This window comes from Delphinus delphis, chromosome 20, assembly GCF_949987515.2.
Source record: "Delphinus delphis chromosome 20, mDelDel1.2, whole genome shotgun sequence".
Lineage (NCBI taxonomy): Eukaryota > Metazoa > Chordata > Mammalia > Artiodactyla > Delphinidae > Delphinus > Delphinus delphis.
In genome coordinates, this window is record NC_082702.1 from 11,576,128 (window position 1) to 11,716,009 (window position 139,882).

The 139,882-nt window shown below is 55.5% G+C and overlaps 3 protein-coding genes across 9 annotated transcripts; 1 reads left to right on the forward strand and 2 right to left on the reverse strand.

The window, feature by feature from the left end:
* Nucleotides 1-1,527: 1,527 nt before the first annotated feature.
* GRIK5 (glutamate ionotropic receptor kainate type subunit 5) lies at nt 1,528-52,988 on the reverse strand. 2 transcript variants are annotated; one of them, XM_060001009.1, is made up of 20 exons: nt 52,521-52,988; nt 48,887-49,014; nt 48,416-48,580; nt 45,985-46,082; nt 45,722-45,887; nt 42,837-43,015; nt 40,734-40,787; nt 40,473-40,634; nt 38,722-38,874; nt 38,254-38,358; nt 38,020-38,127; nt 27,130-27,333; nt 14,552-14,668; nt 14,273-14,382; nt 13,688-13,861; nt 9,217-9,382; nt 8,444-8,669; nt 6,509-6,637; nt 6,293-6,414; nt 1,528-2,520 (listed from the first exon to the last, which is right to left on the reverse strand). In XM_060001009.1, the coding sequence occupies exons 2-20, from the start codon at nt 48,963-48,965 to the stop codon at nt 2,095-2,097; spliced, it is 2,943 nt and encodes a 980-aa protein (XP_059856992.1). In that variant the 5' UTR covers nt 48,966-49,014; nt 52,521-52,988; the 3' UTR covers nt 1,528-2,094. The 2 variants fall into 2 exon arrangements, with proteins under 2 accessions (XP_059856992.1, XP_059856993.1); XM_060001010.1 differs by having other exon boundaries at nt 14,552-14,665; nt 52,521-52,986.
* Nucleotides 52,989-59,027: 6,039 nt separating this feature from the next.
* Nucleotides 59,028-64,574, forward strand: ZNF574 (zinc finger protein 574). Of its 3 annotated transcripts, none has more exons than XM_059999164.1 (2): nt 59,028-59,042; nt 61,622-64,574. In XM_059999164.1, the coding sequence occupies exon 2, from the start codon at nt 61,642-61,644 to the stop codon at nt 64,327-64,329; it is 2,688 nt and encodes an 895-aa protein (XP_059855147.1). In that variant the 5' UTR covers nt 59,028-59,042; nt 61,622-61,641; the 3' UTR covers nt 64,330-64,574. The 3 variants fall into 3 exon arrangements, with proteins under 3 accessions (XP_059855147.1, XP_059855144.1, XP_059855145.1); XM_059999161.1 differs by lacking the exon at nt 59,028-59,042 and adding an exon at nt 59,077-59,202; XM_059999162.1 differs by lacking the exon at nt 59,028-59,042 and adding an exon at nt 60,680-60,722.
* An 8,699-nt stretch (nt 64,575-73,273) lies between these two features.
* Nucleotides 73,274-102,937, reverse strand: POU2F2 (POU class 2 homeobox 2). Of its 4 annotated transcripts, XM_060000287.1 has the most exons (16): nt 102,871-102,937; nt 94,623-94,688; nt 94,476-94,510; nt 94,277-94,333; nt 90,861-90,977; nt 90,385-90,621; nt 80,394-80,499; nt 80,212-80,303; nt 77,706-77,867; nt 77,261-77,402; nt 77,022-77,170; nt 76,767-76,943; nt 75,451-75,517; nt 74,101-74,302; nt 73,894-73,967; nt 73,274-73,640 (listed from the first exon to the last, which is right to left on the reverse strand). In XM_060000287.1, the coding sequence occupies exons 1-16, from the start codon at nt 102,935-102,937 to the stop codon at nt 73,309-73,311; spliced, it is 2,082 nt and encodes a 693-aa protein (XP_059856270.1). In that variant the 3' UTR covers nt 73,274-73,308. The 4 variants fall into 4 exon arrangements, with proteins under 4 accessions (XP_059856270.1, XP_059856272.1, XP_059856271.1 ...); XM_060000289.1 differs by lacking the exon at nt 73,894-73,967 and having other exon boundaries at nt 73,483-73,640; nt 77,706-77,819; nt 102,871-102,923; XM_060000288.1 differs by lacking the exon at nt 73,894-73,967 and having other exon boundaries at nt 73,483-73,640; nt 102,871-102,923.
* Nucleotides 102,938-139,882: the final 36,945 nt, after the last annotated feature.

Below are 139,882 nucleotides of genomic sequence, written 5' to 3' on the forward strand. Positions count from 1 at the left end.
GGAAAGACCCCAGAGGAGATCTGCTTGGTACTGGAACAGAGAGGGAGACAGACCAGAAATGTCTGCAATCATATTCTAGTCACCTTGACAGACTGACAGTCCCGCCCAAGGGCAGAGACATTGATTAGTCTGTGAGAGATGTGGAAACGAGAGACCTTGAGACACAAGCTCATCCCCACACCTGTCTGGGCACACACACGGCAAGGGTCTGAGACACAGAAGAGGCCAGATGGAGACTGGGGGTGCTGTGTGCCAGGCGGGGTCCCCCGAAGTGTGGCCTGCCCAAACACTGAGAAGGCAGGCAGGTCCTGCAAGGGAGACAGGGCAATGCTGCGCTCCAGGACCGCCAAGCCCAGCAGGCCGGTGCTGAACGGACAGCTCCCGAGCTCTGGGCCCCCTGCCCGAGGGGCGGGGCCCAGCCTCGCTCCTTTCCCTCGCTTGCTCCCTCTCTCGGTCTAGTGTTCCTCACTGCTCGGGCCCCCTACTGTCCTCATCTAGTTTTCTACAGCTTCTTGTCTCACCTGTCTCTGTTCCACCTCAGTCTCTGCTTCTCTCAGCCCCAACTCCCCGGGTCTCTTATTAATATCCCTGTTTTCTCTGTCTCCACCTCGTCCCCTTCTCCATTCTGTCTCACCCTTCTCCCACCTCATCATGGTATGTCTCCCTGTGTCTCCCCCTTTGCCCTATTTCTCCATCTCTCTCTGTGCCCCCCCATAGTCTCTCCCCATCTCTACCCCATCTCTGTCTCTTCCCTTTCTGTCTCTCCGCCGTCCTCTCCCCATCTCTTTCTTTCTCTCCACCTCTCCATCTCTCCCCCTTCCACTTGGCCTCGTTTTGGTTCTGGCTGTGTGACCTTCACTTGTCCTTTCTCAGCTGCAGTTTCCACAGAAACCTCCAGTGGGGCGGGGGAGGGCGTGGACAGAAAGCAGACCCACCCTTCTCCCCGCTCAACCAGCCGTCAGCCTACCCCGCCCCACCTCCTCCCTCCCCCCGACTGGGATTTCTCACTTCCTCTCTTGGGGGCTGGGGAGGTACGTTCTCAGCAGAAACACAGGGTCACAGTCACACAGCTGAAGGTGGGTTCACGGATGTACACACATACACACATGCACATGACTACAAAGTCATGACAAATTACCCTGGCCCAGGCACACACTTGCCACCATACGGGCCACCCAGGCACCACCACACTGAACTGTTCACTCACCCTCCCCTCCCCCAGCCCCATCTGGTTGCTGTCTATGTCTCCTTTTCCTGGTGTCTCCGCCTCTCCAGATCCCTGTATCTCTCTCCATCTGTCTCAGGGTCTCTGTCGCAGCCTCCTGTCCTGAGAGAAGGTCAGTGGAGAAGGGCCAGCTGCCCGGACCTGGGCTGACCTGCTGTCTGTGGGCAGGGCGGAGAATCGAGAGAGTGCAGGAGTGACTATCCAGTCTGTGGTTCTCAGCAGACTCCCTGGAGGGGGGAGCCCAAGCCTTCAGTGCCCTCGCACCCCTAGGAAATGAGACCCGGGTATCCCCAGTTTTGGGGTTTTGTTCTTTTTTTATTCCAACGGGGACTGGGGTGTGGCAGGGGGAGGGATGGGGGCCCAACTGACCCCCTCCCTGTGGGGGTCTCATAGAAATTCCGAGGTTTCTCCCCAAAAAAAAGAGAGAAAGAGAAGAGTCGAGGGGCACCAGGGGACACCCATCTGCCCAGAGGCTTCCCACTTCTCCAGGAGTGGGGAGGGCTGCGTTAAGTCTTGGGGAGCCCGAGCAGTCCCAGGATGGGGTTCTCCCCGCGAACTGCTTTCCGCTTCCGGGAACAGCCCCTGCAGTCCTCGGCCCCTGGAGTCCTCGGTTCCTGCGCGCCTCTTGTTCGCAGTGGGGGACGGAGTGCGGGCGTCCGCGGCACCCTCTGGCGAGTCCACTAGGGGGCGCAGGCAGGTTCCGGAGCCGAGCCTCAGACTTCACCGGGAACCAAAGGCAAAATCGCGGCGTCCGGCGCGCGGGGGCACAAGTCCCGTCCCTCGCCCACCAGGGAAGCGAGGGCGGCCGGGGCCTGGGGCGAGCCCAGTCCCTGCGGTCAGTCCGGGTGCCCGCCCGGCCCCGCCCATGATCACTCGTGCTCGGCCAGCTCGCGGGGGCCGGCGGGGCCGGTCCGGGACCGGGGCGGGCTGGTGGCTTCAGCGGGGGCGCCCAGGCCACGCGGGGGCGCGCCGGCTCCGGAGGCCCGCAGCGCCTGGATGCGCCTGCACTCCTGACAGACACGCACGTGGGTGCAAGGGGTGGGGGCGGGGGGCCGGGCCCCGCCGGGCGGTCCCGGGTCGTCCAGGAGGCGCTGGGGGCCCCCGTGCGCGCTGCCAGCATCGCCCGCGCCGGCGGAGTAGAGCTTGCCGTTGCTGAGGCGCATCTCGCGGACGGCGCGTAGCGACAGCAGGGCCCGGCTTGGGCCTCCCGGGCGCCGGCGCCGGCGAGAACGCGACGTCTTGCGGCAGGACACCGCGTGCCGCAGCTCCTGCAGCATCTCCTGGCACACCGACACCTGGGGGCGGCGCGGGGCGCGGTGGTCACTGCCTGCGACCTCCTTGCCACCGCCCCTCGCCGCTCCTTTCCCCTCTGGTCCTCTCGGAAACCTCCACACCCTCTTGCTCTCCCCGCCCCACCTCTGTGTTCACCTCTCTTTCTCTTTCCTGCAAGCCCTTTCACCTCCTCTCTTCCACCCTTTCCTCATTTCCCATTCTCTTCCCTCACAGTTCCCTTATTTCCCCGTGCTCTTCCTGTCTCGTCTCTCCACCTCTCAACTCCTGTCTCTCCTCCACTTCTCGCTCCCATCTCCATTCTTCTTTGGATTTGTTCTTAAATCTGCCCTTCACCTCCAGTCCACGCTCCTCTCTTCCTACTCCTTCCTCTTGCCTTTTCACTCGAAAGTTTATAACTGCTTCTAGTCCTTCCCTCGTACTCGTTCTCCATCCTCGGCCACTGATTCATGCACGCACTATTGCCAGACGTATTTGCTGACCGCCTACTGTGTTCCAGGCACTGTTTCAGGCACTGGAGATACAGCAGAGAACAAAACAGACAGAAGTCCCTGCCCTCATGGAGGTTATATTGTGCAGAGACAAAACATAAATATGTAAATATAAGTTGTATGTTAGATGGTGATGAGTGCTTTGGAGAAAAATTAAATTGGGAAAATAGGTGGGGTGGGGAGTGATGCTGAATTTTGAGATGGGTCCTTAGGGGAGACTCATTGAGAAGAGGAACTGCAAGTAGACAAACGCAGTGCAGGATGAGCTGCGTGGGGCCTGGCAGGAGGGAAGGCAGACCGTTCAGCTGGTTACAGGTGTGAGGTGCTGGAGGAATGTGGAGCAGGTCAGGGTGGCCAAGGTGCGGTGGGCAAAGGGGAGAGGGAGGAGGTGAGGTCAGGGGAGCAACGGGGGCCGGCTTGTGTAAGGCCCAGAGGCCACGGTAAGGGTTTGGCTTTTACTCTGAGCCAGACGGGAGCCACTGGAGAGTTTTAAGCATAGGACTGCTGTGCTTTCACAGGATCACTCTGCAGCTGTGCAGAGAACAGACTGTAGGGAGGCCAAGGGCAAGAGCAGGGGGCCCACTAGGAAGCTGCTACGGTCACCAGAGATCAGATAGAGGGCGTGAGAAAGAGGGAGGAGTGAAGGGTGACTCCACATATTTTGGCCTGAGCAACTGGAATGATGGCATTGCCTGATGGGTGGGCAGGAGCTCTGTGTTGGCCACATGACGTCACGCACTACCTGGTGGACATCCACGTGGAGATGTCAAGTGTGGAGCTGAATTTACAAACCGTGGGTTCAGGGAGAGGTCCCTGTAAGGGATACACATTTGAGGGTTATGGTAGGCAGCCTCCAAGATCCTGCCCCTGGGGTGTTCACACCCTTGTGTAGTCCCCTTTGCCTTTGTATGAGGTTCACTCTGTGACCAACAGAATAAGGCTAGGTCAGCTGACATTTTGGCTTCTTCCTGACTCTCTCTTGCATCACTCGCTCTGGGGAAACTCAGCTGCCACGGCGTGAGGACACTCAAGCGGCCCTATGGAGAAGTCCCTGTGTGAGGAACCGAGGCCTCCTGCCAACTGCTATGTGAATGAGTGTATTTTTATTCTCTCTATCTTAGGATGTTTTGACATCTGAAACATCTTGCTAGCCAGGGAGAGACTGCCCTCCCAGAGCTAGCCAATTGTTAGGGATAGCAAAGGGCTGGGAACCTGCCTTTCACATGAAAACCAACCAATCCTGAGTCTATACACCCCCTTTATCTGACTCTCACACATCAAGCCAATAGTTCCCCTGCCCTAAATCAACCCAGGGCCGGGTACCAGACAATTAGAGACCACCCCTCTAGTCCAGAGCCTGCTGACAGTACGCACACTGCCCAGTCCTAAGCCGTTTCCTTAGGTTCCTTGCCCTTCTCATGGAAACCCCAATAAAGGCTCTGCCCTAGGTTTCTCTCTCCCTTCTGCCTCCTGACCAAATCTGGTGCTTTCCTTGTGGCCCTATGTGGCGTGGTAGGCCCCCTCCTGTCAGGTAATGTAAGTAATAATTTCTTCTTTCACTGGCATTGGCCTCTTCTGCTCAGTCACTTCCATAAATTAAAACCCCACAGGTACATTTTGAGACAGTGAGCCATCCTGGAAGTATTCCAGGATGCCATCCTGGAATCCTCCAGCCCCAGTCGAGCCTCCAGACAACAGCAGCCCCAGCCAACATCATGACCATGACCTTACCAGAGACACTGGGCAGCCAGAACCACCCAGCTAAGCTGCTCCCAGATTCCTGACCTATGGACACTGTGAACTGATAGAAGTTTGCTGTTTTAAGTTGCTAAATTGGGGGATAATTTGCTACATGGCAAAAGACAAATAATATAGGAGTCATCAGCATACAGATGGTCTTACAAACCATTTGGCTGGATGGGATCACCAAGAGAAGGGAGAAAGAGAAGAGAAGAAGTCCAAGGATCGAGCCCTAGGGCGCCCCAACAGAACAGTGCCCGAGAGGTAGGAGGAAAATGAGGCAGGAGCAGGGAAGCGAGCGTTGTGAGGAGAGAGTGATCGGCTGTGCTGAAGCCCATGGCTGCCTCACGATGATGAGGCCAGAGGCTCAGGCGCTGGATTTCAGATGCGGAGGTCACTGGTGGCAAGATTGGCTTCAGAAGAGAGGTGGGGACAGGAGCTGGATGGGAGTGTGTCCAAGAAGGAATGGGAGGACAGAAACTGGAAACAGCAGAGGGACACACCCTGTCAAGGCTACAACAGAAGGGGAGAAATGGGGTGGTGACTAGGAGGGGAAACGGGGTCCAGAGAGGGTTCCTTGAAGATGGGAGAAATGACAGCACATCTGTATGCTGCCAGGCTTGATCCAGTAGAAGGAGAAAAGCTGATGATGCCGGAGGGAAGGAGAGAACAGCTGAGGAATGTCCTTGGGAAGGCGAGAGAGGAGGAGACAGGGCGCATGCGGAGAAGCCTTAGCGAGGAGCGTGGATGTTCATCTAGAGTCACTAACGGGGCGAGTGGAGAAAGCATGAGGGTAGGTGGATGTAGAGGTGGGGCTTGGCACGCTTTCCAACTCCTCTGCTGTCCTCAGGCCAGGAGAAGCAAGGTCATGGGCTCAAAGCAAGGAGGATAGGGGGTTGGCTGGAGGCTGGCAGAGAGAGGGAAAGGTTGGAATCGCGGAGGAGCACGGGGGCCCGCGGGGTTAGCACTGGAGTATGGCTGGGGACCACCATGCCCGCGTGTGGGCTGAGACCGGCCAGCAAGTCTGTCTTCCTGCTGTCGCATTCAGCTGCATCCTCCTTGCCCCTGTCTCTCCTCCTATTTCTTCTTGCTTTACCACCTCATTCTTTCCCCATATCCTTCTCTCTGCCCCTCCACACTCCTTCCCCTGCATCCTCATCTCTGCCTGCGCCCTCTTCCCCCTCTGTCCTTCCTCATGTCCGTGGACCCTCTCTACCGCCTTCCGTCTGCTCTCACCTCTTTTTTTTTTTTTTCTGGCCACACCGCGGCTTGTGGGATCTTAGTTTTTTCCCCCATCAGCGATCGAACCTGGGCCCTCTGCAGTGACAGCGCAGAGTCCTAACCGCTGGACCGTCAGGGAGTTCCCTGCTCTCACCTCTTCATGGACCTCCTGGACCCTTGGAGTCGCTCCGATCCTCTCACGTCCCCAGCTCCCAGCCCCCCAACCCTCGCATTCTTCCAGTAACGGCTCCCAATGCCATAGTGTTCACACCCCCTGCCCCTGGGGTCCCACTTCTTCCCACACACCCTTCGCCAGCCCCCTCACCTCTTCTGACTCTGCCGACCTCCGCGTGGACCATATGAATTCCATGACTGCCACGAAGACAGCAATGATGAGGCCACAGATGAGCACGACAAAAATGCCGCCGATGTTCTCCATGCCCAAGCCTGGGGGTGGAGGGGGAGAGCCAGGGGTCGGGCTGCATGGGCCAGGGGTGGCAAGGGGCCTTTGGGAAGGGCACGGCGTGCAGGGGTGGCTGACCTTTAGCTCGATGGTCCTCTTCCTTGGGGCACCGGCTCCCCTCCCACCACTTGCGCTTCAGGATCTCCAGCCGGTTGTTCTCCTGAAGCTGCAGAATGGCCAGTGTGATCTCATCCCGGAACGGGGAGCCTGGACCGGGCACACGGAGGGTGGACGGTCATCGGGACCCTGGAGCCCTGCCGGCCCAAGCCCCAGATGTTCCCTCCCCTCTGCAGCTGCTCTCCTCCCACCTCTGCAGCATCCCCAGCATCTTCCCTGTCCACCTTCAAATCTGACTACTGCTCGCCACCTCCCCGGCAACCACCCCTGGGCCAAGCCCCACCTTGTCACATTTGTCACCGGTCCCCTCTCCCTGTGCCCCCCCCCACTCTCTCCCCGCCAGGCTCTTCTCAACACAGCAGCCAGAGGGACAGTTTCAGAAACACAGCCAGAGATCACGCCTCTCTGGTGCTTAAAACTCTCCAACGGCTCTGTCTGCAGCTAGAAAAAAAAATCTTCAAATGTTCAACAACATTCTGCATTCACTGGTCCCACCACCTGGGGCTCCCTTAGGACCTTTGCCTCTGCCTGGAATGTTCCTTCCCTCACTTCCTCAGGACTCTGCTCACAGGGTGCCTCAGGGGTTCTTCTCTAACTCTATTTAAAATGACAGCACGCACCCCACTCCCTGTCCATCTCTTCCCCTTATTTACTTCAGAGCAGTTGACACTGCTTGACATCACATTATAAAGCTGTGTGTTTACTGTCTGTCTGCACCCCTAGTAGATGGCTGGAGGTGAGGGCTGAGCAGCTAGCTCCCCGCTGTGGCATCCCAGCAGCCAGGGCAGTCCCGGCACACAGTAGGACATCAGATCTGCCAAGTGAACGAATCCTCTGCGTGGCCCCAACCCTGGACCACCTCCCTCCTCTCTACCCTCAGATCCTCCCCTTAAACCATCCTTGGGCCCCACACACCCCACCCATATCCTACCCTCTACTCATTTCTTCATTTACTACTATAATTCTTGAGCATCTACCAGGCGCCAGGAACTAGGGATGCAGGCAAGTGGGGTGATTGGTATTTATCAGGCACCTACTATGTGCCAGACCTTGGTCCACAGAAGTGTACTTAAGTCTCACAATAATCCTGTGAGGCACGTGTTACCACCCTCATTATCTGCATGAAGCAGGTGACACTCTTGCCTGAGTCAGGGAGGAAGCTGGGATTTGAATCCAGGTTGTTGGGACTCCAGAGCCTGTCCCTCAAAGCACCAGGCTATACTGCTTCCCTGATACAGCACCGACCCTACCACCAAGCTGCTAAGATTTGGGGTAATTTGTTATGTAGTCATAGCTAAGAAATGCAGTGGTCATCAGAATATAGGTGGGTTTAAAAGCCGAAATGCCAAAATTTGGTGGCAAAATTGGTGGTGAGTTTCCAGCACCAAGCCCTGGAAAAGCATGTCCAAGTCTCCCTAGCAGATCCATCCATCATTCTTCCTCCCTCCCTCCTTCCCTCTCTCCCTCCCTTCCACCCATCCAGCAACATCCATTATGTTGCTGGACCACCTGCTCTGAGCCAGGCTGTGGGTTTGGTGCAGAGAATATGAAGTAAATAAACCCAGGTCCTCACCCTCGAGGGGCCCTCGGACCAATGGGGCAGGGCAGCAAGCCTCATGGCTCACGCGCACTGACTTGTGCACAGTATCACCGGGTTCTCCCAACAGCCCTCCAGGGCTGGAGCTGATCGTTCCTAGGCCTGTTCATATGCAGGTGGAGGGTGCAGAGGCTCAGGAAGGTGGCATCACCTTCCCAAGGCCACACAGCTAGGAGGCCACACACAGCACACCCAGCCTGCTCGGGAAGGGCCTGGCCTACTCCCTGGCCTGCTCACACAGCTTGGTTTCAGCTGCCTGGGGACCCACGGCCTCCCACCCCACCCCACTGCCGCCATACCCAGCGGCATGCCGATGCCGTAGCCCTTGGTGTCGAGGAGACCCCCGATCTGGGTGAGGTTGCAGTTGAGGCGCCGGTGGTACTCATTCATGGTGGACTCGAGCAGGAAGGCATAGCGGGAGTTGAGGACGCGGGCGATGCCCTCCTCTGTGCTCTTGACAAACACACTGGGCTGCTTCGACTGCATGTAGTTCCACATACGCTGGTACGTCTGGTACCGTGAATTCTGGGCAGAGGGCACATGAGGGGAAGACGGGTGAGGGTCTTTCCACTCCTGCCTTTCCCCTGAGCCCTGTCCCCTGCCCTCTAGAAAGTCTCCCTCAACCCGAGAGAGCGGGGAGACCAGAGGAAGACAGGAAGAGCCGACGACAGAGGAGACGCACAAGACAGACAGACTGCTCAGGGCCAGACCCAAGCCAACCCCACACCCACCAGCCCAGCGAGGATCCTGAGGACCGAAGGCTTGGGAAGACGCAGCCACAGCCTGTTCTTCAACCTTTTTCTCTCTTCCACCCCTGGGCCTCGGCTCGGCTTGACACCCAGCCCTGTCTTCCCAGTGTTCCCAGGCCTCATTCAGAGAAGCTGGGAGCAGGTGCTCAACCATACACACCCAGGGCCCAGCCTGCTTCAGGGAGACCTGCGTCCAAGCCAAACAGGACAGCTTACTTCCTACGGCCCCGCGGGAACCTTCTGAGGAATGCACTGCCCTACCCTGCGCTGCTGTGCACAGCGGGGATCCCGAAACCAAGCCTGGGTGGCTCCAGGGGCCCCACCTGAAAGAAGGTCATGGTGGAGCCAGCGTGGATGGTACCATACTCAATGTTGGTCTGGTCCGCCAGGTCGTCAGCCGACTCCACAGGCACCTCCATGCGCTGCACGGTGAGGAAGGCAGCCAGGTTGGCCGTGTAGGAGGAGATGATGATCAAGGTGAAGGCCCACCTGGGGGGGGGGAGGGGTGAGCTACAGGCTGGAGCCGCCACTGCCCCCCTGCCCCTGTGGCCATGCGCCCCACTGGTGGTGCCCCCTCAGTGACCCCAGCATCTAGAAGGATGACTGCTGACTAGTGGAGGGGCTGGGAGCATGGAATCTGGAGCCAGATTCCTTGGGTTTAAAATTGCTTTCAGAGGGCTTCCCTGGTGGCTCAGTGGTTAAGAATCCGCCTGCCAATGCAGGGGACACGGGTTTGAGCCCTGGCCCGGGAAGATTCCACATGCCACGGAGCAACTAATTCCCATGCGCCACAACTACTGAGTCTGTGCTCTAGACCCTGCGAGCCACAACTCCTGAGCCCGCGTGCCACAACTACTGAAGCCCGCGCGCCTAGAGCCCGTGCTCCGCAACAAGAGAAGCCACCGCGATGAGAAGCCCGTGCACCGCAACGAAGAGTAGCCCCCGCTCACCGCAACTAGGGAAAGCCCGCGCGCAGCAACGAAGACCCAACACAGCCAAAAATAAATAAATTAATTAATTAAAAGAAAAGAAACGTTGATTTCCAAGGCAGAGCTGTCCTGAACCATGGCGAGCCCTTGGGTGTGGCAGCAGGAGGCTATGGCCCGTGTGCACATGAGATGAGGGGCCCAGGAGGGGAGTTCTGGCCGAGCTGCTGCTATTCAGGGGGCGGCCAAGTCCCTAGAGCACTGGCACCCACCCCCACCGCCCTACCACCGGCCCTGGCTTGCTGAATCACCAGGCCGAGGTCACATCTGGAGATTAAGAAACATCTGTTGAATGACTGAATGTGGGGGAAGACTCGGGGTGGAAACAAGAGTGAGCCTGAGGTCAAAGGGGTCAAAGGTGAGAGAGGGGACATGACTGTGGGCTTCCTGGGTGACAGCGATGGGAAGGGGCAGAGAACGCTCAGCTGGGGAAGAGGGTCCCTGACTGAGGAGCAGAAGGGATGGGCTGTAGAGAGCTGGTCACTGGTCCCCCACCTGACTGGGGGACTCGGCCAGATTTGTCACAGCGGGTCCCTTCACACCCTCTCAGCCACCTCCTCACACATGCCTCCCTCTCGTGCCCGGCTGGAATGCGCCTCCCTCTCTTTGGCAGGCATGCCTCTGTTTGCACCTTCAGATGAAACAGCCTAGATGGTACCTCCTCAGAGGGGCCCTTCCCGAGCACCCTCATTCTCTACTGTTCTCTTTCACTGCACCCTGTTTGGTTCTTCAATAGCGCAGTTTACATACATCTGATACATCATTATATTAAAAATGTTAATAAAGTTTAGTCGGGGTGTGTGGTAGGTAGAAGAAAGGCTTGCCCCCCAAAGATGTCTACATGCTCATCCCTGGAACTTGTGAATATGTTCCCTCACAGGGTAAAAGGGTCTTTGCAGATATGATTAAGTTAAGAGTCTTGAGATGGGGAGATTAGCCTGGATTATCCTGTTGGGCCCATGGAATCACAAGGGTCCTTATGCGGAAGAAGGAGGTCAGAGTCAGAGAGAGAGATTTGAAGATGGAGGAAGGGGTCACAAGCCCAGGAACGCAGGCAGCTTCTAAAAGCTGGAAAAGGCAAGGAAATGGATTCTCCCCCAAAGCCTCCAGAAGAACTGGCCCTGCCAACAGCCTGATTTTAGCACAGTCATATCTATTTTGCACTTCTGACCTCCAGAACTATAAGAGAATAAATTTATGTTGTTTTTAAGCCACGAAGTTTGTGGTAATTTGTTGCAGCAGCAACAGGAAATGAATACAGGGTATAATTCCTGACATGATGCCAATTTCAAAATGTTAAAAAGAAAAAAATCATCAAGATTTAAAAGTTTAGGGATCTCCCTGGCGGTCCAGTGGTTAGGACTCCGAGCTTCTACTGCAGGGGGCACGGTTTCGATCCCTGGTCGGGGAACTAAGATCCTACATGCCATGCGGCACATCCAGAAAATTTTAAAAATTAAAGAAAAAAAAACGTAGGGGCTTCCCTGGTGGCACAGTGGTTGAGAGTCCGCCTGCCGATGCAGGGGACGCGGGTTCGTGCCCCGGTCCAGGAGGATCCCACGTGCCGCAGAGCAGCTGGTTCCATGAGCCATGGCCGCTGAGGCTGCGCGTCTGGAGTCTGTGCTCCGCAACGGGAGAGGCCACGACAGTAAGAGGCCCACATACCACCAAAAAAAAAAAAAAAGAAAAGAAAAAGAACGTTTCAAAGCCCCGCTGCAACTAAGGAGCCCACGTGCTGCAACTTAGGAGCCCACATGCTGCAACTAAGGAGCTCTGGAGCCGCAACTAAGGAGTCCGCCAGGTACATCTAAGACCTGGTGCAACCAAAACAAACAAACAAAAAGTTTCAAAGCCAATGGACCAAGCAAATTGCAAACAACTGCCAGATGGTAGTTAGCCTCGCTTAGCTGGGAAAGAGAAAAACCTGCCACCGTTATGGTTAGTCCTGAACAAACAAGTTTTGAATCAAACAATATCTTCGGGACATATTCTTGGCATAAAATATGATGTCCTTGTGTTTATTTATCTGTTTATTCTCAGTTCCTTTGCCTCTTGAGGACTGATTTTCCACCTGCCTGAGTGCCTGGCACATGGAAGGGCCTGAGAAGCACCTCTTGCTGAATGACTACTGAGCATAGATCCTGACTGATGGGGAGGAGGCCCCATGCCTCAGTTTGCCCTGGAGAGGCACCCAGGGCCTACGGGGTGGGTGGCACTGGGGCGGGAGGCTGGCTCAGCCCAGCCCTGCCTCTAGCCAAATGCATGCTCTTTAGCAAACCACTTCCTCTCTCTGGGTCTCTATCTTCTAATCCATAAAACCAGAGAATATTCCTTATCCTAAGCATGCTCCTCGGCTTTCTGTGGTTCTAATGAGGAAAAGGAGCTGAGAAGAGTTATATGAACTGCAACCAAGCCCAGATGCTATTTCAAAGATAGGGTGGCAAATGTGAGTGCTTATGGAAGCCAGGCCAGAAAGTGACTGAAGGAGGACTTCCCTGGTGGCGCAGTGGTTAAGAATCTGCCTGCCAATGCAGGGGACACGGGTTCGAGCCCCGGTCGGGGAAGATCCCACAGGCCGCGGAGCAACTAAGCCCATGTGTCACAACTACTGAGCCTGCACTCTAGAGCCCTCGAGCCACAACTACTGAGTCCGTGCACCACAACTACTGAAGCCTGCGCGCCTAGAGCCTGTGCTCCGCAACAAGAGAAGCCACCGCGATGAGAAGCCCGCGCACCGCAGTGAAGAGTAGCCCCCGCTCGCTGCAACTAGAGAAAGCCCACATGCAGCAACAAAGACCCAATGCAGTCAAAAAAAAAAAAAAAAAAAAAAAAAAGTGACTGAAGGAGGGAGAGAGGACTGAGGCCAGTGGAACAGGCATCGACGCCAGGTGGGAACGCCAGCCGAGCACTACCAGATCTCCCAAATCTTTGAGAAAAGTGAGAAATCTGAATTTGGGGAGTTTCCTGGTGGCCTAGTGGTTAGGATTCCGGGCTTTCACTGCTGTGCCCCGGAACAAAGATCCCACAAGCCGCGCAGCGTGGCCAAAACAAAACAAAAAGAGAAATCTGAATTTGTAAGTGAATTTACCCAATTTTTAAATGCCAACTAATTCAAAATCTTTTAAACTATGGGCCAGACACCACCAGTTGTCAGTGTCTGCTCTCTGACACATAGGTTCTTGGAGCTTGTCTTGGGGGCAAAATAAGTTCCGTTCAAAATAAGTTACTGGGTCTGGGTAATTCCCTGGCAGTCCAGTGGTTGGGACTTGGTGCGTTCACTGCTGAGGGTCCGAGTTCAATCCCTGGTCAAGGAACTAACATCCCACAAGCCATGCGAGGTGTGGCCAAAAACAAAAGTTACGGGATCCACGTGGGACTTTGAGGGAGCAGGTATCCCTGTCCGGGGCCTCAGCCTCAACGTCTGGACAGTGAAGGCTGTCCTGGCTCAAGGATTCCAGTGTCTCTGTGATTGCCCGGGCAATGTCCGAGACAGCAGTAACAATGCCAATACTGTCCTGATTATAACCCCTCAGGTCAGCAGAAGCACTTTCCCATCCCTTAGCCACACCGAATCCTTACAACCTGAGACATGGGCATTTTTATCCCCATTTATCAGATGAGGAGACTGAGGCATGGAGACCCAAGGTCACACAGCCAGTGAGTGGCAGAGCTGGGGCTCAGCTGCCCCCACCCCATTCCCTGTCACACAGCTTGTGTGGGACACAGGAATGGGCCCAGGCCTCAGAACCCCCCCGCCCTCCTCCCCACCTCCGTCAGCCCCGGCTGGGGCAGACAGGCAGCCTCTCACCAGACTCCGCTGACGCAGCGTGTGGACAGCGCCCGGGGCATGATCTCCGAGCCCTGCTGCATGAAGCCCCCCACGGGGAACCAGAGGCTGTTGCCCAGCGTGTACTGATTCTCCAGGATGTGGGGACGTGCCCGCAGGCACGGGTGCGGGTTATACCACTCGTAGGGGCTCAGCCTGTGGAGAGATGCGGCGAATGGGGAGAAAAAGGAGAGGAACAGAGGAAAGAGAGAGCCACCGTGATCAGAAGAGATGGGGGGACAAAAACGGAGGGGAAGATAGACAGAGATGGACAGAGAGAGACACACACACACACAGAGAAACAGAGACAGTGCAGGCAAAAGGGGAGGGGGACAGAAAGAATGGGAAGGGGAGAGACCCAGAGAGAACCACGGAGCAAAAGTCAGAACCACAAGAAGGAAATACAGAGACAGGGCCAGAAAGGGAGAAGGGAGGGTGCAGGGAATCCAAGGCCCCAAGTGGAGGCCGAGGATGGTCCAGACAGACAACAGAAAGGTCAGGCATGGAGACCCCAGCTCGTGCTTCCTCCCCGCCCTCTCCTTCCCAGGCAGCAGGTAGTGGACTCACCTGGCGGCCAGGAACAGGACGCAGCTGACAGCCAGGTAGGCCAGAAGCATGAAGAGCCACACAGCAGGGGAGAAGGGGTCCAGGAAGGAAAAGTAGCCAGGCTTGCGGCCCTGGTGGGAGACGGAATGAGAGCCGGAGCCACACAGACCTGAGCCCCTCCCCCAGCCCCGGGGCCCATGAGCCCCACCGGCCCATCCGAGGTCCAGCCCACAGCCTCTGCCTCCCTTGGGTGTCCGGCCCCAGCACCAGCCCCCACCCCCACCTCCAGGGGAACCGTACCATGTGCACACGGTAGAGGATGCTGATTCCCAGGGTCATGAAGGGTTTGGAAAAGTCGATGACCTTCTCCCGCTCAGCTGTGATGGTGAACGCAGCCACAGCCAGGTCTGCCTTCTGCTGGAGGGGAAGCGGGGCGGGGGTAGATGGGCGGGCCAGGGAGACAGATGGGCAGTTAGAGAGAACGCACTGAGGGAGCGACTTAGAATATCAGAAGGTGAGAGAGAGGCAAAGAGAGAGGACAGCAGAAGGAGCCAGGGGACTGGCTCCAAGAGTGCACCTCGGGCCTCCAGCTGGACCCTTGTCATCTCACATCTGCTGTAAGCGGCTCCTGTGGCCTCCTTCCTGCCCGGCTGCCCTGCCTCATCCAATCTCTCCCACTCCCCAGTCAAGTTCATCATTAAGACCCTGCTTTATAAAACCTACCACTGACCCCCACCACTCCCACCATGCCGGGGTCCTGAAGAGAGAGCCTGAGATTGGAGCTGAGATGCCTGGACGCTGACCCACTCAGGACCCTCTTGGAGCTTTGGTTTTCTCTTCTGTATGAACAATTAACAGGGAATATTTATCAAGCGCTTACTGTGTGCCAGGCTCCATGCTAGATGTCACTTTATATAGATTATCTTGTATAATCCTCTTAACAGCTCCCTGAGGGCCACTACTAGGCCCATTTTATAGAAGGGGAAACTGAGGCTCAGAGAGGCAAAGGCACTAGGGAGGAAAGGCAGGGGCTGGGGACCATAAAGCAGAGACATGACCTCCACTCTCCTGCCCCTGGCAGACACCAGGGACCTAGATGTGTGCATGAAGCCACCCCTGACACACAGGACCACACCCGGCTCAGTTGAGGTAACGACCTCAGGAGAAGCTGCACGTGGTCTTGAGTCGGGGAGGGGTGGCTGGGGTCCAGGTCTGAAGTGGTGAAGGGTGGGCAGTGGGTGGGGTATGGCGGAGAAAAGGGTGTGTGTTGGGGTCTCGCTGACACACTGGAATGCCTGATCCAAAGAGGCCATCTCGCTCTTGGCCAAGTGCACATCAGCCAGTCGTTAGCTGTGGGCAGGACACAGGCTGGGAAAAAACCTGGCACTTCTCACACACACACACACACACACACTGCACACGTGAGCACTGTACCCGGTCAGGTCTACACCACCATGTGCACACCGTGCCATATCCACACGTGCGTGCCCAGACACAGGCTGACCCAGTGACATACTGTCCACGTGGACTCAGGCAGACAAACCCGTGCCCTGCACGCGAGTGTAGGGAGGAGTGATGACATCGTGGGGGGCATTCCCTAGAGGCACAGTGCACACACCCAAACACGTGGGCTCACGTGTGCACATACATGACAGAGGGGGCAGGATGCTGGGAAGGGCCGCGGGTGGGAGTAGAGAGCCCTGGCTCTGCCCCAAGCTCACTGGGTGACCAGGGGCAGGCGCTTGCTTCCATGTCTCTGGGCCTCAGTTTGGTCCTCTGTAAAACTGGGCGGGAGGGGAGTGAGTTGTCTCCTGGATTTGGAACCCGGCTCCCAGGACGCTCCTTCCAGGCATACTGATTCCATCGCCCAGGGCTCAACCGGGCCCCAGCACTGACTCCAAATGCAAGTAGAGTCCTCCCCCTGGGGCTGAAATAAGAGTCAAGGTCCCGGATCACTGGCCTGGGAGGAGGGACACACTCACCCCCCAAGGGGCTGAGACTGAGACCACATGAGGTAATACAGACTAGGACAGAACTGGGGTGGGGAGAGAGGGCACAGGCCCCAAAGATACTGCAAAGAGACGTGGCACAGGCTGAAAAGAAAACCAAGGTCAGGGAGAGATCACGTGGACCCAAAATGAAATCCAGGGTCTAGGAGAGAAGAGATCTGAAAGGCAATTCGATGTCAGGGAAAGAGGACAGACCCAGAAGATTAACCAAGAGTAGAGAGAGACAGCATAGATGAAGCAACTACGGCAGGGTGAGAGAGAGATGGCACGTCCCCAAGGCAGAATCCAGAGGTGGCCATGTGTGGCAGGGGCCCAGAACGCACTGGATTCAGAGCACACCCCTGGGAATTCCTGGGTGTTGAGAGTAAGGAGTGGTTCCCCCCCCCCTTTTTTTTTGGCCACACCCCACGGCTTGTGGGATCTTAGTTCCCCAACCAGGGATCGAACCCGCGCCCTCGGCAGTGAAAGAGCAGAGTCCCAACCACTGGACCACCAGGGAATTCCCGGTTTTCTCCTTTCTTGTGCACTTGCCACTCTCGTGACTAATATGTGAATCGTTGTGAACAATGTTAGCTAATACAGGAATCTTTATTTTTATGCACCCACAGGAGGTCTGTCCTGGCAAAGGCCCCCCACGATAACCCATCAGCCTCCTCACTGGACCCCTGCCTCTGCTCATAACACGCCCCCCATCCAAAATGATAGTCACCTGTTTAAAAACCCTTGGGTGGCTTTTCCACTGCACCTAAGACAGTGTCCAGGGTGGCTGGAGCAGAAAGGGGGGTGGGGTGGGAAATGCAGCAGAGTGGGGACCAGAGCCCTGCAGGGTCTTGCAGGCCAGGGGAAGGGGGCCGGATTCTACCCCAAGGGCAACAGAGGACATCACATCAGAGGGTGTGTGCAGCGGAGGGTAACATGATCTGGCCACCCTGAGAACAGACCACAGGGGCAAGAGTGGAAGCTGACTAAAGATGCCCACAGAGGTGCTGGGGGTGGGGCTAAGTAGAGGTGGAGAGGAGGTGGTCCGATTTGAGATGAATTCCGAATGGAGGACAGATCCTTAAATGCTGCAAGTTCTTCTAGACCCCTCTCAGAGTCTTGGGAACCCCTGACCCCTTTCCACCTCCTCCTCTTCCTCCTTCATTTCCCAAAAGGGACACCTGTTCCTTAGAGAAGACTTCCCTCCCCAAGGGAACCCTGACAGTTTAATCTCTGGGATGAAATCAGGAAGAATCCAAATGATAAGCCACCTGTAGAAATGACAGGGGGATTGTCTAAATGCCTAAAAACCAACCAAAGCACTTGTGACTGTCTCTCTGCCCCAGCCCGCCCTGTACACCAGCTCTTACACAGATGCAAACCATCTGTGCTGTGCCATCAGCTCCCTGACAGGCTCTGCCAATAGGGGGCACTAGAGGAAGGCTGCAAGGCTGGAGGAAGGACAGTTACCTGCTCCTTCTGGTCTACTCTCGGGTCCCCAGCCTTTCTGCGCCAAAGGCAGCAGCATTTCTTCCACAGGGCGGCAGACAAGTTCAGCCTGCAGCTTCCCAGCACTTGCAGAACCAGCCTAGCCCAGCCTTTCTTGGGGCACCAGCACCAGCTGGCGAGTGCCCCCTCCTCGGGGTCTGAGTTTCCGCCCCCACAGAGCCCTTCCTCTAAGTTTCTGAGTTTCAGCTCTTCTCTGTTCCTTCAGAACTTGAGACAGAGCCACTTCCTGCCTTGCTACCTCCTCGATGCCTGAGAGAGAGCAAGGGTGTGTAAACTATGGCCCTCAGGCCAAGTCCCAACTGCCCAATATTGAAAAATAAAGTTTTATTGGAACACAGCCAGGCGCACTTGTTTAGGTATTGTCTACAACTGCTTTCCATACAATGGAAGAATTGAGTAGTGACAGGATGACCTGGAAGCCAGAAATATTTACATGTGGCCCCTTGCAGAAAAAATGCTGATTCCTGCCTTGGACTTCAACTTTTACCCTCTCAGTTAACTAGTTAGCAACTTTATTCCTAGTAAATAATTCTCTTCATTCAAATATCTGGGGACTTCCCTGGTGGCCCAGTGGTTAAGAATCTGCCTTCCAATGCAGGGGATGCGGGTTTGATCCCTGGTCAGGGAACTCAGATCCCACGTGCCACGGGGCAACTAAGCCCATGTGCCACAACTACTGAGGCTGTGTGCCACACCTAGAGAGAAGCCCACGGGCCGCAACGAGGAGCCTGCACGCTGCAGCGGAGATCCTGCGCGCCGCAACAAAGATCCCGCATGCTGCAACTAAGACCCGATGCAGCCAAAAATTAAATAAATTAATAAATATTTCTAAAAACCCCACAAATATCTGGAGTGATTAGTTTCCCCGTAGACCCCTGACTGATGCCAAAATGACAATACCCAGGTGACATGAGCCCTCAGGTCACAGGGTCACTCACTGTCCATGGGCAGGTGTTCAGTGTCTAGCAGGTAATGAGCAGTTTCTCAAAAGGAGAATAGTATCTGCAGAAAACAGCATAATTTGCTTCAAAACCCTAGAGGTCTGCATGCGAGTCACCTCTTGGTGCCTGCTTCCCTATTTGCCACCAGCACTCTACACTTCCCGGGATCTGCCAGGTCATCAGGCCCAGGTGGCAGATCAGCTTGCATGAAGCCAGGACCTGCTGCAGAGCTTTTGCACGCTCTGGGCCTCCCTCAATATGGAAAGCCTTGCAGGTTGTTTGGTAAAGGGATTAAAGCAGCACACACAAGTTATACCCAGGTATAAGTTGTTGCTCAAATCCAAAAACCCCACCAGATATCCGCAATACCAGACAAACAGCAAAGGTCTGAGTTTCAGCTCTATGGGGACCCTCGTCTGAGTTTCTAAGGTTTACTCTTTCCAACTTCTTCCCCTTTCCCCTTAGCCCTCGGGGTGATGGCTGCTTCCTCCAGCTGCTACCTTCAGGATCCATTAGATTTCTTTTTACTCTTTCAGTTAGTGGGTTAACAACTTTACATCTAGTTAACAATTTTTTTTTTTTTTTTTTGGCTGCACTGTGTGGCTTGCAGAATCTTAGTTCCCTGATCAGGGGCTGAACCTGGGACCTCAGCAGTGAAAGCATGGAGTCCTAACCACTGGACCGCCAGGGAACCCCTAGTTAACAATTCTTTGTATTAAATTCTCTCTGTTCAAATAGCTGATAAGAGGGGAATTCCCTGGCGGTCCAGTGGTTAAGACTCCGAACTTCCACTGCAGGGGGCAAGGGTCCGATCTCTGGTCAGGGAACTAAGATCCCACATGCCCCGAGGTGCAGCCAAAAAAAAAAACAACAACAAAACAAAACAAAGAAACAAACAAATATAGCTGATATGATTCTGTTCAAGTAACTGGCGCTGTTTTGTCTCCAGACTGGACACTGACTGACTGGTATCAGCCGTGGGTTTATTGCCAACCTCCTCACTAAATGTTATTTCAGACTCATAAGATCTGATCAGCAAAATGTTGCCAATGTGATGGACCAGCGTCAAGAGACCAAGTTCTTGGTGTTCTATATCGGGGTCCCCAACCCCTGGACCGTGGACCGGCACCGGTCCGCAGCCTGTTAGGAACCAGGCCGCACAGCAGGAGGTGAGCGGCGGGAGAGTGAAGCTTCATCTGTCGCTGCCCATGGCTCCCCATCGCTCGCATTATCGCCTGAACCATCCCCCCGCCAGTCTGTGGAAAAATTGTCTTCCACGAAACCAGTCCCTGGTGCCAAAAAGGTTGGGAACTGCTGGTCTATATGATGGCAGAAAGCAAGAGAGTTGATGTCAGCCTGAGGCAAGACTGAAGGTTTATACTCCTGGCTTCTGGTGGTCCTTGGAAAGTGGTATGGAGGAAAAAGCATTTGCTAGGTCAGTAGCTCACACCAGCTGCCAACGGCTGTGTTGACTTGCTCCAGTAAAGATACTTCATTTGGGCCAGCATCTGCGATTGGAGTCACCACCTGATTGCATTTACAAGAATCCACAGTCATTCTCCAAGATCCAGCTGCCTTCTGCACAGGCCAAACAGGCTAGTTGAACAGGGATGAGATCACTACCCCTGCTTCTTTCAAGCTGTTAATGGCGGCACTAACCTCTGCAATTCCTCCAAAGGATGTAGAATGGCTTTTGGATTACTATCCTGGGAAACAGGGGGAGTTCTAGGGGCTTCCACTGGCTCTTTCTACCGTAATGACCCTGACTCCACAGGTCAGAAAGCGTATTCCAGTTATACAACCAGGACCTGGAAAAACACAGAGTGAGTCCAAGGGCCTATCAGGCCCACTCTGAGTGGAACTTGGGCTCAGACTCCATTTATCACTTGGCCACATAAACCCTACTGTGGTCCACCAGACAAAGCAGGAAAAATCAAAATGACTTGCCATCTATGAAAATGACAGGAGGTTGTCTGAATATCTAAAAATCCATCAAAAGCCTCAGTGCCAAGAAGGAGCCTGTATAGAAACTGGTGTTAAAAAAGAAAAAAAAAAAAAAAAGAAACTGATGTAGTCTTTCTGGAAAGCAGTTCAACAGTATATAACAAAAGCCATACGAAGGGTTTTCCTCTTTCACCTGGTAATTCTATTGAGATTCAATCCTAATCAGCTACAATGCAAGCCAAGCTTTCGTGCATAAAGATGTTTGCTTATGGTTGTTTTTAACAGCACAAACAAACATCTAAAAATACCTGGAAACAACTAAATATAAAAGATGCTTCAATAAATTACAGTACATCCACATGGGAGTTAATATGCAGCCATGTGACATTCTGTTTAGCTTAAAACAATGAGATATTTTTAGCCTCTCAGATTGGCAAAGGTTTTTTTAAAAGATTGATAATACCCATTGTTGGCAAGAGTGTGGAAAACTTGACATTCTCGTGAACTTTTGGTGGGAATATAAATTGGTGGAACCTTTTTGAAGGACCATTTGGCAGTATATACTTAAAAAACATTCATACCCTTTGAACCAGTGCCTCCACCACTTGGAACTTATCCCTCAGGAATACCCCCACCAATCCAATTGATGGTAGCATTGTCTATGCCTGCAAAAACTGGAGACCACCCAAATATCCATCAATAGTGGACAAGTTAAATAATTCATGCTCAGTCACACAAGGAAATTCTTTTGTCTCCCCCTTGAATTTCAAATAGGCATCTCAAACAACCCACGCCCAGAGATTAATTCTTATCCCCCCGACCCCCGACCCCACCAAGCTTCTCCTCCTATGTCCTCCCCACGGTGGAAACTGGCCTTGCCATTGGCCCAGCTGCTTAGCCAAACCCTGAGTCACTCTTGATTCCTCTCACCCTCTGGCACACATCCCACCTGGTGGTACACCTGACACAGCTACCACTCGAGCACAAGCCAGCATCTTCTCTCTTCCACACCTTCCAATGGACCCCCTTGTCTCTACTCTTGGTCCACTACGGTTATTTCTCAGCAGCCAGAGTAATCATTTTTAAATGATTTTGAAATTAAATCAAGGTCCTCTATCCATACAATGGAATATTAGTCAGCCCTAAAAGGCAGTACTCATCATTTTACAGCGTGGATGGACCTCAAGCACATCATGCCGTGTGAGAAGCCAGACACAAAAGGCCACATATTGGCTGATTCCATTTATATGAAACGTCTAGAATAAGTAAATCCATGGAGACAGAGAGCAGAGTGGTGGTTGCCGGGAGCTGGGGAAGGGGGGAATTGGGAGTGACTGCTTAATGGGTTCGGGTTTTCTTTGGGGGTCATGAAAATGTCTTGGAACTAGATAGAGGTGATGGTTGCACAATACTGTGAATATACTAAATGCCACTGAATTTGGTTAATTTTATGTTATATGAATTTCACCTCAATAAAAAAAAAAGAATAGGGCTTCCCTGGTGGCGCAGTGGTTGAGAGTCCGCCTGCCGATGCAGGGGACGCGGGTTCGTGCCCCAGTCCGGGAAGATCCCACATGCCGCGGAGCGGCTGGGCCCGTGAGCCATGGCCACTGAGCCTGCGCGTCCGGAGCCTGTGCTCCACAACGGGAGAGGCCACAACAATGAGAGGCCCGTGTACCGCAAAAAAAAAAAAAAAAAAAGAATAAATAAATTAGATCATGGCACCTTCCAGTGACTTCATAACACAATAAAAACAACATCCAAAAAGGAGAAATGGGACTTCCCTGGTGGCACAGTGGTTAAGAATCTGCCTGCCCATGCAGGGGACACAGGTTCAAGCCCTGGTCCGGGAAGATCCCACATGCTGCGGAGCAACTAAGCCCGTGTGCCACAACTACTGAGCCTGCGCTCTAGAGCCCGTGAGCCACAACTCCTGAAGCACGCGCGCCTAGAGCCCGTGCTCCGCAACAAGAGAAGCCATCACAGTAAGAAGCCCAGGCACCGCAGCGAAGAGTAGCCCCCGCTCTCTGCAACTAGAGAAAGCCTGCGCGCAACAATGAAGACCCAACGCAGCCAAAAATAAATAAATTAATTAATTTAAAAAGGAGGAAAAAAGGGGGGGTTGATTCCCTGGCCATCCAGTGGTTGGGATGCGGTGCTTTCAATTCTGGGGCCCGGCTTCAATTCCAGGTCGGGGAACTAGGATCCTGCAAGCCACTTGGCTCGGCCAAAAAGAAAACAACAAGAACACGCAAACTCCTTACCTGCAAGGCCCCGGTAACTCAGGCTCTGTTGTGGGACCTCCAGCTTACCCCTCACCCACTCCCCACAAAACTCTGTGAGGGAGGGAACATCATTCCCACTTCAAGAGGGGAAGCTAGTTCAGAGAGATGAAATGGCTCACCAGGGACCACACGGGAAAGCGGGCAACCTGAAGCTGGCTCTGTCTGGCATCTAACCAGCCCACAGCTGTAGTGGACACCGTGGTGGCCGCCCAGACCCTCCTTCCGGATCAGGCACTCATGGTACCACGTGTTGGTGGCTGATTGCTCTGTAGGTGGAAGAACCCCTTTGCCCCAGGTCCTGACCCTCCCCGAGGACAGCCCTCATCCAATGACGTGTCGGTGGGGGGCATAAAAGCCTTCCCCCTTACCTCAGGGGGATGTCTTTTTTTTTTTTGCGGTACGCGGGCCTCTCACTGCTGTGGCCTCTCCCGTTGCGGAGCACAGGCTCCGGACGCGCAGGCTCAGCGGCCATGGCTCACGGGCCCAGCCGCTCCGCGGCATGTGGGATCTTCCCGGACCAGGGCACGAACCCACGTCCCCTGCATCAGCAGGCGGACTCTCAACCACTGCGTCACCAGGGAAGCCCAGGGGGATGTCTTTGATGGCCATCCCAGCGCCAGAGCTGCCCGTGGGACGGCTGAGGTCCAGTCATGACTGCAACACAGCTCAACTCCTCCCTCTGCCCAGGCCTCCTCCTCCACTCGCTGCTTTCCAAGGGCACCGCACACACCTGCCTGCTAATCTGCACCTCGGAATCTGCTCCCTGGAAACCCGACCTAAGATATCTGCCTAGTCCTTTAGGGCCAGACCGGAGGGCCCCGGGGGGTGACAGCTAAAGCCTGTGAGTGATAGGTCAGACTTGCCTCGTACAGAGATCCTACTGGAGGACAAACTGGAGTGGAGAGAGACAGGAGGCCAGGAGGCCCAGGAGGAGGCTGGTGAGAGGGGCAGGGCCTGAATTCACAGCACAGCGGTGATGGCAGGGAGAAAGGTAATTCCAGCAGTGGCCACTGGGTGGAATAAATGGACCATAATTCGAGACTGGCCCACAAGCCCTGAGCCTGGCCGGGGGTGGGGGGTGGGTTGGGGGGCGGTGGGCCTGGGGGGATGCTGGTGCCCTGGGCTGTCTTCCATCTGGAAGTCACTTGTCAGCTCTGGGCCAGCCTGCTGGGGTGCCAGCCCTGGCTCTGCCTGTCACTAGCCATGTGGCCTGGACAGTATCTTGGTGCCTTACTCTGTCCATTAGAGAAAACTGGGCAAACACCAGGCCTTCCTCAGGGGGTGCCTGTGAGGAGTCAAGGAGTTAACACAAGTTCATACGGTTCGGACAAGGGCCTGGCACGGTGTGAGCACCACCTTGACCACTCTAGGCTTCCCAAGTACCTGCTGGGTGTCTGGAAAGGACACAGGCCTTGGGTCAGTCACACCTGGCTGCAGCCCTGCGTGTTGGGGGCAAGTCCGTTCACTACTGAGCCCCTGATCTCACATCGGTAGGAGGGCAGTGATCCTCTGGGCCAGGAAGGATTATTAGAAGAATTAAGTAACACTTGCAAAGTTCCTGGCGCGTGGCGTGAAGTCCATAAACGTCAGCTGCTGCTGCTGTGAGGACAGTGCTGAGTATCTGTGCGAAGCTCAGTGTACTTGGCCATCCCACAGCAGGCAGCTGAGCCTTGCAGAGGCCAAACTCCGCCCATCCTTTGCACTCTCAGCCTGCTCCTCCTCCAGTGTTCTCTCCCTAAATGTCATCGCCATCGCCCAGCTGCCCAAGCCAGAAACAGAAGGAACGCTCACGTCCTCTCTCCTCCGCCCCCGCCACAGGCGGTCACCAAGTCCTGGCCCTCTCCAGCCTCCCCTGACCTCCCCGCAGGCCATCGAGCAGCCCCGATGATTCTGTTTCCTCATTTGAGCCAGCTCAGCCCTTTGTGTGCAGGGGGTGCATCCCATGGACCTCTGGCTGCGGGCCAAAGTCTTTAACCGTAAGAGCAAGGCCAGGCCAGGCCACTGAATCCCCAGGGTGTATCACAGGGCCTGGTATACAGTAGGCACTCAATAAATACTAGCTGGCTGGAGGACGGACGAACGCATGAATGTATGTATGTGCTGGCAGGAATAACACTAACGACAGCACAGGCACACAGCACCCACTACCTGCCGGCCTTGCTCCAAGCCCGTACATGGATTAACGCATTTCATGCTCACAACAGCCCTATGTGCTAGCATTTGTTATCTCCCCAGTTTTACAGGGAGGTTATGTAACTCACCCAAGGTCACACAACAAATGCTCAGCAGAGACTCAAACAGGACGCAGCACCACAAGAGCAGTAACCAATAAGAAAAGCTCCCAGCCCTGCTATGCTTACCCCAGGCACCTTCACACTAAGTCCTAAGGGAAGGCTCGAGGCACAGGGAGTTAAGACTCTTGCCCAAGGTCATACAGCTGTAAATAGGACTTCTTTGTTGATGAATAAACAGATGTCCAGTTGACGGTGACTTTGGCTGGGGAGGGCTGCTCTCCTGGAGTCTTATTTCTGGGGGCCCTGATGAACAAAAGTTCTGAGCTTACGAGACTGGGGACCAGGCTATGGCAACGAGGTCACAGGGAAGCCTGCCAGTGAGGTGGGCGTCCGGCCACCAGCTCCTGCCTCCTGTCTCCTCAGGCCCTGGCTTCAGACTCTTGAACCCACCCAGGGCAGAAGCTTTCAACCAGCTGGCTGCCTGTAGGGCAGTGCCTCGGGCCTGCCAGCTGGGTGGGGTGAGAGAGACCGAGCCACCAGAACCCGGGGGACACCCCCGACCTCTGTCACCCCCAGAGCAGCTCTGCTTTGTCCAGGGCCCTGAGGGCGCTTTCAAACGGAAGAAAGGCTCTGCAGTCAAAACAACTTTCGAAAATCAGTGCCTTACGGGGATAAACATCCTTGTCAAGCAAAGTGGCCTTTTTGAGTCTCCCCTGGTGACATTCAGGGGCTCAGGAGGGTGAGAGTCTCTGACGCTGTCAGCCAAGTCCAATGTCAAGGCAACCCTGACCGTTTGTGGCCACAGGTTCCGGCTCCACACACCTGCCCTGGACGTGCCCCTAAGCTGGGGGCCTGTTTGTCTTTTTTGGGCATTCGCCCACATGGCTTCTCATGACTGGAATAAAAAGAACCACCTATGACAAGAACGTGTGCAGCGTGTCTGTAACCTTACTACAGACCTGTCAGGTATCATTATCCCCATCCTAGGGAGAGGAAACTGAGGTTCCGAGGGAAGAAATGACTCACCCCAGCACTCAAAGCCAGGTTGGTCTGACTCCAAAATATTTTTTCCACTGCACCCCTGCCTACCACCCCCCACCCCACTGCCTCTTGCCCTCCTCACCTACATTCAAATCCTGCCCACACTCAGGGCCCGGCTGCTCTTCTAATACGCCCCACACCCAACTCGTTCTTACTCATGTTCCCAACCCACCCCCCGCTGTTTGTAAATGCCATCAAACACATTGCCCGTCTCCCATACCCCCCCTTCACCCTGCTGACTCCTTCACACTCTTTGGGAATCTGCTTGGGCATCACCTCTTCTGGGAAGCCCTCCCTGGATGCCTGGCTGGGTCAGGAGCCTCTGGGTCCCTCCTCTGAGTTTTCCCCATCAGCCAATGGCTCTGTCTTGCGGTCATTTGCTTTTCTGCATCTCAATGGAGCCCTAAGTTGCTGGGAGCAGGGTCCAGGTTCCCTGTGCTCACCACTATATCCCGCGCCAGCGTGGTGCAAGGCACACACTAGGTGCTCAATAAACACCTACTGAATGCGTGGCCTTGTGAGCGCAACAGGCAGCCTCCACGTCCACCTCCTGGCAGGTGCTGGGCACAGCGCACGTCCCGGCCGCCTAGCCCTCTCCCTGCCTCTCACAGGAAGCCTTCTCCATCTCCTCCACATCTGTCCAATTCCCACTCCACATCTCTTTCATTCACTCAACACATCTTTGAGCACCGACTAAGCCAAGGTGACGTGAGGGAAGCATTTGAAAGAGGAACACGGGAAGGGATGCATCGCCCTTCTTCCCCACTGTGCCCACCCCGTGGTGCTCACCAGCCACAGGGACACAGCGCACCGTCGGCTCCCACCCCTTGTATGCACCAGGCTGGTTCTGAGGCACCATTGGCTGCCCGCCTGCCCGCCTACCCACCTTTGCTCACCCGACCCACGGCCCCTTCCTCAGCCCCGGCCCCGCCGTACCCGGTTGATGAGCTCGCCGACCATGCCCGTCCAGGAGCCGTTGGGCTCGGGCGCCCCGTATAGCCCGTCCTCCACCAACCGCAGGCGGTAGCGGAAGCGCAGCAGCTCGGCCAGCTCCCGCAGCATGTCCACGCAGAAGCCCTCAAAGCGTTCGTTCCCCGACAGGGCCTGGAAGTTGGGCCGGCGCATGACGTACGGGTTCTCCTGGGGAAGCAGGAGAGAAGGGGTGGGGGGGGGTCAGAGACTGGGGCATCTGGGGGCTGGGTCGTGGGTCCCAGGGCCCAGGCTGCAGCCAGATCAGGAACCTGCCCGCAGAGTGGAGATGACGGAGTCCTTGCCCTCATCCCCTGCTTACAAATGCTCAGAGTCGGTGGCGGGGGCATGTAAATTAGGAGGCTGGGATTAACATATACACACTGCTGTATATAAAATAGATAACCAACAAGGGCCTACTCTATGGCGCAGGGAACTCTACTCACATTTTGTAATAAGCTATAAGAGAAAAGAATCTCAAAAAGAATATATGTATATATACATACATACATATGTATAACCTGAAACTAACAACACTGTAAATCAACTATACTTCAATTTAAAAACTAAAACTAAAAATAGCTATCAAAACAAAAACAAATACTCAGAACCAGGGAAAAAGCACAGGGACCCTGCCAGGCCCTAGCAGGTCGCAGGAAACTGGTTTGATCTCCACCAGACAACCTCATCTCAAGCTCAAATGGCTACAAGGGAGGCAGGTAACTTGAATGAATCAGACTGGATGGAGATCTTGCCAAACTTTCAAACTTTTGGCTAAAACCCGCAGTAAGATATATATATTTTACTTGTAATCCAAGTCATACACATATGTCTGTGTGCTCACAGTTGCACACATGTAACTGGACTTAGTTCCACAAAGCAGTCCTTTCCCTTAAGGCTATGGCAGAATACCCTGCTATTTTCCATCCTGCTCTACTTCATTTTTCTACACAACCAATAACAACCCATTAAACTGACTTCATGAGCCACCAAGGGATCAAAGAGGATCTGCCCCGCCAGGATTTAGCTCCAGCCCAATGCTGCCACAAGGGAAGCAGGCCTGAGATGCCAGATGGTCCAATGTCAAGAGAATTTGGAAACCCAGGATGTTTTGTAAAATCTCCTGATTTTAAAGGTTAGCAACAGTTCAAATTCTAATACCAATTTTTTTTTTTTTAATGCTTTGCAGGCTAAACAAACACCTGACAGTTTGCAATCTCTGGCCTACAGCTGTTTTGCTATGTCGATGCTTATTTCTGAGGGGTTTGAGCAAACTTTACCGACACTTTTTGTGCCAAATAAGGACAAAAGCAGAGAGAATATTCCAAGTGCTAGTAAGACGAGGCATATGAAGATGATGGTAACAAAAGGGATACTTATCTTACATAGCTATTGTCTAAATGGTTGTTTGTACAGTGTCACTTTGGACTTAGGAATAAAACGAGTTAGGACTTAGGAATCAGCAAGAAGACCTTTGGCAATAATACCCATATGGTTACCATGTGGACTGAACACCTGCGAAGTTCCAGCCCCTGTGTGTGTGCGTTCTCTGGATTTTATCATTTTAATTCCTCACAGTGGGAATTCCCTGGCGGTCCAGGGGTTAGGACTCCACGCTTTCACTGCCGAGAGCGCAGGTTCAATCCCTGGTGGGGGAACTAAGATCCTGCAAGCTGTGTGGCGTGGCCATTAAAAAAAAAAAAAAAAGGGCTTCCCTGGTGGCGCAGCGGTTGACAGTCCGCCTGCCGATGCAGGGCACATGGGTTCGTGCCCCGGTCTGGGAAGATCCCACATGCCGCGGAGCGGCTGGGCCCGTGAGCCATGGCCGCTGAGCCTGCGCATCCGGAGACTGTGCTCCGCAACGGGAGAGGCTACAACAGTGAGAGGCTCGTGTACCGCAATAAAAATAGAAAAAAAAATTCCTCACAGTGACCTTCCACGGGAGGTATCCTTAGACTCACTTTACACATGTGGAAACTGAGGCTCACAGAGGTCAAGTGACCTCTGCCACCTCTCATTCATTCAGCACAAAATTACTGAGCTCCAAGGTAGGAGCCCAGTATTTTGCAGCTCCTCCCGTCAAGAGATAGAGCGGGGCTTCCCTGGTGGCGCAGTGGTTGAGAGTCTGCCTGCCGATGCAGGGGACACGGGTTCGTGCCCCGGTCCGGGAGGATCCCACGTGCCACGGAGCGGCTGGGCCCGTAAGCCATGGCCGCTGAGCCTGCGCATCTGGAGCCTGTGCTCCGCAACAGGAGAGGCCACAACAGTGAGAGGCCCGCTTACCACAAAAAAAAAAAAAAAAGAGAGCGGATTTCTCCACTCCTTGGGTCTGAGCGGCCCTCAAGACTTGCTTTGGACAACAGAATGCATTGGAAGTAGTGCTGTCTGACTTTCAGAGCCTGGGCCCTCAGAGAGATCTCTTGGGACCCCAGTGTAAGGAAGCCCGGGCCAAGGACTTCCCTGGTAGGACAGTGGTTAAGAATCCACCTTCCAATGCAGGGGATATGGGTTTGATCCCTGGGCAGGGAACTAAGATCCCACATGCCGCAGGGCAACTAAGGCCACGCACTGCAACTACTGAGCCTGCGCACTCTGGAGCCCATGCGCTACAACAAAAGATCCCGCGTGCTACAACTAAGACCCGACGCAGCCAAATAAATAAATATTTTTTTTTAAAAAAAGGAAGCCCAGGCCAGCCTGCTGAAGGATGAGGGAGAATGAGTGAACCGAGATGTGCCGGCCAACAGCCCAGCCTAGACACCAGCTGAATGCAACCACGGTGAGCTCAGCAGAACTGCTTAGTTGGCCCACAGAACTGTGAGAAATAATAATCATTATTGTTGGAAGCCTCCAGGTTTTGGGGCGGTTTGTTATACAGTGATGGGTACTATAAGGTACCTATAGACTAGATTCCAGGACCCCAACAAAGTCTCAGAGCTGAGGGGAGATGGGATGGAGGGAAGTCAGTGCTTTTCTCTCTCTCCCAAACCACATTTTCAAATCCAAAACTGTGGAACCAGGAATAGGAATGAGATAATACTAATAATAGCAGCAGCAGCTAGCATTTCTTGTGGGCTTGCTGTGTGACAGCTATTCTGTCAGCGTAGGAGGTCAGTATTATTACCTCTATTTGAGAGATGAGGACACAGGTCCCGAGAAGTGAAGTAGTGAGTGGCTGAGATGGACAAGTCAGGCTGAGTCCAAAGCTCTGCTCTTAAGCCCTATGCCAGACTAAACAAGATCAGAGCTGGGAGAAGCTAGACACAGAGACGGGGGGGCCTGGCCGGGTATCAAAGCTAGAGAATCAGAAATCAAGAATTCTCTAGACAAACACCCAGTGTTAGAGCTGGAAGGTGCTCATACAGCCCTCTTGATGTACATAGGAGGAAACCGAAGTTCAGAGAGGTCAGGTGTTTTGCCCAAGGTCACACAGCTGAAGCAGGGCAGTAGGAAGGGGAGATTGGGCAGAGCTGGGATTCAAAATCCAGTTGCTGTGCTCTCCAAAGCCCTTGTTCCTTCCACCAGGCCAAGCTGATCTTCAAATTCAAGACTGAGGCACCTGGGTTCTGGATTTGGGTTTGAGGCCTCAGGATCAGGTGGGAGCTGATAGAGCCAGAAACAGGGACTGAGGCCTGTGGACAGAACGCTAGGTCAGAAAACAATGATCTATCACTCAACCCGCAGCCCCAGACCATCAGATCCAAGGGTTTTAAGAAGCCTCTAATCCACGGTTTTCAGATTTCTTCAAAAAGAATCTTCTGCAGAAGCCCAGCATTGCAGACGGACAGTGGGATGTTGCTAAGTCTGATTCTAAGAACTCATCCTACGAATGGCTATGCACCTGTACACAAAAATGTAGGTCCAGGAGGATCATGGCAGCATTTCTTGTATCAGGAACAAAGACTGAAACAGCCTAATTTGGAACAGGTTAAAAAGATTATTGATGTCATCAAAGAATCCCAGGCAACTACTAAAATAAGTTCTATAAGATATATTCAGAGGAAAAAAACAAGCTACAGAACAACGTGTACAATATGCTATCCTTTGTGAAGGAAAAAGTGGGTATGGGCTCGTACATGCTCAGACATATCTGGGAGGATGGGGAAAAAAATGGGGGACTGGGGAGGGAAGGGGACGGATTTTTTCACTCCCCCCCTCCCCACACGCTTTGAATTCTATTTAGTGTAGAATTAAACTGAATGCTACTTAATTCTATTTAATTAACTTCTGTCCTGCCCCCAGTTTAAAATATTAATATTAAAATATTTTTAAAATTTTAGAGATGATATTTAAATGCATATGGAAATGTAAAAGATCAAAAGAACCAAAGCAATCCTAAAGAAGAACACAAAAACTGGAGGATTCACCCTACTGGGTATGAAGACAATTTAAAACTGTGGTGTTATGAAAGAATGCTCAACATCATTAATTATTAGAGAAATGCAAATCAAAACTACAATGAGGTATCATCTCACACCGGTCAGAATGGCCATCAACAAAAAATCTAGAAACAATAAATGCTGGAGAGGGTGTGGAGAAAAGGGAACCCTCTTGCACTGTTGGTGGGAATGCAAATTGATACAGCCACTATGGAGAACAGTATGGAGGTTCCTTAAAAAACTAAAAATGGAATTACCATACGACCCAGCAATCCCACTACTGGACATATACCCTGAGAAAACCATAATTCAAAAAGAGTCATGTACCAAAATGTTCATTGCAGCTCTATTTACAATAGCCAGGTCATGGAGGCAACCTAAGTGTCCATCAACAGATGAATGGATAAAGAAGATGTGGCACATATATACAATGGAATATTACTCAGCCATAAAAAGAAACGAAACTGAGTTATTTGTAGTGAGGTGGATGGACCTAGAGTCTGTCATACAGAGTGAAGTTAAGTCAGAAAGAGAAAAATACCGTATACTAACACATATATATGGAATCTAAGAAAAAAAAAAAAAGGTCATGAAGAACCTAGGGATAAGATGGGAATAAAGACACAGACCTACTAGAGAATGGACTTGAGGATATGGGGAGGGGGAAGGGTAAGCTGTGACAAAGTGAGAGAGCGGCATGGACATATATACACTACCAAACGTAAAATAGCTAGCTAGTGGGAAGCAGCCGCATAGCACAGGGAGATAGCTCGGTGCTTTGTGACCACCTAGAGGGGTGGGATATGGAGGGTGGGAGGGAGGGAGACACAAGAGGGAAGAGGTATGGGAACATATGTATAACTGATTCACTTTGTTATAAAGCAGAAACTAACACACAATTGTAAAGCAATTATACTCCAGTAAAGATGTTAAAAATAAATAAATAAATAAAATAAAACTATGGTATTTAAGACAATGTGGTATTAGAGCAAAGACAGACAAACAGACAATAGAATGGAGAGTTTGGAAACCCACACATAAATGGATACTTGATTTATGACAAGGGTAAGACTGTGCTGAAGGGGGAAAGAATGAACATTTTAATAAATGGTGCCATTCAATAGAACATCCATATGGAAAAAATGTACTCTGACCCCCCTACCTCATATAACACACAAAAACCAATTCTAGGTGGATTGTAGATCTAAATGTAAAAGGCAAAATTATTACATTTTCAAGAAACATATAGGAGACTAGCTTTATGAACCTGGGGTAGGCAGAGAACTCTTTTTTTTTTGGCCGTGCTGTGTGGCATGTTGGATCTTAGTTCCCCGACCACAGATCAAACCCATGCCCTCTGCCGTGGAAACGCGGGGTCTTAACCACAGGACCGCCAGGGAAATCCCAAGAATTCTTAAATTCTAAAAGCATTAACTGGACTTCCCTGGTGGTGCAGTGGTTAAGAATCCACCTGCCAATGCAGGGGACACGGGTTCCAGCCCTGGTCTGGGAAGATCCCATATGTTGTGGAGCAACTAAGCCCGTGCACCACAACTACTGAGCCTACTCACCACAACTACTGAAGCCCACACGCTCTAGGGCTCGTGCTCTGCAACAAGAGAAGCCACCACAATGAGATGCCCGCGCACCGCAATGAAGAGTAGCCCCCGCTCGCCACAACTAGAGGAAGCCCGCGCACAGCAACGAAGACCCAATGCAGCCAAAAATAAATAAATAAGTACGTACGTAAATAAATAAATAAATAAAAGCATTAACCGTAAAGCAGGGAGAAAAGGATAAAATGGACTTTAGGAAAATTAAAGATCCTTTCATCAAAAGATACCACTGGGGGGACTTCCCTGGTGGTCCAGTGACTAAGACTCTGCGCTCCCAATGCAGGGGGCCCGGATTCAATCCCTGGTCAGGGAACTAGATCCCGCATGCTGCAAACAAGAGTTCATAAGCTGCAACTAAAGATCCCGCACGCCACAACAAAGATCCTGCATTTAGCAACGAAGATCCCGCATGCCACAACTAAGACCTGGCACGGCCAAATAAATAAATAAATATTGGGAAAAAAAAAAAGATATCATTGAGGGGAATTCTCTGGCTGTCCACTGGTTAAGACTCCTCACTTTCACTGCCGAGGGCCCAGGTTCAATCCCTGGTCGGGGAACTAAGATCCCACAAGCTGCACGGCACAGCCAAAAAAAATACCACCAAGAGTGAAAAGGCAAGCCTCAGAGTGGGAGAAGGTCTCTGCAATGCATATTCCAACAAAGAACTTATATCCAGAACATATAAATAGATTACAAATCAATAAAAAGGTCAGATATTCCAATTTTCTAAAAATAGAGAAAGATCTGAGTAGGGACTTCCCAAAAGAAGGTTCCAAACAGGCAATAAATGACAAAGTGGTCACCTTCCACGGTCGTTAAGGAAATGTAAGTTAAAACTACAATAGGGTTGGCACCTTCCTATACTCAGCACCGGCTAAACTGAGGAGCGACTGGAATTCTCCTTCACACACTGCCAGTGGGAATGGGGAATGGTACCGCCACTTTGGAAAATGCTTTGGCAGTATCTACCGAGGCTGGAAAACTCCAGCAATTCCACTCCTGCAAATACACTCGACAGAAATGCCTATGCATGTTCACTGAAAGGCGTGTGGTAGGGTGTTCACAGCAGGACTATTCACAATAGCAAAAGAACTAGAAACAACTTCAATGCGCATCAATTTGGTGGGTAAGTAAATCGCGGTTCGTTCATATAACAGGACATATAACGAGACTAAACTATTTGCAGCAACGTGGGTGAATCTCACAAACACGTGTTGTGCACAAGAAGGCAGACCAGAGAGAGAACATAGAATACGATGCCATTTATGTGAAGTTCAAAGCAGGCAAAGCTAACCTGGGGGGCGGTTAGAGACCAGAAGGGGCATATGGAGAGCTGGGGGTGGGAGAACTGGTCCCACAGGTGTGTTCAGTAATTGCAAATTCAGTGAGTGGTACACTTAACGATTTGTGCAAATTTCTGTATGCATGTTACACTTCTATAAAAATCCCTTGAAACTAAGAAATGTTAAAGTAGGGTGGGTTCTAGAACATTCCTCACAAGCTGCTTGCCTGGACCTTTTTTGTGAAGCCAGGACCCAATTCCATATCCAAGACTTCCTGGAGGGCAGTTTAAAGGACCCCGATCTAGTTTACCCCCTTCAGTTTATTATGAATATTTTAGTTCCCTCATTTTATAGGAGGAAGCTGAGGACAGAGAGAAGAGACCCACCCAGGTCACAAAGTGTACGGACGGCAGGGCCAGGCCTAGAACGCAGCAGCGAGGCCTTGGAAAGAAGCAGAAATCGACGTGGTGTGGCGCAACGTAGAAGCACGTGGGCTCTGCCATCCTCTAGTTGCGCGATTCGCGTCACCTAACCCTCCTGCACCTTAGTTTTGTCTGAAAATCGGCGCTCACAATGGTACCTGCCTCAGGGCTGCCATGAACGCCAAGTAACTCCAGCGAACAGCTCAGCATACAGCTCAAAGACTCTGGCCACGATGGTGGCTATTCTTTACTTTTTTTGGCCCAACTACTCGGCTTGTGGGATCCTAGTTCCCCGACCGGTGATTGAACCCCGGCCCTCAGCAGTGAAAGCGCACAGTCCTAACCACTGGACAGCCAGGGAATTCCCGACTGCTATTCTTACTGATGATGCCAGATGGAGAGAGAAAAGGGATTCACATGTGCTCAGCACATCTTCCCAGCAGGACACTGCCGGGGGGCCTGCTGATCTCATGCCATCCTCCCACAGCCCTTCAAGGTGGGACTATTAGACCCATTTTACGGATGAACGTATGGAGCCTCGAGAGTTGGATGACCTGAGGTCCAGGCAAAGCCAGGAATGCAAGTGAGGTCTGTCTGACCCCAGAGGCACCAAAGAGCAGGACGACATGTCCCAGTCTGATGAAGGGAGAACCTCTCTGGGAGGGGGCGGGGCCTGGGGCTTGGGGAAGGGCCCTGCAAAGCCTCATCCCCTGGGGCACCTCTCCTGCACCCCCAGCTTCCCTGAGGGACCTCTCTCGGTCTTGGCACCAGCCCGCCCTCGCTCAACTCCAGATGTGTGGGCACCACCCAGGGACAGCCCCAGCCTCCACCCCACCTGCTCCCTCCTCCAGCCCAGCCCATCAACATCCCACATCAGATCCCCTCCCTCCCCACAGCCCCAGACAGCTCAGGCCTCATCCTCCCCAACCTGGGGCGTCTCTCTCTCCTGCAGCCTCCCTCAGGGCCCCACTTTTCTGACACCCAGATCTGGCCCTGCCCCTTCCTGCTTAACGGTCTCTAATGACCAGGATAAGCATAACTAAGTTCTCCAGAGACCCTTCCCCACCTCTGTCACAGCACTCACCACCCCCCCATGTTCCATGGGGCACCACCCCAGGCCCAAGGGACAGAGCAGAGAATAAGACAAGCCCTGAAAGCTTCCTGTCCCCGGCGCCCAGGTTGACTCACGTCTGAATCCCCGAGTGCCTGGAGCAGGCCCAGCCCAGAAACACAAGTCTGAAAATGTTAGTGAACGAATGGGCAGGTCCGGCTGTGCACACTGAGGCCACTGCCTCCGCATCCGATCTGGCAAACACCTCCTGAGGCCCCTGCTTCTGTGGTTCCTGCTGCCTGGAAGGCCAGGTCCCTCCTTCTCTGTGCACCCAACTCCTACACAGCTTCTAAAGCCCTGTCTAACACCACCTCCTCTGTGAAGCCTTCTTCAGGCCTTTGAAGGCTGAGGCAGCCCCTCCTTTCTGTGGGGGTCCCTTATTACCCTGTGTGGAAATGATTGTGTCCAGGTCTGCCTCCATCAGACTGGGATTCCCCCTGCAGGGTCACTCAAGGATAGGGAGACCACGGGACCACCTGGGACTCATTCCTCCGCCTCCAGAATATGTGTGAGGTCTGGCGCAGGGCAGCTTCAGTAAATATTTGTGGAATGAATGAGAAAATGAATGACTCCGTCAGGAGAAAAATGAAGGTCAGGAAGAGGGCAACACTGGCTCAGGGGCCCTGGGGAGAACTGGAGACAAGTGTGGGAAAAGACTGGAAGCCCCCCGGGGTCACAGCCCTGCTCTCCTGATACCCCCTCCCTGACCTCCGCCCCTGCTCCCCACCGAGAACCCCAGGAAGCCTCTGGGGTTGGCTCCACTCCCACACGTGCAGAGGCGCTCCGTCTCCCAGCCAGCCTGGCCTGGTCCTCAGGGCCCCTGAGTGAGGCTGTTACGAAGTGTTTGGTTTCCCGTCTGTAAGCCATCTGGCCCTCCCCCGGAGGAGGTCCACATTAGGTCAGGAGCTCCCTAGGGACAGAGGAAATAGCTCTGTGACGCGCTGCTTTAGGGGGCCTCCGACGTCCTGTGGAGCCTGTGTAATCCTCTCAACCTCAGCATCCACAGCTATCAGCCAGCCCGCCTCACGGTGACCGACGGGCTTCGCCCAGACAACGGATGCCAGCGGGCCAGGGACCCAGCTGCTCGAGGCAGCTTCCTGCTCCCCAGGTCCTGTGCGTCTCCCCTCCCTGGCCTCCTGGCAGGAAGCAGCAGGGTGCAGGGGAGAGGGCAGGGGCTCCGAGCATGTCACTCAGCTCCAGCAGGGACTCGCCCTGTGACCTGTTTCCTTACCTTCAAAAGGAGGAAGATAGGACAAACCTCACCGACTAGCTGAGAGGTTTAATGAGTGACACCTGCAAGGGCCTAGCACCGTGCCTGCTGCAGAACAGGTGCTCCATATATCCTCGCGGACCCACAAAGGCACCTCGGTCTCTGGTCTGGTAAAATGCAGGAGTGACACTCCAGGGGCTACAGGACCATCTCCACGGCTGGTGCTCAGGAAGGAGAGGACTGGACATTCAGAGCACAGTGGTTAAGACTCGGGCTCTGGAGACTCAGAGACGCGGCATCCATCCTGGCTATGCCTTATAAGAGACGTGGCATTCGTCCTGGCTATGCCTTATACTTGCTGTGTGACCTGGGCAAGTCGCTTTACCTCTCTGAGCCTCTTCAAGATGGATATTAAATAAGTTGGCATGTGTCAACACACTCGGTGGGCAAATGTGACAAAATGACTGCTCTAGCAATGGCGATTTACAGGGGCCTACCCTGGGCCAGGCGCTGCGAGAGGCGCCCCGCCTGTACCGCCTCGTGGAATCCTCATGATGCCAGTCGTTCCCATCTCTGCCGTGCATCGGCAGGCTGGCAGCACCCAGGGCTGGACCTGGCTCTGATGGCAGAGTCTGTGCCCACCGCTGCTCCAGCAGCAATTAGGCTGGTGACGTCGCGGCCACAGTCAGGAGTTGTTGGGTGCCTGGGTCACGTCCCCACTGGTCCGTGTGCCGTGCCAGCCCAGGCATCCCTCCTCCTTACTAGGACTGGCCTGGGGCACCGCTCAGGAAAGGCACCTTCATCTACCGCCTGTCCCCACAAGGGCCACTCACCAGGATGGTCGTAACCACCAGCGTCTTATTGGCCAGTGTCTGCGACAGGTTGATGTCCAGGGTGGTGGCGTTCATCGCCAGGGTCCGGTTGGAGTACCACACCCCGATCTGAGGCAGAGAGGGCACTGTCAGCACAGGCCCTGCCTGAGGATGCCTCAGCCCTCTGGGCCCCGCCCCGCCCTGCCCCAGCCCCCAGCTCCATCCAGGCTCTGGCATTGTCCTGGGGATGCTCACCTCACGGTGGCCCTGCCGAGACTTCTCCAGGATGCGCAGGGTGTAGTTGGTCCTCTGACCTTTGCTGTTGAACTCGACACGCCCAGTCAGCCCGTCATACTCTACCTAGCAGGGCGGGAGGAGGGCAGAGGGAAGGGTGGCAGGGGCCCAGAGGGGAAGAGACAGAGATGGAGGAGACGAGAGAGAGGGAGAGGGACCAGGAAGGACCACAGTTAAACGAGTAAGACAACATGCCAGCAAACGAGAGGAGATGGAACAAAGAAGCAGGGCAAGGGCAGCGCAGACAGGCAGAGGAAGGCCGGGAGAGGAGAGACAGACGGGAGAGTGAGGCCCAGGGAGAGCAGGAGGTGGGGCCGGGGTTGGAGGTGGGGGGACAGGGCAGAGGGGGTGCCGCGGGGTGGACACAGCGAGCACCGCCCCAGGAGGCAGGCTGCCACGCCACCTCGGCCCTCCCCACTCCCGGCTCACCATGCGCAGGTAGTTCATGAGGCTGGTCCCATGGGGCCAAATGTTGGCCGACGTACAGGCCAGCGGCTTCACACCGATCTCCTGGCTGCGGTTCAGCTCCCGGACGGCACTCACCACCACGTGCACGGCGTCAAACATCAGGGCAGCTGACAGCTGGGGTGTGGGGTGTGGGGGGGGCAGAGATGGGGAGGGATGGGAAAGATGCAGTTCAGCCAGGGGAGCCCCAAAGCCCCGTGTACCACCCCCAAGCCCTGAGACAACTCTCCTCTCTCCAGGAACATAAAACCACGCAGGTCAGGAGCGAGGACGGTCTTCTAGGGGATCGGAGATGACAGTGGGAAAGACGTGCATGCTGCCCACGCCGCCATGGGGGCAGCTCTTCCTGACTGCGTGCGGCCTGTGTCTGTTTGGGGAAGGGCACGTCTGACAGGGTTTGCCTAGACGGCCAGCTGTCACCCTCAAGGGGGATGTTGGTGGGCGCAGGAATCTGTGTGTCTTTGTGGCTGATGTAGGGTCATGGAGGGTGGGGGGAGACAGCCACAGCCCCTGTCTGAGTGTGTCTGGGGACACATTTATGTGGGTGGGGCTGGAAAAACATGCTTATTTGTCTATATACAGGGTGGGCCTGATGTGCAGGAAGCAGGAGAACGTAACGGTTATGAGTCCAGGGCTTGGGAGGCTCTGAGCTGGAGGCCCGGCCCTACTACTTCCTGTAGAGAACCAAGTCCACACCTCTCTCAGAATCTCAGTTTCCTCCCTTGTAAAGGAAGGGTGATAGTTATCTCTGCCTCCGAGTGCTTATGTGGGGCTCAAGCGAGACAATGCATGCAAAGTGCTCAAAATAGCGCCTGGCACACAGTGAGGGCTCGACACAAACTGGCCACTGAGCGATGACGGCCAACATGGGATGTGTGTCTGGGAGAGCGTGTATTGGCTGGGTGGGGTAAAGGTCTGAATATCCGTGTTGGGTAGGTAGGTGTGGGGTGCGGATGGACGCTCCCCTGTCCGTGTATGTGTGCGATGGCCCTGCATGCACATGTCTGACCGCAAGGCTCAGTGTCTGTGTGAGTTTTTGTGCACGTAGGAGTGTCTTGGTACCTTGGTGTATGGCTAGATGTTTGTGAACAAATACACATAAATATGCATCTTTTGTATGTTTGCATTAATTCAACATATATTATCAGATACTACTCTGAGCAGGTGGTTTTAGATGCTGGTTATACCATAGTGAACAAAACAGAAATGCCCGCCCTCATGGAACTTACAAGCTAAATATCTGTACATACCTCTAAGCAAAACATAGAGCAAGCCACATGGTGATTAGATAAGCAAAGATAGATGCTATGGAGAAAAATCTGGCAGGGAAGGTGGCTAAATAGTGGGTAGTTTGCCATTTTGTAAACAGGGGGACATTTGAGCAGTAACTTGGAGAGGAGGGAGCAAATTGCTAGTTCCCTGGGGAAGTGCACGCAAAGCAGCAGGAAGAGCAAGTGCAAAGGCCCTGAGTTGCGCATGTGCTGGGGCAGCAGAGGCACCTGGAGGAGACCCATGTGGCTGGAGCGGCTTGGGAGGTGGAAAGGAAGAAAGGGCTCAGACTTAGCTCAGGGCCACGCTGTGAGGCCTCGTGGATGTTCTCAGAAAGCGAGTGGGGCACCGGAGGGTTCTGAGCACAACCGGCCAAGGCCTGAAGGGGCCCCGGAAGTGTCTGTGTGCAGGATGCCCATGTGCCGGGGGCAAGGGTGTGAGCTCACCGCGGGGCCGGGGTAGGTGCTGGCTTCACAGTTCTCCCTCCAGGACATGTTGAGGCTGCGCACAAACTCAGGATAGAAGGGGTGAGAGGTGTTGAACATGGAGAAGCCCAGGATGTTGGAGGAGTCCTCCACGATCCCGTCCAGGTGCAGGATGGGGAAGTCCTGGGACCGAGAAGAGGGGGTGAGGGAGGGGCTGGGCCCACGTCAGGGCAGATGCTGCACGGGGAGATGGGGGCTTCGGGGGCTGCAGAGGGTACGCACCATGGTGGTGAGGATGTACTTGTAAAACGCTGAGGTCATTCCCAGCTCCGAGGCCTGGAGAACACAGGAGGCAGGCATGGGGAGAAGTCGAGAGAGCAAGAGAGATTTAGAGACAGGCCTTGCAAGGAGACACCCCATAAGGAACAGTAAGAGACACCCAGAGACAGAGAGAGACAGGGGAAAGGAGACAAGTGGGGGCAGAAGGAGACCTTGGTTGCTCATGTCCCGCAGGGTGACTAGGGCCCAGGTGGGAAGAAGATTTTGTTGGAGGAGAGAATGACACCCTCAAGTGCCCGCCTCCCTCTTCAGGTCACATAGAAGACTGCCTTCTGGAGACAGGCAAAGGGACACCTCAGAAACAGGGTGGGGGAGGGCAACCTTAACCTTAACCTTAACCCCCAGGTTGCCCCAAAGCCAAATTTGGGCTGCTAATTTGTAAGGCTCAGCCTGGTCACAGGTCAGAAAAACTACCCCCTGCAATCTTTAAAAGCACTTTGCAGGGCTTCCCTGGTGGCGCAGTGGTTGAGAGTCCACCTGCCGATGCAGGGGACGCGGGTTCGTGCCCCAGTCTGGGAAGATCCCACATGCCGCAGAGCGGCTGGGCCCGTGAGCCATGGCCGCTGAGCCTGCGCGTCCGGAGCCTCTGCTCCGCAACGGGAGAGGCCACAACAGTGAAACGCCCGCATACCGCAAAAAAAAAAAAAAAAAAAAAAAAAAAGCACTTTGCAATTAAAGGCAGCCAATTTAAATCTCAAGATTCGGGAATTCCCTGGCGGTCCAGTGGTTGGGACTCCACGCTTCCACTGCAGGGGGCACAGGTTTGATCCCTGGTCAGGGAACTAAGATCCCGCAAGCCGTGCAGCACAGCCAAAAAAATAAAAAAAATAAAAAATAAATAAAAATAAATAAATCTCAAGATTCATGTTGTGAGCCCCCTTTCTCACAGTCCTCAAGGAAAACAAAGTTAGAAGACGTCTCCATGCTAGGAGTGCCCAGTTCTGTCCTGCTACCATCATTAGAACATGAAATGGCACCAGACTGCATTGCCTGTGTGGCAGGAGCTGTTATCACATGGGTTACAGCCCATTCCAGGACAGAAAAATGCAGGCTTGAGAGGAAAGTGACCACCGGTCACTTGGCTCGCACAGGAGGGGCTGGGACCCCGGCCCAGGCCTGCATTGTCTGCCTCCAGAACCCGAAATCTTTTCTCTAAGCCTCAAGAGCCCTGTGGATTCTGTCCACACTTCTTCCTGTTAGCTACGATAGGCAATGATATATGGTTTTAATTTTTTAAAAACTGGAGAAAAATAAATAATACACATTCAATTATGAGGAAAAATTAAGAGCAGGGAACAATGAATGATTAATGAATGTGGGTCACCATTGGATGGCATGTGGAGGGCCCATGGGGAAATGTCCTGTGCTGGCCCTTCCTGGGTGGTGCCCTTGAGACAGTCCATTCCCCGCCCCCGCCAGAACCCCTGCTTCTTCATCCAAAAAATGGTATCATACCTGCCCTGCCCTGCAGGTTGGAGTGAGAGCCAAATTACCTTGTTTTTTTTTGTTTTTTGGGGGCCACACTGAACGAATTGTGGGCTCCTAGTTCTCCGACCAGGGAGAGGACCAGGGCCCCCTGCAGTGGAAGCGCAGAGCCCTAACCACTGGACCACCAGGGAAGTCCCGAGAGCCAAATTAAAGAAGGCACGCAAACACCTCGACACAGAGTAGGAGAGGCACTCAGTAAAGATGACAGGGCGCTCCCACTACGCCCGCGTTTATTCTGGGCCAGGGCCTGTCCCAGTGCTTCCCCACCTTTCACTCATTAACCCTCACGGCACCCCACTGAGGTAGCAGGTATGCACAGAGAGGGAAGGCGACTGTCCAGGGTCCAACCAAGGGTGCAGCCGGCAAGCAGCTGAGCTGAGAGACAATACTTCCTATTTAGCGTTTGCACGTAGGAAGCGGGGCTCCGGACCACCACGTGATAACTGAGGCCCATGGGCCTTGGTTGACTTGTTCTGTCACCCCATGTTTCTGCTCCTGACCCTGTAGGGAAATCAGAGACGGGACCCACCAGAGAGGGGAAATCAGGTGGGGACCCACCTTACGGAGAATGAGGTGGGAAATGGATGCGTTGGCGTCGATGATGATGGTGGACACTTTGTCATCTCGGATCTCCTTGAGCAGCGGTGTGGGGTCCCGGCTGTCGTCCAGCATCCTCACTGACAGCGTCTCCTTGGAGATGAGGAAGCCGCGCACCAGTTCCTCCAATCGCAGCAGGCCTGAGGGAGGGGTGGGGCCCTGGGTTAGAGCCCCTCCGTGTGCCTGGAGTTGGGGCAGCCGCTCCCTCCTCTCTGGCACGGGGTAGCTGGGAGAGGACCAGGGCTCGCCCAGGATGTGGGGTGGCTGTTTGGAGTGCAGCTGGCTCTCTTGGGGTGCTGGGCCCAGGTGCCTGATGCTCAGGTCCTCTCAAATTGAAGTCTCAACCGAGACCTCCCCCGACCTCCAGATCGCTGTCTCCTGCCACCTTTCTGCCCCCACCGGGCTGCATGACAAACGTCGCACACTTCACGTGTGCATAGTCGCAATCTGCTCTCCTCGCCAAACCACCACAGTGGTGAACAGACTCCAGCCGGCCAGGCGCTCAGGCCAGAACCTTTGACGGCAGCCTGGCCCCTGTCTGTCTCTCACACCCACGGCCAATCCACCCAGGCTCTACTTTCAAAACACACCCCACGGCACCGCATCCCCGTCACGGCCCTGGCCCGAGCCACTGCCATCTCCCGCCTGTGACATCGGCCACGCCTGCCCCCGGAGAGTCTGTTCCCTACACAGCAGCCAGAACTGCTGCTGTAACGCAGATGTGTCCTCCTCTGTTCCAAACCCTCCAACGGCTTCTCGCTGGTTCAGAGTGAAGGCCAAAGTCCTCACAGTCTGCAAGGCCCTACTCCAACTGCCGACTCACTTCATTATGTCCCTGACCTCATCTCCTCCTCTCCCACTCGCTTGGCTCCAGCCACGCCGGCCTCCTTGTTGTCACACACACACACACACACACACACACACACACACACACACACACGTGCCCCATGGCCTCTGCGCTGGCTGTTCCCTCTGCCTGGAACGCTCCTCTCCAGACCCCCACACTCCAGATCTTTACTCAGATATCACCTCCTCAGTGAGGTCCACGCCAACCATTCTATTTCAAATTGCACCCCCTTACTCCAGCTCTCCCAATTCCCATCATCCTCCTCTATTTGTCCACAGGACTCACTACTCCTGACCAGACCACGTCTTCTCTATGTCCACTGCCTGGCTCTTCTCATTAGGTTTGACAAGGGCCTGGTTCATGCACTGCCACATCCCTAATACCAAGAACAATGTCTGGGGACTTCGCTGGTGGATCAGTGGTTAAGAATCCACCTGCCAATGCAGGGGACAGGGGTTCGAGCCCTGGTCCAGGAAGATCTCACACGTCTCAGAGCAACTAAGCCCGTGCGCCACAACTACTGAGCCTGCGCTCTACAGCCTGCGAGCCACAACTACTGAAGCCCGCGCGCCTAGAGCCCGGGCTCCACAACAAGAGAAGCCACTGCAGTGAGAAGCCTGCACACTGCAACGAGTGACCCCCGTTGGCCGCAACTAGAGAAAGCCTGCGTGCAGCAACGAACACCCAACACAGCCAAAAATAAATAAATTAAATAAATAAGTAAAAAGTAAAAAATAAAAATAATGTCTGGACCACGGCAGGTGTGCAGTGAATACCTTTTGAAAGAGGAATCCCTCCTGGAGGTGACTGAGCACAGTCCTCTCTCTCTCCAGCGGCACCCACAAGCCCGTCAGCCTCCCAGACGTCTCCACTTGAATGTCTCAAAGACACCTCAAACACAGTGTGTGCCCCTGAACTGACTGTCCCCTCCTCCTCGGGCAGGACCTGGTCACCGTCCGTGACCCCACCCTCTCCCTTCCCTCACAACTCTCCTCAAATCCATTCTGGCCCCTCCGTCCCCATGCCACCACCTGAGCCCTAACCAGGACCATCCCTCCCCGCCTCTAGCTGCTCTCCATGCCACATCTCGTGTCATGGAGTCTCCAAGTCTGCTCTCTGTGTTGCAGCCAAAGAGCCCAAAGAGCTCTTCCTGCAACACACTCGTCCCTGCCCGGTATGGGTACTTTCCATGGCCCCCATCGTCTTCAGGAAAAAACAAAAGGCCCTCAGTGATCATGCCCCGTTCCCAGGTCCTACTTCATTGCTCCCATGCTGGGAGCATCTCTGAGCCTCCCAGGGCCTCGCCTCTGCCCTGCCCTGCCCTCTGCTTTGTACATACTCCCTCTCTTCTCTCCCACCTCACCTCCTCCCTACCTTTCAGGTCCATCTTAGAGGTCCCTTTCTCTGGGAGGCAGGCTCTGAACCTCCTAGACTAGGGTTGGATCACCCCCGCTTAACTCCTGAGAGCTCGCAACACTCCGCATCACAACTGCTCGACCACGGCGTCCCCCAGTGGCCCCGGAGCTCCGGGAAGCCGGGGACCACGCCTAGCGTTGTTCACTGCTAAATCACTGGGACCTAGCAGGGGCCCTGCTCCGAGCACGTGCTCAGTCACTATCTGCGGACTAAAGAGTCTCTTTAGGGGCAGGAGTGGGTGGGGAGGGGGTGGCCTGTGGAACCAGAGGTCTGGGTTCCTAAAGGGGAAGGGATGGTGGAGACTAGGAGAGCCTGTGTCTGGATCCCCCGGGCCTTAAAATCAGGGGGCATTCATGACTGTGGGAGACTAGATGTCTTGGGAAGGGGAGTTTGGGGAAATAGAAAACAAGGCATCCAGTTCTCCTCCCTCGTGGGACTTCCCTGGCAGTCCGGTGGTTAGGACTCTGCACTCTCACTGCCAAGGGCCTGGGTTCAATCCCCGGTCGGGGAAACTAGGATCCCACAGGCCGGGCGGCGCGTCCAAAAAAATAAAATAAAATAAAAAACAGTTCTCCTCCCTCACACTCGGCCTTGGCGCAGATGAGGCTGGCCGAAGGGTAGTTGAAGGACTTGAGGATCCGGGAGACCGCCAGGCTGACGTCCTCGTTACTGGGGTACAGGCTGACAGACGCGAAGCGAAGGTACTGAAGGCGGGGCATCTCCTCGGGACCCACCTTGACGTGGGGGATCTGAACAGAGAAGGACCTTTGCTTCCATCCTGCTCCCCCCTCCCCAGCCCTCGCCTCCAGGGACCGCCCCCCCGCCAACCCCACGTTCCCACCTCACCTCCTTCTCCCCACAGATATGGCTCACGGTGGAGGCCGACGCAGGGCTGGAGGAGGGCCCCAGGACAGACACGACCCCCTTGGGCAGGATCTGACACACTGTGAGGGGTGGGAAGAGACCGCAGATTCAGGGACCCTCTTCCTCCTCTCTGTCCCCGCCCTCAGGGAACTGCCTTGGCCCAGGAGAGAACCCGACACTCCACATGGAGCTGCCTGACCCTCCTCCACCACCTGGGGACCCAGAAGCCCAGTCCCTGACCCAGCCCACCGCAGGAAACAAAAGGAGGGGGCACGAGACAGAGGGAGGCAGGGAGACATGGCAACAGAGGGCCGGCTCAGACCAAGAGAGAGACAAAGGAAGAAATGAAGAGGATACACCAAGGACCTCCTTCTGGCTGCAAATCCAGTGCCTGGTTTCTCAGCCTTTGTCTCTCTTAAGCTTTTGAACCACGCACAACCTAAGGTGCATCCAACACCCCCTCTACCCTGAACCCACAGCCAAGGTCCCCTCCACACTCTACACCCCAAACACCATTCCCCTGCTGTATTTCCTCGCTCCTCTTTCTTCCATTTTCTTTCTCCTTAAACATGTGTGCATCTCAAGACTGGGAGGTGGACGGGAGCCTTGGTTTTTACCTGTCCAGTGCCCATCCCCATGGCAGAACCCTAACTTTTCCTGAGGGAATCACATGGTTCCCAGAATTGATTGGTACCTGACCCAGGATCAAAGAAGCATACTGTGCTGGCCACAGGGATCGGTTCAGAGATGGGGACAGGCTCAAACTAGGCCACTGAGAGCCTTCCCCAGGTCCTCTGCTAAAATTATCACTGGGTTTGCTAAACTGGTGAGATGCAAAGTTTTGAGCAGTTGAGGCCATCTTGCCACCAGCTGGGGAGGGCCTTCCTGAAAATGAAGCCAATTTAGAGGAAAGTAGGACCCAGAGATGAAGACACAGAGGTTCCTGGAACATCATTTGAGTGCCTGTATTAAGCCTTGCCTGAAACAATCCTGGGATATCATTTGGGTACCTGGATTCAACCAAGCCTGAAATTAATCTTTAGGCCTTGTAGTGACATGAGCTGATAAGTTCTCTTTTTTCCTTAAGGCAGCCTGAGTTGGGTTTCTGCCATCCAACTAAGAGCACCGTAACTAAACGTCTCATCTTCCTCCAAACTTATTCCTTCTGTGTCTTCCATGTTGGTGAGGGTCCCACCATTTACACACACCAAATACCTGGAAATGGTCCTTGCCTTCAATCTTCCTCCTAATGGCCAATTAGTCACCAAATCCTGTCTCTTTTTTGTCCCCAAATTTTCTCATATCTGTCCGCTTCTCTTCGACCCCTCCTCCCCTGTCCTACTTTAGGGCTGTCAACTCAGGCACGCACCAGTCTCCTCGCCAGCTACCCAAATCTAGCTTCCAGACTCCACTTTCACCAGCTCCCTGTTCCAAACGCATCAACGACTCCCCACTGCCTGTAGGTGAAGGTAGCGTCTTTCAACCTGACCTGTAGACCTCCTCGAGCTGGCCTGTCAACCTGCCCAGCCTCACCTCCCACTGCCGAGTCCCACTCCAGTCCAGAAGTCTCTCACGATCCCCCCAAACACGTCCTGAGTCCAGGTGTTCAGGATGGGCGCAACCCCACATCGAGTTGCTTGGCTCCAAATACTCAGCCCTCCCCTCTGCCCCAGCGCCAGACTACAGGCACATGCCTGGAATACCATCTCCCTCCATACCCTCCAACCCGGTCTCTCATTGTGTTCTGTGCTATACCAGTCAAAAAAGTCCAGGAAACATTGGACCCCATTCTCCCTCTCAGTGATCTGAAACACACATGAACATAACAAAGGCTCTGATAAAGGCCTGCAGGAGAGAAATCTGTCTAAAACACCTTTGAAGGCAGCATCTCCCGAAGGTCTAATGTCCCCAGCACGTCTGTTCAAGGGACACTTGCTCAGTCTGTGAGTATTCAACAGACTCATGCACCCCTGCTAATAGGGCTGGTTGTGTTCCACGGGGCATACCTTGAGCAACACCTCTCCCTCTATATCCTGCTCATCTTTCAGAGCTCAGCTTCAGTTTAGTCTTCTCCAGAACACCTTCGCTGTCCCTGCCCCTGAGGCACCCTGGCCTCGCTGCCTGGGCCCCTCATTATTTAGCTCTGGGGGCTAAGTGTCCCCAGCCAGCTGTGAAGCTTCTCTTTCAAACGGGGCCCTCAGCTCCTCCAGGGCAGCACGGGGGCTGATGCTCTCCCCACCGCCCCAGGCCCAGCAGCACCATCTCTGGGAAGGAGAGGGCAGTGCAGACAGGAAGGAAGGGGCAGACGGAACTAGAAGAGAACACGGCAAGCTGAGGTGGCCAGGGCCGAGGAACAGACGGAGGGCCACCAGCCTGCCCTGCCTCACCCCACGGCCCCTGTGGCCCTGCTCACTGGTGTCCGTGGTCTCGTACTGGCTGTCCCGCTGCAGCTCAAAGATGTCTACTTCCACGCGGGCCTTGGCTGGGACCTCGATGATCCCGTTGATCTGCTCCCGGGCCAGGGCCAGGGCCAGACGTTCACCGCGGCCACACACTGTCTGGTCGTCCAGGATGGCAGCTGAGGGGACACAGGAGTTGGGGACCATACTCCTGGGTCCTGAGAGAGGAAGGGCTGGGCTCCTGGATTCCTTGGCTCTGAGGGAGGCTGGAGGTGGGGTCAGGGCTCCAGACTCCCTGATCTGAGGTTGGAGAGAGCCGGGATCTGGACTCCTAGGTCCGGGGGAGGAAGGAGCCGGGGGCTGCTGGGCCGAGGCCCAGATCCCTGGGTCCTGAGGGGCTGGCAGGCCCAGAAAAGAACCCCAGGGAGGGCTCCGGGAGGGTCTGTGAGGAGGCAGGGGCCAGCGGGGGCGCTGTAGGGCCTCACCCATGCGCAGTGATGAGAGCACCTGGCAGCTGGGGCTGGCAAAGGCGACAATCAGCAGCAGCAGCAGCTCAGCCGGCATCTTCCTCCTTCCTCATGGGGACGCAGCTGCCGCGGCCCCCACTCGCCACCTGCAGGGAGACCCCCAGCCCACGGGGAGATTGCTGATATGGGGGCCTCTGAGCCCCTCTGGGGACTGCTGGATGGGGTGGTGACCACAGAGCCTGGGACACTGTTGCTGAGCTCTGAAGGGCCCTGCCCTCATTAGAGCTGACGAGACTGAAGGCATCGCTGTAGGGGGAGCTGAGAATCAGAGGAGCGCTAGCAGGGAGAAGCCCACAGCACGCAGGCACTGAGTGGGAGAAACACTGCTAGAGCCACCAAAATGGGAGGCAGGCATGAAAAGGATCTCAGGTAAGAGCGAATTCCAGGAACCATCTCCACCCCAGGAGGAGACCAGGAAGTGCCACCCCCCCACCCAATTCCGCCCCTGTCTCTGGGCAGGCAGCTGTTACTAGGCAACAGAAACCGGCTGGAGAGGATGCAGTGGTTGCTAGGCAACCCCATCCCAGGCCTCACTTGCCACCTTCCTGACGTCCCTGGTTCCCACAATCCCACAGGGAGAGAGGCCTGGACATCCGGGGTCTGGAGGGGAGAGTATCCAGGAGTTAGGAAACTTGGGAAGAGAAAGACACATGGAGGCACACAGATGGAGTCAGATGGTCAGACCTGAGGCACCTAAGGGACTAAAAAAGAAAAAAGGAAAAAAGAAGGGTAAAGAGAGGGAAGGGGGGAAGCATAGAGACAGAAAGAGGAAGAGAGGCCAGAGGTGGGAGGGATACCAAGAGACTCAGGAAAGGAGAAAGGGAAAATAGGCCAAAATATAAGGGAACAGAAAGCTGATATGAAGACAAGAGAATGGGGATAGCAATGGAGAGAAACAGAGGAGAGTTACAGGAAGATGAGGACAGGACTAGGAAAGAGAAAGAGGGAAGAGATAGGAAGACAGTGAGACACGGAGATGGAGAGAGAAAGGGCAGGGCAGGGAGAGGAAGAGAGCAGGCAGGCAGAAGAGAGGGAAGTCAAGACACAGGAGGGACACAGAATAGAACAGGAAGACAGAATGGAGAGGACACAAACCCACCAGAGATGCCACCAGAGACCTGGATGGGAAGACTGAGTAAGGCAAGGGGTGCACTGTCTGCAGAAGCGGGTCCCAAACTGTGCCCCCGCACCCAGCACCAGGGAGCTGAAGACTAGGGGCAGACAGTGAGTCTCTGCTCCCCACAACTGCTCCAGGTGCCCTGGGCTTCTGCAGGGTGACCACTGGGCAGGGATGAGTTTGGCCAGATGCATGGTGCCCCCTGGCCAACGGCCATGCCCCCAAGGGAAGGGACACTTGGGTTTCCATGGGAGGGGGTTACTGAGAGGCCTAGAATGCTGTGAGGTGAGCCTGGGGGGCTCCCCGCACCCCACTCATGCCCACAGAAGGAGGGCTCAAGCTGGGGAGATGGTAGAATGAAACTTGCTAATGGAGACAGAGGCACAATGCAAAATTCAGATCATCCCTTGAAGCCAGAAAACCTAGGCCAGGGCCACAAGAGACCCCGCCCTCAGCCCCTGCTCTGCCACCGACTCCCAGGTGACCTCGAGCAGATCCCTCTCTCTCTCGGGACCTCTGGGAAAGACAGGCTGGGGATGGGAGGGCCTGCTGGACAGCCTGGGGCCTGTGGACTGTAATCGGCATCTAAGGTGAAGGCCTGTCAAGGGTGGAGGAGCAAGGGAAGCAGGGAGAAGCTGGAAGGAGAATTCACAGGGGGAGGGATGTGGAGGGCGGGGCTAGGAGAGAGGCTGGAGTGAGGGGGTCATCCTGAGACACCAGGGGCTTCTGGGGGCAAATCAGGGAGCAGAGACTAGAGGATAGATAGAAAGACCGAGAATGAGACAGGAGCCAGAAGGGCAGGGACCCACAGGTGGCAGACACGGGTGGAAGCCGAAAGACACAGTCCAGGGACAGGGCTGGGGGCAGCAGATGGACACAGAGGTACAGGAAGGCACAGACAGAAAAACAGACAGACCAAAAGTAAGTAACTGGGGCTAAATGAGAGAGAAGGACACACACACATCACCTACAAGTGAGACACCAAAGGGGACAGAGACAAGACAGAGAGCGTGAGAGAGGAGGGGCAGGGAATCAGGCCCGAGTCTCACAGGCCCAGGTACTTAGGCAAAGCCAGATAAAGATGGAAACACAGCAGCTGAGTGAGCGGAAAGGGCCCTGCCAGGGTAGGAAGACAGACAAGTGGGCAAGTGAGAGATATCACAAAGGGGAGAGGGCAAATGAGGTGAGGCAAAACAACTAACAGGTACAGGAACCGTGGGGAGAAGAGAAATTGCAAAACTCTGAAAAGAAGGAGGGCTAGTCGGAAAGAGACAGAGAGAAAAGGTACGTGAGCCACACAGTTTCTCTCGAGAAGAGGAAGGGGCAAGTGGGACAGACACAAGATAGACAGAGTCCCAAACAAGGAGAGACGAGAAGTGAGAGTCAGGGAGGGAAACTGAGGGAGGAAGAGTGAGTGACCTGGAGGGGCACAGGCAGGAGACAGGACAAGCACCCACCTAAGGGGGGCAGGTCCACACAGAGGTGCATCACTCAGAGCACCTTGGAAGGGGCGGTCATTCCCAGAGCCTGCAAGCCCCAAAGGGAGGGAAGGAATGGGAACCAAAGGTCTGGCAGGGGAATGGAGAAGTGGGAAGAGAGAATGGGGGTGGGGGGGAGATCACCATAGAAAAAACAAAGTGGACCATGGAGGGGGGCAGTTGCTAAAGGAGTGAGGGATGGAGGAGACAGGACGAGGAGTGGATCCGGGGAAGAAAGCAGAAAAGTAAGAGGAGGAAGACAGCCTCCGAGCCCAGAGTTAGAGAGGCAGACAGGGGAGCAGAGGCACAGGCAAAGCAAACAGGGGACAGAGGGCAGTGCAGAGAGGGCTAGACGGGGCATGGGATCCTCCCAAAAGAGAGAGAGGAGGGACAGGGGAGTTTCGAGAGACAGAGGGAGGAGAGGGAGACGGAGACAGAGATCAGCAGAGACACACCAAGAAAGGGCTGGGCTAGCAGTAAGGAGAAACAAGTTGGACAGAGCTAGAGCGAGGCCCAAGAGACACATGAAATGGAGATTCCAAAACGGAAAGACATTTCCAGGAGATACAGACCGGCTGGGATGGGACGCATGGCAGGCAGAGAGGATGAGGCTCAGAGGAAAGAAGAGAGACTGAAACAGAGTGAGAGAGCAGAGCCGGTCACCGCGGGGCCGAGGCTGGAGCAAGCAGGGGCGGAGACCAGCCAGGAGTCCCGGAGAGGGAGTGAGACCGCAAGTAAGAGCCAGCCAGCCCCTCAGGAGCCCAGCAGCTGGGGGCTGGGAGGCAAGATGAGCTCTGGACCCAGAAGAAGGGGTGAGGAAAGGCCAAGGGGAAGGAAGGCTGGGAGATGGAGGGCGCAGGGCAGGCCCTTGGTGGGGGAGGGTATCTGCCATTTTGGGGAGCAGGGGAATGCGGGGCCCCCCACCAGGCCGCAGTGAGCCCAGCCTTCCAGGACCCAGGCCCGGCCCCAGCCCAACCCCCATCCTGCAGACACTCACGGATCCTGGTGGGACGGAGGGCTGGGCTCCCTCGAGGCCCGAGGAACGACAAGGAGGAGATGCTCTGACGCTGGGCGGTGTGGCTGGGGCGGGGGGAGAGGGCAGTCCAGAGGGCCCCCTCCCCCACCTCCGGCAGTGGCCCCCAACTAACCCAAAATGGGGGTGCTCCCGGGGCGCAGGGAGGAAGGACAGGTGGAAGAGGAGAGGGCGGGCCGGGGAGGGGAGGAAGGGGAAAGGAGAAAATGGAGGAGGGAAGGGGAGAGAGGAGAGGGGGAAGGAGCAAATGGAGGGGAAGGAGGGAGGAAGGTGAAAACGAAAGGGAGGGGGCACAGGCAGAGCCGGGGGAGGGGGAAGCCGGCCCAGGCAAGGGCCCCCGCCCCCTCCCCTAGCCAGGCCGGCCTGGGGGGGCCACGGGGGGCGAGGACTGGGTGGAGACAAGGAAGCTGGCCATCGGGAGAAGTGGGGGAGGGGAGGGCTTGGTGGGGGGGAGGGGGCCACCCCTTCCCCCCTCCCCCCTGGAGCCCCGGCCCTGCCCTGGAAGAGGCTAGGGCCTGTGGACCTCAAGCCCTCAGCCCCCACGGGAAAGCATGCTGGGGGCGGGGAGAGGCAGAGGAGTGGAGGGCCTGGGGAGGACGGGGTGCTGGGAAACCCAAAGAGTGATGAGAGGGCCGGAGAGGTGGAGAGATAGGGAGGAGGGAGAGGAGGAGGGAGGGGAGGATGGAGAGAAGCAGGTGGAAGAGGGAGAAGGAGGAGGGGGGGTGTCCCAGGGGCACCCAGCGCAGGGCCTCAGCAGGAGGGCCTGGCCATGGACCCCTGGTTCCCTGTGAGAAGCAGCCGCCGGCTCCGGGTCCCCAGCTGGGCCTGCCTTCCTGCTGCTGGTTGCCACCGCAGCCGCGGCCACCACCACCACTTCTCCTTCTCCCCTCCAAGGCCGCCGCCTGCCTGCCCGCCTGCCGCCCGCGCTGGGTCCTGGAGCGCAGGGGGGCGGGGGGGGAGAGAGATGAGGGAGGGAGGGAAGGAGAGAGGGAGGGAGGGAGACGGGGAGGAGGGTGGGCAGGAGGGAGGCAGGCAGTCAGAGAGAGAGAGAGAGATATGGAGCGATGGGAGTCAGGGGAGGGGGAGCCCGTATTGGTCCGAGCTGGGGAGCCCCCGGAGAGGAGAATGCTGATGAGGGGAAGGCGCTGCATTGGACAGAGGGCCCACCCGCCGCCACCTCCTCCACCACACCATGCCACCGCCCTGCCCAGGCAGCCCTTGGGCACAGGAGTCCACAGAGACACAGCTGAGAGGCAGGGAGACCTGGGGAGAAGGCCATGGAGCTGGGGGAGAGGGCTACAGAGATGAAGAAAAATGCAGAGAAACAGCAAGACAGCCATCAAGAGCCACAGAGGTGGACCAAGGTCCGCAAACCCCACAAGGACAAGGACAGGGAAAAGCCCAGAGCAAAGAAAGGGTCATCTAGACCAGGGAGCAGACCACAGAGACAAGCTAAGGACCTCGGAGACAAGGGCAGCTCGTGGACTCAGAGAGCCCCCCATGAAGATGGGGACAGGGGGCAGCTCATGGACTCAGAGAGCCCCCAGGAAGATGGAGAGAGGCCCACAGGAACAGAAAGCACTCCTCAGGCATGGGGAGTGGTCCATAGTGACAGGAGAAGACCATGGACAGGAGGAGAGGACCACAGACACTGGAACAAGGATGCATATTACAGAGACAAGGAGGAGGGCCAAGAAAAGTGGGAGAGGGTCACGGAAATGGAGGGAGGCCCACAGACACCAGAAAACCCACAAAGGCAGAATGTGGACACAAAAGGCCCACTGAGGCAGGAGCAGCCGGCCCATGGAGAAAAGGGAGAAGCCCCCAGAAATAGAAATAGTCCCCATGGAGGTGAAGGGATGGGTGGTGAGTATGAGAATTCTCCATCATGCAGAAAGAAATCCTGGGGACCTGAGTGGGTGGGAGAAGATTCACCCAAGCATATAGTCAGTGGGAAAGGGCAGGGAGCTGGAGGGCAGAGCCAGCAGAAGTGGAAGACTCCCTCCCTCTTGGAGAGAGCTGAGCAGGGCAGGGGGATGGAAGAGAGAAGCAGAGATACAGATCTTGGAGTGGGGGTGGGTGGTGCATGGCTGGGTGGGGGGTGAAATTTTGGGGGAAGGAACATGACAGTTGGCGCTGAAGGCTGAGTCCATGACTCACCACCACCCCCAATGCTCGTGATGGGGAGGAGACACTGAGACACTCACGTGCAGCCCCCAGCACACGTGACCGCATGCCTCGCGCGCATACACTCTGCACGTGGCAACTCTCACATCGGCCTGGCATGGGAGGCCCCCTGCATCCCCCACATGCTTCTGACATATACATCTGACCCTGAAGGCCCACCGACTTTACATATACCTCCTCGCCCTACTTAAGGGGCCCCCAACACCCACCCTCAGCTCCAGCTCGCTCTGAAAGCGCAGACTCGCCCTGGCCTCTAGGCCTTTGCTTATGCAGGGACCCCAGCGTAGAATGCCTATCCTAGATTGAACCTGTCCCAGAAGTCCTAGTCCTGTGCCACCATCTCCAGAAAAACTGACGCAGGCCTCAGGTTACTCCTGTATCATCTGAAGTGAAGGGACCTAGTCAATTCAGATAAATTGGGAAATACAAGCAGAAGGTCGCAGCAGAAAGGGGCCTGATAAATCAAGCCTGACCCTTCCATTTTCAAGTGGACAGGAGTGAGACTCTGCCCCAGGGCATGGAGCCTGTCAAAGGCTGAGTCTAGCTTCCAGGTTATCTGGTTCCTGCCCCTGGTGATTTCATCCTGAGGGCAAATCCAGATTACTAGCCTTAGAGCTCACTGGTTACCACCAACTTCTTTCCTTTACTTATTGCATTCATCCATTTAGCATGCCACTCTGGATGTCCCACCTGTCAGGCAGTAGAGCCTGGGAGCCAAGAGTATAGACCTTGGAGTCAACTCCTGGGTTACAATCCTGGCTCTGTCTCTTCCTAATGATGGACAAGTTATTTAATTTCTCTGAGCCTCAGTTTCTTTGCAAAGTGAGAGCAATAGTTCCTCCCTCCCAGGGTTATTGAGAGGATTAAACTGTATGATGCATGGAAAGCACTGAGCATAATACTTAGCAAGTCATAACACACTCAAGACACATTAGCTATTATTACTAGGCTCCTTGAGATCCTAATAAAAAATAACTCTTGGGTTTCCCTGGTGGCGCAGCGGTTGAGAGTCCGCCCGCCGATGCAGGGGACACGGGTTCGTGCCCCGATCCGGGAAGATCCCACATGCCGCAAAGCGGCTGGGCCCGTGAGCCATGGCCGCTGAGCCTGTGCGTCCGAAGACTGTGCTCTGCAACGTGAGAGGCCACAAAAAAAAAAAAAAAAAAAACCTCTTACATAGATTTAAAAGTTTTTTTAATTAAAAAAATCTTACTGAAGTATAGTTGATTTACGTGTTAATTTCTGTTGTACAGCAAAGTGATTCAGTTATACATATATATTCTTTTTCATTATGGTTTATCACGGGATATTGAGTATAGTTCCATATTGTTTAATCCATCATACATATAATAGTTTTCATCTGCTAATCCCAAACTCTCAATCCTTCCCTCCCCCACCTCACCTCCTTGGCAACCACAAGTCTGTTGTCTATACCAGTGAGTCTGTTTGTTTCGTAGGTATCTTCATTTGTGTCGTATTTTAGATTCCACATATGAGTGATATCATATGGTATTTGGCTTTCTCTTTCTGACTTACTTCACGTAGTACGATAATCTCAAGGTCCATCCGTGTTGCTGCACATGGCATTATTTCATTCTTCTTTATGGCTGAGTACTATTCCATTGTATATATACCACATCTTCTTTATTCATTCATCTGTTGATGGACATTTAGGTTGCTCCCATGTCTTGGCTACTGTACATAGTGTTGCTATGAACATAGGGGTGCGTGTATATTTCCAAATTATAGTTCTGTCTGGATATATGCCCAGGAGTGGGATTGCTGGATCATAAAGCAACTCTATTTTTAGTTTTTTGAGGAACCTCCATACTGTTTTCCATAGTGGCTACACCAATTTACATTCCCACCAACAGTGTAGGAGGGTTCCCTTTTCTCCGCACCCCCTCCAGCACTTAACTCTTACATAGCTTTTACTCTGTGCCTCACAACCACACAAGACAGGGGCTATTATCCTGCAAGTGAGGAAACTGAGGCACAGAGGAGTTGACTTGCCCAAGACAACAGCTAAGAAGTGGCAGGGCCAGGATTCCAATCCAGGCAGCCTGGTTTAATTACATGGGTCTGGAGTTAAGAGTTTAATCTAGTAGAAAGTTAGGATACCCAGTTAGAATCCAATCGAAGGACATAGCAAGAGTGGCTGAAGAGTCAGACCTAGGTCTGACTCAGTGTTTGGGGTCCCCTAGGAGCTTTTTGGCCTTAGGAAAGTAAATGACCAATTCCTCTAGACTCAGTTCACTCATCTGAAAAATGGGGGGGGGGCGGTTAGAACAAGTGAATCTCTTGCAGCTCCTGTCCTTGGGAAGTAGCACTGGAAACATAACAGTGCCGGGGCAACTTGCTCCCAAGGCTCTGAGGGCCAGAAGGGGACGTTGAGTAGGAATGGCCAGAGCACCTTGAACATATAGGTACTCCAGCTTCCCTGAGCTTTGGGGGCATCAGCCTGGAAGGGGGGCGCCCTAGAAGAAAGGAGAATATAATCCAGACATTACAGGGTCACTTTCTTCAGGTTCTCACCCTGGTTGTCCTTCAGGTCATCCACCCCCTACATTTCCTGTTTCTTCAAATGAAACTGCCTGAGCTGTCTGAGGACTGGGCACTGTCACACCCACTGGCTCAGCCCTGGGGTCGGGATTGGCCTGAGACCTTAGTGACACTTGAGTAAGGGAGGTGGGGCAGGGACTAGGTTTCCCAATAGGCAGGGATTCAGACCTCTGCCCTTGGCTAGAGGAAGCCTGTGGGTACCATGGCAGGGAGAGAAGGGTCCCTCGAGATCCCCATTGCAACTTCCTCTGTCCTTTCTGTCCTGGCTCTGAAAGCCTTAATAAAGAGACACTGTCCTGGACTTGGTTTCCTTTGAGATTCTCTTGGACCAGGGCCTGGGTTGAGGGGAGCTTGGGGAAAAATGATGATCCATCTGGATACTTTCCATCCGTAGTTTACTGGCTAGCTCCTTCCTGTCATTCCTGTGACCTCAGAGAGAGGCCCACCCAAGTTCATTCCACACCCTCTGCCTACCTGCTGTATTTTCTTTACAACACTGTCACTGGCTGTCTACATTTATTTTTGTACCTGGTATTTTCTACCCTAAAATGTAAACTCCACGAGGGCACAGACTTTTCTTGTTCCTTCTCTATCCCTACAAAGATTAACCTTGACCTGGCATATCGTAGCCGGTTATTAAATAATCACGAATAGAAAACGAAACAAATGAAACTGCCCGTCCCCGATTTTATGTTTTCTCCTCCATTTCCCATTTCCTCCCTTATGCTTCAGGTTTTCATTGTTCCCTCAAATTCCTTCTCTCCTTGTTTTTCCTCCGACATTTCTTCTCCCCCTCCCTCAAGAGTCCCTCGGTTTTTCTTCCCTTCCTTCTTGCTGCCTTTATTCCTCTTTTTTAAAAAATTAATTAACTTATTTTTGGCTATGTTAGTTTTTTTGTTGTTGTTGCCGCTCCCGGGCTTTCTCTAGTTGCAGAGAGCGGGGGCTACTCTTCGTTGCGGTGCCCGGGCTTCTCATTGCAGTGGCTTCCCTTGTTGTAGAGCACAGGCTCTAGGCGCCCGGGCTTCAGTAGTTGTGGCTCACGGGCTCTAGAGCGCAGGCTCGGTAGTTGTGGCGCATGGGTTTAGTTGCTCGGCGGCAATGTGGGACGTTCCCCGTCCAGGGCTCGTACCTGTGTCCCCTGCATTGGCCGGCAGATTCTTAACCACTGCGCCACCAGGGAAGTCCCTATTCCCTTCTTTCTAATGAAGCGAGTCTGGAGCCTTGATTTCCCCTTTTTCTCTCCCTGCAATTGGTGCTATAGTTTCCCGTCTCCCCTTCGCGCTGACTGTGCTACACTCTCTCCTTTCTTTCCTCTGGGATTCCTGCGCCTCGAGTCCCCCGCCTCCGCCCTCCGAGAGTCGGGTACCTCAATTTCCCCCACTTTACCCCTCGACCCCGAGGCACCTCCCGACCGGCAACCCCAACATGGCGCCCGAAGCAGCGCTCCGCCGTCTGACGTCACCGCGCTGTCCTCCCCTCTAGAGCCTTCAAACGGAATCGCTGAGGAGGTGGAGGAGGAACATCCTTCAGGGGGCGTAAGGGGGCGGGCACTATCAACCCGGGGGCCGGCCGGTGAGAGAACGTCGCTGGAGGATTGGCTGGGCGCTGCGGGGGATCCAAACGTCACATATTATTGGCCCAGGGCTCGGAGACGTGAGCGTCCATTGGCAGAACGGCAGGGGCCAGACGGGCGATGATTGGGCTCATTCGCCATCGGCGCGGCGGCCGACGAGGAAGGTGGGAGGGGCGTTCCTGAGGGTGATTGGGGGCGAGAGCGAGGCTGCGGAGCAGGCGAGAGGAGACGGCGGGAGCTAGAGAGGGCGTAGCGCTAGGGTGGCCGCGCGAGGGGAGCTGCGGCCCGGGCCGGGGCCCGGGGGGTGCGAGACGGCTGAGGCGGGTAAGTGCGGGCGGGCGTGTGAAGGCCGGCCGGGCTCCCCACCCTCCCCCCGCGGTCTCCACTCGTCACCTCGCCTGCGCACTGAGGGCCGGAGGGGGGCGCGCGCCGGGAGATGAGGGCGGAGCGGTACCAACGGCCCGCGGGGCGCGCGGGAAGCTGGGCGGGGCCCGGGCCGGGGTGGCGGGTGGGAAAGGGGCCAGAGTCCTGGGAAGGACGAGGAGGGACGGGGCTTGGGCTGGGGGCTGGCAGGGACCTGGGTGGTAAGGGAGGCGTTAGAGCTGCCCCCGGGAGGGTCTCCAAGGCTCCTGGGAGTACGCGGCAAAGGGCTGGGCGCTGGGACAGTCCAGGACCTAAGGAGGGTGGACGGTTAGAGGGCAGTAGGGTGCCCAGGGAGGGGTTTAGGCCGTGAGAACAGAGGTGGTTAAGTTACCGTAAAGAGAAACTCTAGTTATTCCTGGAGAGTTAGGCCAATGAGAGGGGTCTTGGTGTGAAAAGATATCAGGAAATGGATGTGCCTAGAGGGGAGAGTTAGAGCTGAGGGAGAGGTCCCGGTGTGAAGAATGGGGTTACATTAATGTGAAGAGTTAAACCACAGTGGGGGGGGGCGCGTTGGGTACCCTTGGAATGGGTTGAGAGGGGTCTCTGTGCAAAGAAGGGTTATGTTTTATGTTATGTTAAGTGAAACTGGCGTCTGGGTATCCCTAGAATAACTTGAGGAGAAATGGTCTTTCTGAAAAGTACTAGGAATTAGGTCAAGGTGAAGAGTAGGAATTGGGGATCCCTGGAGGGGGTTAGGGTGGTGAGAGAGATCTGTGTGTTAAGCTGGGGAGGTCTGGGTAGCCGCAGGGTAGTAGGATGGTCAGAGGGCCCTGGGTGTGAGGAAGAGGGGTCTGGCTATCTATCAGGGTTAGGGTGGTGGTAGGAGGGGTTTTGCCTAAGAGGGGGTTTCACGGTATTCTTAATGAGATTTGGACAGTGGGAGGGGTATGTGGGAAAGGAGTTTAAGCCATTATGAAGTATAGTCTGTATATCCTTGGATTGTAATAGAGTATGTGTGGGATCTTTTTGTGGAAAAGAGGAATTTTGATATGAAGAGGGGGTCTGAGCATCCCTGGAATGGGTTAGGGTGGGGTTGGGTCTTTTTGCAAATAAGAGGGGTTTAGGTTGATACGAAGAATGTTGTCTGGGCATCCCTAGAATGGGTTGGGGTGGGGAGGAAGGGGGTCTTTTTGCAAAGAAGAAAAGTTTAGGCTAATAATGTGAGGTGGGGGGAGTCTGTCCCTAGAATGGGTTAGGGTGAGGGTGGGTCTTTTTGTAAAGAAGAGGGGTCTGGGTATCCCAAGAATGGGTTAGGGTGGGAGGGGTCTTTTTTGCAAAGAAGAATATGTGAAGAGAGGTTCTGGGAATCCCTGAATGGTCTAGGGTGGTTGTCTATAAAGAAGGAGGGTTTAAATCAGTATGAAGAGGGGGTCTGGGTACCCCAGAGAGAATTGTAGATGATGTCTCAGTGCACAGAAGAGGTAGGTGATTAATGTGAAGGGTGTCTGGGTGCCCTGGAAACATGAGTTAGGGTGGTGGGAAGGGTCTGAATGTGAAGAAAGGATTAGGCTTTTGTGAAGATGGGTTTGGGTGTCCTGGATAGGCCCTTAGGGTTGTGGGAGAGGGCCTTGATTTGTAGAGGGAGTTAAATAATTTGAAGAGGGGGATCTGGGGATCACGGGGAAGTGGTTAAGGTTTGGAAAAGGTCTGCGTGTGGAGATGGGTTAGGCCAATGTGAGAAAAGTTTATTGATGTGAGGAACCTGGGCATCAAAGGGAGAAAGTTAGCGGGTGACAAGCTGTGTACAAAGGAGGAGGGTTGCACCATGAGAGGGTGCCGAAAGTGGCAGGGCCCTGGGGCAGTTTGAGTGGTCAGGGTGTAAAAACAGATGGAGAACCTGGGGGTGGGAGCAGAGGAGGAGTGAAGCTCTGAACAGTGGGTGGTTCAGGCCTGTGTGAGGACTCTCCCCGGCAGTTGGGGGTAGGGATGGGGTAGTATGTTGGTAAGAAGAGTCAGTGGAAGGAAATCTGACTGGAGAGGGTCCTGTGTGATGGGCTGGGGCTTTGGGCCAGCTGTGAGGCATGAGAATGAGAGATTGGACAGGTTGCAAGGATCTGGTAGGTGGAGTTTAATGCTAGTTGATGCAGAGGTGAGATTTGGGCAGATTCACTGGGAACGGACTGCGGGGAAGGTTTTGTGCTTGGTGCTCTTGTGTGTTCAAGAGAGGAAGGATTGTTAGGGAGTGGAAATATGGAAGCAAGAAGTTAGATGGGGAAATTGATCTAGGATTTTGGTAGGGAAATGATAAAGGGAAAGAATTTTCCCTGGGAAGGACTGAGGAAGCAGTGGCTTAGATACAATTTGTCCCCACTTCTCCCAGCCCAGGGTCTTGCCGCCGTCATGACTGAGGAGTCAGAGGAGACAGTGCTATACATTGAGCACCGCTATGTCTGCTCTGAGTGCAACCAGCTGTATGGATCCCTGGAGGAGGTGCTCATGCATCAGAACTCCCACGTGCCCCAGCAGCACTTTGAGCTGGTGGGTGTGGCCGACCCTGGAGTCACTGTGGCCACAGAGGCAGCTTCTGGCACGGGCCTCTATCAGACCCTAGTGCAGGAGAGCCAGTACCAGTGCCTGGAGTGTGGGCAGCTGCTGATGTCACCCAGCCAGCTCCTGGAACACCAGGAGCTGCACCTGAAGATGATGGCGCCCCAGGAGGCAGCGCCAGCTGAGCCACCACCCAAGGCGCCCCCCCTGAGCGCCAGTACCATCCACTATGAGTGTGTGGATTGCAAGGCTCTCTTCGCCAGCCAGGAGCTCTGGCTGAACCACCGGCAGACGCACCTCAGGGCCACTCCCACCAAGCCTCCGGCTCCAGTTGTCCTGGGGTCCCCAGTTGTCCTGGGGTCCCCCGTGGGCCAGGCCCGCGTGGCTGTGGAGCACTCATACCGCAAGGCAGAAGAGGGTGGGGAAGGGGCAGCTGTCCCCTCTGCCGCTGCCACCACCGAGGTGGTGACTGAGGTGGAGCTGCTCCTCTACAAGTGTTCTGAGTGCTCGCAGCTCTTCCAGCTGCCAGGCGACTTCCTGGAGCATCAGGCCACCCACTTCCCGGCTCCCGCCCCAGAGTCTGAGGAGCCTGCCTTGCAGCAGGAGACTCTGACCCCATCACCTGCAGAGGTGCCTGTGTCTCAGCCTGACCCCCTGCCATCCTCTGACCACAGTTATGAGCTGCGCAACGGTGAAGCCATTGGACGCGATCGCCGGGGGCGCAGGGCACGGAGGAACAACAGTGGAGAGCCAGGCGGGGCAGCCACCCAGGAGCTCTTCTGCTCAGCCTGTGACCAGCTCTTTCTCTCACCTCACCAGCTGCAGCAGCACCTGCGGAGTCACCGGGAGGGTGTCTTTAAGTGCCCCCTGTGCAGTCGTGTCTTCCCCAGCCCTTCCAGTCTAGACCAGCACCTCGGAGACCACAGCAGCGAGTCTCATTTCCTGTGTGTGGACTGTGGCCTGGCCTTTGGCACAGAGGCCCTCCTCCTGGCCCACCGGCGAGCCCACACCCCAAATCCTCTGCATTCGTGTCCATGTGGAAAGACCTTTGTCAACCTCACCAAGTTCCTTTATCACCGGCGTACCCATGGGGTTGGGGGTGTCCCTCTGCCCACAACACCAGCCCCACCGGAGGAGCCTGTCATTGGCTTCCCTGAGCCAGCCCCAGCAGAGACTGGAGAGCCAGAGGCCCCGGAGCCCCCAGCTGCTGAGGAGAGCCCAGCAGGGCCTGCTGCCCCAGGCACCTACCGCTGCCTCCTGTGCAGCCGTGAATTTGGCAAGGCGTTGCAACTGACACGGCACCAGCGTTTTGTGCACCGGCTGGAACGGCGCCATAAGTGTAGCATCTGCGGCAAGATGTTCAAGAAGAAGTCTCACGTGCGTAACCACCTGCGCACACACACAGGTGAACGGCCCTTCCCCTGCCCAGACTGCTCCAAGCCTTTCAACTCACCCGCCAACCTGGCCCGCCACCGGCTCACACACACAGGGGAGCGACCCTACCGGTGTGGGGACTGCGGCAAGGCTTTCACACAGAGCTCCACCCTGAGACAGCACCGCCTGGTGCATGCCCAGCACTTCCCCTACCGCTGCCAGGAGTGCGGAGTGCGTTTTCACCGCCCCTACCGCCTGCTCATGCACCGCTACCACCACACGGGCGAGTACCCCTACAAGTGTCGCGAGTGCCCCCGCTCCTTCTTGTTGCGACGGCTGCTGGAGGTTCACCAGCTTGTGGCCCATGCCGGGCGCCAGCCCCACCGCTGCTCGTCCTGTGGTGCTGCCTTCCCTTCCTCGCTGCGGCTGCATGAGCACCGCTGTGCAGCTGCCGCTGCCCAGGCCCCGCGGCGCTTCGAGTGTGGCACCTGTGGCAAGAAAGTGGGCTCAGCTGCTCGGCTGCAGGCCCACGAGGCAGCCCACGCAGCTGCTGGGCCTGGGGAGGTCCTGGCCAAGGAGCCTCCGGCCCCTCGGGCCCCACGGGCTGCTCGCACACCAGTGGCCTCCCCAACGACCCTTGGAGGCATGGCACCTGCGGCCCCTGCGGCCCCTGCCCGACGCCGTGGCCTGGAGTGCAGCGAGTGCAAGAAGCTGTTCAGCACGGAGACGTCACTGCAGGTACACCGGCGCATCCACACAGGCGAGCGGCCGTACCCGTGTCCAGACTGTGGCAAGGCCTTCCGTCAGAGTACCCACCTGAAGGACCACCGCCGCCTGCACACAGGGGAGCGGCCGTTCGCCTGTGAAGTGTGTGGTAAAGCCTTTGCCATCTCCATGCGCCTGGCAGAACATCGCCGCATTCACACGGGTGAGCGGCCCTACTCCTGCCCCGATTGTGGCAAGAGCTACCGCTCCTTCTCCAACCTATGGAAGCACCGCAAGACCCACCAGCAGCAGCATCAGGCAGCTGTGCGGCAGCAGCTGGCAGAGGCAGAGGCTGCCGTCGGCCTGGCTGTGATGGAGACTGCAGTGGAAGCCCTGCCCCTGGTGGAGGCCATTGAGATCTACCCTCTGGCTGAGGCTGAGGGCGTCCAGATCAGTGGCTGACCCTGCCTCGTGTCCCTCTTCAGCACCACCATGCCCTCTTGCTGAAGAGCTTTCTCTACCATCCCCTTAAGTCTCTGTACATACTGTGCCCCTTTTCCACCCCTCTCAACTGCCACGTAAGTTCTGTAACTGGATTTATTCTTTCTTCTGAGGGGGGTGCTCTAGGGTCCTTGATGTGCATAAAGGTGCCCCCGCCCACACACACACCTGTTGGCCCCAAGGTGAAATGGTCAATAAAGACTGAGTTGGACATTTATGTGCTTTTGTCTGGCCTGGCCGTGTGGGGTGGTGGAATTTGGGAGCTGTGAGCCCCAGGTTCTTGGGTCTGACTTTTCATGGCTGCATTCCCAGTGCCTAGAACAGGGCCTGGCAAGTAGTGGAGCTCAGTAAACGGAAACTAAGGAGGACCTAGAGTCCGTGGGCATGGCTTTCAGGGAGCCGGGACTTCACTGTGGTAGTAGATGGGGCCAGCATGGTTCTCTTGCCACTAGAGGTCCCCACAGCCCCATAGAAAAGCCTGAAGCTGTTTCTGCTGGTGGCAGGAACATTTAGGAAAATCTTCAGGTTCTCACCACCCCTGTCCCCTTCTCTCTGGCCTGACGTGAGCCTTCTCCTCCAAGGCCATCTGATTTTCTCACTATGCATCCCTGAAGGCGAACGCAGGTCTCGGAAGGGCACGATCTCCGGGGCAGTAGAGGAGGTGGCTTCTGGGACAAGATCCAGCTGTGGGATTGGAAAAGATTCTGAGTAACAGTCTCTGGGGGTAGGAAGCCTCACAAGGGGAGGTGCTCTGACACCCACCTGGAGCTGGCCTCTGGCTCAGCCCACGGATGTTGGTTGTGGGGAGAGGGGTGGTTGGGGTAGCTGACTGATGTTTGAATGCCCAATTTGTCTCAAGTATTTTCCTACATTTTTGGGAATGATCTTCACACTGATCCCATGAAGAGAACGTTTTGTAGGAAAGGAATCTGAAGTCAAAAGCGGTGAAGTGACTTGCCCAAGGTCATTCAAACTAGATAGGGCAGAGCTTGAATTTCAGTGTAGTTTGATTTGGTTTAATCACCTATACGCATTCCTCTACACTCTTCTGCCTTCTCCGTACTTGGGGGAGGGCAGTGGAGAGAGGATACGGTGAATGTGTGACTGGTGGAAATGCTCGGCTCCTATGCTAGTCTTTTCTCTTAAGAGCCACACTCCAAGAAAAATAACCCCCCCCCCCAAGGTTACTGTAGTCTTTTTGTTAGAATTCTTATCGGAATCCTAGTAAATGAGAGGTAAAGGGAAGCTGTTCGCATTGAAACGAGGGGAAAGGGAGGCATGAGAGCAGCCCACTCAGCCTCTCCCTTACTCTCGACTCCCTTCAGCAATCCTGTAGCCCTCTGTGGGCACTGGAGCTTATGCTTCTCTTCATTTTTAAAAAGGTAAACCACCACTCAGCCTTTTGATATCTCGACAGCTCCTAATGAAGTAGAGCGCTTAATATGTTAAGCAGTTGTTTTCGACCAGAGTGTGTTGATCGTGGGCACCATCTTTCAGTAACCTCATACCCTGCAGAAAGGACTCGAGCCATCTTAGCCCAGCATGCCAGAGCCCCTTAATCCACAGGTGAAGATTCATTCTCAGACTGCCTCCTTTCAGGAAGAGCTGTAACATCCAGAAAGTCATATCAAATAAATGCTTAGAACAATTGGAGGATTTATCTTTGCAAAACCAGATAAAAATCAGGCTGAATCAAGGGACAGGAATGGAGGAAAAAACCCTGAGGGTCAACCCTGGTTGACCCCAAGATAAAGATGCTTTCAGCAGAGAAGCAGCTGGGTGACAGTGGAGGGGATCACCCTCTATTGTGGTTCCTTTTTAGAGCCTCTAATGAAAACTTTAGACTCCCACCCTGAGAAAAGTTTATGTGTGCAAACATGTTTATGAACAAGCCATTGTTCACCGTCACCCTACCAAAACTTCCGTGGTCCTCAGTTGGACCACTCTCCTAAAAAAGATCGCACTAATCAGACCCTTCTTGGATGCTGGGATTTGCGTCGGACAGGCAAAGGTTCTTGAACTTTCATGTGTGTTAGGCAATTTCCCCAGAGATTTGGATCCAGCAAGCATGTCTTGGTGAGACCTAGGCATCTGTGTTTTGAACACACCAATTCGGATGCAGATGACTTGCAGACCCCACTAAAAAGAACCTTGCATTGCTTGGTTTTAGTTGGATGTGGAAGCTGCTTAAGCAGAACTGTCAAGGGGACAGAACAGTGGTCCTCTAGTGACAATATGTTCTTGATGATATGAGGCCCAAGTATGACTGTACAGGGGAGACCCTGTAGAGCAGCTGAGCACGTTTACAAGGCTACAGGCGGATGCCTAGTTCAGCTCCAGAGTGCTCTCAGGTGTGGCATCTGTGCTTGTCACAGGCTGGCCTGGGTGCCAAAGACCTTTTGGGTCTGTATGGTTCTGACTGCACCCCCTACAGTCAGGGGGCTGGAACAAATGACCTTCCTCCGGGTACTACTCTGAACCTCCAGCCCAACATCCCACTGCCCCATCCCTACTGACTTGGCTGGAGAGTTGGAGAAGTACTTTTTTTTTTCTCTCTTGCCAAAACGGTGCAGTACTAATATATTTTCTCTTTCGAAATGATCAAATCCTCTCCTACTCGTTTCCTTTCTCCTGTTCCCCTATCCCTTACTATTGAATTTGCAGAATCCCAGCACCTGTGTGCCAGGCATACGTTAGAGCATGGAACAGTGACAAGAAGACCTGACAGCAGTGAGAACACACAGTTATTGACACCATTTCAGATTTTCAGCAGTGAGGTCCTGGGGATCAGCCCGTGGTCTGGCCTGTGGAACGGTTGTTCCTGCCAAATGACTTAGTCGAGATGAGCACAAAAATTTGAGCGAATGAGAGACCTAATGTTCTGAAAAAGAAGTCAGGTGTGTATCTTGTACCACCAGACAACTTCAAAGTCAACTCTTTGTAAAGGGTCTTGTTAGTCCTCTGTGGATGGAGGTAGGGAACTACTCACTTGTTTCCTGCATTTCTCATAGTTCTCATTTATTGAAGCCAGCGTGCTGGAGATCTGTCCTAAGCACCTACGCCATCTCATTTAATTCTTACAACCCCACAGGCTACATATTGTCTCTGTGTTACAGATGTGGACACAAGTTCACATGTTGAAGGTCATATAAAATGGCAGAACTGAGATTTAAATTCAGGAATTTGAATTCGTTCTAAGTTCCAAGGCTTGTTTTTTTCTTTTCTTTCTTTTTTTTTTTTTTTTGGCTGCATTGGGTCTTCATTGCTGTGTGCAGGCTTTCTCTAGTTGCGGAGAGCAGGGGCTACTCTTCGTTGTGGTGCTCGGGCTTCTCATTGTGGTGGCTTCTCTTGTTGCAGAGCATGGGCTCTAGAGCACAGGCTCAGTAGTTGTGGCTCACGGGCTCTAGAGCAGAGGCTCAGTAGTTGTGGCGCATGGGCTTAGTTTCTCCGCGGCATGTGGGATCTTCCCAGACCAGGGCTCGAACCTGTGTCCCCTGCATTGGCAGGCGGATTCTTAACCACTGCACCACCAGGGAAGCCCCGAGGCTTGTTTTTTTAATTGGTGAAAAAAAATTGCTCAGGTCTTACTTCTGAACATTCCCTGAACAGAAGTAAAGCCTTCCCCTCCACAGCACGCACACACCCACCCCATACCCTGATTTCCCCGCCACCTTTCCCAAGACAGAGAGGAGACCAAGGGAGAAGAGGCTGTATTTCTCTCTGTACAGTTTTTAATTTTTTATTTTTTGATGTTGTTCAGATGAATGACACACTCAAGTTACAAAAATGGGGCCTTAAAAGAAGCACATTGTACAATGAACAAGCAGATTGGAGTTAAGAACACTGAAACGCTAACCCGCTACCACGAGAAGAGACAGGGAGGGGGTACAGGATGGGAAGGGAGGGGCTACCAACACAGGGGTCAAACAGAACTGAAAGGGGGGCTAACTTGTTGAGAATGGAGGAGAGGCAGGTCTCCTCCAGGGCCTACTCAATTTCCAGATGCCACTTCTTGGTCTCCCTTACTCACCACTTGCCACCTCTTCCCATCCCCATTCCAACCTGGTCTTTCAAATGAGTAGGTGAGAGACACCCACCCCAAAAAGGGCCAAGCCAATCGGATCTTTACAAGGTGGGATCGTCACCTTGCCCTAGTGGAGCCTTGGATTTGGGAGGAGATGGTGGCAGCAGTGGGATAAGAAGCCAGAAAGGAGCTAGCAGAGAGGAACTGACCAAAGATCAGGCCCCTGCTTTTCTCCAAAGACTCCTTGCCCCTTCCCCACCCTACCATGATTCAAAGGACCTCTCTACAAGTTGTCGAGAGAGGACCCCAGTCACCCTGCAATTATATAAATAAATAAATACTGAGCCCCTGGGCTTGGGGGACAGGCTGGGGGAGGGGCAGCAGGGATAGAGGAAAGGGAAGAGGAGAGGAGGGTGAGGCAGAGGGGAGGGGTCACAGACATAGTAAATAGTTGTCTCCGTCCCAGCAACAATTCTCTCTGGATTTTTCTCTCCTTTTTGTGTTTGTTTAACAAGGAGTTAACATCTCAAGGACAAATACTTAAAAATATACATTATTTTTTCTTTTTTTTGTTCACCTTTCTCATCGTCATCTTGCTTTGGAGACTGCTGAGGTCAAAGTTCAAACCGCATGAAGGAACTGCGGCTTGGAGTTTTTGTGTATTTTTTTTAATTTTTATTTTTAAATTTTTTTCACTTTTTTTTCCAACATATAAAAAGGTAGCGGAGTTGTCTGTGGGTTTTTTTTTTTTTTTTAATGGTTAAATCTTTGGTTTGTTTCTTTTTTCTCTTGGAGGCCTTTATCTCTCGCACTTGCCTTTCCCACTCAGAGGCCAGTGGGGGCCCGCGTGTCTCAATCTTGCTCAGTCTGTCTCACTCTCTCTCTCACTCAGTTCCCCCTACCCTGGGCTAAAGGGAGAGAGAGGCACCCTGGGATTTGGGTAGGGGGGGAAATCTAGCCAGTTCAAGAGGTCCCCCACTACGTGGCTAGTCCCTTACCCCATCTTCCCAGGGTGCAGGGCTTGGAGACCCTCTCTTGGCCTTCCCCAGGGAGGAGATGTGCGGGAAACTCACAGCCTTACTACCCCTTCTGATCTTAGCCCCAATCCATACAGAGGCTTGGGTTCCTCATCTCCACTGACCCCTACTTACCCTCCCCCAGCCCTCCCTCCCACTTCCACCCCCACCCTCCCAGAAGAGAACAGAGAGAGGTGTTTTAGTTACTGGCATTTTTTTTTTTTTTTTTTTTTGGCACAATTAAAAGGCCCACCATTAGGTAGACCCAGTCTCTGTCCCTCCCTCCAGTAGGAGGTCAGGGTTGGGGAGGAGAAATTCAGAGGGCTTCCACTTTCTCCAACCCATTCATCATCCTTTCTAGCCCAGGCCCCTGGCCCCCCACCTCAGACATCTCACCTAGCCCAGAACCCAGCCTGGGGTCTCCTTCCCCAACCCCATGTAAAGTTCCCCAGCCCCCCAACTCTCTCGCTCGCACACAGACACACGGACACAGGCTCTGTACAGACCACAAAATAAAAACGATGAGATAGTTTTGTTTCCCGGAGTCGAGACGGGGTGGGGGACTGGAGTGAAAGGGGCAGAGGGGGTTGGGGGGCATGAACTCCCCCATCACCTTCCCAACCCTGGCTCCCCAGGCCCCCGGCCCCTTGCCCTGGCTGGCCCCCAGCCAACGATATTTGGTTTCCATTTTTTAACATTAAAGTTCTATGAGGTATTTGGTGCCTTATCTCGAGTCCTCGGGGGAGGGGGCCCAGGGGGGAGACCTGGGGCGCACTTGCCCCTCCCTCCCTCCCACCCCCTTCCCAATATTTGGTTTCACAGCTGTAGTTAAAGCTTGGGATTTGGTTATTTTTCCCCCTTCCAGGAATTTTCTTTTTTTCTTGTTTTTCTTTTCCCAGTTATGGGGGTCAGACGGGGAGGGTCCCCACCACCCCGGCTGCACAGGGGTCCCTCCACCAATGTCAGGGCATCAGCCCCATCCCTGCCCCCTGCTTCCTCCTCTCCCCTCTGCCCCGCTCCTCCCACACTGGGGTGGAGGAAGGTCCCAGGTGGCAGGACTTGATGGAGAGGAAGCAGGATGAAGTGGGTGGTGGTGAGTCCTGGATTTTCTTTCCTTTTTTTTTTCTTTTTCTTTTTTCTTTTTTTTTCCTTTTTTTCTTTCTTTTTTTTTTTTTTTTCTTTTTTTCCTTTTTTTTGGTCTAGAATCATAGTTTTTGTTTGAGTCATCTCCACCATGCCTTCCATGCTGCCTGTCTTCTCAGAGGGGTTTTTGGTTGTAATTCCTTTCACTTGGCTCTGCTCAAATGTCCTTCCTATCTGTTCAGGAGCCCTTGGCCCCCTCTCCACCCTTGGGCTGGGGCCCAGGCCCTCTAGCCAGTCCCTTCTCTTCAGGAAATAAAAATGGACAAACTCAGAGGTAGGGTAAGGGCAGGGAGTCGGTTCAGCGGAGATGCTTACATTCTGGCGAGGATGGGTCGACGGCAGGCCAGGCCCCATCGGTGCCAGGGTGGGAGGGGCAGCCACTCCACCACTGCCCAGACAAGGCACCCCGAGACCCCTGAAACAGCTGAGCCTCTGCTGCCTCCATGTCCCAGCCCAACAGTTTCATTTCCCGAGTGGGAGAAGGGAGGCAAGAAAGAGAACGCTGAGGCCTCGGGGCCCGGGGTGGTGTCTGAGGCTCTGTCTGCCTCTCCTCGGAAGTGTCCGGCGACTGCCCATCTCCCGGGGCTCTCCCCTCCCTCTGCTCCTGCCCGGCGAGGGGCGGGGGCCACTCTGATTTCAATGGCTCGCGTCCTTCACAGCAACACTTTGGTTTGAGGAGAGACACAGAAAGAAGGAGATTAAGAGAGGTGAAAGCGGAGGGAAGGAAGAGGGAGAGACAGACCAAGAGAAAGGAGGAGACAGAGGGAAGAGGACAGACTGCAGAGAACAGAAGAAGAACTCAAAGGAGGAATCAAACCACCCGAAAGTTTGTTAGTTTTCCTTCGTCCATTCTTTTTTGCTTTCTTATTCCTTTTTTTCCTGTTTTTTTTTTAAAGCTTTTTCAGTTGATTGGGGGGGCGGGGAGCTCGGGGCTCTTCACCCCTGTCCCTGACACCCTCTCTCAGCCCTGCCCACCCGCTTCCATCCACCCTGGCTGAGGGACAGGCCCTGCCCCAGCCGCCCCCGTCCGGCTTTCCCGAAGACGACGTCCATGAGGTATTTGTGAAGAGAAAGAAGCATCTGTCCTTCCATCCGCCTCGGGGACCAAGGGCCTGGACCACTGGTGCAGGGGCTTGGCTCCCCCTCGCGGCTCCTTCGTATCCTTTGAAGAGTCCTCGTCTTCTTTCCCTTAAATATATATATATCTATAAATTCTTTTTTTTTCTAGTTTTAATTTATTGTTTGGTTTTTTGTTTTTGTTTTTTTTTGGTTCAGAACTTTGTTGGCCTCCACAACAGCAGGAGGGCAACGTGGCTCCCAGCAGCGTCTCTCCTCTGTCCGTCGAGATGTGTCCAGGGCTGGGCAAACACAGGGTCCAGCCAAGACTTGAGGGAGGTCTTGTGGGAGTGGTGGCCACCACAGCGCCCTCTCGGATGGGGGCCACAGGTCACGGCACTGTCCCTGCCACACGGACCCTGATGGGGACGCCATCTCGAGGAACCCCACCACTGGGGTGCGTGCGTGTGTGCATGTGTGTGAGGGGAGAGGAAGAGGCATCTGCCAGTATCGGAGGGGCACAGGGTGGGAAGAGCGAGGTGAGTTCTCTTTTTGGTTTCTGGTCAATGTCAAAGAACGTGAAGGATCCCACGGATAGGCACTGGAATATGAATTTTTTTTTTTTTTTCAGGGAAACTGACAGACGAGGATGGAAAAAAAGACAACTTGAAAGCCCTCACCTCATCCTCTCTTGCCTGAAGCTTCCACCTTCCCTCGGACTAGGGATGGGGGGGAGATTCCAGAGCAGAGGAGGGTGACAGGGTTGAGGGGGGACATGTGAGAGCTAGAACTTGGCAAAACGGCCTAGCCCACCCTTCAAAGGGAAAAAGGGGGAGGTACAAGGGGTGAAAAGTCAGCCCAGGCCTTCCCCTGAACTCTCCCCTGGCTGGGGGAGGGAGGAGGTTAAAGCGAGACCCCCCTGCCCGGGCAGGGAGAGCTGGGGGCCGGGCGAGAGGGGGGACACATGACAGGGACACATTCTGTTGAGCACAACGCTAAAAATTCTGTACATCCTTTGGATGAAGCTACTGAATATTTGGTGTAAAGTTGTTCAGGCCCTTTCTCTTTCACCTTCTGGAAAGGAATATTTGGCGGGTGGTTCTGAGCCCACCCCATCAGCCCCAGGCTGTGCCCTCCCTGCCTTGGCTGGCCCAGGACTGAGGGCTGCGGCTGGGAGGCTGGTACATTCTCTTTTTCCTTCTCTGCCCACGCCACACGCAGCGGGAGGCTTCGCCCCGCAGCCAGGGGCCCGCGTGTCCGCCCCGCCGAGGCTTCTCCGCCCCTGGCTGGGGTTCTTATTTGGTGTCGTAGCAGTGAGGGTGAGCACACTGAGGTCTGGCTCGAGACTGGTTTTTGGTTTGTTCGGTTTGGTGAGGGATTTTTTGTTTGTTTTTGGTTTTCTTTTTTTTTTTTTTTTAATGTTTGTTTTTCACCTCTTGTTCCTTTGGGGCAGCTGGTTTCTTTGTGATTATTTTTGGTTTTCTTTTTTCTGTTGGTTGGTTTCTTTTCTTTCTTTCTTTCTTTTCTTTCTTTCTTTCTTTTTGGTTGGTTGTTTTTTGTTTCTTGTTTTTTGGTCTTTCCTCCCTCGTCACTCCTGCTCCGAGGACCCTCTGCATCCCCACCAATGGCCTCCTCGCCCTCTTCCCAGGTGGGGGACGGAGGCGGGGGTCAGAGGAGGAGGAGGGGAGGCGTGGCGGGCCCTCACTCAGGCTTGGACCCTACCTCGGGCCCCCCTGGGCCTCCAGGGGTCTGTGCTGCCGCCTCACTGCAAGTGGAGGAGGACGACGAGGACGAGGACGAGGACGAGGAGAGGCCAGGAGACTTGCTGGAGATGGAGGCCGCCACGGCCGCCGCGGCTGCCGAGACCAGGCCCACACCAGGCGGGGCGCTGAGCAGGGGCAGCCCGGCGTGGTTCAAGAAGAGTGACGAGGTCACCAGGCCCGGACTCCCTGGGGCCGCGCCAGCCGCCCCCAGCACCAGGTTCCCGCTGCTGTCAAGGCTGGTAAGGGGCAGGGTTCCACCAGAGGCCAGGGCTGGCGGGGAGAGAGAGAGGCTGGGCTGGGGGCGCCTTCCGGTGTCCCACCCGCAGTGCCCCGTCTTCCCGTCTGACCCGCGGACCCCCATCAGCACCCCTCACACCTTCCCCAAAGGTGAGATGGGTATGAAGAGGCGAGCGATGCAGTGTGCAGGGGCAGGATGGCATGGCTGGAGCAGGAATGGGATGGGGGCTCGAGGCCCTGGGGGACAGGGCTGGTGGCGAGGGGAGTGACATGCGGGAGCACGCACCTTGGATAGTGGCCAAAGGGTTGTTGCTCATGAGGGCTGGACTCAGCCCGGAGCTCAACCCCACCATTGTGCTTCTGCAAGAGGCAAAGCAGAGGCATTAGCGGGGGCAGAGACCCTCCCACAGAACTGGGGGCGCAGCTCCCCACCCTGGAAGCAGCAGCGGCCCTGCTTCTCCCCACAGCCTCCTACCTGCAGCTGCCCACTTACCCCGTGCTGGGGTTCAGGCCCGACAAGCCGATAGCCGAGTGGCTGCCTTGAGGGCTGGGATTTGTGCTGTTGGTGGTGGCCGGGGGTGGGGGAGTGACAGAGGGGATGGAATTGAGGGGGGGCGCGGCCCCGCCCCCGGCCCCACCCCCTCCAGCTGTCCGGCTGGGGTGGAGGGTCCCCACAGCTGAGGATAAGGTAGTAACTGCCAGAGAGAGACAGAGAGATGGAGACTTCAGCTTCCACTCGTCCTCCACTGAGGTCGACGCCTGCTGTCTTCCCTGCCCCGTCCCGCGGCATCTCCTCAGTCAGAACACACTTAGGCCTCCTGCCCTTTCTTCTCACAGCCATTTCTTTGTGCCTCTGCCACGGTGACAGTAATCGCAGTAGAGCAGCTGCCTCCCACCGAGCCTGTGCCCTATGCCAGGAGCGTGCTCACACCCTGCTTATCCAGCCCGGAATCTCACCTCTGGGCCCCTCTGTACAAAGAACCAAGGGTTCCCAGAAGACAGAGCCCTATGGCTCCCTCTAGAGGCCAGGCACGGGCGTGTGGCCGCGCACACTGAGGCTGAGAGGGCTCTGAGCCCAGACTGAGACCAGACACCCAGGACAGCAATTCCCGGCCCTGGGACGTCCCAGCTGTGCCTTCAGGTGAGCACCTTCATCTCTCTGACCTTCAGTTCCCTCATCTGGAAAATGGGGCAGATAATGGAACCTATCTTATAAAATGGGTGTGAAGATTAAGTGGGTCAATATTCTTTATAAAGAGTTTAGACCAGTGCCAGGCACACCCTTATTACTTTATAAACTTCCACTTATTAGTTCTTAACCTGGGGAGGGGAAATATGGCGTCTGTTTTTATATTATTCTTACATATGGTGTTATACATGCCCTACCCCAGGAAGGGGCAAAGGAGGGCTTTGGGTACAAAAGTGTGTGTGAGTGTGTGTGTGTGTGTGTGTGTGTACACACACACACGTACACACTCTTCTGTGTATATATTCATGGATATAGCTTCTGTATGTATGTTATATTCACAATAATTTTATAACTGAGGCTCAGAGAAGTAAGGTCACTTCTGGAGTTCACACAGTTCATAAATGCCAGAAAGAGAACCCAAATACATCACCTTTATCAACCCCGTGCTTTTCTCACATGAAATCGTGGAGCAGATGAAGCCTGAGCTGCTCTGGCAGGGGGAGGTGAGGCTGCCCTCTCTCCTTCCCTGCCCCGCCTCCCGACCTCCAGGCTCAGCCTTGAGGCCTAGGGGTGCCCTGAACCGCTTGAGAACTTTGCGCTCGGGCCCGCGCTGTGTTCTCCCAATCCCCCTCACCATCCTCTGCCCTCCCTGACCTGTTGTGCTCAGACTGCTGGAAGCTTGGGACAACGGCAGGGTCCCGGCGCCCCCTTGGGGCGTGACCTGGGGAGAGAGGAAAGAAGGCACGGTTAGGCCACTGTCTTCCAGCAGCTCCCATGGTGCTCGCTGTGGTTACAACCCCCACACCTCTGCCTCCAAGACGGAGAAAGGGGGCTCTGGCTGCAAGGCTGTTTGTATCACGCCAAGCGCTTTCCATCAGCTTTCGTCACGTTTACCCTAGGTGATCCCGGGGCACAGACAGGAGGCAGTCGTTCCCTGCCTCTCCTCTGACACTGTCCAGTTGCAGGTCTGAAGTGTGTGTGTGTGTATATGTGAGAGCGCGCAAGCACACGTGCTCGTGAGGCTAGGGGGTGGGGTGGGTTATGAGGATAAGGTGTGTCTCTGCATCACAGTGTTGATACGTTATACTGCTTGATTTTCTGGGACCACCCACCAGCCTCCTTCTTAGCCTCCCTGCCTCCAGTCTCATCCTCCATCAACCCCAGAAGCCTCACTCTAAGAGTGACCCAGTCCCTCCCGGGCTCAAAACTCATCCTTAGCGCCTCACTGCCTACGGTTCAAGTTCAAGCCCCTTCAGCATTTGACTTGGTGTCTGGCCCCTGCCCATCCCCCACCCTACCCCCATACTCATTCATAAATAATCATTCCAGCTCTAAACCGCACTGGAGTTCCTCAAATTGGGCTCGGCACTCTGGCTTCTAGGTCTTCATGCACGTAGATCCCTTTGCCTGTCCTTCACGTGACTGACTCTTCTCCTTATGACTCAGCTTAGATGATCCCTCCCTTTACGTCATTGGGGAAGGGGGCTCCTCTGGGCCCCTTGCTGCTCTCTGTAGTGTCACAACCCTTTCCACACTAGACGGAATAAAGGGATGTCCCAGTGTGTCTGATCTCGAGCAGGCTGTGGACCTGAGTGCACACCCAGGGGTATAATGATCTCCCTGCCAGCATCTGTGTGGTCGTGAACCTGTGTGAGGGGGGATGCCTGTATCCTTTACCTAGTATCCATCCCCGTGTGGCTACGTCCTGTGATAACTCTGTGTTTGGCTACGTCAGTGTGTGTCGGTGGGTGCTTGTATCCCCCATGTAAGACCACAGTTCCCTGGAAACGGTGTTTCTCTGTGTGACTGTGCCCCGCCGCTGTGACAGCCTGTTCCCAAGGGTGACTCTCCCTGCCTCTGTTCTAGGAACTGTGGCCAACCGGGTAGGTTGTGCTTCACACGAGGCGCCTGCCAGGAGGCGAGGGTGTGCCAGAGCTTTGTGGCCCCACCCCTCGAGGGGCTCTTGGTACCAGATGGGGGCTGTAGCTGGCTGGCTTGCCCGGGCTGGGCAGCATGGGGGCCGCGCTGCAGGGGTTGATGCGTTTTTCCTTCTGGCGCCGGTTGCAGAACCAGACGCGGATCACCTCCTTCTCCATGTGCAGCTGCTCTGCGATCAGCAGGATCTCCTCTGAGGTAGGCTTCTGGTTCTGCGGGCAGAGGGCTCGTTAGCCCGGGGCTCCTCCTCCCGCCAGCCCTCAGGACCGCCCGGGAGGGTGGGGCCTCACCGCTAGAAAACTCTTCTCTAAGGCGAAGCGGACGTTTGTCTCGATGCTGGTCCTCTTCTTGCGTCTCCGGCCGGGGAGCCCGTCGAAACCCAGGCTGGGACTGCTCAGCTGGTTGGGACTGGGCAGGCTTGAGTCCACAGACATAGTCTCTGTGTCCAGGAGGAGACGGGGTCATGAGAGGGCGCTTCCCCCGGCCCGCCGCCCGCAGCCCGCCCGGGAGCCCCCAGCCCAAGTCCCACCTGCGTCGTTGAGCCACTTCTCCAGGAGAGGCTTGAGTTTGCACATGTTCTTGAAGCTCAGGTTGAGGGCCTCGAAGCGGGAGATGGTCGTCTGGCTGAAGTCGTTGCCGTAGAGCTTGCCCATGGCCAGACCCACGTCACCCTGGGCCAGTGGGGCAGGGATGGGGCTGCGTTCAGAGCCGGGCAAAGGGCTCAGCCCCGCCCACCATCTGGCCACACCCCACCCCGCCCACCAGGTGACTATGCCCCCCTTCACCCCGCCCACTAGGCAGCTACGCTCCCTCCCCCTGCCCACCTGCCGGTCACGCCCCTCACCCCGCCTACCATATGGCTACGCTCTCTACCCCGCCCACTAGATGACTAGGGCCCAACACCCCGGCCACCAGCTGGTCACACCGCCCTGTCACCCCACGCCCACCGCCTGTCCTGCCGGGTGGCCCCAGACCTGCGTGAAGCCCAGCTTGATGCGGCGTTGCTTGAAGGTGCGAGCGAACTGCTCCAGCTCCTCCAGGTCACTGGGCTCCTCGGGATGGGATGGTGGCTCCAAGCATTTGGGGGGCTGCGGGTGCGAGAGGTGCGGGTCGGGCAGCGTGGGGCGGGTCACGGCCTGGTGGGGTGGGCAGGTGGGTGGGATGCAGGACCGAGGACCAGGACGGGGCTCAGCATTGGCTGCGCAGTCCCCCCTCCCTCCCTCCCTCCCTGCCGTCCAGCCTCTTCCTGTAGACTCCCCTCCACCCACCCCCAGGTGGCCCCTCCACACTCATTGCCAATCAAGGTGACATTCTGCTGCCCCACAAGGGCCCACTCACTGCCTGAAACTCTCTGCACATTCCTCCCCGTCTGCAGGCTTCATAAGGAGCAGCCATCTCCTTTCACCAAAGGCTCTTTCTCTGAAGCTGGGGGAGGGGCTGGTGGTTTTAGCCTCCTCTCAGGCAGGGAATCGAGGATCAGCTCTGCTACCAAATTGCTGGGTAACTCAGGCAAGTTTCTTAATCTCCCTGGGCCTCAGTTTCCCCCTCTGCAGAATGGGAACAATCATGGCTACTCTACCTACCCCATGGGGTTGTTGGGAGAATCGGGTTAAAAGTAAGTAGGTTGCAAATAAAGTAAAAGTGTTTTTAAAAATAGACAAGGAGGGTGACTGGGGGAATTTACAAGGAAGCAACAGTTCTCTCTGGAATGCTTCATTTCCCTAAAAATAAAACATCTAAGTAGGTGGTGGGTACAGGGATGTTGGACGCACAAGTCCTTGATCCGTTATCCAAAACCCTGGGACCAGATGTGTTTTGGAATTCAGAATTTTTTCAGATTTTAGAAAGCCTACATGGGGCATATATCATAGATAATGTGAACCTCCACCATTAGAGTCAAGGCATCACCCCATATTCGGACATATCAACAGCTGTCAGCAAAGCACAAGTAGCACACAAGAGGGATAAAGAAAAGTCACACGCCGCCTGGCATCAGGCCAAGACAGGTTTTGCAGACTTCCCTGGTGGCGCAGTGGTTAAGAATCCGCCTGCCAATGCAGGGAACTCGGGTTCGAGCCCTGGTCCGGGAAGATCCCACACGCCGTGGAGCAACTAAACCCGTGAGTCACAACTACTGAGCCCGCGTGCCACGACTACTGAAGCCCGTGCGCCTAGAGCCCATGCTCCGCAACAAGAGAAGCCACCGCAATGAGAAGCCCGCGCACCGCAACTAAGAGTAGCCTTGCGCACAGCAGTGAAGACCCAATGCAGCCAAAAATAAATAAATTAATAAATTAATTAACTTTTTGGTTTTTTTGAAACAGTTCATATATTTTTTAAATTTTATTTTATTTATTTTTTTGCGGTACGCGGGCCTCTCACTGTTGTGGCCTCTCCCGTTGTGGAGCACAGGCTCCAGACGCGCAGGCTCAGCAGCCATGGCTCACGGGCCCAGCCGCTCCGCGGCATGTGGGATCTTCCCGGACCGGGGCACGAACCCGTGTCCCCTGCCTCGGCAAGCGGACTCTCAACCACTGCGCCACCAGGGAAGCCCCCCATATATTTTTTAAAAGGGCTGTTTTAAAAAATAGCTAGGAGGGAACTTTAAAATCCATAATCATGAAAAATTATGATTAAAGTTTAGGACCCAGTGGGAATTCCCTGGTGGTCCGGGGTTAGGACTCCACACTTCTACTGCAGGGGGCGTGAGTTTGATCCCTGGTTGGGGAACTAAGATCCCTCAAGCCCCAAGGCGCGGCCAGGAAAAAAGAAAAAAAAAAAAGTTTAGAACCCAGGCAGCAAACTTCAAGAAAGGCCATGGGGACCAGGCAGGAGGACACCAAGGCAGCCTGAAGAACTCACGCCTTCCAGGAGGGGGCCTGAGCTCACGCCATGTGTACGCAGATCCAGCCTTCCCAGAGCTTCTGGCTTGTCAAAAGAAGCTGGGAATCTGGTGTTTTCCGGGAATTTTGTTGACAACTAACTCGATTTTTAAATGAGTGTGGGCCCTTGTTTGCAGTCTCTGGTCTGGGAAAGGGACACGAACTAGTACCCAACAGAGCCTCAGGGAACGCCCCCCATTTGGAGTGCTGGAAGAGATCTGAGGCATTCATGCCCTAAAGGCCTGTGAACCCCCTGAAGTTTTGTGTTTGTGCACACGTGCATTTGGGGGCAGTGGGGGTCGGATTCAAATAATCCATCAGATTCTCAAAGGAGTCCATGTGCCTGCAAGGGTTAAGAGCCACTGGTCTGGCTGACTCCCCTCATTCCGTGGAGGAGGAAGCTGACTCAGACAGGGAAAGTGGCTTGCCTGGGGTCCCACAGCAAATTAGTAGCAGAGCAGCGCTGGGCCCCAAGGCTCCTGACTCCTATCTTGGCCCCTGTGGCTGGTGGGGGGGGGAGCAAATGGAGAGGAGACCCTCACTGACCACCACTCCACGCCATCTGGCCACAGCCTGACGCACTCAGTGGACCACTCACCTGTGTGGGCAGCCCTGCCCGGGGCTGGGAGGTCAGAAGAGCTCCCTGGGTTTGCTGAGGTAGCTGGAATAGATTTGGCGTCGGTAGCAGGCCTGGGGGGACAAGAGGGATCGCACAGGGTGAGGGGGGCAGAGAGAGATCTGTGGAGGCGTTGGGGAGGCCATCCGGGGTGAGGGCCTTACCTGGCTGACTCTGCTGGGCCTGCGGCAGCAGGAACTGAGCAGGTGGCTGGAGGTGGTGACCCGGCACAAGCACCAGCTGCTGCAGCTGGAGGAGCTGCTGGATGTCCTGACAGGGAGGGGGGTGAACAAACACCAGCCTGAGTCCTGGCCCCGCTCTTCCCTCTGCATCACCCGAGCCCCGAGGGGTGCGCCGCAGGGCAGGCTGGCATAAGGCATAGAGGGATGGAGCATGGGTCACTGGGTGCAGCCCTGAGCTAAGGTCATCCGGGAGGCCGGAGCACCCTACATGGGTCATCACAGGAGGGCTCGCTCTTTATTTACCTTTTCTTTCTTGATGAAATATTTGCCTTGTCCTATATTCCCACAGAACAAATAGGATCGTTTAAAAATGTAAATCAGACCAAGTCTTCCTTTTAAAACACTCCCAAGAAAAAAAAAAAAAAAAAAAAAAAAAAAAACACTCCCAAGGCAAATTACATCATGTCTGGGAATAGCTCTAAAATACTCCAGCCCCTAGCGGCTGATTAAATCGGTACAGAGACTTTGGAAAACTCTCTGGCACTCCTATGAGTTGAATTGTGTTCCGCCCCACCCACCACCAAAAAAAAAAGATATGTTGGAATCATAACCATCCCCCAGAACCCCAGAGTGTGACGTCATTTGGAGATAGAGTCTTTGCATGTGATCACGTTAAAATGAGGTCATATTGGGGTGGAACCTAATCCGGTACGACTAGTGTCCATATAATACGGGGAAATTTGGAGACAGACGCACTACAGCTGCACTGAGATACTATTTTTACCTCATGACAGTGCATGACACACTATGTTGGGGCGTGAGGGGAAACAAAAATTCTTGCACATCGCTGGTGAGAGGGTAATCCGGCAACGTCTATTAAATTACCAGTACACATATCCTTTGACTCAGCCACTCCACTTCTAGGAATTTATCTTAGGGATATACTTGCAGTTGTGCAGAATGTCCTCGCTAGAAGGATACTCCCGGTAGCAAGCAGTGTTTTAGCAAAAGAGTGGGAACAAGCTGAGTGTGTAGCAGCGGGGGATGGGTGAATGAATTAGGGTAGATCTTCATGACAGAATATTTCGTGTTCATCAAAAAGATCGAGGACACTCTTTGTCCTGATATGGAACAATCTTCAAGATGTCCTGTGGAATGGAGAGCTCAAGAGGAAAAACACTGGGTATGATGTGCTACTGTTTGTGTTAAAAAAAAAAAATTATACCCTGGTACCTGCTTGGGTATGCATAGATTATACTTAAAAAACGATACCAGAAACTGGCAACGCTATAAACCCTTCTGTACCTCTTGAATTTTGAACATTTACCTTGTCCAAATAAAGGAATAAATACCCAGGTGTCCCACCCCCACTCGCCCGGTTGAGCAGTCACTTATGCCCAGCATCCCTACTTTTCCAACCACTCGTCTTGCAAGAGTTCCAGGCTGTTCCCTGTCCACCTGCAAAGGCCTCTGCTTTCTCCGTGTGCTTTAGCAAGTGGACAGAGTCCCCAGATGCTCCCTGACCTCTCAGCTTTCTCACTCTAGCTGCCAATCATCTAAGAATACAGTTTAAGGAGTTTGACATCCTACTCTATATCCTTTGAAACTGCATCCACTCTGCCTTCCCTTTTGAGACCCTCCCCACCCACCCAAGAAGGCCTCCCTGGCTATTTCTCTTCCGCACTTGGATTGACCCTGGGCGGTGAGTGAAGCCGGGGCTTTAAGGCCTGCCATTTACGGTGGACCCTTCCAAGACCCCCATACCTAATCTTGTTTTATAATTTTGTCTTCTTCTTCTTCTTTTTCTGGCTGTGAGGTGGCTTGCAGGATCTCAGCTCCCCAACCAGGGATTGAACCTGGCCCCTGGCAGTGAAAGCGTGGAGTCCTAACCACTGGACCACCAGGGAAGTCCCTTTTCATCAAATTTGTAATATCGATTGTACACCCAGCTCCTTGCCATGGCCCTGCATGACCTGGCCTTCCTCACCTCCCACGACTCTCTCACCCCCTAACTCATCCAGCCACACTGGTCTCCCTCCTGCCACTGAACCCAGAAAGAAATCCCCACCTCAGGGCCTTTGCACGTGCTATTCCCCCCCCACCGCTGCCGCTCTTGATCTGCACATGACTGGCCCCTCATCATCATTTAAGCCGTTATCAAATGCTCCTTCCTCAGAGAGGCTTCCTCTGGCCACCTGCTCTGACACGGAGATTTTTCCCCCCTAGTCGCTCTCTTACAATATGTTCTTTTCCTTCCCTCATAGCAATATCAGCTTCCTGTCTGTCTCCTCAAGAAGGGTTGGTGCCAGCTCCACGAGGGCACAGATTTGTTTGCCTAATTCCTCACTGTAACCCTCATGCAGAAAGGTGCCTGGGTGTGGTGGATGATCCCCAAACGCTGGTTGACCAAAGGAATTCAAGAAGGAGAGAAAGAGAGAAGATTCTGGGTGAACAGTGAGCTGACTCAAGACTGGGGTTAGGGACTTCCCTGGTGGCGCAGTGGATAAGACTCTGCCTGCCAATGCAGGAGAACGGGTTCGAGCCCTGGTCGGGGAAGATCCCACATGCCGCGGAGCAACTAAGCCCATGAGTCAGAAGTACTGAGCCCGCATGCCGCAACTACTGAAGCCCGCGCGCCTACAGCCCGAGCTCCGCAACAAAAGAAGCCACCGCAATGAGATGCCCGCGCACCGCAACAAAGAGTAGTCCCCTATCGCCACAACTAGAGAAAGCCCGCGCGCAGCAACGAAGACCCAACGCAGCCAAAAACAAAAAAAAGACTGGGGTTAGCCAGTAGAAGGCGCCATTTCTCCACAACCTAGAGCCATCTGAATCGGCACACCAGCTGAAGCCACTTGGGGGCGTGTTAGGACGGAGACAGGGTGGAGAAATTGGAGTAGGCGGAGGGATGCCAGCGCTCCGCAGGCCCACCCCTCCCCACCCCCGCCCCGTAGTGGATCGTCTGCTCTGTCCCTAACCCGTGAGAAGAGCTAGCACAGCCCATTAAAACCGAGAAGGGGGGAGAGAAATTCTTGCTCATCGCTACATTCTCTTCACTCCCCTGCCCCAGTGCAGGCATAGAACGGGCAATCCATGAATTTTCAGTGAATGAATAAGGTAACCCTTAGGACTGGTGGTGTTTGGGGGCAGACTGGCTGTGCTTTGCCACAGGTGGGATCTTGGCCACAGACTGGGGGCAGAAAGACTGAGACACACGGTTCATATGACACATATGGGTTCATATGGGTGAACTGCAGTGTAATCACCCACTGGGCTTGGTTCCACCTGGTGGGGAGAAGGCAGCCTTGAGCAGGAACTAGAGGCCGCTGGGGCCCCAGAGCCGTGCAGGTGCGCTGCCTCACTCCAGCGCGCAGGGCCGACTCCCCTCTCCCCCATGACTGGCCTCACACGCTACACTCCCGCAGCCCCAGTGGGGACGGTGTTGACATGCACGTCGACACTCACTTGCCGTCTCTGATATGGCAAATTTTGACCAGTTCTGGACACTGCGTGCTGCAAAGACGTGGACAGCCTAGAGTGACGTCCAGAGTGGGGAAGGGATGGGGTCTGGGGACCCTGTAAGTTACTTGCAATTGATTGTAGAAGGGACCGCCTAGGGAGGAAGGCAGTGAGCACCGTCCTGGGGGTCAGCTGGGTGAAACTGCACCCCCAGAATGGTGCAGAGGGAGTTCCCACACTGGGTGGGAAGGTCACCTCGGTGTGCAAGGATCCCTTCCAGCCGAGAACCGTGAGGGCTAGAGTCCTGGCCATCGTGCCTGCTTTTTTTTTTTTTTCTTTGTTTGTTTTTGTTTTGTGGGATCTTTGGGGATCTTAGTTCCCCACCAGGGATTGAACCCGGGCCCTTGGCAGTGAAAGCGCGTAGCCTTAACGACTGGACCGCCAGGGAATTCCCGTGCCTGCTTCTTGCTGTGTGACTTGGAGGAAGCCAGCTGTCTCTCTGGGCCTTACTGTATAGGGTGACAGTGCACGGTGTCCTGGAACCACCTGGGCTCTGGAGATGGCCAGACACCTGACTCTGTCCCTTACACACCGTGAGACCATGGGCCGTTCCTTACCCTCTTTAAGCCTCAACTTCCTCAGGTGACACCTCAATAATTCTTACCTCATGGAGCTGTTAAAGGATTAAATGAGACAACAGGTGTAGAACGTTTAGTCTGATCCCTGGTTCACTGACGTGGTCCTCCGTAAAGGGCAGTCCTTTTTAACTGAGTCATTTCTCTCAGGGCTCAGTTTTGTCATCTATAAAATGGGAGTAATAATGTCTAACTCTTCACTGGGTTGTTTTGAGGCCTGAGGAATATTATTATTCTCAAAGCATTTTGGAAATCACAACCTACTCCAACACCAGCATTTGCTAGCACTGCACCCTCACATCAGCCGCCTCATGTCACCCCGTGAGGTCTCGAGGGCGGCAGCCCCACCAGTCCATCCTCTTCCTGAAAACTTACAACTTCCAGCTCCCGCCCAGACCCTCCACTGAGCTGCAGCCCCGAATATCCATCTGCCTATTTGATGTCTCCCACTTGGGTGATTAATAGACTCTGAACACTACCACGTCCGAAGTGAAACTCCTGGTTCCCCAGCCCCACCCTCCAAAACACCCTGTTCCTCCCCTGCCTCCCCCAGCGCAGGAAACCACCTCACCGCCACCAATCTCTGAAGCCCAAATCCCAGGAATCACCCTTGACCTATCGGATCCACACGAAATAGCATCCCGGACCCCACCTTCACCCTCATCGCCACCTCGATGCCTGCAAGGACTTCCCACTCCTTACTTCTAGCCCATTCTCCCCACAGCAGCTGGAGGGAGCTTTGTAAAGGGTCAGTTGGGACCCTCGCCAGCTTAGAACCCCCAACAACCTCCCATCATACCCAGCACACATTCCAAACTCCTTGATCTTGCCCATGAGGCCCTGCAAAAGCCAGTCCTGCCTGCCTCCCCACCTCACCAGTTATTTGTCTCCCGCTCACTCTGTCCCAGCCATTCCACTTTCCCCTGTACCCCGAACAAGTCAAGCTGGTTTCCACCTCAGGACCTTTGCACCTGCTGTTGCCCTTTCCTAATCTCTCCCGCTGCCTTCTTCATGCCTGACTCATTCAGGTCTCGGTTCTCAAAGGCCACCTTCTCAGTGAAACTTTTCCTGACCACCCCATTAAAAGTGGCTTCCTCCCTTGGGACTTCCCTGGCAGTCCAGTGGTTAAGGCACTGCACTTCCACTGCAGGGGGCACAGGTTCCATCCCCTATGCCGTGCAGCAAGGCAAGAAAAAAAAAAATTGTGGCTTCCTCGGTCTAGGACAGCGCCCTGTATCATTTTCTTCATTACACTTATGCTAAAACCGTCTTGTTTTGCCGATATGTTTACTTGTTTACTGTCTCGCCACTAGAACATAATGTCCTCAAGGACAGCCACCTCTGCCTCATTCACAGCTGTCCCCTCAGGGCCATGAATGAGCACCTGGCATACACAAGGTGCTCGATAAGTATTAGTTGAATGAACAAATGACTACGATTATTCCAGTCCCTCCACTAGGGGAAGCTCTAAAGGTTGGAGGTGGGGGGTGGACAGAGGTAGCCTGTCTCTAGCGTCGGGTCTGCTACGTCCCCCCGTCCCCCAGAGGTTGGCCCTGCCACATGGAGCCCACGAGGTCCTGGCGACTGGGGCAGAACACCGTGGAGCAGAGAACCATTCAACAGGGAGAAGAAAACACCTACCTGCCAATTGCACATTACATTCCATGCTACCTCATGCTAAAATTCCAGGACAGACGAGCAACAGCAGATCCCAACCCAGGAGTCCTGGAGTGACTGGCATGCCTCTGGACCGGCCCAGCTCCTGGACTCTGGGGCCTGTGGTGCCAGGTGGGCGGCTGAGCTGACCTGGCATCCCCCGCCCCTGCTCCAGCAGCAGGACCCATCTCCTCCTCTTGGGGACCTGCCCTCCCCCACTCTCAGGTCACGCAGTCCAGGTGGGGCTGACCCCACCCTCCCGGGAGCTGGGAGCAACGACTCAAACCTGGCCACTGGGTGTGTTTCTTCTCTCTGGGTGGGGTGGCTGCAAGTCTTGAAGTGCTGGTACCCATTATGCCCGACCCAGAATGAAAAGGGAGACAGATCCCTGGGGCCAGGCCTGATGTTCCAGGCTGGGCCTTTTCTGTGATTTGAGCCAAACAGTCCCTTTTCCTCTTCAGCTGCCTAGAGTGTGGCTGTGGCCCCACTGACACCCGCTCCTGGCTCATCCTTTGCTGCCTCCCACTCCTCACCTCCCCAAGGCTGCCCTGCTCTCTCGCTTTGCCTTCACCAGTCCCACGCCTGGAACCCTTTCCCCAGCTCATCCACCTGGTAAACTCCTACTTGTTTCCTGCCTCGGTTCAGATACCACCTCCTCCAGGAAGCCTTCCCTGACTCCCTCAGACACAGACCCCTTTCTTTTCCCGCATCCCCCACCACATCCAGCAGGTTTCTCTGCGAAACCCTTCTTCACTAGGTCCTACCCCCTGAAAGCTCTTCTCAAGCTTTATTTGCTGTGGTCTTAGTACGAAAATAGGGACGTTCCTCCCCGCCCCCACCGCCGCCGCTCTCCAAATACAAAATGATGTTTTAACAGTTAATGTAAATGTTCAGTCAATGCCTACCCTACCCCAGGCATTCTGAATTACTCCCCTGGAGAGATGTCTTCCCCACCCCTGATTGAAAAGCTGCAGCAAAACATCCCTCATTGCTTCAGTAAACGTCTGTGTGGCCCCCTCGGTAGAAAGCATCATGCTGAGTTGAGTGCTGGACACACAAATTGTAAACCTGTATTATAGGGACTTCCCCGGTGGTCCAGTGGTTAGGACTCTGTGCTTTCACTGCCGAGGGCCGGGGTTCGATCCCCGGTCAGGGAACTACGATCCCACAAGGCAAGAGGCGCAGCCAAAAAAAAAAAAAAAAAAAGTCAGTGGTAAAATTGTATTATAACTGTCCCTTCTGTACAGGCTAGGGAAATGCAGGGAAGGTTCCTGCCAAACTGACCGGCATTCCTTTGGAAGTTGGCAATAGAAGGACAGAAGGGGGACTTTCCCTTCGTACTTTATGTAATTTTAAAGTGATAGGGTTATGGATGCTTTTTGACTTTCGGAATATTTTTCAAGTAAAGCATTTCTTAGTGGCTCATTGGTGTGTCTGTTTCCCTACAAGACAGGGAGCCCCTCTGGGGACAAGGCTGGGTCTGAGTCATGCCTGCTTCCCACCAGGGCCTGACCCAGGAGGCGGGAAGTGTCTGCGAAACGAGGGCAGGACAGAGCTGGGCAGGCACAGGCAGTTGCACTGGCAGGCACGCGACACAGGCTGGGGAGAGGGTCAAGCCCGGGGCCGAGGCCGGCTGCGGCTGCAGCGGGCAGCGAGGGCAGAAGGACGGTGGTCCCCACCCCGGCTTGGGCACGGTATGGTGACCGGCTCATGGGCTGTACGGGATAAACATTGGTCTGTTGGGGAAGTGAGATCACAGGGTGACAGAACTCCCAGAAAACAACTTCAGCCCAGCTTTGCACTTGCAGGAGACAGATGGAGATCAGAGCTGAGGGAAGCTGGGGCAGGAGGAGAGAGAGGAAAGGGCTGGGTAGGAGGGATTCGAGGGGACCTTGAGAATCAGGGCCTGGGCAGGTTACAGGTGGCAGAGGGTCGGCCTTCTGCTGCTGGTGGCCGTAGGGGGTCCGGAAGAGGTGGTTCTGGGGGGGTGTATGAACAGGAGTGCCTGCTGGTCACAGGGGCTGAGGGCCTGGCTGGGTCTGCGCTAGGCTGCCCCGTCCCTCCTCCCTCCCTGGGTGATCAGGGCTGTGGCAGAAGGAGAGGCGATGGGCTGGGGGCCCCCAGAGGAGACAGGAGGCAGGAAATCAAAGCAGCTGGAGGGAGGGAAATCATGGAAGACTTCCTGGAGGTGCAGGCTCCCAAGCTAGGGCTTAAAGGATGGAGAGGAGCTCTCCAGGTAAAGGGAGGGGGCTGACTTCCAGGTAGAAAGGAGAACAGGCGCAGGAACACCAAGACTGGAGGAGCCCTGAGCCTCCACCTTGCTCAGTGAAGCGCCCTGTGTGCTACAAAGCAAACAGATCACCGGCTGCTGGGGTCTCTGGTGGCCGGGGTGGGAGGGGTGCCAGTTAGAGGCAGCAGCCCCAGATCACGTGGTTAGAGCCCTGGACTCCCAGGCCTGGCTTCCAGGCTGGCTCTGCCACTTGAGCTCACGGTGTGACCTGGGGCAGGCAAGTCACTTTGCCTCCCCGGCACGCCCGCTCCTCCACCCACCCCCCACCGGCGCCTTGGCCAGGACGAGGATTTGTGGATTCAGGGAGGTCACGTTAGCATAGTGCCTGGTACAAAGGCAGCACCCGACAGACTACCTATGGCAACGGTGGCAAGCCAGGCATTGGGAGGATCTGTTTGGAAGAGTCGCTGCAAAGCAGCGAGGCCAGATTGCTCTGCGTTTCTGCAGAGCCAGGCCCAGCGGCAGGAAGCTCTAAGGAGACAGAGACGCACTCAGTGTTACGGACAGCCCCAAATGGGAGTGCTGGTCAGCAGTGGAACGGGCCCATCGAAGGCCGACCGCCGCCAAGGGAACAGCCTCGCGGGTGCTGGACAGCTCCCTGGTGTAGACAGCATAGGCCAATCCCTCGCTCTAGGACTTGCCAGGCCCTTCACCGCGCTGGAACACGGGCCACAGACTCAAACGCTCTATGGAAACCAGGTTAACAGCACAAATGGGTGACATGGCAGGGGTGGAAGGAAGGGGTGGGCTGGAAAAAGCAGCCTGTCGGAAGAGGAGGCCTGCCCAGCCTCTACTCTGCTCCCGCCAACCATCCTTATGGGAAGTCTGTTGGCCAATATCATGGTTGAATTGTGTCCCCTAAAAAGATATGGTAGGGGACTTCCCTGGTGGTCCAGCGGCTAAGACTCCATGCTTCCACTGCAGGGGGCATGGGTTCGATCCCTTGTCGGGGAGCTAAGATCCCACATGCCGCAAGGTGCGGCCATTAAAAAAAAAAAAAAAAAAAGAAAGAAATGGTAGGAGTTCTAACCCCTGGTGCCTAAAAATATGACCTTGTTTGGAAACGAGGTCTTTGCAGATGTAATCAAGTTAAAAGGAGGTCATTAGGGTGGACCCTAATCCAATGACTGGTGTCCTGATAAGAAGGGGAAATTTGGACACAGAGACAGACACACTCAGAGAAAAGATGGCCACATGACGGCAGAGGCAGAGACGGGAGTCATCCATCTACAAGAAAGCCAACGGTTTCCTGCACCACCAGAAGCGAGAAGAGGCAAAGAGGGATTCTCCCGTAGGGCCTTGAGAGAGACCCCAGCTCTGCTGACACCTTGATTTTGGACTTCTGGTCTGAGATGATACATTTCTGTTGTTTGAAGCCACCCAGTTTGTGATACTTTGTTATGGCAGCCCTGGAAGCTAATATAGCCACTCATGCATGATTCCACGTAGACCAGAAGTCTCCAGAATGGGGAGAGAGAATTCAATGTTTCCTAACTCACAGACCACAGGCCCCTTTCTGAAAGAGCGTCTCGCTGGATGAGCCAGGGCACTCGATGTGGGGCACCGATTCTGATTCTCAGCCTTTCTTTTGTAGCCACACAGGTCCTGTGCATGGAGGTGACCCCTGGTTTCCTCTGCTGTAAACTGAGGATAATGTGTCAGCCTCCCAGGTGGCGGCGGACCCTCAGCGCGATGCACAGAATGCAGAGAGTCAGGCGCGCCCATCGCGTGGAGGGTGTCCTCCCCCTGAGCCTCGCTTTACCCTTCTGAGAGATGGGTGGCAGCATCTCCCGAGGCTTCCTGGGGTTGCCGAGGACCGCCTGGCCCAGCGCTGTGGTCAGAATGGTCCGCGTGGACCGGCCAGCCCCCTGCACCGGCTCGGCTTCCGCGGGGCCTCCACTGGAGGGCGTGTGCTCCCCGGGGCTGCCCTTACCTGTGCTGTGAGCTGGATGGGTTGGGACAGGGTGAGCTGTGGGGTCCCGGGGGGCTGGCTGGCAGGCTGTGGTGGCGGCAGGTCGCCTCCCCCGGAGGAGGCTGGGGGCTGCGAGGTCGAGGAGGAGGAGGAAGAGGAGGAGGAGGAGGAGGAGGCGGCGGCGGCCGCGGCGGCCAGGAGCTGGGCCTGCGCTTGCTGCAGGAGGAGCTGCTGCTGGGCTGGCATCAGCGCCGTGAGCTGTGGGCGGGGCGGGGCGGGGGCGGGGCGGCAGGGGCCGGAGGAGGGGCGTGGGGGGAGCAGAGAAAGCAGACAGGGGTTAGCGCCTGAGCCAAGCGGGTTAGGGGGCAGGTCTTCCAGGAGGACAGAGGAGGGCGAGAGGCAGGCGTTGAGAGAGTGGCCGTGGCCGTGGCCACCAGTCCTGTAACAGACGGGAGGGGGCTGGCCTGTCCCTGCCCCCGTGCACCCCAGGTACTTACCCCGGCTAGCTGGCTGCCCGTCAACATGAGTTGGGCCTGGGGCAGATGCGGCTGAACCGGCTGCGGGGGCAGGGGTGCCGCTGGGGCTGAGTCACTGCTGGGGTCTTCAGCCTTGATCTGGGGGGGAGAGAGGCAGGGTCCGGGACCCCAGAATGTTAAGTGGAGGCCAGAGAGAATGCCCACCTGTGAACCAAAGAGAGGGCACGTGTGTGGCAACGGCAGCCCCGCGCCGCCAAGGGAGAAGACTGGGGTGCGGAGGCCAGGCCTGCAGTGGCCCGCGGGGACCTCGGGCCACCTTTCTGGCCTCAGTTTCCGCACCAGTCAGAAAAGGCTAACACACCCTCTGCACCCGAACTCCCGACAGGAGGGGGTCACCCTTGGAGAGCGCTTGTACCCTCCTGGGGGTCAGTTTGCCATCTTTTAAAATGGGAAAGGATGCCAGTAGGGGTCCCGGGACATCAAAGAAGGGGGTCCTGTGTGCCACACCCCTCATCTGCTTCAGCCAGAGGTGCACCTCTTATCTGTCCCGTGGAGTAAGACTTTATTGGAAGAAAGAGGATTAGGGTATGAAATAAAAATCACCGCCTTAGAATATGGGTCATGAATTCAAAGCCTAAGGAGCAGGCAGACAGCACGAATGGGTGATTTGGGCAAGTGTGGACGGAGTGGGCTGAAAAGAGTACGCCCGCCTGCCGGAAGGGGAGGCCTGCCCAGCCCCACCCTGCTTCTGCCGGCAAAAAAACCAAAGCAAAAATGCTGCAGGACAGCAAAGGATGTCTGCAGGCCAGATGTGGCCCAGGTGCTGCCAGCTCTCAGCCTCCACCCCAGAGTCCGCTGAGCCCCTCCTCCTCTCTCTGTGGAGGATACAGATGCATCTCGCGTCCACCACGTAGGACAGACCAGCTTAGAGGGGTCCCAGCCTTCTTCCTCTCCTACCTGAAAATGCCAGACAATGGTGGCCTATGCCTGAGAGGTCTGCTGGTGAAAGACACATGGGGTGGGAGGTGTGGCTTGATGAGTCGCACACTCTCAGGCCCAGAGGGGACATGAGGGATCATCCTTCAGCCCAGTGTCCCAACAGTGTTTTGCAAAAGGAGATCCAGAGAGGGAAAGCATCTTGTGTAAGGCAACACAGTGACTTGGCAGAAGCGAGCGTGGCGTTTGCCATACAGACTGAGACAGACAGATAGAGGCCTGGGAAAGGGCCAAATAACAGAGGGTGAGTGGCATGCCCCAAGGGACGGGATACAAGTGTCAGAAAGTCTAAGGCGTACAGGGATGCAGCGTGAAACAACAGTAGATACTAGAAGTCAGAGCAGTGGCTGCCCTGGAGGGGAAATGAAGGGCTTTCTGGAAGTCTGATCATGTTATGTTTCTTGATCTGGTGCTGGTGACACAGGTGTCCAATTTGTGAAAATCCACAGAGCTGGACACTGAGGATCTAAGTGTATGTCATATTTTAATTAAAAGTTTTTAAAAAACCAACATTGTGGGCTTCCCTGGTGGCGCAGTGGTTGAGAGTCCACCTGCCGATGCAGGGGACACGGGTTCGTGCCCCGGTCCGGGAAGATCCCACATGCCGCGGCGCGGCTGGGCCCGTGAGCCATGGCTGCTGAGCCTGCGCATCCGGAGCCTGTGCTCCGCAACGGGAGAGGCCACAACAGTGAGAGGCCCGTGTACCGCAAAAAAAAAAAAAAAAAAAAAAAAAAAAAACAACATTGCGTGCCATGGTGAGAACACTATCCTTCTCATGGCTCTTTCCTTCTCTCTCCTTTAAGCCTCCATTAGGTTCTAGGACGTCTCTAACACCTTCCAGCCCTGGCTAATCGCCCCTTTTAACAAACAGAGAGCCGGTCTCAGGCTTATACCCGACAGTAGGCAAGAGTCTCTGGGTACATTTTAATAATCATTGTATTTATTTCCATGGCAAGTGATTCTGGTTTTCCATTCATGAAATTTCCATTTAAAAAAACGTTTTATTTCAGCTGCTGAAAAAGCAAGACAGCTCATGAGTTGATAATTGTTGAGGCCGATTGACAGGTACCTGGAGGTTTGTTTTCGCTATGGTCTTCCTTCTACTTTTGTATCTGCTTCACACTTTCCATAATAAAATTTTTTTTTAATTGAGCCAATTTAACAAAACTATGATGTAAATAATTGAACGCGGTGGTGTGTGCATTTGTCTGAAATCATGATGGAAGCACATGAATCACTGCAATTAGGGAAAGACTGACACAGAAGAGCTGCAGTGAGGTGGAACAGCAAAGGCCAGGAGCGGTGGGTGACCAGCTGTGGATGGAGACCCAGAGTCAGAGGCCGCTGCTGCGCGCTCTGCCTCAGGCTTTCCCCGGGAAGCAGGCCCAGGCTGGGGAAGGGGAGCGAGAACCCTTTCTTCCTTGGGCCCCACTAGTCTCCTAGGGGAGAAGCAGGGCTGCTGTGGAGCAAGGAGAGGCTGCAAAGATTCAGCGCAGGGAGGGCTGGTGCTGGGGGTGTGGGTGATGGATGCCCTCGGCTCCAAGGGCTATGGCCAGAGCCCAGCCTGAGATCAGAGGGAAGACGGTCAGAGTCAGAGCCCTTCTCCCCAGGTCCCGTCCAGCGCCCTCAGAACAAGACACCTGCCCACCAAGTAGATCAAGGCACACCAGCCACGGAAGGGACCTCAGAGACTCCCCTCTCCACCCCCACCCCCATTTCCCATGTTAGAGAAGAGGAAACCGAGAAGCCCAGAGTGGGGGAGTGATTCTCCCATGGTCACAGAGCAGTTCCTGGTGCCCCCGCCCCATCCTTCTGGAACCTTTGGTCAGGGTCAGGAGTCCTGCCCGTGCCCCCTCCTCCGTCCCTGCCCTCTGCGCCATCTTCAGGCCTCTGGACCTGCCGGCTGCCCCCGCCAGACTGGAGGGTGGAGACCTGGGCCCCAGACACCCCAGGCAGCCCAGCAGTACCCAGGAGCAGGGCCCCATCTGGATCTGGCATTTGCTCTACGTGGTCACTTCCGGCCTCCCCATCGTCCTCTCCTCCAGCATCCTCACTGGGCCTGCCCTCCCCTCCCCACTCCCCAGTCCTCCGCTGGCCCCTGAGTGTGTACTGGGGGGGATGGGGGGCGGGGCCGGCCCCTGTTCGGTCAGGGACGTTGGGATGGGGGCGGGGCCCTCAGCTTCCTGTTGTTCATCACCCTGGGGCTCTGGGGGGGATTTCCCTGGCCACCCCCACTCCCCCAGGGAAGGGGAAGGAGCCCTGGTGAGTCACAGGCCTGGGGCGGGAGCCCGAGGGTGAGAAGGGGCGGCGGGAGGAGTCCCGTCACTGAGGTACCAGGCCCTGGGCCCTCGGCAGGCATCTGCGACCCTCTCCCAAATGCCAAACCCGGCCCATCGCAGGACACCTCTCCCCCTGCCCTGGCTGCCCTGACAGGTGCTTACCTTGGTGCTGGGGCCAGTCGGGGACACAGAGAACGGGGAGGTCTTATTCTGGGGGTTCTGCAAAGAGTGAGTTGGCGTGGGAGATGGGAACAGTGAGATGAAGCAGCTTCTGACACCCTGCCCTCCTCCACAGAGCTCCCCTCTGCTCCCTTCTCCCCCCTCCCCCTCCCCACCCTCCTTCACATCCATCCCTCCTGACCTGATGGTTAGTGTCTGGTCCATTTCTTTCCGTGTCTGCAAGGAGAGGGACAGAGTGAGTTGTCACGAGCCACCCCCAAAACTCCCCCGGCGCACCTGCCCTCCGCCCGTGGTGACCTCTGCCCTCCCTGCCCCCTTCCCCACTCACCTGTGTGCTCTGACGGGGAGTCCAGACCTTGCTTCTCGGCCTCCAAGGGCTTAGACATTCTTATTTCTGGGGACAGAGGAGGGATGCAAGCGGGGTGAGGGTGCAGAAGCCTGAAGAGCTCTGGGGCCCCTCCTCCGGCACCACCCCAGCCTCTCCCCAAATACTCCCACACCCCCTGCTGCCTTGCAAGTGTCTCTTTCCGGGAGACATGCCCTCTGCTCTGAGCCTCTGCTCTCCTCCGGCAGGACAGGTGAGGGGCCTTCGGGCCCTGGGGATCCCCTTCACCCCTCCAGGAGGTGGCACAGGGAGGGTCAGCCCCCGAGCCCCCGTGAGACCCTGGGGCAGGGTGGGAGGGTAGAGGTTGGCCGTTGGTCCTGACAAAGCTCTGGCCGCCCAGGGGGAGGCTGGTGACACTCCAGAGCAGCGAGTCAGCCCTAGGCTTCCTCTCAGGCTGCCGCCCAGGCGCCCATCCTGCCTCACCAGGTTTCGGTGAGGCATGTTTTCCACTCTGAGTAGGGCCTGGGAGGTGTTAGGGGACTGCAGCATCCCCAAAGGAACGAGTTGTCAGATCTCCGGCTGTGATTCAGCCGCCCTCTGGCCCCCTCCCCGGCCCACCACTTTCCTGTCCATATCCCACTCCCACCGGCCTCCCCTTCAGGTACTCAGCACACAGGTGGCCCCACTCTGATCTTTGTGACCCCGACCCCATCCGCTTCTGCCCCGACCTTGTCCTCAAACCTAATCTTAGACCTTACCTGGGACTTCAGCCTTGAATTGCAGCTGCACACCCCAATCCAACCTACAGTCCCTGCGCCTACAGACGCAATCCCACCCTATAGTTCCGCGGGCAGAGGAAATGAAAGAAGGTGGCCGAGGGGAGTGGCAAGCAGGGGACACAAAGCAATGGAGACAAACCCCCATCCTCACAGCTCCCTGATGCTGGTCACGGGAAGGTGAGTGTTACCAGGGCCAAGCACAGCGCCAAGTATGATTCAGAGCTCATGCCGGCAGTTGGTGCTAAGATTACCCCCATTTTACAGAGGAGGAAACTGAGGCTCCAGGGGGAATGGCACCTCCCCAAGAACACAGTGGGGCAGCAGAGGCACCCTGATCGGACCTGGGTCTTTGTGACTCCAGGGCTCCCACTTCTTTTTTTTTTTTTTTTGCGGTACGTGGGCCTCTCACTGTTGTGACCACTCCCGTTGCGGAGCACAGGCTCCGGACACACAGGCTCAGCGGCCATGGCTCACGGGCCCAGCCGCTCCGCGGCATGTGGGATCCTCCCGGACCGGGGCACGAACCCGCGTCCCCTGCATCGGCAGGCGGACTCCCAACCACTGCGCCACCAGGGAGGCCCCAGGGCTCCCACTTCTGATCAGTATCGCTGCGGTCTCTGATGGGCCCGTCATGACGTTCACCACCTCATCTCTCACGGTCACCCCAACCCAAGCTTACCCTGACTCCGACTTGAACCCAGCCCTTCCTGGTCCTAGACCCCCGCACAAATCTGGGTTTCTGCCCGACCCGTTCTGAATCCTCTTTGCCCACCCTGATTCCCAACTCCTGTCCAGACGACCCGAGTCCTTCATCTGACCTCAACTCCCAACTCGGCCTCAGACCTTACTCCTGACCCTGACTCTGACCCTAAAGTCTCCCCTACAGCTCACTCCAAATCCCCACCAAGACCCCACCCCATCAAAGGAGCTATCCAACTCTAGAGTGCCTGCATCCAAGATATTCAAAGAAGGCCAGCTAGAGAGAGAGCTGGAACAGCGTCACCAACCGAAAAAAAAAAAGTCCAGAAATTTTGCAATTACTCGACACGGAACGCCACTCGGATTTAAAATTCCCGATTAAAAAGCCAGGTCACACACTGCTGGTGGGCGTGGAAATCAATACAAGCACGATTCAGGAAAGCCGAGCGGCGCCCCTTCCCTGTGGCCCGGCACATCCACTCCCGGGCACCCATCCAAGAGAAAGGAGCGTCCTGCCCACCATCACCACCCCCGGCACACGTGTTCCCAGCAGCGCTTTCATAACCGCTCCCCCCGCCGCCGGAAATAGCTCAAGGGCCCATTAACGGGAATGGGTCAACAACACCGGTACGTCCATACAACGAAGTACTCCGCAGCCGGGGAAAAGAACCAACTCCTGCATCACACACACTGAATCTCGCAAACATGATGCCAGGGTAAAGACGTGAGACACAAAAGTGGACAGACAGGAGGACTCCAATTATGTGAAACTCAGAAACAGGCAGGATGACATCAGATGATTAAGGTCAGATTAGTGGGCACCTTTTGGGGGGTGCTAACCGGGAGAGCGTGTGAGAAAGCCTGCAAGGGGTTGGAAATGTTCTGTTTGGTGGTTATGTGGGTCTGCCCATATGTAAAAATTCATCAAGCTGTACGCTTAAAATTTGAGCACTTTATGTATGGTACGTTTTCACAAAAAAAGAAAAAAAGTTTGAGTTGGGACTTCCCTGGTGGCGCAGTGGTTAAGACTCCACGTTCCCAATGCAGGGGGCCCGAGTTCGATCCCTGGCCAGGGTACTAGATCCCACACTCATGCCACAACTAAGGAGCCTGTGAACCACAACTAAGGAGCCTGCGAGCCACAACTATGGAGCCCTTGAGCTGCAACTAAAGGAACCCATGTGCTTCAACTAAGGAGCCGGCAAGCCGCAGCTAAGGAGCCCTTGAGCTGCAACTAAAGGAGCCCACGTGCTACAACTAAGGAGCCAGCCAGCCTCAACTAAGGAGCCTGCCTGCCGCAACTAAGACCCGGTGCAACCAAATAAATAAATACAATTTTAAGCTAATAACAATAAAAATAGTAAGCCAGCATATAGTCCTATTAAGGCATGAGCTTATGAGGGTTGGGGTGCAGGTGCCCAGATGCTACAGGAGCTCAGGCCCTGTTTCTGGGCACTGGGAAGGGGGCAGCAAGTGGCTAAGGATGCTGAGAGAGCCAGGGGATGAGGCCCCCTCCTGACTCTGGTGCATCAGACGTGGGAGTCCTGCCTGATCCTGGTTCTACATCTCCCAGAACTTGGCCCTGCTCCAGGCAACCACAAATCCTGACGTGGCCCTAAATCCCACCCCTCCCAGCATCCCTGAAAGCCAGGCCCCAGCCCCCTCCCCGGCCCCCCTCTCCAGCCAGTGTCCACATTGCCACGGGAGCTCCCCGCCTGGCCCTGAACCCTATCATGGCTCCCCATCTCCTAAGAAAAGCCCAGGCTCCTCATCCTGGCCTTTAGGGTGTGACCCTTGTCACCCTCTGCTGCCCATCTCTTGCCACTTACGCAACTTTCTCTTCAGCCACGCCAGGTATCTCCCTCTGCTTGACGGGGAGTCCAGACCTTCAGGTTCTTTACTCCCCACCTAGCTAGTGAACGTCCCTCCTGATCACAGACCAGGGTGGCCTCTGACCTCACCTCCACCCCAGAGAGTCCATGCTCATTCTCAGCCTCTCTTATGTGCTGAGCTGTGTCCCCCAACATTCCTATGTTGAAGTCCTAACCCTCAGTACCTCAGAATGTGACTGTCTTTGGAGATAGGATCTTTAAAGAGGTAATGAACTTAAAATGAGACCCTTAGGGCCCTTAGGGTGGGCTCTGATCCAATATGACTGGGGTCCTTATAAGAAGAGGAGATTGAGACGAGATTGAGACAGGGACATGCCCAAAGGGAAGACCGTGTGAAGACACAGGGAGCTGACGGCCATCTCAAGCCAAGGAGAGAGGTCTCAGAAGAAACCAACCCTGCTGACACCTTGACCTTGGACTTCTAGCTTCCAGAATTTTGAGAAAATAAATTTCTGTTGTTTAAGCCATCCAGTCTGGGGTACTTTGTTATGGCAGCCCTAGCAAACTAATGCAGTCTCCCTTGGTCGTGCCTTCTCGCCGTCCTAGCCCCGAGCCCACAGGGCTGTGGTCACCTGCGTCCCTGTCCTTTCCCACCAGCCCAGCGGGCAGGCCTGGTCTGACTCAGCGCTGGGTCCCCGGCATCACCCAGCTCAGAGAACAGGTTATGTTTGCTGAGCGTCCGTCCTTCCCTGCAGCTCTCTCTGTCTCTTACTTGTTCCTGCCTCTGTCCTGCTGTCTGTCTGCCATTTAACAAATGTTTCCCGAGGCCTTGGCATGGGCTGGTCCCTCTGCCTGGAACGCTGTTCCCCACTCTATCTGCCTGGAGATCTCCTACTCATCCTTCAGGGCCCGGCACAGGCTCTGTCCTCCGTGAAGTCACCACCCCTGATGACTTCAGGCAGAGGGTCTCTCCCCTGTTCCCTCCACCCTGGCTCCATCTCCCCTGTCACTGTCCTAAAGGCTGTAGCCATCTGGGCCCCAGAATGTCTCCTCCTTCAGGCTAGAAACCCCTCAGGGGCAGCTCTGACTCATCTGGGGTCCCCAACGGGACATGTGGGTTGAATGAACAAGGGTGGCCCTGCTCTCCCTCCTCCAAGCCTTCGCCTCTGCTCTTCTTCCACCTGGGGCAACCCTCTCCTTCTCGACTAGCAAATTCCTGCTCCTCTTTAAGGCGCCAGCTCCACGTCACCTCCTCTGTGATGTCCTCCCTGACTGCCCAGGCGGTCAGTGCCTCTCTCGTCTGGGGTCACCCTGTCCCCTAACACACACTGACAGCCTGGACAGTGACCCCCACCACAGACTGCGGTCTCCTTAGGGCCCAGGCTGCACAGTCTGGGACTGTGTCTTTGGAACGAACAAAAGCATGAAAGAGTCTCCTCTCCTTGCTGTCACCTGACACTTCGACCCTCAGCCTCATCCCCAAGCAGTTCCAACCTAAACATTTAAGGTAACATCCCCTCTGCAGGGATACTGGCTGCAGAGGAAAAAGTGGTTTGAGGGGAAATTTCCACCACTCCATTTCCCTTATTCTCATGGATCCTGCCCCACACTAGTCCCAGCTCCCACACAGCCCGCGCACCCCTGCAGCGCTCAGCTGGGCCAACAGCATGGCCAGAGCTGTCCTTCGCCCAGGCCTCTTTTGCTGCCCTCTCCTCCTCCATCAGAGCCCAACCCAAGAAAAGGGTCTCATCAAATCATCCCCACCAGCAATGAAGAGGGAACTCCATTTCCACCGCGACCCAAAGCTAAGTGATGTCTTAATGGGGACTCTCGAGGGCACGGCGACCCTGGCAAGGGGCCTGCTGAGGCTGTCTCAGCCTTGGCCCAGGCAGGGTTCTCTCTCTCTCTCTCTCTCAATCTCTCTCTCTCTCTTTTGACTCTAGAGAAACACTGATGCCTAATCCCTCCCCCGACACTCTGATTTCATTGGGACAGAGACGTAGGCGTCAGAAACTTTTAAGCCCCCTTCCAGGTGATTCTAATTTGCTACAGCCCCCTGGCGCCTTCGGAAGACCCCCCTCAAAGCCTCGTTCACTCGCAAGGAAAGTTTGGCTGGTTGCTTCGGGTCACCCCTCCCTTCTCCCATCGCAGGCAGCGTGCCACTTTTTGGAGGAACAGGCAAGCAAAAGCAATGCAGAGCCCGACCGGGCCCCTCAAACCCCACCATCCTTGGGTCAGACCCACCAGGGGCGGCCACGCCCCGGGCTCACACTCACTTGCCCGACTGCCCCAGGCCTGGGACACTGGGTCCCCTCCGCCCTTCCTCGCCCCTCCCTCCCCGGACTTTCACTTCTCCTCTGCATTTCCCCCAGCCGGTTTTAGCAGACTTGGGCCAGCTTCTCGTTAGCACTTACCGAAAATGGGGCTAAATATAGAGGGCCCAAGGGCTTCCCCTCACCCCTCCTGGCCCCGCTTGGCCTGTCCCCTGGGTCCCCTGTCTACAAAGACTGCTTTAATCAAGGCTGTGGCCTGGGAGCCCCTGTGGGCAGGGTCTGCACTGCTGGGAACCTCTGCTCGCCCACTGGCCCAGCCCAGCCTCCCCAGGAGTCGCATTTCACACCCCCACACCCCGCAGCTGTCCCCGGGCGGCCTCCAGGGATTGAACACTTCTGAGTGTCAAGGGGGACGGATGGAGATACAGGCAGCAGACACAACAAGAGAGGTGGCCCTACAGCTGCGCTGACAAAAGCCGCCACAGACACTGAAGCCACAGCCAGGCAGGGCCCCGGACACGGACGGAGACCACGCGAACGCACACGGGGACAGGTGTGCGCAGATCCCAGACAGGAATGTTTGCAGATGAAGACACAAGCCCAGACACAACGACACAGGCAGATATGCAAAACACACACCCAGACGTGTGTGGGCACACCTGCACTTACACACACTCACACACCAAGTCACCCCCAGACACACAGATAGACACAGATGTGCATACACACACAGACACCCAGGTCACTCAGATAGACACACGCAAGATGTACACTCTCACACACACACACACACATACCCAGACATACAGATAGACACAGATGTGTACGCACATGCACACACACACACACACACACACACACAGGTAACTCAGATAGACACACACACAGACATGCATGTACTCACACTCCCAGAGTCACCTCCTCCTGGGAGATGGCCAAGGTGGACCCCTGAACTCAGGTCACAGATGTAGAGCCCAAGACCAAGCAGTGATCTGCCCAAGGTCACACATGTATTAATTCATGTCCATGCCACGGAACCCAGGGCAGCCCTCACAGGCAGGGCAATTCTGTGAGAAATCCCAAGTAAAGGGTTTAACCCAGCGCCCAACACGTACAAAGCCCCCATTCAACCCCAGACAGGGAAGAGACGGCATGCGTGTACAGACGCCCTGGGTCCCTGTGTCTACACTGTACATACACACGCACGCACGCACACACACACACACACACACACACACACACACACACCCACAGCTGCACATATCACCCCAGTAAATAATCACACAGCATCTGGCAAGTGGCCTTCCTTCCATCTCACAGCCCTCCTTGCCTCCCTTGCCTTACTCATACCCACTCATCCTTCAAATCTCAGACCACACATGCCCTCTCCCAGGAAGCCCTCCCTGATAGCCTATCGGCTGAACTGGGCAAGTCTCCTGGGCTCCCCCAGTCCCCTGTGCCTCCCCTGTCCCAGCCGTGAGCCCTCAGCCTATGCCTCCTTCCCTGTCTGGTGACAGGTCTGTCTCCCCACCCTGGACTGGGGACTCCAGGAGGACACACCTGAAGCTGCTTTTTTCGGCTCTATTTTCAACATCCAGCACAGAACTGCTCAATAAGTACATGTCGATGACAGATCACAGGGATGCCCGCATACACGGACGCACACAGACAAGCACCGAACCAAGCATCCCCACAGACACCCACAAATGGGACACATCCCACACATCCCCACAGTCAGACCTAGAGGGCCGCAAACAAAACCACCCTGAAGTATGGACGCTTGCCCAGTTCCAGGCCCCGTGGTAAGCATTTACCTATTACCTCACTTAACTCTCCCATCAGCACCGCGGAGAAATAACTATCATCACACGGAGATGGACACATTATGTCAAATGAGCCAAAAATACAAATCGCTTTGTACGGTGCTCGGCGCACGGTGTTCACTCAGTCGACTGACACTTGGTGGATGAAGCAGTTCATGAGCACACAAACATGTAATAAATTTTCAGGCAGTGATGAGTGCCATGAAGAAGAGATAAAGCAGGGTGAAGGGACTCAGAATGGCGGGATTGGTTGCCAGTTTAGACGGGGCAGGCAGGGAAGGCCACCCCGAGGAGGGGACATCTCAGGCGAACGAAGTGAGGGAGTGAACCAAGGGAGCATTGCCAAGGCTACCCCCATAATGCCACACACAAGAGCCCCTCACACAAGGGACACCTGACAGTCGCACACAGAAGACTCGGAACTACCGCGCACACGCACAGATACAGACGCACACACTCAAAGGTCCAGCAACTCAGCCTTCCAGCCCCTGTGCAGTCCCCTCCCCAGGATCACTCATGTCGCCTACCCACCGGCCCTCTGTATAGGAGCTTGCTACCAACACCTGGCTCCATCCCCTCCCCCAGACCCCTCAGAACAGGGCAGCAGAGAAGGCGAGAAGAGGTCGGAAGCCCCCCGGCGCCCCCCCACCCGCCCCGCCCCGTGCTGATGTGAAAGGGGAGGGGAAAGAGAAGCTGGAGGTGGGAACCCAGGATGGGAAGAGGGGGCAGCTGCTGAGGTACAGAGTCAAAGGGCAAAGGAGACAGCTGAAGAGGAGGGGCAGGGCAGGCCCGCAACCGGCCGGCAGGACGAGCCCCACGGTGCTGCCAGTGCTGGGGCCCCTTACCTGGAGCCCCCATGCTGGAGTGAACCATGCTGCCTGCCCCGCAGGGCTGGGGGGACGACTGTGCCATCTCCCCGCCCTCTCTGGGGGCCAAGCCCTCTCCGCCGGAAGTCACCCAGGGAGGAAACCACAGGGCCCGCCCCCTTCGGAAGGGAAAATACCCGTGCCCGAAGGCCCACCCCAGCAGGCAGCGGACCCCAAATCATGCGTGTGTGTTGGGGAAGTGCGGGTAGTGGCGTAGAGTGCAAGCAGGCTGGAAGAGCTGACTCCTACAGCTGTGCCCCCAGAAGGTGCCCCTAGCCCTGTGCCGCCTCCACCTTGCCAGCACATCTGGAACAGGGCATGTGGGTCTGGGAGAGAAGATGGATCCATAACAACGCCACTAAAACACTGGCTAGGAGTTTTGGGTGGGGGGAGGGCGGCTTTCCCAATGTTAGGCCCCCTGCACCTCGCATTTAACAAGCATCATCTCTGGAGGCGCTCACTATTTGCCCCATTTTACAGACAAAAAGACTGAGGACCAGAGAAGTGAGGTGGCCTCCCCAAGGGCCCAGAGCCAAGAAACGCTGAAGCCAAGAAGCAGGGCAGCAGGAGGCGTTCGCGATAGGTTTCCGCAGGCTGTGGGGAGTCGGGAACCCAACCGTGCATCTGCCCGCAGGTGAGGCGTCCGGGTCCACCACTGGGAGAATCGGTACCCGTGGACAGTGGTAGGACCGGCGGCAGGTCCTGGCCTTGCCCTGGAGCAGCAAGAGGTTTGCCAGGGGGCAAATGCGGGCGCCGTAGGTGGCTGGGGCGGAGGGAAGTAAGCGGTCCCGGGGCTGCTGGCTGGCCCTTCGCGCTGCGGCGCTCCCGGACCAGCTGTTCCCTCCGCGCCCGCCAGAGGGCGGCAGCGCCCAGCCAATGGGCCAGAGGGCGGGGCCGGTTGCGGAGGAGGGAGCCCCTCCCGCCGCTCCCAGTCCCCTTCCCCGCCCCCGCGCGCACACCTGCGAGGGTCACACAAAGGCGCCGGACTCCCGGCCCACGACGGCGCAGACAAAGGCGCGGCCGAGCCCGCTGCCCTCTTCCTCCTCCCCGCGCCCGGTCCGAGGCTGCAGGGCCGCCTGGAGCCTCCAAACAACCCACCTGCCCGCTGCGGGCCCTGCAGGACTCGCTGCGCCCCACGCTGAGGGACCCCCAAACCACGCACGCGCGCACGGACGCCTGGACTCTCATACACACGCTCAAGTATTTCTACACATGGACCCCTGCACTTCACACACACGTGTGGACATCCAGACACACGGAAACACTCCTCTGCGCACAGGCCCTAACACCAACGCTCCCGTGTACAGATCCCCCTCCTGTGCTCCGTCACGCGGACACACGGGCACAAGGACACATCTTCCCAAGTATGCCCAGGCATACCTCCTGGCCATGTGTGCCCACATTCACACCCACGCACACTCACGCACGATATAACACACAGGCAGACCTTCGTGAGTGCCTTTCTGCCTGTACACGGGCCCTGTGCACCCAGGCAGGCAGACCCACTCCACGGGGGGAATGACTGCGGTCCTCACATCTGCACACAGAGGGGGCAGTTCCCCCTCTAGCTACACTCCACAAGATTCCATACTGTAAAGGCCATTTCACTGAGGAGATCCAGAGACCATACAGCATCAGCTGGGCTGCAACTCAGACCTCCTGCCTCCTGGTCCACCTCTTTCCCACTCTCTCCCTCTCTCTCTGTCAGATGCAGGGTTTTTATACCGGAGGGTCTCCTTGGAAGCAGTCTGGTGGCAGTGGTACTGGGGGCCTTGTCTTGAAGTTGCATTGCCCAGTAAGCTCAGTTTTGATTTAGGATTTATGTTTTGGGGGACTTGGAAATGAGGGTAATAAGGACATTATAGCGGGGTGTGGGTGGAGCAAAACCCCACCAAAACACCCCCATGCTCCACCCTAGACATGGTCAACATCATCCAGGTCAGGAGCGAGCTCTGGGACATAACCCAAAGCGGGGAGAGAAGCACCACCCATTTCCGGTGCCGTCCTCCCAGGTCTGCAGCTGAGTGGCAGAGCTGGCGAAAGCCTTACACGCTTCCCCGTGGGGTGAAATCACCCCACCCCTCTTGCCTCCCATGCTGGCTCCACTGTTATCGCCTGTGGCAGACCAGAACTGAGTCCCTGAGCTGGAGTCAGGGCATCTTGAAGAAGGATGGGCCTGAGACTTCCACCTGCCCAAGAGAGGACAGAGGGGCAGAGTCTGGGCCACACTGGGTGGGTAGGGCCTGGCAGCCAGGAACGGGGAGGCCTGGGCAGGAGAGATGGTGGCCTCTCAGCTGGAGAAGAAGCCTCAGGCCATGCTGAGCAAGGCAGGTAGGGCCTGGGAGCTGGGGAGTAGCGGGGGCCACTAGGGGTGCAGGGAGCCTGGGAGGGAGGCAGCATAGGGGAGGCCAGGCTGGGCTCAGGGCTGGGCGGTAATTAAAGGAGACGCAGGGGGCTCCCCAGGGCCAGCGGGGCTGGTAACTGACACACGGGCCCCATTGCTCCGCTCATATTTCTCACCGGATCGATACGTTTGACTCCCGACAAGACAATAATCGCTTGTACGCGGCCAGCGAGTCGATCAAATACATTATTAGAGCGAGGTCCCCTGGGGGCCCGGCGGGGAGTTGGGGGGGGGAGCAGCCAGCCCACCGGGGACAGCAGAGTTGGATTCTTCACCCCTCAGGGCCCCCAGCCATGGCCTCTTCCTCTCGGCCGCCCCTGGGGACCCTCTCTGTGGCTTGGTTCCCCAGCCTCTTTCTGCATCCGGCGGTGTCTGGCGGCCTCTCCACTCAGCCCCCGGCTGCATCCTCACTCTGCGTGGGGACACAAGAAGCGTTTCCCCAAAGTGCTGCCTCATCTGCAGGGCTGTAACACGTGGGAGCTCAGAGAGGCCCCTCAGACCCCCAGCTTGGCAGGAGGTAAGGAGACTGGGTTGCCTGTGAGTCTCCAACTGGGCCAGAAGATGAACTTGAACCTAAAATTCATCGACATCAACCTCCCTTTGCATCTTAGCATTCGGCCTTCAGCAGAGCTCAGGTGAGGGCAGCCTCTAGGGAGTAGGGGGGTCGGGGAAAGGCTTCGGGACCCAAACACATAGGAAAGCAGGATGAGGGGTGGCAGACAGACACACAGATGAAAATATATCTGGTTGGCCCTACAGCAGGGCCATGCAACCCTCCAACAGGCCTCTGATACTATGGAATCAAACCCGGCCTGGCCTGCCCTGGCACTGCTTGTCCGCCTCTTCCTCATTTCTGGGCTTGAGCCTTCATTTCCTGTTTACACCCCTGCTTCATCCTCAGCCCTGCCCTCAGAACTGCTTCTCCAGTGGCCCTAAGTCAAGACCAAGCTATAACCACCCGATGTTCTGCTTAGGAGCACCCAGCATCCAGGGACTTAAAATGTTTCTTCTTCTCCATCGTCACCGTCATCATCAAAAGCAGCAGCATAACTATCTATTCTGTGCTAGTTGGGCCACTACATTATATCTAATCCTCACGACGACCCGAGGAAGTACGGGCTGTTATTATTCCCCTTCCACTGACAAATTAGAGCTCAGGGCCTCCCTGGTGGCGCAGTGGTTGAGAGTCCGCCTGCCGATGCGGGGGACACGGGTTCGTGCCCCGGTCCGGGAGGATCCCACATGCCGCGGAGCGGCTGGGCCCGTGAGCCATAGCCGCTGAGCCTGCGCGTCCGGAGCCTGTGCTCCGCAACGGGAGAGGCCACAACAGTGAGAGGCCCGCGTACCGCAAAAAAAAAAAAAAAAAAAATTAGAGCTCAAAGAGTTGAAGTCACTTGCCCCACGTGAGTGGTGCAGTCAGGATTCAAACCCCGCCCTGTCCTCCCCACAGCTCGCTCGTTCTCCACGCTGCCACGGGCCTGCTTAGAGCTTTGCGTACGCCGCATCCTCCGGTGGTCAGCTGGCAGCCACTCCCTGCTCACTCGGGGACTCCGGAATCTGCCCACAGCCCAACCCCCACAGCCCTTCAGCCTGTTCTTCGCATTCAGCAATGTGCTGGACCCCTGATCCACCAGCTCCTGGCTGAAGGTGGGCCAACACTTCCCTATTTCTTTCAATTCAAACATTTCCTACGTGTCCCTTATTGCCAAGCCGTGGGCTGGGGGCTGAGGACCTAGAGATGAGCTGGATCTAACACACACCTGCCCTCAAGGAGCTTACAGTCCGAGGGGAAGACTGGAGTTGATGAAAGTTTTCTGAGATTCCATCACTGGCTCAGTAAACATCCGAAAAACTCTAGTCAAAGGTGAAGCCCAAGACATAGAAGGGCCTCTCCTGCCACAGAAGGATTGGGAGGGCTCACGCTTGGGTGAGAAAGATCCAGGAAGGGTGCTATACATCCGACTTGAGGCTGGATTTGATGTTGTAGGTGGAAGGATTTTCAGCAGACAGTCTGTGTAAGGGAGATCCACCGGGGACTGGTGTGAGACCAGGCTGGTGGGAAGAAGTTGGAGGCAGGAGGGCCAGAGGGGAGGCTGGGACAGTGGTCCAGAAAACAAGAGAGAATGGGGCCATGAGGATGCAGATGAGAGTACAAATTCTAGTGAGAGTCTAGAGAACTTTAGTGAATCTGCAGGTGGGCAGCTGAGTGAGGTGTCTTGGTGGGCGCTCAGGCCATCACTGTTGGACAGCAGGAACACGGGAGCAGAGTAAGGGAAGATGCTTAGGTCAGTGCCGGGGTGGGGGGGGGGGCGGAGATCAGCAAGGTCTGTGGACCAGGAAGCTAGCAGATCTGAATAGATTCACATTGACAGAAACACTCCTCACGCATCTCCTGCCCACCACCAGTTTCCCAGACCCACCTGCGATCCCAGGAATTCACCTCAAGCAAGAAGAAATCAAGAAGCATCACGGTACGGCTCACAGAAGGTAAAAGTGAGACCAACCAGTCCCCACACAGAAACAGCCCACTTGGTGACCTAGGGCCAGCCCTCTGCACTGTCTGGGTCTCAGTTTCCGTATCTGAAAGTGGGAGGTGGGCTTGGAGGAGAACTTGAAGACTCCTTCCAGCGCTAACATTCTGGGGCTTGAGAGAAACAAGAACCCAGGACGGACTGCTGGATCCACTAAAGGCCACGGCCACACAGCCAGACGGAGGCAGACCCAGAGTCTCCCTGACCCCAAAGCCTGTGCTCCCCACCTTGGCCTGTACGCGTCTCAGACCGCAGGCTGTCGGAGAACAGGGTCTTTGGCCTCATCACCACAAACCCACCAGGACATCCGAAGAAGCCAAAGAAGAAGGTGGCTGGCCCTGGGACTCCCCTGATGAGGCTCTGCCCCTCGGCGCAGGAGCCGCCACCCACCCCCAGGCTGCACCCTCGACTCCAGCGCAGATCTCCCACTCGCCCAGCACCGCCTCTGCAGGCTCACAGCCACTTCTGTCCTCCCAGCGCAAGGAGCTGTCCAAAGGCTGAAATTCAAGAGCCCTCACCGTGGTCCAGAAGCCCTCCGGTAACTTCCCTGCAGCCTCCCGGAAAGCCCAGCCCCCTCACCACGGCCTCCAGGCCCCTGCAGGACGTCACCTCTCCCTACCAGAGCACTGCGTGCCAGCCACACTGGAGAAGGCCAAGTCTGCCCCCATCCCGGGGCCCTTGACCTTGCTGACTCCTGCCCTAGAACACTGTTCCCTAGCTCGTCCCTTTCCTCCGATCCTTCAGGACTTAGTTCAAAGGCTGCGTCCTCTGAGAGGCCCTCCCTGAGCCACTCTCCACGCCAACAGCCAGTTTTACTTTCTTCGTCGCTCTCTCTGGAACTCGGCTACTGTCGACTTGCTTTACTGTCTGTGTCCCGCTCTGAACTGCAAGCCCTCTGAAAGCAGTCCTTTCTTGTCTTGTTTCCTGTGGTATTCCCTTCTGAAATAATGCCTGGCACAGACTAGGTGCTTGAATCCTATTTGTGTGTTTTTAAAAACTGTGTATTTATTGATTTACTTTTGGCTTCACAGTATGCAGGATCTCAGTTCCCTGGCCAGGGATTGAACCCAGGCCCCCTGCAGTGGAAGCGCAAAGCCCTAACCACTGGACCACCAGGGAATTTCCAAATCCTATTTGTTGAATGAATAGATCCTTCCAGGCTCCCACAGCCCACAGAATGAAATCCAAGGCTGGCTTTCCAGGCTCAAGTGGATGTGGGCCTCTGCCAACCTCCACAGGCATATTGTCCCCAGAGCTCACCTTCTTCCTCTGTTCAACAACTTGGGTTCCCCTACGTGCCCATCCTCCATGCTTCCTGTGTTTGCCACCTCTACTGTACTCACCGCTACTGCCTCTGCTCAAATCTCCCCTCTCTGGAAGCCTTTTCTGGCTCCACCGGAGGCCCAATTAACAGTAATGGCCTCAGTCTTCCCACAGCTCAGGCAGCATCCTGGGATTAGCACTAATCATACTGCATTGAAATTCCTTCCCAGTGAGGCTGCCCCCACAGGGCAGGGCTGGAGGGCAAGGTGGGGTCTGATTCATTTTTGTGGAGTGGAGCCCAGCACTGGTCTGCATATAGGCCCACTTGAATGAGGACATCTGCCCCCGCAGACAGTGATATCTGTATGGGTGCATATAAGCACTGATCTGGGAGTCAAACATCTGAGAGTTTGGAAACTGGTTCGTCCATTCACTTGCTGTGTGACCCCGGGCAAGTGACTTCACCTCTCTGAGCCTCATGCTCCTCATCTGTGAAATGGGGGCAGTAACATGGGCTGATAGGAACTTCATTCATCTTTTTAGAAAAATAGTTCCCTGTGCTATACTGTAGGACCTTATTTTCATTAATCTTAAATATAATACTGACCACCATGCACAAGTTCAAAAAGTTCACAAAGTGTTTATCACATCAAGGTTTGAGGTAGAGAAAATCAGATGCCACCAATAGGACAGTGGCTAGATAAACTGTAGCATAGTCATACTCAGGAATGGGATGGGATCATGAAAGATAATGGAACTGATCTATGGATAAAGGACATGGAAAGTTCTCCAAGACACTGCTGCATGAAAAGGCAAGTTGTAGAATGATTTATACAACTTAATATCACTTATGTAAAACACATACCAAAACCACTATGTATTTTCTGTGGGTGCACAGGTATTGACAAATGCAGAGGAAAAGGTCCGGGGGGTAACTAATTAATGACAGCTACCTTTGGTGAGGGGACCAGGACTGGGAAAGCAGAAGGGACTCAAATGGGATTTTAACATTTTCTGTTACGCTTTTGGTTTTCAGAATGAGATTGTATTCAGGTTTTTTTGTTTGTTTTTTTTGTCTACGTTGGGTCTTCGTTGCTGCACGCGGGCTTTCTCTAGTTGCGGAGAGCGGGGGCTACTCTTCGTTGCGGTGCGCGGGCTTCTCATTGCAGTGGCTTGTCTTGTCGCAGAGCATGGGCTCTAGGTGCGCAGGCTTCAGTAGTTGCAGCACGCGGGCCCTAGAGTGCGTGAGCTTCAGTAGTTGTGGCTGGCGGGCTCTAGAACACAGGCTCAGTAGTTGTGGCGCACGGGCTTAGTTGCTCCGCGGCATATGGGATCTTCCCGGACCAGGGATCGAACCCGCGTCCCCTGCATTGGCAGGTGGATTCTTCACCACTGCGCCACCAGGGAAGTTCCCTATATTCCGTTTTTAAATAAAATTAGAATATATTAAGTGAGTTACAGGTAGCTAACTACAAAGAAAAGAAAAGGAACGATTATCCCCCAAAGTGAGGACAGAGGTTACCTCCAGCAGGGGGGTGGGGATAGGGAAGGTTTGAAAAGGGTCACAGGGGTGGGGGGTTCCTGGGCTCTGGCTCGCACAGACGTTCACTTGGTAAAGACTGATTAAAATGTACATTGATGACTCTTTCCTTTACAACTGTGCTTCCTGCAGGCAGAGGCCAATTCGCACGCGTTGCAGTATCATCTGCTCCCCACCCCCAATTCACGCCCAGAAGCCCATGTTAGGGTGCGCCCCGGTTGCAAGAGCTCTGAGGGGGCCGAGGCCGCTGTCCAGGGTACTAACGGCCAAAGCCTGGGAAGCCTCAGGGAGACCAGCCAAATAGGACAGCTTCAAGGCGCCTCATCCTAATCGGCCACTGCCCGCCTCTAATATGTCACCTCCCAGCACTCCTCACCGCTCCCTCACTTCCTCCAGACTGGCTTTCTGTTCCTGCAGCCCAAGCTCTGATGTGACTCAGGACCTTTGCTCTTGCCGCTGGCCTGGTACCATCTTTCCCCAGATATGCCCGTGGTGCGTGCCCTCACTTATTCCAGACGCCCGCTGACACGTCCTCTCCACACAGGAGTCTTTTGATCATCCCACCTCACACGGTCTTTCCCCTCCTCATCACTCTTCATCCTTTTACCAGGTAGAATTTTCTTCCAGCACCTGTCACTAACATTCGCGTTTCCATGTGTTAATGTGCTTGTTTATGATCCATCTTCCCCCACTTGAATGTTCACGCTGGGAGGACAGAGAGCGCGTCTGTCCTGTTCGGTTCTATCCTCCTTTTTAAAAGGGCCGCAGGTGCACAAAATTGCATTAATCATAATCCCCGGTTCCCGTCATACTCCCATCACTGGCCTGGGAAGAGCCCTCTTCCATTATTTATTTGCTTATTTATTTTATTTATTTTTAATAATGTGTTCATGTGAAGCCACCACTCGACATTCAGATTAGAACTGTGACAATAGTCACACTGATTCGTGCCTGACGTGTGCACCGCTGTGTCCCCTGTACTCGACACCTAGGAGGATCCGTTTGCTAAAGGAGAAGTTAAGGGGCACCATGCGAAAGAAAGATCACGGGAGCGCCCACCTGGCCTCACGAGCAGGTGGAGAAGAAATCAAAGGCCAGGCCCTCCGCTGAGCTCCCCTGTCCTCCCCGGTGTTCCCACCCCCTGCTCAGCCTGGCCAGAGCCTCTTCAAGATGATTCAATCCTACACCTGCACAGATGGCCCGCTGTGCCGGACCCTGTGCCAAGACGTGGAGACGCCGGGCAAATCAGCCTTGGCCACACCCTCGAGGATTCTCAAACCTCTATGCACTCCTCCTTCCCCGCTCCCCGGCTCCTTGATGGTCCCACGATTATCATAAGTTATAAGAGCAGCTAGCCGGCACCTGCTCTGTGTAGCCACGTGCTCCGTGCATCACGTCTTGGCATCTTCCCAACGATCCAATTAAGCAGGTGCCATTATTATCTCCTAGCTTTTCAGAGGAGCACCCTGAGGTGGGTCAGAGCCAGCAGGTCAATTCCAGAGCCCAGCTCTCCTTACCACCAGGCACACTGCCCGTGTTACACTGATCGTAGGCATCCCCTCGAAAATAGGAGCGGTCCTGGGCCGCCCGCATCTCTGCCAAAGCAACTGAGGATGATGGAAAAGGTGTCAACTTTGAAGTCACATAACAGGTGGTTAGGTCCCAGCCGCAGGGCTCAGGGAGGCATGGGAGTGGGTGGGAGGGGTGTCATGTGGCCCAGGTATTCTGTCCACGAAGGGCCCCATTAAATGAGATGTGCATTTTTGATTTCACAGTTGGGTGCCACTGCCAGACCATATCACCTGTAGGACGCTCTGAATTTTGTTTTAATGAATCCTGCAATGACCTTGTAAATATCAGCCAGTGCGGCATTTTGTTGTCGTTGCTCAGAGCACAGCCTGTAACTCCATTTTGGCCTTCTTTCATTCTGAGCATACTGGGAGGCTCACACATGAGAAGTGGCCTGGCCTCTCTCAGCCTCTGTGGAGCCTGCCGAGCCCTTGCTGTGTGACCTCAAGCAAGCCACTCAACCTCTCTGTGCCTCTTCCGGAATTGTGCGGTCTCTGGGCAACATCCCCAGAGGGCCCTGTTCCCCTAAACATTTATTCAGAGGAGTTTAACTTGACGGAATCAGGTTGACTCAGACCATATGAGACATAGTCCCTGCCATCATGGAAGCAAACTCTGAGCTCTGGACACTTGAAAGAAAGTGAGGGCTCTCGGGAGAAGGGTAGGTTTTTGGTGTGATAAACATTTACTGAGATGGCGACAAGCTCCTGGAAGAGCTCAGGGACAGGGAATCTAGTGCTGCTTTAGACAGTTAAAAGAGAAACCCTGAACTACGGTTAGAAACACTTTGCATGCATCTTTTCATTGAATGTCTTCCACACTCGACAAGAGAACGATTGTCACCATGCCCATTTTACAGATGAAAGAACCGATGCTCTGCAAGGTTGAATCATTTGCCTGGGACCCCACAGATGGAACCAGGATTAGCATCCAGGCAAGTGGACTCCACTTCAACCCCAGACCCCTGTGGGCCTCTTCCCTTTGGCTCAGCAGGAAACACGGGACTTGGACCTGGGCTTGCCGCCTGAGACATCCATGTGCTCCCATCCCTGACCCATGACGGCCTCCTGCCAACGTGAGCCGTTCCCTAAAAGCTTTCACATTGCTGGCCCACCCTGAGTCACAGCAAGTCTGGGCTGCATGCTGAACAGTGTCCCCGGGGCCCTGGTCACTTCTCCAAGCTCACATACCTTCAGACCCGCTCATTCCCTGCTCACCTCCTTCGTGGAGCCTCTCCAGGAAAGGCCTCTCCCTTACCTTCACGCATGACCTCTTTCTGACAATGGACTTCTTCTCAGTGCCAAAAACACCAGGCACTTTGAGGTTTGTGTGGAGAACACCAAATAGAACCCAGGGCTCTGCCTCCCAGAGATTTCCCCAGAGGCAAAGCGGCACCTGTCCGGTGAGGGGAAACCCCAGGTGTGTGCAGGGTCAGACCCTCGCTCTGCCTGACCAGCTGCATGACCTTGGATTGGCAACCTCACTTCTCTGAGCCTTGACGTCGGCACAATTCCAAAGGTTCTCCCCGATTCCTCCACTCCCCAGGCCACCACCATCTCTGGTCCCAGTGACATCAGCAGCCTCCTCTCTGCAGGTCTCTGTGCTTCCACACCTGACCCTGATAGTCTCGTCTGCTCCCCACACCCAGAGAGGGTCTTTCTGAAACAATCAGGCCGTGTCGCTCCCTCGCTTCAGACTTTTCAGGGGCCTCCCTGCTTTGGGGAATAAAACCCAAACCCCTTAGTCCGGGAACTCCCTGGCGGTCCAGTGGTTAGGACTCCGCGCTTTCACTGCCGAGGGCTCGGGTTCAATCCCTGGTAAGGAACTAGGATCCCACAAGCTGCACAGCGGCCAAAAAAACAAAAACAAAAACAAACCCCTTAATCCAGCCTACAGAGTCCTGTGTGATCTGGCCTCTGCTGACAGGTCTCCTCTCTCCCCCCCACCCCACTCTCCCCTTCACCTACCCTGCTCTGAGCCTCGCCGCCTCCTCAGACCAAGTTCTTTCCTACCCTAGGCCCTTTGCAGGTGCCGGTCCCTCTGCCTCGAAAGCTCCCTGCCTGGTTAAATCCTACTCATCTTTCAAGGCTCAGCTTAAATGTCTTTCCATCTCTGTGTTGGCTCCCTATTCTTGTCTCTCCTTTAGGGGACTTGATCGCAATTTCTCATTTTGCATTTAATCGATATTTACACTCAAAGATCTGCATCTCCTCTTAGTTTGTCGGCTCCATGGACATCAGCTGCACCAGTTTTGTTCACTTCTTTATCTCCAGTGCCCAATACAGGGGCCGGCACACAGCAAGTGCTCAGACAAATGAATTGTTTATGGGGACAAGGACCCGAGGCAGAGGACTTGAGTCTTCTGAGCCTCAGTTTCCACTTCTGCCAAATCAAGATAATAATGCCTCAGGACTTCCCTGGTGGCGCAGTGGATAAGACTCCGCGCTCCCAGTGCGGGGGGCCTGGGTTCGATCCCTGGTCAGGGACCTAGATCCCACATGCATGCCGCAACTAAGAGTCCGCATGCCACAACTAAGGAGCCCATGTGCCACAACTAAGGAGCCCGCCTGCTGCAACTAACACCCAGTGCAACCAAATAAGTAAATAAATAAATATTAAAGAAAAAAAGATAATAATGCCTTCTTTACAGGTAGTGAGGTGGTGAGGATCCCAAGAGACGATGAATATTGACGGTGCTTTGGGGAAAATGCTCTTCAAATATAAAAGCTCACAAGAGCTGGAACCTCAAGGATGGGCCAGAATCAGAGAAGAACAAGAGAGGAGGGCATGGCCATTTTTCAAGTAACTTTATCTGCCAGACATTTTACATCTCCTTGTTCACTGTCTCCTATGAGATGGTGGCACTGACCCAGAGGAGGAAATCAAAGTTCAGAGAGGAGAATCACCTTCCCACAGTGTCACAGCAAGTCCGTGGCAGAGCTGGGATTTGAACCCCTCACAGCGAGGCAGTCACGTTTCCCATGCACCTCCAACAAAACTTGACCCCTTGCAGTGTTTTGTTTTGTTTTTTTCCATGCCTAGTGGCATGCGAGATCTTAGTTCCCCAACCAGGGATCGAACCCGTGCCCCCGTGGCGGAAGCGCGGAGTCCTAACCACTGGACCACCAGGGAAGTTCTCTTGGTTCTTGACAACCATTTGTGGGTTGGACCAACGCAGAGGGCCTGAATGGCAGTCCTGGCTCTGCCAGTCACTGGCTGGTGATCTTGGGTGAGCCACTTCCCTTCCCCAAGCCTCAGGGTCCCCATCTGCGAAATGGAAATAATGATCACGCCTACCCCTTAGGGTGGCCAGGGGATTCGCCAAGAGCCCAAAGGTCGAGCGCTTAGCGTGCAGTGAGCGGTCCGTGAGCAGCTGCGACCTTGTTAATCTTCCACGTGCGAGAACAGCGTGAGCAAAGGTTCGGGGCACATCAGGGAGATGATGAGAAGCCGGTGGACAGAGGGTCACCAGAAAGGACCTCTCAAATGAGGGGCGTCTGGAACCAGACAGAAAGGGCCTCCCAAGTCTGCACCTGGCTGTTGAGGAGGGAAGAGGGAAGCTGTGGAGGGGTCTCCTGGTCTCCTTCCCCTCTCTACTCTACCAGAACCCTTCCTTCCTTCCAGGTTTCCTAGGCCTTGGCCAGAATCCCTCACACCTCAGTCACCGGCGAACCTCGTCTCCGTCCCAGGGCCCAGGCCGGCTCCAGCTCAGCGGGGCCCGGTCTTCCCTACACAGCCCACAGGGACCCTTCTCTCTTCTGTTAGTTGGAAAACGATAATCTGAAGATAATACCAAATAACTCGTAAAGGTGAAAAGTGAGAACTGTTTTAGGCATAAGCAAGCACGTGACATGCGAGTAGGTACATGTGTACATACATCATCTTTTAAACAAACTGCCCCTTCCCATGTGCCAGAGGGATCCAACACCGAGCTCTTTACCCCCTTGGCAAAGGGGTTGCTGTGAGACCCGAGGGGTGGGGGGATGCGGGTGCAGCGCGAATGCAGGGATTCGTTGACGGGTGGGTCGCTGAGTCCTCGGGGAAGGGTGGCAGCTTGGCAAGGAGACCTGGGGTCATCTCAGAATCCTCCTCCTCTGCAGTGTCCCCCAACTTCCCATGGATTCAACCCACGGGTGTCTGAATCCCTCTGCTCTTTCCCCCGCCACCCGCTCTGCCCCATCTCTGCACCCCTGTCCCCAACTCTGCCCCATCTCCCGGCCATCTCCCTCTCTCTCTCTCTGTCTCCTCTCCAACCTGTATATTGCCCGGGTCCTTCCTCACTTCCTCACTGGTTCCACACATATCTCCTGAACACCATCCATGTGGCAGACACTGAGCTGGGGACAAGTGAAGCCACCCCTGCCTTCCAGAGCTGACAGTGGAGGTGGCCCTGGGGTCTTGAGTCCATGCCCTCCGCCGCTCCCTAAAGCACCACTCTGGTGGGGCCACTCCCCTACCCAGAGAGGGAAAAGCTTGGCACCCTAGGCTCTCTCCGGCTTCACCTTCCCCAGCTGCCAGGAGAAGGGGAGAGGGCAGGCTTGCAGCCTTGAGATGCCTTGGTAGGGGCACCCGGGTGGAGGGGTGACCATGCTCCCCGGCAGAAGGATCCTGTCCCCCACTCCCTCCCCAGAGAACTCTGGGCCTTCAAGGCACAGGTTTTCCGCAGGAGGGGCCAGAAATGCCCTCTGAGCAGCGCACTTTTCAGGGGCAAACCAACGTTCAGAGCAGGCACGTGACTGGAGCAGAGCCACACAGCAAGTCTGTGGCAGACAGACAGGACCCAGCCCCAGTTCTCCAGCTGCATCTCTGCAGGTGTAGCCCCGGCCACCCTCCTCCCGACACTGGCACCCCCAAGAGAAAGAGAGAAGAGTCGCTGAGCTCTGTTCTCTGTGCCTTCTGCTGCCTCTCCCAGGACCTGGGCCTCTGTTTATTTCCCCAGCTGTGGGAGGGGAGGTAACCCAAGAGAGACTGCAGTGAGAGGGGCACGTGGGGGGACAGGCAGGACAAGAAAGTTCGAGGGAAAAGCATGCAGCCAGGCAGAGAAAGAGGGGTGCAGGGGAGGAATGACCAGGACTGTGCAGGTAGAACAGAGAGGGATGTGGAGATGCTTAAATCCCTGGAGGGAGAGGCAGCAATACAGGAGAGTCACACAGGGAGAGACAGAGACAGAAAGACGCAAAGAAAGAGAAACAGAGACGGGTAAAGTGGAAAGAGAGACAAAGAGAAAAAGAGAGAACAGAAAGTGGGAGGAGGAAGAACTGGCGGGGTGGGGCCGCCAGGACCTTCTGTAAATTGTTTCCCCGACACCCTCTCATCTGGCCCTCACACCCGCACTCCTGCGGGGTGTGTGGCGCGGTCCCCAGACCTGAAGGGGCTGAGGCGGGTATGTGGGAGCGGTGTCCAACCCCAGCCTATCTCTTTCCCCTGCCCCCAGCTGCCTCACCGAGGCAGGGGCCCAAGTTCCGTGTGCAAGGGGTAGGGCAGACCCTGGAGGACCTCGATGGGGCGCCCCGGGGGTCCCCCACCCGTTCTTGTCCCCTGCCTTCTGCTCCCCTGACTTCCGCCCACGCCTCCCTCAACCTGTGGCCGTCACCTCCCTGCCTGCCCACGCTGACACCCTCCTGTCCACCCCTGCGCCCCCACACCACTCATCCAGAGACCACCTCTCTGCTCGCCTGCGGGTTTGGGGTTAGGGAAGGGTGCCCAGCGGCCTAGCTAGGGAGGGGGCTGGTGGATTATCGAGGATGTACAGGACTGCGGCTGACATGGACCAGGCGGGAGAGGAGGGGGTCGTGGTGATGGACGAGGCTGATTCTGCGGTGTGGTGGGGGGGGCCGGCAGGAGACGGGGTGGAGGAGGGCTGGGGGAGGGGTGGTGAAGACGCGGGTTGAGGGGGGGCGCAGGACCAGGCTCACATTTGGCATTCAGGGCAGCTGACAATAAAAATGCTTTATTGCCAAGAAACTGGATCGATCGGGGCTGGAGGGGGCCGGCAGGGGGGACGCGGAGGGCTCAGCGCAGAGACCGGCGGCCGGGCCTCCGCAGCGACCAGGGCCCGAGCCGCCCTCCCCCCTGCGCCCCCCTCCTTGCCTCCTGCCCTTTCTCTCTCCTGCAGCCACCGCTTAGTTCTTATTATATTTTTTCTTATATATTTTTTCCCCCAGCTTCTCCTGCTCCTGTTATTTTTTTTTTTTCTTTTAATTTTTTAAAAAACTCGCTGCACTCCCAACGCCGCAGGCCGGGTGGGGGTAGGGTGGAGGCCTCTACTGAGGCCGGGCCCCAACCCATAGGGCGTCCAGAGCTGCCGGCTCCGGGGCTGAGCCCCACTTTGCTTCCACACACCCACCCCCCGCCCCCGTCCAATCAGGCTCCCCCCAGGATACGGGTGCCTATCTTCCCCTGCCCCTCATCCTAAGGGCCTTCGCCCACCCATGAAATGACACCCCCTCTGGTGGGCTCAGGGCCCTGGCTAGGCCTTCCTCCCCTCCCCCCTACCTGGCCCCCGCACACTCCCAGAGCCATTTGACTGATGGTCAGAACTGTCCGTCAAGGGGGCTCTGAGCCCCTGGGGACCCAGATGGGAGGAGGGAAGGGGAGAGGTCGAGGGTCAGGCCACGTCCCCTCAGCTCAGCTCTTTCCCCTCCCCCTTCCTAACAAAGGGAGCAGCGGCCTGACACTCGGGGGGGTGGGGGGTGACCTGGTACTGGGGGAAGCAGGGAGGAAAGAGGTTGTGGGGATGGCCGTGGGCAGGAGGCGGGGCTGGGGCCTGCCTGCCCCTCCTCTGCCCTCCCCCTCGGGTCAAGGCTAAGGTGATTCCTCAACCTCTCTCGGAGGCTGGGCTGGCAGGGGAGGAGGACCTGGACAGACAAAGAGCCGGAGCCCTGGGGAGTTGGATGCTGTGGGGACGCACCTGGGACCCAGGCAGTCCTGGCTGAGGGAGGGGCAGCAGACACCCCTCTGGCCTTGGTCTCACCCTCCGGCTGGCCCTGCCTCCCCTCCGTACCAATCCCTGTGGATCCCAGAGCCATACCGAAGCTTGGGGAGGGTTGGAGCTTGGGGGTGGGAGGGAAACTGAGGCCCAGAGAGGAGACAGAGGCAGGGTTGGATCCAGGATAGAGGCACAGCCCCAGGGTTCTCAGCACTGTCCCGGAGGAACCTCACCTTCGTTTCCCCTTCCTGCCTAGGGAGACACCCCTCCCTTCCTGCCCAGTCAGAGGAGCCCTAGATGGTGGGGTGGGGTGGGGGGTAGGCAGGGGTGGAATGTTCTTCAGAGACGGCAGAGGAGGCTGAGGAGAGGGAGAGGCCGCTGGGGTGGGCGGACCAGGAGAAAGAAATTCTAAATGTGGTCTGTCTCTAGCACTGGCCTGGTGCAGTTTCGAGGTGAAACTTCAAGTCAAAAAGGGCAGAAAACCAACGTGGACAGAGTCCTCCAGCGCTAGCGATGGCTTTGGAAGAGGGCGTTCAGAGAGGTTCTCTGGCACGCCCAAGGTCACACAGCAAAGAAGGAAGATGTGCTTCCGTCCGTCCTTGACCTAACCGGACACTGCCTCTGGGCCTCCCACCTGCCCACCCCGACTGAGGGCCAAGGGGAACTGAGGCAGTGGATAGCTGTGAGCCCCCCACTCCCCATGCCCACGGGACAGATGAAGAGCCTCTAGAGAGAGAAAGAAACGTGCACAGCTTCTGCACTTAGATTCTTCTGCCAAGGTGGCTCTCGGGGAGAGGGCCACAGCCAAGAGGAAGAGGAGGAACATACAACGGGCCTCTTTTGCGGGGGGGGCGGCTGGAACAGGTCCCCGTGGCCTGCCAAGAGGGCCCCAGATGGGCCAAGGACTATAGGGGGTCCCACTGCCCTCCCCCAAACCTCCCCTCCCTTCTCTCCCTCTCTTTCTGGGCTGGCTATCGACCGGGTCTGTGACATGGTAGATCAATACGGCAGGGATATAAAGCCGGCTGGCTGGCTGCCTGCCTCTGCCTCTCTCTCTCTCTCTCTCTCTCTCCCGCTTGCCTTGCTTCCCTTTCCCGGAGCCGCACCCAGGCCCCACCCCCCCACCCCCGTGTACCCCTTACCCATGCCTCTGAGGGGCCAGGGCCCCCCAGCACCACCCCTCTACAGCAGGAGAGCTTAGGGAGGCTGAGAGGTTGAACAGCCAGGAGAGGGGGTGAGTATGAGAGTGGGGAGGGAAGCAGATGGGGATGGGGGTCACGCTGGCAGGTAAAGGGGCTGGGAGAAACTGAGGGACACACGCCCTGGGAGAAAGCAGGCATCCCCTCAGTTGGAAGCAGCGCAGGGAGATGGGGCCCTTTGAAGGTATGAGACGGATGGACCTCTGGGAGGTGGGCAGGGGGTACCTGGGGGCTGGGGAGACATTGTCCTGAGCCCGTGGGGGTGGGGGAAGGCCTGGGGGGGCTGGATTAAGCTTGGGTGAGTGGATGCCAGGAACAGTGGGGCAACCCCCAGGCAGCCTGTTGCCCACCCCCAGAACCCTGGCTCCCCCTCCTTGGGTCTCTGTGGGCAGCTCCAAGTTGGCCTCGCCCCAGGGCCTGGACTGCACTGTCGGGGGGGGAGGCGGGGAGGGCTTGTGAGGCATCGGACAGGAGATTCCAGGGGAGGGCTGTGGTGTCTGAGTTGCCATATGTGTAGGGTGTGTCCCCGGTGTGCCTGGGTGGCCATGACTTTGAGTCCTTCAGCTCTGCGTGGGACTCCGGGACTGTATGTCCCCGAGTGTCTCAGCTACTGAGTCACCTCTGTGTGACCAGGAGTCTGTGGGTGTGTCCCAGGGGACTCGGGGGCTCTGTGTGTGTGTGTGTGTGTCCTTCCATGAGTGTCTCCTGAACCTGGATGTCCCCAAATGATGTCTAAATATGTGTAGGCAGATCTGCCTGTCCCTCGAGGGAGTGTGGGTGTGTCCCCGGGAGCATCTCAGTGACCCCGGTGCCCAGGCAGTGTGGCGGCTACGTGTTCCTGTGTTCCAGGAACTCTGCTGTGTGTGTGCGAGCCCCCATCCGCGTGTATCCGAGCATGGATGGCTCTGTGAGTGTCTGGGAACCATGACACGAGTCCCCAGGTGTCCGTGTGTATGGATTCTGTGCCTGTGTCGGTGGGTGGCTGTAGGTGTGCTTGTCTCTGGCATATTGGAGGCTCTTTCTTTCCGAGAGTGTCAGAGATCCCGTGTGCACCCCATGCATCTGTGTGACTTCCGGCGTCCCTGTGTGCCGATACCCGAGTGTGTTTCCGTGAGTGGGTCGGAGGCTCTGGCCGTGTCCCCGTGTGTGTCGTGGTGACTTGGTGCATATGATGGGGTTTCGGGTTTGGGGGGGGTATCTGAATGGGGGAGGGTTCAAGGCCGAGACTGCCACTGCGATGCTGACTAGCCCGTTTTATCACTACATCGCCTCCAAATCCGAACGTGAGGGCCTGTCTGCCTTCCTTCCTTCCCTGCCAGAGGCCCCAGACCCCTGCCAGGCTGGGCCCAGGGCCCCCTTCCCCAACCACCTTGGGTGGCCGGACCTCTGCTCCTCAGCACCCCCTGCGCTGGAGGAGGCCACCTCAACTCCACCAAGCGACCTCCGTCCCTCCCAACCCCCCCAGCACCACCGGCTCCCCCCACCCTCCCCCCACCACAAGTCCAGTCCAACCCAGACAAAAGCAATTACTCCTGAGGTAGGATGTGAGTGTGGGTGTTAGAAACAGAAAAAAAAGGGGGGAAGGGAGGGGGGAGCGACACACACACACACACACACACACACACACACACACACACACGGAGGCAGGGATGGACAGCCAGAGACCCGCAGAGACAAGGGACAAGAGAGACACACAGAGAGTGTGAGAGAACAGACGGGGAGAGACAGAAGATGAAAGAGACCAGAAGAGACATAGACAGACACAGGAGGCAAAGGCAGAGAAAAAGAGCAGAGAAAGGGCAAACGGGAGGACCCGATGGAGAGACACACAGAAACAGAGACCGGAGAGAGAGAAACAGAGAGCACCAGAACACAGCAGAACCAAAAAGCCAGGGATGGAGCTGCATGGAGAAGAGGTGCAGATAAAGAGAGGACGGGGCCAGAGACAGGGAGAGCTAGAAAACAGAGGGGGGGAGAGAGAGAGAGAGAATGGGAGCGATACACAGAGGAACAGAAAGACAGTGAGAGAACGAGATGAGGTTGAGAGATAGAGAGATAAAAGACAGAGGGACAGGCAGAGGAGACAGAGAAAGTGAGAGACAGCTGGTGAGAGGGACCCAGAGAGACAGGCAGCTAGAGGGAAGTTGATAATGCAGGAGAGACAGACAGCAAAGCTGGAGCGGGGCTGAAGGGAGACCAAGTCCAGAGTGACCTCGAGCGCTTTCTCTCTCTCTCTCTCTCTCCCTCTCTCTCTCTCTCTCTCTCTCTCTCTCTCACACACACACACACACACACACACACACACACACACACGCACACACGGCTTCCCCCCTCCCCCAGGCCACTAGTCAGGGCTGCCCAAGCGCTCCCCACGGCCCTCTGGGCTCCTGTGAGCCACAGCAAAACAGAACCGAAAACCCAGGGATGGAACCGCGCAGGAGGGGACAGGAAGGATGGACAGGGAGGGTCAGGGCAGCAGCAGGGAGGGGACAGAGCAGACTGGGCTCAGGATCACCAGGGCAGGAGGGAGACTCCCTGTCACCGTCTCCCCCTGCCACACACAGGGACACGCATACCAAGGGCCTTGGCCGTTCCTTACACTCCGCCAGGCACAGCAGGCTGGCCAGGGGGTGGGGCCCCCAGAGAGCAGGCACGAAGCCAGCCCCTCCTGGCCCGCAGCCCTGCGCACCTTCCCGGCTGCCCTCAGCCCCGTCTCTCTTATAGCCCCATCCCCCAAGCCCGGTGGTCTCAACAGCACGCGGGCTCGCACGCGCGCACGCTCGCACGCTCTGCTCTCGGCTTCCCTTTCCCGGAGCCTGACTCTGCTCCCCGGCTGACTTTCGTGCTGTCTCCGTGGCTCTTTACCTGCTTTTCTCCGTTGCATCCTCTCTCCAGGCATTTCTCTGTCGTGGGACGTACTCTGGGTCTCCCCGAGTCTCTCTCTCCCACTCTACTCCTCTCTGGCGTATTCCTGGATCCCCCCTTTCTCAGATGACCCCTCTGGCCCTCCTGTCCCCTCGCGCCCCAAGAGGAGGACGGCCGATGGCTGTGCAGGGGCCTCAGAAGCTGTCCTGGAGTCGGGGGGTGGGGCACCTCCTTTCTTGCTTTTCCTTCAAGTGCCTTTTTTCCTTCTCTCTTCCTCGCCCCCTCTCCCCACCCGCGGCAGGTCCACATCTCCCCATGGCTGTCTCTGGAGACAGAAAGCTAGACACGGACCCATATACACCCTGCACGCAAGACTGCAAACAGATCCAGGCTCAGAGGAAGAGGAGGCAATCAGGATGGGAGGAAGAGGCCAGACATGGACGAAGACCAAGACAAGGAAAAAAGAAGAGGGCGATGGAGGTGGAGCCCCAGGGAGAGGAAGACGAGAAGAGAGAAACCAGAGACCTGCAGAGACCGCGGGCAACGTGAGCTGGACAATGCCAGGGGTGGGGGTCACGCACTCACTGCTGAACATCTAGGGTCAGACTCTGCGACCTATCCGCTGCCACCAAGCCCTCACCAGTGTCCTCTGTGTGAAATCGGGGTCAAGTGCCTGCCCTCAGCCCCTGGGGCTCCATGCTAGCCGGGACGGTAGGCGCTCTGGCCTTCGTTTGCTCTAGGACTGTCTGGGATGCCAGGGACTCATCGGTCCCAGAAGCTGTAAGAGTTGCCAGCCACTTTCACCCCCTCTGCATCTGTAATGCCCCACCCCATGGCTGACAGCCACTCCCAGTCCTGGGTGGGTGGCAGCTGTCTCCACCCAGCCAGGGACAGCAAAGGCAACCAAAGGGATCTCTAGCGGCTTCCCGGCACCCCACAACGACAAACAGCCCCTCCCATCCCAACTCCACACCCAGCGAGGAGCGCCACCGCCTGCCTGCGCCCGGCCAACCCGCTACAGCAGCACAGCCCGGCCCTCAGCCTCACACAGCCGTGGCCCATGGACCAGCCCCTGGGGCCTGCCCAGCAGCAGCCTCAAGGGGCCGCCCCCACGCCGCACCGAGGCTGCAGCTGCCCCACACCCCAAGGCCACGTCTGTAACCGCACACATCCTATTCCTGGAGCCAAAGCCCTCACCCCGGGCACAACAGAGAGGTGGCTAAATGGGCCTGCGGGATCAGAGAAAACCCCAGGACCCTAGGGGGACCTGCTGGCTTCTTGGTTCTTGTCTGCAGAACACCTGTGCTGCCGCGCAGGCCTGCACTTCCCGGAGCATCCCAGGGCCACACCTGCACCCTCCAGAGAGGACATGCCCACCTTGCAGCTCAACGTCTTCTTTCTTACACAGCCCTGGGTGCTGTGCAAGTCACCTCCCCAGACCCGGCAATGGAAGCCAGGTCTCACCCACAGCCAAGCTCCTGCTTCCGAGGTATTCCAGGCCCCCTCGGGGTGTGCGGGCACTCCAGGCAGGCCCCGGCACTCATGCCACAGTCACCTCTGGGACCCCAGGGCCTGGTCCACACCGAAGGCCACTGTGTCTTTTTGTGGAAGGATGAAAGGACAGAAGGGAGGGAGACAAGGTAGGGACACAGCCCTGCTCCTGCCTCAGGTGGCCATGGGGACTCAGACCAGGCCAGCATCCGTGGCCCCCAGGAGTGAACCCCCCAGCCCGAGCCAGAACTTCCTCCTTGGCTTCTCCTAACCCTCAGGAGACGCCTTCCCACCCCTCCTCCCAAAGACTCCCTGAGGCCCCCCAGGCAGGTGAATTACATCCTTCTCTCGGGATCTAGCGGCACAAGGCTCAGCACAAAAGAACCCCCCGGAAATGGTGGCTGAAGGAATAAATGGATAGATGTAGGTTTATGTGTCTATGTGTTCACTTACTTATTCATTCAACAAACACTTTTTTTTTTTTGGCCATGCCATGTGGCATGCGGGATCTTAGCTCCCCGACTGGGATCGAACCCGTGACCCCTGCAGTGGAAGCTCGGAGTCCTAACCACTGGGCTGCCAGGGAAGTCCCCATTCAGCAAATACTTAATTGAGCATTTACACTGTGCCAGGGACTGGGTGTCGACGTGTTAGACAAATAGAGACGTCTCTCCCTGCCTCAGCCATGAAGCTTAGGGCACGGAAACACTACCCGGAGAATATACGATCAGATACCGCGACAATGGCAAGACGGAAGGACAGGGTAGGGGGGTCAGTGCAGGCCGGGGGGGTTGGGGAGCCCTAGATGGAGATCTGAGAGAGGTGGAAGGGTGAGTCCAACCAAAAGTGGAGAGAAGGCCCTGGCAGGGGTGGGAAGAAAGCCAGAGGAAGGGCCAGAGGGAGTGAAGGAGGGGAGCCGCTTGGGCGCCAGAGGCAGACCAGCGCCTCCAGGGCTGGAGGGGGTCTCGCTCACCCCGGGCTCCATGCTCCAGCTCCCTCCAGGGCATTGAGGAGGCCTCTGGACACGTTTTGGGGAAGCACTCACCTTCCCAGTATGGTTATAAAGCAAAGACAATGGGGGGTGGGGGCAATGTTCGTTGTAATTGTTTTGCAACAAAATTTAATACCTAAAAGGGTGTGGCTCCCTTCCAACATGTGTCCCCGGGAGGCTGGACTTTCCCTGGAAGCACTCAGATGTTTTGGCCACAGCTTTCAAGGCCAGTTTTAGTTTACGGACTCCATCAACAAAACATCTCTATTGTATAATTGTCTCTAGTTTCTATCAAAACACCAACGAGTAGCCCCAGTATGATCTGTGATTAATATTAGCGCTGCTAAATGTATCAGGGTTGGCTCCAAATAAGACTTCAGGTGTTCCCTTCTCCACCCCACCCCACAAATCAAAATCATTCCCAAAGCACAAAGATTGGCCACACGGAGGAGATTCCAAACCTGGAGTGGATTTTGGTGAAATGGAAGAATGAGAGCTTGAAGTTCAGACAGACCTGAGTCCAAATTCTGACTCTAGCATTAAGGTTACCATGGTAACCTTAGGTAACCTTAGGCCAGCTGCGCCTTCCTTCTCTGTGGCTCAGTTTCCTTCTCTTGCAACAGTGACTCACAGCCACTTCACAGGGTGGGAGGGAGTGCCCGGAACAGGCCCTGGCACAGAGGTGGCCCCTACCAAACCTCAGTTTCCTTATTAGGATATAACAGCTCTCTGGCACGTGTTACCCAATCTGTCGTGCGTATGTCCGTGAAACCTTGCATACTTAACAAACATCTATCTGAACACAAAGAACTAAAATCACAGCCCTGACTGCAACCTCCACCGACTCTGACACATAATTCCTTTTAAACACCTCTGTCACTTTAGCCCAACTTTCAGGCATTTCTCAAAGGCCAGCCTCTAGCCCCCAAATGAATTCTGCAGCCTGGAAGCTCCTTGACCTTCTTTTCAACGTCAAGAGCATCAGCGGATATGATGGTTCCTGGGAAAGCTACACTTCTGGTTCCCTGGAGAAAGCACACGTCGTGTAGTTCAGACGCCTACGTTCCTTACCGGCTAGAATAGGGCCCATGGATGAGCTTCGGGGGGGTCTGTGAACATCCTGAGGTTGGAGCACAATTGGGTAGACATAGGGATGCGTTTTCCTGGGAGAAAGTCTACACTAAATATTGTAAAACTGGAAATCCATGGGCCAAAGTTTGCCTGAAACACGTGGTTTGGACCACAAGGGGCTTTATGAAATGTGGGGGTAGTTGCCAATATTGAAAAACCGAGAGATTTCACATTAAAGTCTGGACTCCTGGCTTCTCTTGAAAAATCGGAAAATCTGGCAAGTGGCAGGTACGTCTCTGCTTGGGGACAGTCAGTGGAGGTGAAGGGCAGCTCCCCCACCCCTGCCAATGCATTTTCCAGTCCACCGCAGTCCCTACCACACCAGATCGCAAACCCTAGCCTACAGCTTTCATCTGCTTCTTAAAGTAAGGCTGTGACACGCCCCGCCCACCCCCAACCCCAGAGCCACGAGGCTATGAGGGCAAGCAGAGGCCTCCCTGGGGTCCTGAGGCCTGTGGGTTAAACCGCTCTGGTTGGGGCAGCACGAGGCAGGGTCCCACCCCAGAGGCCCTGTCCCTACCCCTCCCCAGATGCTCACTGCCAGGGCCTCACCAAGCTGAGTGGAGCCAACCCCGGAGCAGACGCCCAGAGCCTCTGCTTCCTGCAGAGCTGAGCGGCTAGAGGACTCCTGCTTCTGTCTGAGAGGCTCAGCGGGCTCCAGGGAGGGGCCTGACAAATCCTCACTTGCTCAGGGGAGCTTCCAGCTGCATTTCAGGCTCCTGACTTCCGAGGCTACATGCTTTCATGGAGTAACTTCGTTCATCCTCACATCCTGTGTGTGTGTGCGTGCAGGGGTGCTGTTATTACCCTCCTTTGACAGATGGGGAAACTGAGGATCGCACAGCTGGCAGCGGGCAGAGCGGGTGCTGTCTGGCTCCCGAGCTGGAACCTGAAGGGCCTCACTAGGCTTCCGTCCTCGGGACCGCGAGTAAAGTGGGTTCTGTTATTATGCCCTTTTATAGACGAGGAAATGGAGGCTCTGACTGTCCCAAGTCACTCGCAGTTAGGAAGGGACAGAAAAGAGATCCTGACACGGGAGAGCCTGACCCCAAGCTGTGATCTGAGCCACCAAGTTACCCCCATCTCTCTCCTACTGAGCCTACCTACCACTCATTGGCAGAAATCCCCACGGTCACCAACAACCAGAACCACGGGTTTAGCCAGAAAGCCGCAGGACACACAGAGGATGAAAACACAAATCAGTCAGAGTAACCTCGCGGAGGACAGAGGCAGAACGAGGAAGGGCAGCATCCCCGGGGTGGGGCCGGAGGTGAGGATGGGAAAGCAGGGGCTTCCGAGAGGAGACTGGAGCCGGAGCACAGCAATAAGCAGAGCTCTGGGACCGTGGCCCTTACCTCTTGGGCAGAAGCAGCGAAGCTAATACATTCAAGCCACCAACCCGGTCCAGTAGAGAACCTGGAGAGAGAGGAGAAGGGATTGAGCATCCTGAGGAAATCGTGAAACGTCTCCACCTTGGGCAGAACGAGGCACTCCTGGGGCCAAGGGACCCTGCACACCACCAGGATCCACAGGTTGGTGAATGTGAACTCCTGACAGCCACTGGTTACCTTCATTTCTGGGCTCTAAGTCTCAGTGTCGCCATCTTATGAATGGGGATAACGGATGCCTTCCCTTGTAGAACGTCTGTTTTTCCCAGCAGACTGGAAGCTCCTTAAAGGGCAGGGACTGTGTCTTACACCTTTAGCCTTTGACAGAGGGCCTGGCAAACGTGGGGCGCTCATTAAGTACATGATGGATGACTGAGTGAATGGATGGATGGATGGAGGGATTAATGAATTGACAAACTATGTATCTCAAAGGACTGCAGGGAGGGTCAAATGAGAAAGAAGTGTGAAAGGGTTCTTCATTATTAGGTGCCTGTGTGCTGTGGGGAGACGAACACAAAAGTCATGATGATGTTTCTAACTGGTATATTTGTTCACTCATTTATTCATTTGGTTAACCAGCAAATACTGAGGCTCATCTGAGCTGGGCTCCGGACCGAGCGTGGGAGGTACGGAGATGGATTAGACAAGGTCTCTGCCCTGTCTACCGGGAGCTCGAAGGCAAGCTGGGGCGACTGAATAAAGAACTGATGTCCACACACTGGGGTAAGCAGAGGATGCAGTGGGAATCTCAGGGGAGGTCAGGGGAGACCCAGGGAGGATGCAACCCCCGAGCCAAGCCTGGCGGACGAATCCACTTTAGCCAGGTGGAGGGGCCGCATGGGAGGAAAGAGAATATCACGCCTTTGGTCACGCAGGGCTCAGCGAGAGACATGGGAAAGATGAGGCTGCAGAGATGGCAGGGGCTGCACCCAGCAGGGCCTGGTCCAAGCAGCTGCGGGGGAGGGAGATGATGCAGTTTGTCTTCAGAAAGGTCCCACTGCATGCTATGTAGAAGATGGGGAGGACGGAGAGGTCTACAGGAAATGGGGAGACCCTCTCCCAAGAGTGTTTGCTGAGCCTCTCTGCAGCCCTGCAGGAAGGCAGAGTGACGGCTGCTGTCATTCCCACTTTACAGATGCAGCAGGCGAGGCTATGAGGAGACTGACTTCCCCAGAATCCCGTACAGCTCGGTGAGGGGCGGAGCTGGTTAGAAAGCTCAGGCCTTCGTGCCTCCTACTGAAACCCTGTTTCCTGCCCTCTGGGAACGTGGTCTTCTTGGAAAAGCTGCTTGAAGCCACACAAAGACCACCCTTGCTGTGGGCATTCAGAGAAGGAGCAGGAACTGGAGGAGAGGGAGACACTTCCCACCAGGCGGGTCCTGATGAGTGGACGGTGGGCAACATCAGAAGCAGTGGCTCAGAGAGGGAGAGCCCTGTGGGTGGGCTCACCAAGCCAGGAAGCTCACGGCTGCCTGACATCTGTGTGTCCCTGTGGGTGCACTCCCCAGACGGGAGACCTCAGGGGAGTGGGCAGGACGGCGTGGACCTTAACGTTTGGCAGGCTACTTTTCTATCTCACGGCAAATCTGCCGGCACAGATGGGGAAACTGAGGCCCGGGACCAGCCAAGGACACAAGGAATTGGCGGGACTGGAATCCAGGAAGAGAAAAGAGAAAGAGAAAGAGATGGACTGAGACAGTGGGGAGAGTGATGATAGACAGATAGAGATAGATAGGAAGAAAGGAAAGAGAAGAGAGATGGGGAGACACAGACAGACAGACAGGAGGAGTGGAAGGAGCGCAAGCAGAGACCAGAGAGAAGCCCAAATGGGAAAGTAAAGAAGGGGTGTAAAAGTAACAAGGGGTCCGCCCAACTCCTCCCCCTCCCCCCCCCCACCTGGGCCTCCATCTTCAGGGGTCAAGGGGACCCGGACCCCCGGTCCCTGTGGGGAGGGAGGAGCTGGGGTTTCTTCCCCACTCGAAGGCAGCCCACCACCCGCCCCCCCGCCCCCGGAGCTAATCAGCGGCTGTCATCTCCACGGTGAGGTCTTGGTTAAGGAGATTTAGGGCTCGGATCAATAGGAAATTTAAAAATCGATGCAGCGCGCAGGGCAAAATCGATGGCGTTTAATCGCCTTGCCGATTCCCAGTCAAAACAATTAGCCGCGCTGAGTGTTGAACACGGTGGCGACACGGCATTAACCGTCAATATTGGTGTAAGTGATGGCGGGGCGGGCAGGGGAATCCCCGGGCCTCTTAGGGGCCCGGAGTCAGACAGCGCCTTCAGGCTGGGGTCCTCCCTGCAGACAGCGCCCCCCTCCTGCCCTGGTCTCTGCCCTCTGCCACCCTCATCTGCGATGCCCACAGGCAGGACCACCCCTGGCCCATCGGCCTCTAATTCTCCTCCTCGTGCCATCTCCCAGGCCCCAGAACCCCCGTATTCCCCTGACAAATCCCTCTCCCAAGTAGCTAACATCTCCCCACGGGACAGGCAAGCCCTGTGGGAGCTGGGAGCCGTATTCCCAGCAGGACCTTGAGACTGGAAGATGGGAATGGGAGCTATTTAGAAGGTGCCTTCTCCGCATGTCACAGATGGGAACTCTGGGGAACAGAGGGCAAAAGCAGATGGCCCGTGGTGACCTGGCACGGAAGCAGAACTGGAACCCTGACTTCTCTGACTCCGGAGTCCCTGTTCCCCGCAGCTGCGCCACACAGAAGGGGAAGATTCCAATGTTTCCTGGGGAAGGAAAGAAGGTCCTGGCCCCTCAGCTCTCCTTGAAGCCACTAGAACTGCTTCTGGAGTGTAGGCTGGAGCCTGGCTCCACTGGGGGTCCCTACACCACCCAGTACAGGGTATGGCCCTGAGCTGGAGCTTGGGACAGGCCTGAGGATGACAGCGCCCATCAGCCCCCCCACACACACTGCCCACATACACTTCCACTGAGCAGCAGACGGACAGAGCAACCATCTCCCACAAACACATCAGCTCAGCTAAATTCAGCAGAGTAGCCCATAGTGACAGCAGCCGGGGTTTCCGGGGTGCTAGCTGCGTGCCAGGTGTGGTTCGTTGCTCTGCGGGCATGATCTTGAAGAATCCTTACAACCCTTTGGTGAGGATCATTCTCACGGTACAGATGAGGAAATGGAGGCTCAGAGGGGTGAAATCACTTGCCCAAGGTCACACATCCAAGAGGGGGCAGCTCAGTCTGACCAGACTCCGAGGGAAACGGGACAGAGTGAACAAGGTCTAATGACCGCAAGCAAGAGAGTGGATGCAAGGAGGGGGTGCAGGAACCCGGCACCTAGGCAGAGGTCCAGGAGGGGCCCACAGAGGCCCCTGAGGCAGGGGTGGGGCAAGCAAGGGGCGGGGCAAAACTGGAGACAGCCCTCGAAGCTCCTGACCCGGCAGGACGAGGATGGGAGATGGTGAGGCCGAGGCTGGCTCTCACCTTCTCTGAAATTGCTGGAGGGCTCCGAAGAGCCCCGAAGGGTCCTGGGGTGCTGCGTGGGGAGGGTGGAGGCTTCCCCAGCCACCTGCTCCCTGGCGCGGAGGCAGGGAGCGTGTGCGGGCAGGGGAGGAGGTCCGTGAGATGAGCCAGGGATTGATCTGACAAGGTCCTAATCAAATGGTCAATATCGCTGACCTGACCACTTAACCTATTGATAAGCTGGCAAGGATGGAGCAGGCGGCGAGGGCTCAGGAAGGACGGCAGCGAGAGGGCTGGGGGGCAGCCCGATGGGCAGTGCTCAGGCCCACAGTGTGCCTGGGTCTGGGGGCCTGAGAGAGGGTGGGCAGTTTCCTCCTCAAGTGCCCCCACCCACCTCCCCTCTGACAGGTCATGTGCCTTCTTTTTTTTTTTTTTTTGGCCGTGCGCACAGCATGTGGGATCTTAGTTCCCCGACCAGGGATCGAACCCGCGTCCCCTGCATTGGGAGTGGACCACCAGGGAAACCCTATGGTCATGTGTCTTCTGCGAGGGGCTTCTACCCAAGCCTCTCCCGCTGGTCAGGGCCCCTCAGCCCCACCCTGAGTGAGGCTGGGAACCGTCCCCAGCACCCAAGCCATTCCCAGCTCTCCTTGGATCGTGCCTTAGCTTCTCACACATATGAGGGACTTCTCTGTGCCTCAATGTCCTTTTCTGTAAACTGGGGATAATTACAATAGGAAATGCCAGGAAACAACCTAGATGTCCTGTGACTGGGGACTGGTACAGTTCATGATGGTGCGGCAGCCGCATAATGGAGGGCTGCAGAGTTGTAGAAAATATGCTTGAAATAAATTCATTGACAAGGAAGCTACATTCCTAATCCATTGTTAGGAAGGAAAAAAAGGCAGGTTATAAACTGGTATGTAGTTTATGGTTCCATTTTTATGAAACGCACGCACATACACACACACTTTTTTTTTATTTTCCTAAAGAGAAAGGTTTAGAGCAGAAATCGGAACTCTTTTTTTTTTTTAAGTTTTTTTTTTTTTTTTTTTTGGCTGCACCGCGCAGCTTGGGGTATCTTAGTTCCCCGACCAGGGATTGAACCCGTGCCCAGTCCCTGGGCCCCAGCAGTGAAAACAGAGTTCTAACCACTGGACCGCCAGGGAAGTCCCAGAAGTCAGAATTCAGAGTTTGGTCCCAGGCATCTGACTTTTAATACATTCTTTGGGTAAACTCGTAGGCATACTCCCATTTGAGAAAAAGCTATCTAGAAAGATAGGCATCAAGAAATTAATTTTTTTTTTTTTTTGCGGTACGCGGGCCTCTCACTGTTGTGGCCTCTCCCGTTGTGGAGCACAGGCTCCGGACGCGCAGGCTCAGCGGCCATTGCTCACGGGCCCAGCCGTTCCGCGGCATGTGGGATCTTCCCGGACCGGGGCATGAACCCGTGTCCCCTGCATCGGCAGGCGGACTCTCAACCACTGCGCCACCAGGGAAGCCCAAGAAGTTAATTTTTTTTTTTTTCATTTAACTAGATGATCATGGTGTGATTTTTTATCCCATTGCATATCTGCATTTTCTACTTTTTCTACAATGAACATGTGTCACATGAGTTAACACCTGTTTGTAATTGCAAAAGGCGGGGCTCATGAGTCCTCCATCAGCAGGACTGTGGCAAGGCGCTCGGTAGACACACGATGAGCGGTGTTCCTCTGACCCCTTTCCCTTTCCCAGACAGGCTCGTCTCATGTTCCCCCTGCCTCCAAGCCCAGCCGAGCCCAGAGCCCCCAAGAATGTGAATGAATCTGAAATCTGCTGAGTGGAGAAGCTCCTCTGGTTTCTCCTCTATTAGAGAGGACAGGGTAGGACCTAGCCGAATTCTGTGCCCTGTCCCCGCTTCAGGAAACTGGCTGAGGGCTTATGGGCAGGAGGGACAGCTGGAGGGGAAGCCGAGGCCCAGAGGGAAGGAATGGATTTTCCCAGCATCACACAGCTGGTTGTAACAGAGCTGGGACCAAAGCCGGCTCCTGGGTTGTGCCATCCCACTGCCAAGAGGAGAAAAACCTGAAAGATCAAGTGTGCACGTGGGCCAGAGGACTAGTGAGAGGGCGTGAGATTCTATGGAGCAGAAGAGCATGGTGGTCAAAAAGCTGTGTGACCCTGGGCAAGTCACTTCATCTCTCTGAGCCTCAGTTTGCTCAAACATAAAACGGGGATAACACCTGCCTCACAGTGGTGGTGTGAGAAGTCAACAAGACCATGCTTACAACCAACTTAGGAGAGGGACTGACACAGAAAGGGGCAAGTAAGTGGTGGAAATGATATTAGGATGATCAGCCCACAAATGATGTATGTGAGTAGGATGTGCAGGGTGCGGAAGGGAATGCAGTGCGAGGGGGCAGGAGGAAGGCGTGTCCTGGTACTCTGTCTTGGGGTGAACAAATGCAATGAAGACACCAGGCTCAATATGTTCCTTTAGGGACTTCCATGGCGACCCAGTGGTTAAGACTCCGAGTTTCCACTGCAGGGGGCACAGGTTCGATCCCTGGTCAGGGAACTAAAGATCCCACATGCCGCGTGGCACAGCCAAAAATATATATTTATATGTTCCTTTGTTCACTTGTTCATTCATTCATCCATTCATTCATCCAATAAGCACTTCCTGAGGCCAATTCTAGGTCAGACCCTGTGTCAAGCCCTGCAATCCACATATGAACAATGGGAGTTCCCGCTGAGTTAGTAAAGAGGGATTGGGGATGGCTGGGCTGCTCTCTCATCTGTGAGAGTTGCTTGCCTCAGTGGCCTCCAAACCACCCTTTGAGGCTTCTGCTGAAAGGGGCCTAGCAGGAGCGCAAGCCCCCACCGCCTGCCTGGTGCGGTACTTCAGGTGGGTGTGCGAGCACACGTAGGAATAGTAAGGTCTGTGCAGACGGGCTGTGTTCACCTTTGTGATTCACAGCCCCGCACACCAGGCCTGACACTCTGGGGACACGCCGTGCTCGATTTTTTTTTTCCTCTGTTTTTTTTTTTTTTTTTTAATGAAAAAAAAATGTTCAAAGCGCCTAGCACAATGCCCAACACCTGGCAGGGCCTCAATAAATAGCAGCTATTATTAGCATCATCATCACACACCAGATCACTCTTGATCCCTACAAAAACCTTATTTTGCCGACGAGAAAAATTGAGGTTTTAAAAGGAGTGATGTGATTTGCCCACAGCCGTGGCTGGGACTCAAAGCAGGGTGTGTGTGACCCTGCAGTCTGGGGTCTGCCTTTTCCTGTCGTGGGGTGGGTTGTCAGGGTCAGGGAGTGGGGGAAGGGCAACAGTTGGGGGGTAAGCGGACGCGATGATGCGGGGGCAAGGGTGCGTCGGCTGGGGTGAGGGGAGCATTGTCAGGAAGATGGAGTGGAGTGCACAGGCCCGGGAGGATGGGTGTGGAGTCTAGCTGCTTCGGCCAGCTGGCTTCCTTCCTCAGGCAGGAGGTGACCTGCCTGGCCGATGCCCCTACCACACTGGCAGGTGCAGGCCCCCTTCTGCCCCGGGAGGTGAGCTCCCTCCACTCGTGCTCAGCACCGCCAACGTCCAGCTCTACTGTTCTACTGGACAAGTGGATGGCAAGGGACCCAGCTCCTGTTCATCTGACAAACGTCCACTGTGCGCTCACTGTGTGCTGAACATCGTTCTAGGCAGCGGGGATACAGCCGTGAACAAGGCAAAGTCCCTGCCCTCACAGTGTTGACTTTCTAGTGGAGGAGGAGATACAGCAGATAAGAATATACACCTCAGAGCTAAGAAGGAAAATAAAGCAGGTGAGGGGGTAGGTTACAAGGTGATGTTACTTTAGACTGAGAGGTCAGGAAAGGCCTGTTGGGGAAGGTGGGCTTTGAGTAGTGCTGGGGGTAAGAGCTTTCCTGGCCAAAGGAACAGCAGGTGCAAAGGCCCTGAAGCAGGACCAAGGTTGATGTGTTTGCAGAAGAGCAAGAAGGCCAGAGTGGCCTGAGCTTCTGGAGGCAGGAGGAAAGGTGCGGAAGTTGAACAGGCAAGCAGGTACCAGTTCATGCAGGGCTTCTGGGCTAAAGAAGATGTTCTAAGCATGTTGGGGGATTCACGATGGCAGATGAAAGTTGGTCTCACCTTCAAAAACCAAGCTCCATCCTCACTGCTTCCCCATATACCACGTGGGGCTTTCTGACCCATTCATTCTCTAAGAACAAGCTCCAGACGCCTTCAATAAACCCTTGGAGTCCCAGACAAGGCTCCTTCAGGGTCGACCCTCCCATCCTGGGGACACCACTGGGGCAGGGAAGGGACTGGCTCATCCGTGCACCTTGGCACCCAGCTAAGGCCTGGCCACAGGAGGCCTCAGAAAACAGCAGAGTGTCAATGGTCACTAAAAGGGATTGTAACCCTTGACCTCCACCTCCCAGCAAATCTCCCTGTGGGAGCAAGTTGTAGTTTGTTCAACTCTGCCCAGTGGCAGAGAGAAGGGGCTGGAGCAGGGGGAAGGCAGCTGTGTCACCGCCCTGGCCAGGCCTTGTCCAGGGTTCCCAGGGTGGATGGGCAGGGCAGGGGGCCTCCTCCCGTCCCTCCTCCTCACCAGACTCTGAGATCCCTGACTCAGTATGTGGCTCACATCCTGTCAAGCCCCTCCTCAAAGCCCTTCTGTCTACGCGGTGCGCCTGAAAGAAATCCGAGCCTCACAGCCCTTCCCAGTGACGTCAAGCTTCATTTCTCGCCCCTACCTGAACACACCTGCAAGTCCAGTGATGTGTACATTTGCTCACACCTCCGTGCCTGTGCACAGGGACTGCCTCTATTTCTTTATTTTTTATTATTTTTTATTTTGGGCTGCACGGCGAGGCTTGCGGGATCTTAGTTCCCGACCAGGGATCGAAGCCACAGCCCCTGCAGTGGAATTGCGATGTGCTAACCACTGGACCGCCAGGGAATTCCCGGGAGTGCCTCTATTTGGACAGCCCTCTGTCTCCCCTTTTCCTCTGGACCTTGCCCACAATTCTCCATGTCACCTCCTCAGTGAAGCCCCCTGGACCCTCCCAGGCAGCACAGCCCTGGCACACTCTGCATCTCTGTCAGAGCCCAGACAGCTGGACCCCAGCCAGGGGGACCCCATGTTCCACCAGAGGAGTTTTCTAAAGGGTCACTGAGGTACAGAGGACTGGGGGTGGGGGCATCTGCGTCCTGCATTATTTATGCCTGTGCGGCCTCGGTAAGTTTTGGGAGGCATGTGTGTGCACGTTTAGAATCAGTATGTTGTGTCTAACGCTCAGCTGAAATGTCATGTCCACAGAGGGCTTACACCTGACCCACCAACCTCAACCAAGTTCTCCCACGATCCCTTCCCCCGGCCCCTCGTTCCTTTCCTTCCCAGATGTTATCACTGTTCATACCCAACTACACACTGAGGTCCAATCAGTACCCATCCTGTTGGCTCCAAGCTCTTGGAGAGCAAGGCCCAGGTCTGTCTTGTAAATCACTGCTCCCCAGCTTCTAAGATAGGGCCTGGCTCACGTAGGGCCCAGTTCCTGTGTGATGAATGAATTCATTCCGTGAATGTGTGATGAATGAATTCATTCCGTGAACGTTTTTAGACCTGAGCATCTACCCATTTTCATTTTGCTCTAAGGGAACAAGTCTAAAGTGGGGAATGTCTGTGTGCTATAACTCAGAACACGTCCCCTCAGGTCACTGTGAGTGGCTTCCCTGTGGGACTTCTGAACGTGGCCTGTGTGCACCCATGGGCATGTGGGCTGAGATGCCGCCATATTTAGTATCTGTGTTTGTACCTTTCCTGTTGAAAAGACTCTCCACGTGAGGAGCACCCTGGTGTTTTAGTATTTGTCTTGCCGTGTGATGTTTCGGTACCTACGAGCACGCATAGATGTCTGGGCTTTCATACCTGCGTGTGAGTGCGTGCTTATCCTTGTTTTTGTATCTGGTGTGTCCGCTTCAACATCTCTGGAGACGTGTGCACAAGCATCTGTGTGGATTTGTAGGCTTTTCTATCTACGTGTTTTCTAAAGAAAATCTCTGGCCAAGGGTACAGGTACCTGGGTCTCAGGACCCACGGGTGCACAGATCTGTCATGTATTCGAGAATGTGTGTGCGTGTGTCTATTTTAGAACCACTGCATGTGTCTGCATGCATATCTATTTCAAAGTCTCTGACTATACTTTGTAGTTTGGAGGGTGTGTGTGCGTGTGTCTGTGTGTGTGTGTCTGTGTGTGTGTCAAGAATGACACGGACGTGGGTACAGTTGTGTGTCCCTCTTCCCCTTTCCAGCCTGGATGAGTACCTCTTCTCTGCCTCTCTCTCACGCACACCCACCCATGCTCATATGTGCCGCGCAGATGGGGAGGGGGCCAGAGTGTCAGCGAGCTCCCGTGTCACAAGGTTAATTTCTCCGCAGCCAGGCAGGCTGGGCCCTGAGGGGAGGGGTGGGGAGGGGCTGGTCCCCACAGCCCCTCTGATAAATATGTATTTGGGGCTGCTGCGCTCAAAGGTCACGCGGGGAAAAGAAGGAGGAGGGGCGGTCTGCACTGTGCGGTGCTGCTGGGTCCCAGCCAGGCCCAGCCTGGGTTGTGTGACCCCCTCCAGAGGGATGATGCATAGATTCAGGGAGATGTCCCCCTCATCTGGTCTAGCCCACCCCACCCACAGCTATGCTCAGAGGGAGATGCTGTGTGGACACACAGATATTCAGACGCTGGAGCAGGCAAGCACACAAGCCCACACCCGCTGATGCCCAGACAGAGGCTCTGACGGACGCACAAAGGCGGCCTTGTGGGCCACCAGGTGCATGGACAGCTGGAGTCCGGGCCACTCCTTCTCCCTCACCCCAACCTTCACCCAACACCGAAAAAAATACAAGCGCACAAGAGTGCACAGCATCTCATGAAAAGAAAGGTCCTTGCACACTCAATGCACACATGCAGGTAGGAGCACAAAGGTACACGAGGTGCCTCCAGAAGGGTCCCTGAACACTTTGCGGGTGGGTATGTACACACACACACAAATGCACACACAAAGATGCACACGGATGCCCCACCACCAGAGTGCCCAGGACACAAAGTTCTACGGAGGCAGGTGCACGCTGATGTACGTACACACACACACGCACACACGCACACCCACCCGTACGAAGACCCCAAGACACGCACACCAGGCAGGATGCCGGCGGGACCAGGCTGGGAAACCCACCCCGTCACAACACAGCCGGCTCTGGCCCTCTCCCCACTGAGGCGAGAAGGGCCACCGTTCTCTGGTCTGTGGCCCCCCAGCCGGCTCCAGCCAAAGGCGCCATCGTTTGCCCAGCCCCGAGTCACATCATTGTCGAGCCTCCCTCCTCGCTGACCGGCCATCTCGGCCATCAGCGGCCTCGGCCATTAGTCAGCTCCCGCCTCTGGCCTGTGTTTGTTGAGTCTCCCTTACCTGGCAGAACCGTCCAGACCAACGGAGCCCTTTCAGGGTCTGCCTGACCCCTTCCCCAAGGGATTCTGAGGTCCCCTGTCGTATGACCCTCAGCCCAGGCCTCAGGGCGACCCCCTCCCCTGGCGCACCGCTCAGGCGGTCATTCTTCAATGACCGCTGCCCACGGTGGTTCTGGTGGATCTCGAGGCTGTGTGTTTGAGTGTGTATGTGCGTGCGTGAGTGTGTCTGTGTGTGTGTGTGTGAATAAGGCTTAGGATACCACCAGGTGTGCTTAAAGTCAAGGAGTATCTGAGCGTGTGGTTGTGCATATGGGGAGTTAGGATGTCAGGGGCGTGCTTCACACGTGTGTGTGTGCATGTGCACGTGTGTGCGTGCTGGAATGCAGGGAGTGACTAGGTGTACGGGTCTGGCCTTGGTGCCGGGGGCTGTGAGGGGCTGTTTCTGTCTCGGGCATGGGGATTAGCGCGGTACAGGCGTCTGCTTTTCAAGCAGTTGTGAGCAAGCGGAGTGTGTCTCTCCCAGGCTCTGCTGCCTGTGTTTGTGAAAGTGACAGATGCTGCCTCCCTGGCCTCACTGCGGGGGATTAAGTCTGTGAATGCCACATGAGTCCGAACCCCGGTGGGGGAGGGTCCCCAGCCTGCTCTTACACTCACGTGTGCGGGCCACAGCCCTGAACGGTATAGGGTCTTGGGGATGACGGCTAAAGTACCCCCTTGCCAGTTTCTCTGAAGGAGAGCGCGTCCGAATGGATGCCGGGGTGAAGGGCTGTGTGTGTGTGCACAGGCGCTCACTCACGCTCACACACTAGTCCGT

Excerpts from the sequence above, each read along its gene's own strand:
- GRIK5 (XM_060001009.1), bottom strand. The coding sequence starts at position 48,965 with ATGCCGGCTGAGCTGCTGCTGCTGCTGATTGTCGCCTTTGCCAGCCCC. Across the intron at positions 40,635-40,733 it reads AGTACATCCTCACCACCATG|GACTTCCCCATCCTGCACCT; the intron begins GTGCGTACCCTC and ends TCTCGGTCCCAG. Across the intron at positions 27,334-38,019 it reads TGGTGGTTACGACCATCCTG|GAGAACCCGTACGTCATGCG; the intron begins GTGAGTGGCCCT and ends CTGCTTCCCCAG.
- POU2F2 (XM_060000287.1), bottom strand. The coding sequence starts at position 102,937 with ATGGCACAGTCGTCCCCCCAGCCCTGCGGGGCAGGCAGCATGGTTCAC. Across the intron at positions 90,978-94,276 it reads CGACTGGCCCCAGCACCAAG|ATCAAGGCTGAAGACCCCAG; the intron begins GTAAGCACCTGT and ends TCTCCCCCCCAG. Across the intron at positions 90,622-90,860 it reads CGGGCAGCCAGCTAGCCGGG|CTCACGGCGCTGATGCCAGC; the intron begins GTAAGTACCTGG and ends CCCCGCCCACAG.
- ZNF574 (XM_059999164.1), top strand. The coding sequence starts at position 61,642 with ATGACTGAGGAGTCAGAGGAGACAGTGCTATACATTGAGCACCGCTAT.